Raw genomic sequence first — 126,347 nt, 5'->3', positions numbered from 1 at the left:
TTGCACATTTCTTCTGTCTTTGCTGCTGTGTGCACATGTCAATGGTCGGTTTTAAGGACAGGCCCGGCGCTTCCTTTTTTGAGGAAGTGTCTGGGATTGTTCCAGTGTACCTTTTATTTACCTGTGTGCTAGCTGAATTGGTAGCGTAGGCAGCACTGACTTGAAGTTGTGTACCTTGTGAATGGAGCGAGTTACCACTCTTTACTATTTGTTAATCATTTCATCTCCTGGCCTCATTATTTTTAATTTCCAGTTGAAAAACCACCGAGGCAACCATGTGTTTGTTCTGTATTGTCCATGTGTTCTGTGTGGCTTGTTCAGGATTAAAGAGGCTATGCCAGTCTTGAATAAAAGCTAATTTGTGTCTGCACATTTCTTCTGTCTTTGCTGCTGTGTGCACATGTCAAATGATCGGTATAAGGACAGGCCCGGTGCCTCCATTTTCGAGGAATTGTCTGGGATTGTTCCAATGTACTTTTTTTTTTTTTTTAAATTTACCTGTGTGCTTGCTGAATCGGTAGCATAAGCAGCACTGACTTCAAGTTGTGTACCTTGTGAATGGAGAGAGTTACCACTCTTTACTATTTTTTAATCATCATCTCATTTCATCTCTCCTGGCCTCATTATTTGTTGATTTCTTCTTGCACTAATCTCGATGGCGAGTACTTTGCTTGGAAGGGAGATTCTCTCAGGCTGCTGGCTAGACTCGCATACTTCTCGGTCTTGTTGATGTGGGTTTCCTCCATTCTGTTTTCGTATGGCATAGTGAGCTCAGTCAGAATCGCTTGTTTCGTTGCCTTGGAGTGGAGTACTATGTCAGGTCTCGTGCTGCTCTTGCTAATGATTTCCGGGTGTTTCTTTCCCTCTGGTAGGTCAACTGTGCATTCCGAATCTTCGGCACCATCAAGCAGCTCAAGCAGCCCACGTTTCCATGCTTTGGATGTTGCAGCTGTTCCTGGCCAGACTTTATTGCCTTCTGCAGAGGGGAACTCTGGTGGTGTGGGTGCTCCTTGGACAGTGTTCACCACGTGTACAATTTCTTTTAGCACTTGGTTGTGCCTCCATGTGTACCATCCTTGGCTCAACGCCGCTTTTGTTTGCCATGGCAGAGTGGGCACGCAGGGTCCTCTGCTTTCCCCTTTTTCACAAAGTTTATATTCGAAGGAAGGAAGTCGTACACAGTTCTTAGGGTGAAGCTGATCCTCATAGGGGCCATGCTCCACACTCCAGCTGAGGTTCCTTTGCAGTGCATTTTCCTATGTTGTCCACTGCCCCTGCTGGCCTTGCAAGACTGCTTCTGGACTCATTTATCACACACATACAGCCTAACCGAACACTGGTTATAAGGATAAACATACTTTGTTTACACACGTGAATCAAAAATTGTGGCAGGGAAAACGGCCACACTTTCTCATAGGGTTTCTCTACCAATGACAATAAAAACTGTACCATTTTCGGTGGGTATCTCTCTTGCATTCATATCCACTACTGCCTCTCTCTCTCTCTCTCTCTCTGCGTGCCTGCATTATATATGTAACCAAGCGCTCTGCTTGCTTCAAAAACTGTTGCACTCACAAGCTGTATAGCAGACGTCTTTTTCGCAACTAACTGCCGGCCTTCAATGGCTCGTGCAGAATGTGAGACGCCATTCCCAGTTTGAATGCAAAGCTCATTCAAAACCTATTCCCTAATTATCTATTAAATCAAATCTCTGTACCGTTCACTGCAATATTATATTTGTTGTGCTTACACACACACTTTAATCAGTTAGAAGCATACCTGATTTCATTTAATCGTTCCTCAGTCTAAAGATTTCAGCTGACACTCTTACATCATTTTGTCCTCCTCGCCAGACAACCCACTCACTGCTCTACCAGTGTCGCAGTACACTATTGGCTCAGCTGGAATCTGTGTTTCTGCTCCACCGTATTTAATTAATATTTCTTTTGTTGGATCAGTAAACTACAAGTATTATATACTGGCAGAATCGTTGCAATTCCATCTTTTGATCTAGTTAATTGGTGTTTGCCTACGTTAAACTGATATAACGCAGTTTGTAATTTTCCGCGATGAGCTCGCTAAAACTGACCCTCTTCTGGTGTCTTAAATTAAGATCATAATATTCATCTTGAATAATCAACAGTTCATTTTATACTCATTAGAAAGTAGGGTTTAGCTCTTTCTTTTGCGAATTATCCGACGTAAATCTGTTCAGGAATTATTTAGAAATCTATCACTGAACACCTTGTAAGAAACGGTTGTCGTCGGATTTGGCCTGATTTGAGTTGATCTGCTTTGCAGCACACGCGATTGTCTTTGCAGTCCGCTTATCTTGCATCAAGAAACTGAGTACCCACTCAGTGGTCACTTTCTGCCTGGTCAGTCATCTGACCAGAGCCACTCTCCTTCTCTATTGCTGTTACGCAAGCAGTGTGTGTGCATTGTGCCAGAGGCTTACATCTCGCTACGTATCACTGTAAGTACTAGTGTGTAGAATGTGTTGATTTGCAAATTGTATTCTTCGATACAGTGCTTGTGTTCATATGAGTATGTTGATATTGCTTTGTTCAGTTATTGCTTTGGCATGTAGTCACAGCTCGGCCATGATTGATCTAGAAAATTGCCGTGTAGTCATATGCTCGTAGCAGTGTTCAATTTATCCTTTTTAACGTCACAGTCAGTGACGTCTCTGGACGCTGATAGTGTGTTCGAGAATTTTCTAGTGAGTGCATATGACGCGTTCTTTCTCAGCTGCTGTCACTGATTAATAATAATAATAATAATGGTATTTATATAGCGCTGGATCTTGTGCAGAGACAAATCAAAGCGCTTTCGCACCAGTCATTCACACACATGCATAACTCTAATACTGTAGAAACTAAAGACAAGGAAGGGCAGGCAAGGGAGGCTATTTTGGGAAGAGGTGGGTTTTAAGGCCAGACTTGAAAGTGCTGAGTGTGGAGACTTGACGAAGTGAAAAAGGAAGTTCATTCCAATCGCAAGGTCCAGAAACAGAGAAAGAACGGCGGCCAATAGTCGAGTGTTTGAATCTGGGTATGCGTAAATAGAGTGGATCCGAGGCCGATCGTAGTGAGCGAGATGGAGTGTAGAGGTGAAGGCAGCCGCAGAGATAGGAAGGGGCAGTTTTGTGAATGCATCTATAACATAGAGTGCTGATCTTGTACTTTATTCGGGGTGAGACAGGGAGCCAGTGGAGATGTTGCAAAAGAGGAGTGATGTGCTCAGATCTTTTCTTTCTGAGGACGAGTCGGGTAGCAGAGTTTTGTATGCGCTGAAGGGGCTGAATGGATGAAGCAGGCAGACCAGACAATAAAGAGTTACAGTAGTCAAGGCGAGAGAGAATGAGAGAAACGACAAGTCTAGATGTTGCGTCAGTGGACAGATATTTCCTGACGGCACTGATGCGTCGCAGTTGACAGTAGCAGGACTGACATGTCTGACTGATAAATTTTTGCATGGACAGTGTATTGTCAAGAACAACACCGAGGTTCCTGACTGACGTGGAAAGAGGGATGGATGTACTGCCAAGTTTGATTGTGTCAATTGTGATGGAAGACAGTTTTTGTTTAGTTCCTATGATCATTGCTTCAGTTTTGTCCGCGTTCAATTGTAACTTATTTCGAGTCATCCAGTTTTGAATGTCCAGGAAGCAGTTGGATGTTTCTTGCAAGAGCGACAACAATTTTTCAGGGGTATCACTCTTCTGGAGTTGAGTGTCATCAGCATAAGAATGATGACTGATATTATGGCGGTTGATAATTTCAGCGAGGTTCCTTATCCCGCTTCAGCAGAGGAGATTTAAATGTTGAGCACAAGCTTAGCTATGTTGATATTTGGCTTTGAGGCAACAGATAACTTGAGTAAGTTCATTCACCACTTAATGGTCAAGCCATGACACTTCCAACCTTTGTGTGTTGTGCACTGATTACAATCTGTTCCGTCAGCTTGCAAGTATAATCTCAAAGCCACTGATTCTATTATCTTGTTTACTATTCATGTATTATTTTTACATGCTGATATCAGTTGTACTGCTACAGTGTGCTCAGTACTCATAATGTGTGTAGTATTCTGTTGCAGTGATTACACGATTGTGTTGGATTAATATCAGTTATTGGTAAAAACCAACTGGTATGTATCACAGTCGGTTAATTATAATTTAGTTATCATACCCTCACCCTTACGGCTTACTCCATTATAGTGCTACATGGTAGACTGATTCATTCGAGTCACTTTGACACAGTGTAAGCTTGACCTAATCTATACTGTCAGTGTACTTTTTCACTAAATCAACATAGCTTCAATCACTTTCACTGCACTATTTAAATGTATTAGAAATGTCATTTGATGTCAGTGTTTGGTCTTCACACATATGCATTATGTTGTTGCTTATCCCAAACCCGAGTGATAGTCTTTCCATGTAATATGTATATATGTGCTTTACTATTCACTTGTGCCGACATGTTGTGCTAATGACATTTTTGTGTGCCATTCCAGGCACTGTCTTCCTCTTAGTTCTTCTTCTCATAACTATTGTAAATAAAACAATAGAAAAACCCTTTTGTGACTGGCCTCTATATGTTCCTGGCCTGTGCGCGGAATCCTTGTATATCTTTTAATTCAGCAAATCATCATTAGTTAGTTCTTTTGTACCGTCTCTTTATATACCACTCGGGTGCACTGCTACATATATATATATATATATATATATATATATATATATGTGTGTGTGTGTGTGTGTGTGTGTGTGTGTGTGTGTGTGTGTGAGGGAGAGAGAGAGAGAGAGAAGACAAGACAAGACACAGATTTTAATGTCCAATCAGCGTCACAACGCCCTTCAGACAAGGGGGCAAGAAACAACGCGCATTCTTGTGAACACCTCAAGTAATTGCCATGGTCATTTGAACTATAAACACCGACGCGCACGCACGCTTTCAGGCAGAAACAAATTCATTCACGCACGCTCGCTCTCGCGCAAGGTCGCGGGAGCCAAGTCGCAACCATCCCTGTCTAACCCCCCTCACCGCTACCCCCCACACCCCCTCCCCACCCTAAATTGAAACACACACACACACACACACACATCCCACATACCCACCCATCCTCCTCACCCACAATCACACACACACGCACACACACGCTCAGACAGAGGATCATCTTGAGACGAATTCCTAGAACGTTACATGCTGTCACAATTAATAATTTCCATTTTCTTTTCTTCTTAATTGCAATGCTTTTGTAATGAATCCCGCTAATTCTTTTAGAAAAAGTTTCGCTGACAATTTTGACATGGAATTAAAATCAAAATGTTGATCTGGTTTTGTAATCCAGCAGCTGAGTAAGAGGTCAGGGCTACATCATCTGCAAACAAAATTTGTAAAATTTCCACAGTATCTGGTGAAAGCTGGACACCATGTTTACCATTTCTTGCAATTTCAAGGGCCAGTTCTTTAATTAAGAAAGAAAAGAAAATATGTGAAAGCACACATCCCTGTCTCACCCCAGTGGGACACTCGAAAAAATCAGTTATACTGTCTGGGCATCGTACACAAGAACGCACAGAACTGGACAATGCGAAGCATATTTCCACCAATACCTGTCTTCCACAATGTTGCTCTGTTTACACGGTCAAAGGCTTTCTTAAAATCTACAAAATAAATATGGACCTTTTCAACAAAATATTTCTGGACAACTGCATACAAAACATAAATGTTATCAACAGTAGAATAAACTGCACGAAAACCGCCCTGCACCTCATCAATCTTTTGGTTGGCGTCAGCCCAACTAGATAAACGTTTTTTTTTCAAAATATGAGAAAACACCTTTCCCAAAATGCTCAAGAGGGAAACTCCACGGTAATTATCTGGGTTATCTGGATCACCCCTTTTGTGAATTGGCACAATAATGGCGCCTGACCAAGCCCTTGGGTAAGTTCCAGGGTAACAAATATGGTTAAACAACTGGACAATGAATGGGAGTGCACAAGTTACAGAGTTTTTCAACATGCCCGCAAGTACACCATCAGGCCCCGGGGATTTATTCAGATTTAAAGCATTTATTGCTGACAGGACTTCCTGTGCACTGACTGGTCTGTCGAGACATTCCACACTCGGGGGGTCAGGCAGACTTTCATCAACAGGATGCTGGTCCTGTTCCCAGTCTGTTAGATTAAAGACAGATTTAAAATGGTTAAACCACTGTTCACTACTAATGCTGGGTTGACTCTGCGATGAATGGCAAATTGATTTCACTTCACTCCAAACCATTTTACAGTCTGCAGCCTTTGCCTCCAAACTGGCAATATTGTTTTGTTTGTACAAGCAAGCTCTTTGTTTTCATCGTAAATCTATATTCTTTTCTACACCGAACAAACTGTAATGTATGTGCAGCTCTAGAACGCACACTTTTTGATCTTCTAAATAATCTATACCACTTTCTTGTATTTCTTTTAGCCATTCTACATTATGCATCTAACCATTTGCTCTGCCTCGGCCCAGTGAAGGTTTTGGTGACCATGCAAGAGTACAGTGGCTTCTGCCACGGCAGATTCAAACTGTGTACTGTTTATGGCTTCACAAAAAAGGGGTACTTTTGCTTCGTCCCACCTTAGCTTTTCAACAAAATAGTGTTGCACTGCCTGTACAACACTCCCACTCACCACCTTCATAAAATATGTGAGCTCAGCTGGTAAGTGTTTGGATTCAAACCTTTCTCCTACCAACAGGTGGGCACCAGTAATCAACTCACTTGATGCTACGAAATAGTTAATTATGCTGTATAGCCCGATGGGCACACATATGTGAAACAGCCGTTTTCATCACCACAACACACTCCATTCAGAATCGACGCATTGCAAGAGCAATAATCTGCCAAACGCATTAACCACTATATCTTTTGAGTGGCGTAATGAATAAAGATGTGACTGAACCACTGACTGAACATTTTCATTCACATGATCGTTCGCAATATTGAAATTGCCCGTACGTGCATTGAAATCACCACACAACATATAATAACACGATTCACCAAACTGTTCTATGAAATTCAGTAGGCACTGTTCGGTTGTGCACAGGGTCGACTCAACAGACACATGCACCTGTCGATAATATGGAGTCATATGGGCAGGCCTATAGCGCACACAACACCAGATCTTTATCACAGGAGATCACACTTTTGTCAAACTTTAACCATATCATGTTGTTCTGTGACTGGTCCAAAACCTTAACGTGTCTTTTTGAGGCATTCCTGACCATAACTAGTACCCCTGTGTGTGTGGTTCGTCCGTCGGGATCGACGAGGACCATCTAGTCATCCTCGGGGTGGGTGGGTTGGGCTCTGTGGGTGCGCAGATGACTGGTCAGGCCAATCCGCGCCCGGAAGGTTCTGACGCAGTGTGGACAGGGGATGGTGGCGGCTGTCGGGGACTTGCAGGCACTGCTTTTCCTGGCCTGTCTGCGTTGCTCTGCTGCAGCGATTCTGTTGGCCTCACAGGATTTGGTGCCTTTGTGGACAGCTGAACGCCACTTTGGTCTGTCCATTGCATTCAGCTCCCATGTGTCATGGCTGATGTTGAAGGCCTTCAGAGAAGCTTTCAGAGTGTCTTTGAAGCGCTTCTTTTGGCCTCCATGGGAGCGCTTGCCATGTTGGAGTTCGCCGTACAGCAGTTTCTTGGGGAGCCGGTGGTCTGGCATGCGAACTACATGGCCTGCATCAAGATGGTGTAGATGCTGGGCACGTTTGCACGAGTGAGCACCTCTGTCAGGGATATTCTCTTGCCACTCTATGCCGAGAAGTTTTCTGAGGCTGGTGGTGTGGAAGTGGTTCAGCTTTTTGGCGTGGCGTTTGTAGACCGTCCATGATTCACATCCATAGAGCAGTGTGGTGAGAACTATGGCCTTGTATACTTTGAGCTTCGTCTCCAGAGTGATGCCTCTCCTGTTCCAATCGTTCTTATGGAGTCTGCCGAAGGCAACGCTGGCTTTGGCGAGTCTGGCCTTCACCTCGTCGTCGATGACAACTGTGCGAGAGAGTGTACTGCCCAGGTATGTGAACTTGTCATTCAGTCGTTGCCTGTTGATGAAGATGTTTGGTTCAACGTAAGGCTTTCCTGGAACTGGCTGGAGCATCACCTCAGTCTTCTTTGTGCTGATTGTGAGGCCAAAGTTGTCACAGGCAGCAGAGAACTTGTCGACGCTGTGTTGCATGTCAGCTTCAGAGGCAGCGTTGAGAGCGCAGTCATCAGCAAACAGGAAGTCGTTGACGGTGTCTGTCCTCACCTTGGTTTTTGCTTAAAGCCTCCTGAGGTTGAAGAGTGAGCCGTCTGTGCGGTATCTGATGCCAATGCCTACGTCAGCGTCTCTGAAGGCATCTATCAGCATGGCTGAAAAGATGAGACTGAACAGGGTCGGGGCAAGAACACACCCTTGCTTGACTCCGTTGGAGACAGGGAATGGTTCTGAAGTCTCTCTGTTGTCTTGGACTCGGGCCAGCATCCCATCGTGTAGTTGCCGTATGATGGTGATGAACTTTCTGGGACATCCGTACTTCGCCATGATTCTCCAAAGGCCATCTCTGCTAACAGTATCAAAGGCCTTGGTCAGATCGACATAGGTGGAGTAAAGGTCGGCGTTCTGTTCCTGACACTTCTCCTGAAGCTGCCTGGCAGCAAACACCATGTCAATAGTCCCGCATTCTTTCCAGAAGCCACACTGGCTCTCTGGTAGGAGACCTTGCTCAAGATGTGCTATGAGACGGTTGAGTAGCACTCTGGCCAGAGTCTTGCCTGCGACGAACAGCAAGGATATTCCACGATGGTTGTCACAGGCTTGACGATTTCCTTTGCGCTTGTACAGGTGTATGATGGAAGCGTCTTTGAAGTCCTGTGGAACTGCCTCATGCTGCCAGATGAGCTGGAACAGCTGATGAAGCTTCTCAGTCAGCGCCATACCACCTTCTTTGTAGACCTCAGCTGGAATGGAGTCTGAGCCAGGGGCTTTGCCATTGGATAGCAGATGGATAGCTTTCTGGGTCTCCAAATTTGGAACGGCATCCAACGACTCACTTACTGGCACCTGGGGGAGTCGGTCGATGGCTTCATCATTGATGGTGGAAGGGCGGTTCAGTACGCTGTCAAAGTGTTCAGCCCATCTCTCAAGGATCCCGTCCTTGTCAGTGATTAGGGTAGAACCATCAGCACTAAGGAGTGGAGCAGATCCAGAGGTGGTGGGACCGTAGACTTCTTTCAGGCCGTTATAGTAGTTCTTCATGTCGTTCCTGTCTGCAAAGCCCTGGATCTCATCAGCTTTGTTGCTCAACCAGGAATCCTGCATCTGCCGCAGCTTCAGCTGGATGGTGGTGCATGCGCTCTTCAGTATGTCTTTCTTTGACTGTGACTTGGGATCTTCAATGTGGGCTCTGTAGGCTTGGCGTTTGTCTTCCAGCAGCTGCTTGATCTCAGTGCAGTTCTCATCAAACCAGTCTTTGTGCTTCCTGGCAGAAGGCCCCAGGCACTCCATGGCAGTGTTCTACACCGTCTCATGCAGTGCGCCCCATGCTGCCTCCACATTCTGGTTCTCCAGCACAGTGGACTCAAGGCGTTCCTTCAGGGTGTCAGCAAAGCTGTGCTTGATGTTGCCTAGCTCCAGCTTGTTGACATTCAGGCGTTTGGGTGCTTTCATGCCCTGAGGCCGTCTCTTGGGCTGGATGCGGAGGTTGAGTTTGGAGACGATAAGGCGGTGGTCTGTCCAGCACTCGGCGCCGCACATGGCCCTCGTGACTCGTACGTCCTGCCTGTCCCTCTTCCTGACGATGACAAAGTCAATAAGATGCCAATGCCCAGAGCGAGGATGCATCCATGACGTCCTGTTGCGGGTATGGAGGCAGAAGACAGTGTTTGTGATAAGAAGGTCGTGCTCGGCACATGTCTGGAGAAGTAGTTGACCATTGCTGTTACAGTTCCCAATCACGCCTTCCCAGGAGGTGCTGTCACAGCCAACTCTCGCCTTAAAGTCACCAAAGAATGATGAGCTTGTCTGCGTTGGGAACAGTGGTGATGTCAGCGTTCAGGTCCTCGTAGAACTTGTCCTTGATCTCAAATCGGGTTGGTCATGGTGGGTGCGAAGGCGCTGACAATGGTGGTAAACTTCTTCCCGTTGCATAAAGGGAGTTTCATCGTCATCAGGCGATCGTTCACTCCTTTCGGGGGGCCAGCCAGCTTGCCAACGAGGGTTGTCTTCACTGGAAAGCCAACCCCAGCCTCACGTCTCTCTTCAGGTCCGCGACCACTCCAAAAGAAGGTGTAGCCTACGCCTCGCTCACAGAGTTCGCCTTCTTCTGCCAGTCTGGTCTCACTTAAGGCAGCGATGTCGATGTTGTACCTGGCTAGTTCACTCGCAATGAGTGCTGTGCGTCTCTGTGGTCTGTCCGAGTCGCCTCGTCCAGAAGCGTACGCACGTTCCACGTGGCAATGTTCAATTGGGTGCTCCTTGTTTTCTTCTTTCTTTCCTTTGTGTGTCGACCGCTTGAGTAGGGTCCCCGTCAGCCGCGGTATGCTGACTAGGGTGGTGTGGAGCAGGCAATGTTTAGGGCACCTTTTCTAGCCCCTTCCTCATGCCATGGAGGTGAGCACTGCTGTCCTGAAGAGGGCTGCTCAGTCGCTCAGGGGGCTGCTGATCTCCACCGCTGCTCCAGTCGGTGAAAAAACGACCCTATGGCCTGAGCCACCTGTGTGCAGATCCGCGGCTACGACTGCCAGTGTACCCACACCTGTCGCTTCGTCGCTCGCCTGTCGCCACAGGGCTTGGGGAAAATGATGGTATGGGATGAAGGATGACTGATGACTTGCGCGATGACTTTGTTTATAGTGAGGAGGAGTTGCGCACCGTCGACCTCACTCTCTTGTCCGAGACCGTCTGTATCCAGTGGCAAGACGAGGTCAAGACGACTGGAGATGGAAACGGATGCAGTGGATGACCAGGATGTCATATGTGCCTCATCCTGCCCTGAGCACTCCACAGTGCTCTGCTGCAACCGCCTTCCTCTCCGTTGAACCATGAAGGTTTCTTCCGCAGAGTCCGCCGGATCCAGTCTTCACATGCTTGGGTAGACAAGCCCTAACTCACCGAGGGTTTGAGACCCGTCGGCTACCCTCACCTAGTTTAGCCAGCCTGTCAAAGCCGTTGCCTGGGGGTTGGGCGCTACCGCATGCTAGCAGCTTCTAGTACCCATAAGTGAGAGCTGGGTGCCGGTGGGGACCAACAGAGGACGAACCACTCCCGGAAGAGCGTGACAAGCCCACCCCCACCCCCACCCCTCCCCCTCTAGAGGTACTATCCCTCCCGTTAGCAGCTTCTAGGACCCATACAAAGAGAGAGAGAGAGAGAGAGAGAGAGCGAATCTGAGATACAGAGAGAGAGAGAATCTGAGAGACAGAAAGATAGAATCTGAGAGACACAAAGAGAGAGAGAGACAGAGCGAGAGAGAGACAGAGCGAGAGGAAGAGAATCTGAGAGAGAGATTGAGATTGAGACTGACTGAGATTGAGATGGTTTATTCATATAGGCCACAGCCCTTTTGAAGGGGAATATACAGTAAAATGCTGAAGTCATACATTCAGAAGTCTTCATGATGTAACATATACACTTCTCCTTTTGGATGCTTTGTACAGATATAGAGCGAATTCCTTGACAGTCTTTTCATTTGTTGATGACATTAACATGATAAGTCTAAACAAGCAAGGGTATTGAAAGTATTTAACTGGAATCAATTGTTCTCTAAGATTTCTTAATACTGGGCAACACAGCACAAAGTGAACTTCATCTTCTTTAGATTGTTGACACATTGGACAAATCAAATTTTGGACACATGATTTTCGATATAGATAATAATGCGTATGTATTCAGTAACGCCTAATCTAAACCTTACCAAAGTGTATTTCAGATGTCTAACAAGTCTTATTGACAAATAAACTGGCATATTATAAGGTACATGACAAAACATTCGATACAAATCAAATCTGTCGCTATTCTGAATATGAGAATTCCAATTTTACCATCTACAATCAATTAATGTCCTACGAAATACATGAATAAATTCGCTGATATCTCCGACACCTTGGTTCAACCATACAAAGCCAAAACCATACTCACAATGTTTCATTCTCACATTAGACACCCAGTTTCTCTTGCCTCTATTATCTAAACCTAGTAGCATTTTATAGGCTTTATGGGGTAATCTGTGCTCTTTCATCTGAGTTATTTTCAGCCAATATTGAATACATTTAACAGTGGAAGTCAAAACGATAGGATATCTGGCAGTTTCTCCATACACTAAATCATTAGGTGTTTGCAACGACAGTTCGAGCAATTTCTTTAAAGCATATAGGTGTATTTTTCACAGTGTACAGCAGCAGAATCGAGACCCCAAATTTCAGCTCCATATACGAGGGTCATTCAATAAATAAGGTGAATTTTTCGGTATAAGGACTTCTAATATAGATAGAAGCTTACTTTTTTTTCTTTTCTTTTTTTCTTCTTTTTTTCAACGTAGTCTCCCAGCACTGTCACACACTTTTCCCATCTGTGCTCAAGCTTCCGTATTCCCTCAGCGTAAAAATCTTTGGACTGATGTCTCAGCCAGTCGCTCCAGGCCTTCCAGGCCTGTCTTCATCCTCAACACTGCTCCGTCCTTCTTTAAACAATTTAGCCCACTTGTAGACATTTTTTCGGCTGAAACATGTGGCACCATACACAGTTGACATTCTCCTATGAATTTCAACTGGTTTGCACCCTTCAGCAACCAAAAACTTGATAACTGACCGCTGTTCAATCCTGGAGCATGCTTCTTAGTCGGCCATCTTTGTTAATCGCCAAAACTCTCAAAGTTTTTTTTAATCTGCAAAACAAATTAAATCCATGTGAAAAAGAAGTTAAAAAAAAAAAAAAGAAAAAAAAAGTAAGCTTCTATCTGTATTAGAAGTCCTTATACCGAAAAATTCACCTTATTTATTGAATGACCCTCGTAATACCATAGGTTGAACTGCTTTAAAAATAAAGTTGCAGAATCGTTGTTTAACAATGATAATTTCTTCATTATACACAATAATGCATTTTAGCTCTGCTAACGAGATCTTTACAAGCAAAGGCAAAACTTAAACGTGTCGAGAAATATAAACCTAAGTATTTATATATATTGACAACATGCATTACATCTCCATTGTAAGTCAATCTTTCTCTTGATGCAAGGTATCCACCCTTTCTAAATACAATTATATTGCTTTTTGCCACATTGACCTTTAATTGTAAAGAAAATGCAGCTCTTTGTAAACTATTTAGTTGAGTCTGTAATCCAATTACCGTTTCCGATAGTAAAACAATATCATCAGCTAACAAAAGAATAAAGATTTCAAGAAAGTCATCTGTAAAGTTTGCACCATGCCTTCCACAACGTATAACTTCAAGTGCCAGCTTATTAATGAATAAAGAGAACAAAATGGGACTACAAACATCACCTTGCTTTACAACAGAAGTGCAGTTAACACATTCTGTCAGAGCAGCGCCAGATCTCACCCTTGCCTTAACACACTCTTGCATACTCACGACACATTTATAAAGTTTTCCATGGATACCATTTTTAAGCAAAAAAGGCCACAGCAACGTTCTACTGACAGAATCAAACGCTTTCTCGAAATCAATAAATGTTACATATAATTTCCGATTTAGACAAAACTGTTTTTGTACAAATGACATTAATGTGAACATGTGATCTATAGTGGAGTTGTTTTTCTTGAACCCTGCTTGGGATTCACCTGTAATGTTATTATCACTCACCCATTCTTGCAGTCTCCGGTTAATCACAGCACTGTATAACTTGCTACATACATTACACAATGAAATGCCTCTGTAGTTATTAGGGTTGTTTGCGTCACCTTTCTTATACAATGGGGAAGGACAATAGATTCTGACTAACTTTCGGGATATATCCCTTTGTCAAATAAAGAATTGAAAAAGTTAACAAGAAAATCTAAAACTACATTAACTCGGCAGGCATTTTTATCAACTCACCTATAATTCCATCTGGGCCAGAAGCCAGTCACTGACACCCACCCTCTCCATTTTAGATTTTTTCCACATTCTGTTCTCTCTCTCTCTCTCTCTGTCTGCCTCAACCCCCCCCCCCTCTCCCCGCCCCCCCTTTTCATTTGAATATACAGAAATGTCGATTTCTAATTAATAATAACAATCATCATTATGATAGAAATGATAATAATCCAAATGATAATAATAATATAATTTATTTTCAGTCTAATATCATCATCTTAGATGAACAGATTATAAATAATAAATAAACGAACTTGTATGGAATAATTATCAATAAAAGATTACCGGAATGGGTTGACAAAATAATATCACTGGTGATCATCAAGCAGGATTTAAAAAAGGGTATTCTACAGTAGACCACATGTTTACGTTGCTTTCACTTGTTCAGAAACAGTTCTCCTTTAATCGAAAATTGTATGTCGCTTTCATTGATTTTGAAAAAGGCGTTTGACTTTATCAACCGAAATCTTCTTTGGCCTGTTTTACTAAGGAATAGTATCAAAGGTAAACTTTATAATTGTATAAAAAGTATCTGTAATGTAGTAAGAGCTGGAGTTCGTTGTGGTGCCAAACTGACTGAATTGATCAACTGTACAGCTGGGGTTAGACAGGGTGATGCTTGTAGCCCAATTTTGTTTTTTCTCTTCATAAACGAATTTGCAATTCAGGTAGTTACTAATGGGAGACATGGAGTTTTATTTTTAGTTGATGCCTTTGAATGGTTCATACTTCTGTTAGCTGATGATGTTATTTTGATGTTAGAAACTGTTGTAGGTCTACAAACACAGCTGAATTCTCTACATCGTACGGCAGATTCACTTCGATTTAGAGTTAACATGACTAAAAGTAATATCATAGTATTTCGTAAGGGTGGTTATCTGAGTAGCAGGGAAAAATGGTTGTATAGTGATGCGTTGATGCCAGTTGTTAACGTTTATAAATATTTGGGAATATTTTTCTCCACACGCTTGAGTTTTGTTGGTGCTTGTGAAGATTTAGCAAGTAGGGCTAAAAATGCTTTAATCTGTATTATGAAAAAGTTACATGTGTTCAATAATACCTCTTTTGATTTATTCATCAAGCTGTTTGATGCTCAGGTACAGCCAGTTCGGAGTTGTGGTTCGGAGTTGTGGGACCTAGATAGAGCCGCTATTCATTGTGAATCAGTCCATACTTTTGCTTTGAAGAAATTCTTAGTTACTGCAGTTAAATGTATTCGTTATTGGTTAAGGTTATTAGAAATGGATGACAACAGATTACCTCGTAAAGCTTATAAAACGCTGTTTGATTTAGATACTAGAGGCAAAGTAAATTTGAGTAACAAAAATACGCCACTGTTTATTTGAGTATGGGTTTTGTTTTGTTTGGTTAAACCAAGGTATTGGCAGCATTCAGTCATTTTATGGCAGAAATGGTCTGATCACATTCAAAATAGTGAAAGATTAGATTTTTATAGGAATTTCAGCAATGGCCCACATGATGTTAAACATGGATAGACATTTGAAATGTATAACAAGATTCAGATTAGGTATTTCTGAGTTAGCGGTGTTCACCATTATAGATACAGTACATGTAATGACAGTGTTCTGATTTGTCCATTATGCAAAGAATCGACAGAAAATGAAATGCACTTTGTCCTTTGTTGTCCAGCTTTGAGGAATATTCGAGAATCATTTATTAAGCCTAGATGTTATAGACAACCAAATATGTTTAAATTGAACCTGTTAATGTCTTCAACCTCCTGTGAAATTGTTAGAAACCTTGCTTTCTATTTATATAAAGCTTTCAAAGTCCGAGAAACTATTACGTCATGAAAACCCTGTTTCGTAGTTTGGCTAGTTTTCATTTGGAACTCATGTTATATCGAGTTTTCTATGTATGTTGTATTATGTGAGTTGTTTTTTGTTGTTGGTGGTGTGGTTTTTGTTGTTGTTTTGTATTATGTTCACATACCCCTTCTTGGCCTATATGAATAACCCATCTTGAATCTTGAATCTTTTTTTTTTTTTTGGTGCTGACCCATCATCTGCACCGTTTCAGTGACATTATTCCGACGCCGCTCATTTACATTTCCCCATACACGGCCACACCCGAGTTCGTCCGTCACAGTTCCAGCGTCGGCAGTCCGCAGGGAAGCATCGATGTTAGGTCGCCAGGAGGCCACACACCAGAGGAGACCCTGCACTGCTGCTGAGTCACTTCGGTGGTGTTCAGTGGTGCCTGTTCTGATTTTATGTCCTTAGGACACCGCTTACTAAGCCCCCTACTAACGACAATAATGGCTTAGTCGCGGAGCCAGACTGAGTGAGCGTCCCTCCCAGAGTGGAGACCGCCACCACGTCCCTCAAACAACAGCCCCCCATGAATCTGCCGACACTGAAGACACTGACAGGACTCACCCCAAGCACAGAAGTGGAGGGGTATCGAAACTGAGGTCACCATGAGAGCAGGGCATGAAAGGCCACAGACTTCGAGACTGTTTTCTTTATATTGATGATGATGGAGGAGGAAGATGACTATGACAGTGACGATGTTGCTATGGAGGTCCATTTTGATTTGGGACTGCGTGACAAGGCCGTACTCTACGCTTCCTGTCATGATGATATCCCGGTGTTAACCAGGCCCGAGAGATACAGACACTTGTAGTGTTGGTCAAGTAATTAGAGAGCAACACACCCAAAGACGCATCCTTGAAGTGGATGACACTCGACTGTGTGGTCCCAGTCTCCCCATTTAAGCTCACAGCACACTCAACTTTGGGTAGGAGCCGGCCACGGGCCGAAAAACCCACCTCCGCTGGGATTCGAACCCTTTATAAAGCCTTTAAGTATAGAGAAATTGCTGTTTCTTAATCTGATCAAAGATTTGTAACATTTATTTCTGTATCTTATGCAGTCCTTATGTTCATGATTATAGCTCGTTAGATATTGTTCACATTCACCTTCACGAGGGGTTGAGGCCTAATGTGAATAAACCATCTTCAGTCTCTCTCTAAGATTCTCTCTCTCTCTCTCTCAGATTCTCTGTCTCTCCATTTCTCTGTCTCTCTCTTTGTTTTTTTCTCTCTCTCCCCCTCTCTCTCTCTCAGTGTCTCACAGATTTTCTCACTCTGTCTCTCAGATTTTCTCTCTCTCTCTCTTTGTGTCTCTCTATCTTTCTCTGCCTCTCAGATTCTGTCTCTCTCTCTATGTGTCTCAGATTCTCTCTGTCTCTCAGATTATCTCTCTCTCTCTCTCCCCCTCTTTGTGTCTTTCATATTCTCTCTCTCTCTCTCTGAGATTCTTTCCCTCTCTCTCTCTTTGTGTGTCTCAGATTCTCTCTCTCTCTGTCTGGGTGTCTCTCAGATTCTCTCTCTGTCTCTCTGTCTGGGTGTCTCTCAGATTCTATCTCTCTGTCTGGGTGTCTCTCAGATTCTATCTCTCTCTCAGATTCTCTCTCTCTGTCACTCAGATTTTATATATGTGTGTGTGTGTGTGTGTGTGTGTGTGACTCTCAGATTCTGTGTGTGTGTGTGTGTGTGACCCAGATTCTCTCTGTCTCTCAGATTCTCTCTCTCTCTGTCTTTCAGATTCTCTCTCTCTCTCTGCCTCTCTCTCTCAGATTCTCTCTCTCACTCTCTCTTAAGATTCTCTCTCTCTCTCTCTCTCTGTCTCTCAGATTCTCTCTCTATCTCTGTCCATCCCATGGAGATGTTAGATAATCTGTGCCGTATTACGATATGAAGTAAGACTTTCCAGACTGGGTACATGTGAAATTGCCTTTCCCTTACCATGATGATTTGAAATAACCTGTCCACAGGAATATGAAATAAGCATGTGAAATATGCGTGTGAAATATCCTTTCCCATATACCATGGATGTTAGATAACTTGTCCATTACCACAGGGATGCGACATAAACTGTCCCGTAAAGGAGGATGTGAAGTAAGCTTTGGCACACCTTTCCCTTACCATGGGGATGTTAGATAATATGAAGTAAGACTTTCCAGATAGGGCACATGTGAAATAGCCTTTCCCTTACCACAGTGATTTGAAAAAACCTGTCCTGTAAACCACGGGGATATGAAATAAGCTTTCTCGAACATTTTGGATGTGAAATAACCTTTCCCTTATGCCATGGATGCTAGATAACTTTTCCATTACCACAGGGATGTGAAAGAACCTGTCCCGTATACCGAGGATGCGAAATAAGCTTTGGCACACGTTCTGGTTATGAGATTACATATCCCTTACAACAGGGATCTGAAATAACCTTTCCCGTATACCGAGAGTGTGAGACAAGCTCTGGCATTCATTCCGATTTTGTCCTAGCCTTTCCCTTACCACGGGGGTTTAAATAATCGTTAATGTAAAATGGGTTCTGTATTAAATATTAACAAGTTTGGGGCGGGGGGGGGGGGGGGGGGGAGGTACGGTAGTGGGATTGAACCAAAGATATTCTGTTTGGAAACAAGCTGTCTTATCCATAACGCTACAGCACATATGACAACATTTGACTAAATTTTGTTGTTTGTTGGCACGATGAATATATTCTTGTATTTGAGGTAATAACAATATTCAAATAATGTGTGTGGTGGTTTTTTTTTTGGTTTTTTTAAAAATATATCTCGATTATTTAAAAAATTCTTTTAATTCGGCGTTGAAATCACCTCAGGTACACCCCAACATATATCTGCACAAACCTGTCTACGTGACAACAGGCTGACCGAAATTGAAATGAATGACCGAGTCATTTTTTTATTTATTTTTATATGTTCATTCCAGTTAAATCAGTATCCGCTTTATAATAATTATATGCAATAAACACGTCGATGGTGCAGTTAGTGTCACTGTATGTGTTCTGTCCAGAATTTGTATTTTTCTTTTAATTGCGAACAAGAAAAACGATGTCACGACCGTCTTCTTACCTACCATAGCCTAGGTTCCGACAACTGGGAAGTGGTAATATGGTATTTTTTGATCGGGAAATGAAATAAACCATTAATGATACAGCTTAAATCGGAAGACTTACCTATTATTGGTATGACCGTGAAGAATTTTCTCCAACTATATTCAAACCAAACTTGGTATTGACAGACAAAATATTTCCAGAGAAAATGGTCATGTTTAAGTTTACCAAGGACACACAGAAAGATACACACAGAGACAACTGAACACCGGGTTATAACACAGACTCACTTTGTTTACACAACTGAGTCATAAAAGCAATCAGAAATGTACATTTCACTGGAGAAAAACGGGTAAAAGGAAGGGTTCATTTAGGCAAGCCTCAAATCATCCCTCACGTTAAGCTTACCACCGGGTTTATTTGAGGCTGAATAATCTTCCTTTCCACTGGGGGTTGAATCTGAAATAAGGGGCGGGGTGTTCAAGTCTGACTGGGGCAGATTCACCCCGTGGACCATTCCAGCAAAATATATAAAACCCCAATGTTAATCTGAACTGGCTTGGTCAATGACAGGATGGTGGAAGAAAAGTGGGAAGGTAGACAGAAGAAAAGTAGAAATATCCCCGGGTAAATCTGGACGAGCCAGATATGACCCGGGGGTTAACAAACAAACAAAAAACAAAACAACCCCCCCCCACCCCCCACCCACCCCCAGAACATGCTGCATCGTCAGCAGTCAAAACCAGTGTGCATGTCCGCCCCAGCTTGCGGGATATTATCACCTGCCCGCGTACGCGCGCGCGCGCACACACACACAGTGATGGAAGACAGGCAAACAGAGATCGAGATGTGTGTGTGTGTGTGTGTGTATGTGTGTGTGTGTGTTTGAGGGGTTTAAATGTCTTTCGCCGAGTTCCTTCTCCACAATGAACTTTGCTCAGCAAAAGTACTGGTCAGCATGCATCAGTACACGTGATGTTTAAAGCTTTAATGTCATTCATGAACGTTCAACACCTAACTGGGGAGACAACAAAGCAAAAAGCGAAATTCTTTATTTCAAAGGGTAATGCCAACATCGATGCAAATTTTCTGTCATCACACATGTAAGACATTGTGAACAGGATTCGCACTTCCAGTGCAACGAATGTCGAAAAAGAGGAAGCGTCCTGGTCATGGTGCATGCTCCGAGTGCTTTATCACAACTTCCTTCCCGAAACACGACATGGAGAACTCTTGTATCATCACCAACCATACAGAAATTCAGCATATCGTCTTCTGATTGGTTACATTACCATAACTATCTAAAAACACAACACATATTCGAGTCCATTTATTTCAATAAATGGTTTTTAAGTGCGACATAGCGTGACAAATTAAACATCGCAAAATAAAACGTGACATTTGAAAAGTGCATAACTTCTCAACTGTCCCCTGTGCTATAGTCCGTCCCGACAGTCAAAGCCTGAAATCTATTCAGTTTCAGACTGATCTGATACATCGTGCTGTCGCGACTGAAGAATATAATCACACCTTATTTAGTGACAGTATTTTTCTGCAAACAATCGTATCTGCTGATCTGTAACATGCCTGAATACAAAGCACACACACAAACACAAAAACTTAAAAACACATCAAGGTTTTATTTTTCTTACTTACAGGTTGTAAAGCCGTAATGTCGCAAGTCAGAACAATATTACAGATCTAAGCACATCGACTAAAATTATCAACGTACCGATCACCAAAGTGCGGCGTTGTCAAGGCATACACCGAGATTTTCTTTCGAAAATAAAACACGCGAGAATAGGGGGAAAAAAACTTTAAGCAAGTAAACGGTATCATTATACATACAATGAGACAGCTCTGCACATCAGCTTCTAAAACAAGCTGTTAAGCTTCTTCTTTAAAAAAAAAAAAAAATTAAAATCTCTAAAATAAAGTCCGAACTCGACAGTACGTGTTGTCGGTGTTGAAAGTACACATGATGTCAGCTTCACTTCTGCAAGAGGTCAGCAACGATTTTGTGAGACTGCTTTGTGAACAGTGTGTACACAGTAATAACGTCAACGCTTATTTATGACACGTGACGTCATGACAGAGCTATGACAGCATGCTGAAACTCGGTAAAGTCATCGGATTATACAAATATCAATAAATGATTATTCTCATGTATCCTGATAATGTTTACAATGGTCCGATCGAAACACCTCTCCTCACGACGGGGTCAATTTAATGTGCGCTCCAGACAAAGCCCATTCTATGTTCATCACAACTTAGCAAAACGTAAGTTTCAACTATTTGAGCATTCGTACAAAGTCAACATCCCTGTTAAAATAATTTCACACACACAAAAAGATAACTATGATAAACGCTGTAAGCGCAATGTTCACTTACTAAATATATCTCTGTATTGGGTAAACACTGAAAAAAAAATCAATCAGAAGTAACCAGTCCTTTAATATCTGACACCTATTTAAAATGTTCTTGAATGTCGTTTGATCCGAACCGACTGACACAAAATGTGTGGACATACTGGGCTGGAGTGCTCCAAGTAAAACAACGTCAGGACAACTGTCCCGTTTCTACACTGTCCAAGGCGGAATCAGAACCAGGAAAGCGTCTACAGTAAGTGAAGAACTGGCTGGGGCAAACATTAACACGTGTTGAACTACGAAAAAGGGCGAAAAAGGTCAGCACAGTGACAGTGGTGTTCTGTCTTCTCTTCTCACAGGTCACACAACAGGACGGATGAACAAGAAAACTGATTGGGTGACGACAATCACGACACAGACATGGCTACCACCGTATGCTTCAGCGAGACTCACTGAAACCGCTGTTCACCCATCAAAAGTGTTTTCCTTTGCGCTGGCCACTGTGCTCGGTCAGGCCAATACCTGCCTCAATTTCCTTCTTCATCTCATGCGTCACTGAGGGGACGTGTGATGTCACGTGGTGTGACAGAACCAGCGAGAACGAAGCCAGCAGTCAGACGTGTGGAATTCACTGTTCACACACTGAGATGGCAAAGTACTTGGGAGGGGAGCGGAGGGCTGGAGGGACGTTGACCCGACGGATGCAGCCGTCGTAGTGTGCCGTCTGGCCCTGTGACACACAACGTGCACATCTTAATCCACAGCAAACTCATCCAGCAAAACACAGTTACCAAACAGTAATACTGCAAGTAACAACACACACTCACCGTGACCGCAGAGGGTGTCAAACAAAGAGGCAAAACAACTGAACACAAAGTGCCAACCTTCACCATTCTGATTAGAAAACGAACTGATCCAATTGGGGAAAAAAAAGCAAAAAAAAAAGCAACTGACTGACGACCGCTCATGCTGAGTGTAGACGTCTTTTGCGGAGCCTCTCTCTCTCACACACAAAGCAGATTTTTTTCTTCTTTTTTTTTCTCATAGTGAAATGGCGACTGCGGAATGCCGGCTGTTAAATCTGTTCACCACTCTCACAGTCGTGAAAATAGTACTTAAAAAAAAGTAATGTGGTTTCTGATTTTCCGTACGTGACTGGAGAAGGGACAGTTTGGACTTGGATTTTGCACTGTGTGTGAACAATGTGTGGATAGTGAAGGTTCCTCAGATGGCGAGCGGGGTACAGTATCAAATTTGATGTTCAAGATAATCTAATGTGCATACTGTGAACAATGCTGTTCGAAACTTGTGAAACATCACAAATTATGTGTCAGTGGAAAAAAAAATATCGGAGGGCAACAAATAAATGCAGATCATAATATTTTTTGTTGTTGTGATCATTGTATATTATATACTGTAAACTAAACCTGTGCTGATATATATCATAACATCAGTTAAAGTCAGGCTACATAGGATATGTCTAGTACTACCTCTAGATACTTCTCTGGAAAATTAGCAATAAGCGCAAACCGTCATCGACATCCTCTGTCAGTGACACTTGTGCAAGCTCTTACCCCAGTGTTGATAAACATAAACAAAACAAAACAAAAAAGAAACAAAAACAGGGCAGCGTAGACAGTGTAGACATTACAGCTGAAGATATGGATACAAAAGAAACTCTGGCAGAGATTGTTAAACAGCTTGACGATGTGTCAACAAAAAATGATATTCGCGAGCTCAGAGAAGAAACGAGAAAACAAAACGAAAATTGCTCAGACTTCCGAATGGAACAGTTAAAGAGCACTGTTTTTTTAACTCAGAAATGAGAAAGACAATCTGGCTACAGAAGTAAAGACTCATAAAGAAGATAACAAAGAATTATTAACTAAAATAGAACAACGTGTGAAGGAGCAACACAAAAAGACTATTGAACGATCAGGAGCAGCACGGCTGTCTGTTCAATGTGACGGTGTTCGGGATGCCGGAGGTTCACGGAGGGAAAGAGACAGTGGAGAACTGTGTTGGACACTGTGTCAGAATTTTTACTGAGAAAGTCGGGGTGCCAGTGACCAAACATGACATTGAAATAGCCCACTGAACCGGAAAACCAGGCGGTAGCAGACCGAAACCGATCATCGTGCGGTTTCACTCCAGGATGCAACGTAGCCGGGTGATCGCAGAACGCCGTCGAATAAAACAAACAGGTGTGTCAGTGGGGGAGGACTTGACTCAGCTGAATTATAAATTTTTGAAAAAGGCAAGTTTGCACTCAGCAGCTCTCGCGGTATGGTCTTCAAACGGTAATGTTCTGGCAATGCTGAAAAACGGAAAAACTATAAAACTAGATGTAAATATGAACGTTGAAGACGTATTCGTGAGGGCAATGGCTTGGGGGGAAAAAAAAAAAAAAAATAGAGGGGACGGGGGGAGAGGGGGGACAGCGGGGGGAGGGGGCGGTGTCACTCCCCCCCCCCACTCCGCCCCCTCCCTCCGATACTGATTAAATTTCTTCTTTATCAAATATAGTGCAAACTTGTGATTCTTGTGATTAATTCTTTACTTGGCCTTTTCTTAAAATGTGACTTGAAGGCCTACCCAGATTTATTCGTGATCAACACACACATGTTCGTAAGGGTACAACACACAAACACACACACAAATAAAAGAATGTGTACAACTGAACAGAAGATTGTCTAACATATATACTGTCACTGAGATAACATAACATTTGCTATGGTATTACGTAGAGGTGGTATTGTGATCCTTTTTATGCTTTAATGAGACTGTTAACATTGTGACGACACGATAAGAAAGGGACACAAACCAAGCAATCATGATGTGAAATACAAGTGATGGCCTAGAGGTAACGCGTCCGCCTAGGAAGCGAGGGAATCTGAGCACACTGGTTCGAATCCCGGCACAGTCACCAGTATTTTCTCCCCCTCCACTAGATCTTTAGTGGTGGTCTGGACGCTAGTCATCTGGATGAGACGATAAACCGAGGTCCCGTGTGCATCATGCACTTAGCGCACGTAAAAGAACCCACGACAAGAAAAGGTTTATTCCTGGCAAAATGCTTTAGAAAAATCCCTTATTTATCTTTAAATTTTTATTGTTTTAATTCTATTTAACTTTTTTATTGATACGAATAGAATATAGAATATGTCTTTATTACCAAGTGTACCGGGGTCACAAGGAATATTGAGGGGGGCGAGGGGGATAGTATATAACAAGGTACGAACATAAATCGAAAATCATACACAAACACAGATACAGTAGAAAATAGGATACACACATATGCATATCAATACAAAAACTTGTGCATACTCATACACGCACGCACGCACGCACACACACACACACACACACACACACATATGCACGCACGCAAACACACACAAACATACACACACTCTCTCTCTCTCTCTCACGCGTTTGAACAGAAGCAGCATATTACATGTGGATGGGGCTGATGACTAGATCTTCAGGTAGATGGTTGTTGATTGCACAATTCTATTTATCACACTGAATTTATTCGAGAGACAGGGCATTAACTGCTGTGGGGAAAAAGCTATTGGCGAAGCGATTGTTTTTCGTCCTTAAACTTCTGTACCGTCGACCAGAGGGAAGCATCTCGAAAATCCCAAAAGCAGGATGTGATTCGTCCTGGCTGACTGATTTTGCTTTTTTGAATAGCCGCTTATAATATATGTCGTCTAGAGAAGGTAGACCAGCCCCGGTAATCTTTGTGGCAGTTTTTACGATTCTGTTAAGGGCTGCAACTTCTGCCTAGGAAATGCTTCCGTACAAAACAGTAATGGCGAAGGTTAGCACACTTTCAATGACTGCTCGGTAGAAATCAACCATGAATGTCAAAGTGTTAGCGGGAGGGCAATGTTTTCACTGTATCTTCTGTGCAGTGTACGTCTTGTCAATCGTGCAGCCAGACAGAGCAAACAATGCTACTTGTGGTGATATGTTTCATATGCTGAATATGATACAAATGTCTGAATATGTTTCATGATTATGAGTATAATTATGCCACACGTTTTTATGCTTCGCCTTGGAACATTGTTTTCAGGATCTGGCCGACCTTACGACACAGGCACTTGAAACCCCATGGCAGTGTTGATAAAACTGTGGCAGACAAACTGTCAAAATGATTGAACTGTATATTCTTATTCTTCAATGAATGTATATATTTATTACTTCATACACTTATTTACTGACTGTGTTATTGGTTTACTGATTGACTGATTAACTGTGAATTGGTTTATCTATTTATTCATATATTTATTCATCTGTCTCTTTTTACATCTATTCACGTTCTCATTTATGCAGTTATATCAGTGTAATTTTATCCTTTTTTTTATCGAAAGGCAAGATGTGGTTGGATGGCGATGTTTTTTTGTGCAGAGTCAGTATACTTAAGTGTGTGCCCACATACATTATATGTACATTAATTCATTCTCACACACCTCCAATTTCAGTTTCTTTTCCTTCACCTAACCACACGCAAAACGTTCCCCAATTTCCACAAAAACAAAACAAAACAAAAAACAACGGGTAAAAGGACATAACAAAGCAGACAGCAGGAATGTCTTGGCAAGCCCTGATGATCTCGTGACATGGCCATACCATTTGAGCTTGCGTCTCTTGGCCAAGGTCAACAGGTCTCCGTAGGGCCCAATGACTTGCCTGATTCTGTTTCGAACTTCTTCGTTCGTGATATGATCTTTGTAGGAGATGCCCAGGTGTCTTTGAAAGCATCTCATCTCAGTGGACTGTATTCTCTTTTCTATTTCAGCTGTTAAGGTCCACGATTCACATGCATACAAGAGTACTGATGTCACCAGGGTACGCATCAGTCTGATCTTTGAGCCGAGTGCAATGTTCCGGTCGTTCCAGATGTACCTCAGTTTTGTGAGTGCTGCTGTCGCCTGTGCAATCCTGGAGAGTACTTCGGGTTTGGATCCCTCATCTGTCACAATTGCTCCCAGGTATTTAAAGCTGTGGACAGTTTCTAGCTTCTGGCCATCCACTCTTATGTCAGTGCTGATGCCATTGGTGTTGTTGGTCATCAGTTTGGTCTTCTCTGCACTGATCTGCATGCCATAGGCTCTAGAGGTTTTATCAAGGTGGTCCACTAAGCTAGCTAGCTCCTCTTCTTTTCCTGCTAGGCCATCAATACCGTCGGCGAAACGTAAGTTGGTAACTGCTCTGCCTCCGATGTTGACTGTTCCTTTGTGGTCTTCAAGTGCATCAGTCATGATTCTTTCCAGGAAGATGTTGAAGAGAGTTGGTGAGAGCAAACAGCCTTGTATCACTCCGACTGTGGTTCTGAACCAGTCCCCTATGTTACTGTTGAAGTAGACTGCGCTGGTGGCTTTGTCGTAGAGGTTCTGTATCACTCGGGTCAGGTTGGCATTGATGTTATACAACCTCATGGTGACTGATATTGTACCAGTGTGGATAATAAGTTATTTCACGTAGTGCAGCTTCTTGTGTTCCGCTTTGATTGTGTAGGCATCAGGGTAATTCATCTTTTTGAAGATCCGTTGATATAATATACATACTTATGAATATGAAAATTTACAGCTTTAATAAAGACGCGACCTACACATTAGGATATAAAGAAAAGAAGTTGCGGGGTGGCGTTGTTCCAAATCAAAAGATCGACGTTAACAAACATTATTTTACCCTAAAATTCCCTGAGGTATTTCAGTCTTATGCTAACCCCACTTTGACTGGAGATGTTGACGTCACTAATGCGGCATGGAATTCGTGGATGGACAACCCGATACAATGGTGGCAGAATCAAATCAACTTTGACGTTTAGTGTGTAACTGCAACATGTATAATAATCCGTATGGTAAAGCAGTTTATCGACGTTTGTGTAACGAATTTAATGCTGGAAACAAGGATTGGAGGCAGAAAATAGAAACGAGCGATCAGCGGTTGGGATCGTTTGTTCAGTATGAGACCCCGATTTGGGCTGAGCGAATATCAATGAGAGGGACCTGTATTTTTTAGCCCAAAGGATAAAATGAAACATGCTGTTGATATCTCTTTAGCTTGGACCACATTCATTCCTGATAAAGGGGTAAGTTTTACACATGCGGGAAAAGTTCGTCTCAACGATAGCATACGCACATATGTGTGGGCGTTATTAGGAGCACAGGCACAAACTCGCACGAGTATAACGAAACAAGGAACTGGATTTGATGCACAAAAACAATTCTTAGCAAACGTTGAAGATGCTATAATAGCTATTAATGCACCAGTCAATCTACAATCAGCCATAAAAAAGGTACCAAGACGTTCTTCAGTATGCAAGATCTAATAATAATAATAATGGTACTTATATAGCGCTAAATCTTGTGCATAAACAAATCAAAGCGCTTTCGCACCAGTCATTCTCACGCAAGCATAACTCTAAAACTGAAAAAAAAACCTAAAAAGACAAGGAAGAGGCAGGGAAGGGAGGCTATTTTGGGAAGAGGTGGGTTTTAAGGCCAGACTTGAAAGAGCTGAGTGTGGAGACTTGACGAAGCGAAAGAGGAAGTTCATTCCAATTGCAAGGTCCAGAGACAGAGAAAGAACGGTGGCCAACAGTCGAGAGTTTGAATCTGGGTATGTGTAAGTGGAGTGGATCCGAAGCTGATCGTAGTGAGCGAGATGGAGTGTAGAGGTGAAGGCAGCCACAGAGATAGGAAGGGGCTGATTTGTGAATACATTTGTAGCATAGAGTGCTGATCTTGTACTTTATTCGGTGTGAGACAGGGAGCCAGTGGAGATGTTGCAAAAGAGGAGTGGTGTGCTCAGATCTTTTCTTTCTGAGGACGAGTCGGGCAGCAGAATTTTGTATGCGCTGAAGGGACTGAATGGATGAAGCAGGCAAACCAGACAATAGAGAGTTACAGTAGTCAAGGCGAGAGAGAATGAGAGAAACGACAAGTCTAGATGTTGCGTCAGTGGACAGATATTTCCGGATGGAACTGATGCGCCGCAGTTGACAGTAGCAGGATTGACATGTCTGATTGATAAATGTTTGCATGGACAGTGTGTTGTCAAGGACAACGCCGAGGTTCCTGACTGAAGTGGACAGAGGGATGGATGTACTGCCAAGTTTGATTGTATTAGTTGTAATGGAAGACAGTTTTTGTTTAGTTCCTATGATCATTGCTTCAGTTTTGTCCGCGTTCAATTGTAACTTATTTAGAGTCATCCAATTTTGAATATCCAGGAAGCAGTTAGATGTTTCTTGCAAGAGCGACAACAGTTTTTCAGGTGTATCACTCTTCTGGAGTTGAGTGTCATCAGCATAAGAATGATGACTGACATTATGGCGGTTGATAATTTCAGCGAGAGGAGCAGTGTACAGTGTGAAGAGCACTGGGCCTAAAACAGATCCCTGTGGGACTCCATGTTCAATTTTAACGGGTTGAGACTGGAAATTATCAACAATGACAGACTGGAATCGATCAGTGAGATAAGATTTGAACCAGTTTAGAACAGTGCCGTTGATACCAAATGTAAAATGAAGACGGGAAAGAAGGATTGAATGGTCTATCGTGTCAAAGGCGGCTGACAAGTCGAGAAGAGTGAGAAGGCAGATCTGTCCTGAGTCGGACGCTAGCAGTAGGTTATTCAGGATGTGGAGGAGAGTGGTTTCGGTGCTGTGGTCAGCACGATAGGCAGACTGAAATGGGTGGATGAGATTGTTGAAACAAAGGTGATTGTTGAGCTGCTTCAGGACGGCTTTTTCAAGGAGTTTGGACAGGAATGGAAGATTAGAAACTGGTCGATAGTTTTTCAAAATGTTTGACAGATTAAACACAAAAAAGGCAGAGGCCAACATAGTGCAGCCAGTGGGCGCAAGGGCAGGTTACTATCTGAAGTGAACTTTGTATTTGGTGTTAACCTTTATATGGCTCCAGCTGATATGGCACTTAGGGTTGGCACACAGGTTAGTTACAATACTAAAATTATAATTGCAACTGGAAATCAGAATATCAGTGTTAATGATGGGTGGATTGAGCGCATTATCAAACCACATATACCAAGTACGCAAGGTACACAAATTACATAAAGTATGCAAGGTACACAAATTACACAAAGTATGCAAGGTACACAAATTACATAAAGTATGCAAGGTACACAAATTACACAAAGTATGCAAGGTACGCAAGGTACACCAGGTACACCTTACTATTTAGTCACTCCATCAGGTAAAGCCCGTCAATGGTCTAAAGGTCACTGGGCTTTTGTATTACCTACTGATGCAGACAAAGCGATGATTGATTCCAAAGTGATTGATTATAAATCGGGTAAACCATTAGCAGTACCAATGGCCAACAAGGGTTTCTATCAGTGTCCCCACCGGTTGGAGTACTCTAACGTACAAAGATGAAAAACTAATTCAGACATCTCGACCACGGTTTGCATTACCTGGCAAAACAAGAGCATCCCCCATATTGTATGATATTAATACTCCTGATAATAAATTTAAACTATAAAAAAAACCAACAGCACCAGAACCAAGTCAACCAAGTATTCACGAAGACTATAAAAGCGCTGTTATGTTAGGTTTGATGGGAGTAGGATTACTATTTATTTGGACGCGAAGCGTACAGAGCAACCCCGACAATTAGTGCCCACAAGTTGTTAGCTCACCACCCAACAACCTTTCCCAATGTACCCAATAACCATGAAACGATAGCCCCTATAACACCTGGAAGTGCATTAACCACCTTTAAACCTATTTTTTTTAATAACTCCCCCAAATCTTTAAGTTTCTTTTTTTTTTTTTATCCAGCTATCTTTGTGACCACCCTTACCATTACCACCGCTACCACCACCCCTACCCCCCCGCGCCCCAACAGCTAACACGATAATACTGATAATCATACCGAAGGCAGTAAGAATGGAAGCAATAGTGATACCTGATACCTTGTTCTCTGAAAAGCGTTCGAATACGTTCTGCCAGTGTTGTGTCTTCATTAAGAACTGGGCGTACTGTTTCACGTATTCTACTGATTTATGATCGCAGTGTTTCTTTATTGGCTGATATTGCTTCTAGTCGTGCCGAACGCTCAATGTTAAGATCATTTAACTGTGAACGCAATTGTCTTACATCTTTATCAATCAACTCTGCGGACTTAATTCTTATTTTCAAAGTTGATATTTCATCAACGAGATTAGATAGCTTGGAGAGGTTGTCAGGAAGATTACCAAGCTGTGTTTACATAGCCTTATCTACGCCTCTGCGTTCACGAACAAATTCACTCAGTCCGCTAGTGTTTAGGCGAGGCTCAAAGTACTTCATCAACCGTGTGTGAAGCAAGTAAATCGTCCATCTCAATTTCTTCACCTCGTCATGTTTCAGCCATTTGGAGAGCCACAACCGCTTCGGGTTTAAGTTGTTTCCAGTCTGTAAAGCCAAATTCATTGCGTATAATATTTGTACCACCAGCTTTTCCAGCTATAGATGGAAATGCCAGGGGTTGTTTCGTACGAGCATTAATGATATCAAAATCTGGATTATTCTTTTATCGTAGTGTACCTCTACTGTCAAGTTCAAAATTTGCATAATTTCGTCCAGTGGTGTGCTCTTGCCCCAACAGATTATAGTAATCATCAACTGCGCTCTTTAATAATTGTGTTTGCAAGGATTCAGGTTCTGTTATTGTAGTTGTTGTGTCAAATACATCGACATAATCTTCAGCCATATTAGATTCATATGTTTATATATAATGAGTGGAAGAAAGCCTAATCCAATGAGAAGTTTGCGGGAGCCACGGGGGATAATGGGGGTGCATCAGACTCGTGATTACAAATAATCCATCCACCATTGAAACAAAATCAACAACTTCTTGTACACTTTCCTAATGTGGGCGTTGACGATGTAATCGCTCCAGCTTGTGTTCGACTAGCATTTCAGATTTCTTTGAATTCTTCAACGGATGATAACAGAACGTTCGTTGATAATATTGGCAGAGGAATAGTACGTAAAACAACCATTCGCATTCCTGGTAATGAAATCACGAGTGTTGAAGATAGTGATGTGTTTTATATTTATGGGGATCTTTGGCGAACTCGACAAGAACGAGCCAACGCTGTTTATCAAGGTATTGACTAGAGCAGAAACCGTAATGTTACACGATTGCGTATTGGGGCGGGGAATAAAGATGACTCTGTTGCCAAAGATGTAGCCATTGCATATGTTTACAATAAGTGATTTTGTATTCCACTGGATTTTGAGTTGTTAGAATTCCAAATACCATTTTATCAGAGTGCTCTTGGTGATCGATTAGAGTATGAACTTACCTTTAATGCTTATAATAAGATTATCCATAGTAGTGACACTGAAGCATTGTAAACTACAGAAGGGGTTAGTCTAGAGTTTGAGAAAGTCACACATCCTGAACTTGTGAGACAGATAGCCATTTATTACTCAGGCAAGCTCGCTATGGTTGAGTATTACGACGTCGTAAAATTCCTCTGGATAAGTCTGACTCCCTCTGGAATATTAATCTGAATGAGCCGGCAAAAAGTATGAAGGGGGTACTGCTGCTGTTTGATGAGTATTACAATCCTAAGATCACTAAGGTTGAGGTTACTATCGAAGGTGTGCCAAATTAACTGTTTAGTCAAGGTATGCGTTCTCAGCAGTTGGATGAAATCAAAAAGTTCTTTGGAACGCAAAAACGTGACCCCGAAATAGATAAAGTTTCAAAAGATTTAGAACTGGCAGATGTCACGGTCGATGATAATTCTCTTCACGGGAGTGGACGTCGCATTGAAAATGCGTCTGAAGGTATTACAATTCAGATTATTAATAAGCCAGAAACAGCAGAACCGCTGAACGCGTATGTATTTTTTGTAATTATAGACGCTCAATTAAATGTGAAGATGGGAGATTTGTCGAGGCTGTTTACTAAAAAAGCACATTCTACAATCATTTGCGGGCAAACGGGTTGGGGTAAGACTGAATTTATTCTGAATTTATTAGAGACCGAGTATCGTGGTGTGTTGTTATTCTATGTCCTACAATCCATTATAATGAAGCCTATCATCGTGACTGGGTTAAAAAAACAACAACAACAACAACAAATAAAAAATAAAAATAAATAAATAAAAAAACAACTGAGGTCTATCTTATAGATCCTGGCGATCGACTGCATGATTGGCTGCAACTGTTTGTTTTTTTTTTTTTAATATTCGCGGGGAAGCCGACACTGAAAATTATTGATGACTGAAGTGACTTAAAACTCTTACTCAAAAGAAGCAATTGTTGAGTAAACTTGCATTCTCCAGTAGGCATGCGGACCAATCGGTAGGTGTTGACTCAGAAATAAAATTCGGTTCTTACTGACCTACGTGAACAAACATTTGGGTCGCTTAATTTCAATGGAAGGATAGGGACTCCTTTGAAGAATTCTTAAGGCAAAATGATGTTATTCCACAAGATGAACGTAAAGGGGTTAGGAAAGCATTAGCAGAAACCAAACATTCAAAGTTAATATTAAAAACTGATCAACCTGTTGCTTATAGTATATGTGCTTAACAATAATTAACAGCTGCCTAGCATTGCTTAGCAATTCTTTAATACGTCTTATTTTGTATCTAATTTTTCAGTATTTTAAACTTAAAAGGTGTGGTGAGTCTGCTAGCTGTAGGTTTTTCCAAACTCGAAAAACTGCCTTTGCGAGGGCTCCCGCACCAAAACTTGACTTTAACGGAATGGATGTTATGATGACAACTTTTAATATTGGATTGGCTATGGCTACAAAGGATATGCTCGAAAAACAAGGTATTCTACCACACGATATTTTGAAGTAATGAATTGAATAATGCATCAGTCGTGCTACTCCTTGTTGGGGCGACAGCAATGGGTCACTGGAAGTAATTTTTTTATTTAGCAAACTAGGGTCTACAGACTCATCAGAAGAACAGAAACGCCATAGTAAGGCACTTGAACAACTTCAGGTAGCAACGGCAGAATCGCAGAAAGAGAGGATTCAACGTTCAGATTTTATTAGTGAAAAACTAAGACAGCAACAACACGCTGTGAACACATTTCAAGACGTTGATAAGGCTATGCAAGAGTATTACAAAGTTACGGGGGAGCAATTGCCTCCTCTTCCTCATAAACCCCAAATTTCTGATCACTATATGCCTTCGGAGGAACAAAACGATTGTGAATTTGTTTATTTTCATTGCCATGACGATCTCTGGTTCTGTGGTTTATAAAATTGCAAAATAATAAACATTCACTATTTTTTTTTAATAAATGGATAAGAACTATTACAATCCTAAAGGTTATTGGAAGTGTAATTTGGTGGTTAGGAAACTCGCGAAAGCAGCCAAGGTGTCTGAGGGTGAGGCTAGAAAATGGTTACAAAAGCAAGCTATATGGCAAATTTGTCTACCCCCATCCAAAGTATATTCTGAGAGCAGAGTTTGATATTACAGTTCCTAATAAGATTCACCAGGCTGACTTTTTATTTTTGCCCTCTGACAGAATCAGACGTAAGACTTATAAGTATGCACTGACTGTTGTTGATGTTGCAAGTCAATACGAAGAAGCTGAACCATTGACTACAAAAGACAGTACCGAAGTGGCAGCCGCTTTTTCACGTATTTATAGTCGTGGACCATTGAAGTGGCCTAAACTTCTTCAGGTAGATTCTGGACGTGAGTTTATGGGCGCTGTGAGTAAATCTTTAAAGAAAGAAGATGTGGGGTTAAGACGCAGAGATACAGACAGAAGCCAGGCTATTGTAGAAGGATTTAATCGAACGCTAGCAGAACCATTGTTTAGTCATCAATATGTGGCTGAAATGAAATCACCAAATCGATCGACAGAATGGGTCACTAGATTACCAGCTGTTGTGGCTGCATTGAATAATGAGGTGACGAGGCTAACAGGTAAGAAGCCATCAGTTGCAATTAAGGCTAAATCGGTAGAAGCCGAGTCCTCCGCACCGGTCAAAGATGATAAAGGAGAGTTACCATTTAACGCACAAGTTCGGTACTTGTATGAACCTAGTAAGCTTGAGGGCGGAGCTCGTAAACAAGCAACAGATCCCATTTGGTCTCTTAAAGTTTATAATATTCAGCGTATTATGCCCGGTGATCCGATTCTTTATTATTTCCAAAATGGCCCATCAAGAAGGTTTGTACATGAAGAGCTTATGGTTGTTCCTCATGATACTGTAATACCAAAATGTCCATAGGCATAGGATGTGATACCATCAAGTAAATATCTCTTTGAATCATAAGGCGATAGCGAGGTCTTATTCTTCATCCGTCATATTTAATTCTTGTCTTAGCTCTCGCTGGCATTGCGATAGATCTTCATGCTTCACCTTCAGCTTCTCTGGTGCTAGAGGGTATTCATTATGTAGATCATGTAAACATTCGGGGTATTCAATATCCGCTTCTACAATCAAACTCAGATTCGCATCATCAGCTCTGGTTAATACCTCTTCCACCGTAATTTTTCACCATTCAAAGTTGGTCTTAAGTAAGCGCTGCATCATAGCCCATCCGTACAAGTTGTTGGCATCTAAGTACATCAAGTATGAAGAAGGTAGTTCAGGGTTGTGTTCTTTCAAATATTTATTATTTGCATGAGCGTACCTTTTTGAAACCATACTAATACCACCATTAATGCCTTTCTCAACCATGTTGTACATTTCAACGTCAATGAACAGCTCTAGTTCCACTCGCGTTACTTTTAGTAGTGCATCCCAAGCAAGGCCTGATGATGTGTAATAGTGTGCAGGATCGAGATTATATACTTTCATGCACGTCTTTCTAAAGTTCTCGAAAATGTTGGGGAGTAGGAGAACATCACTATTCAAGTAAATCATCATGTAATCGGCTAAGGTTTTACAGCCAAACACTTTCCATACTTTCCGTGCTCGCGCGTAGTCTTCATCTGTAATGTTTTCATTTGATAGCGAACAAAAAAAGTCCTTCTTGGGGGGTAATCTCGTTTCCTTAAGTCTGTCAAATCTGTCAATGTGTTCATACGGATATACACCCTCGCGCGTCATCAATTGGAACTTTTCATCGTTTTCGAAGTAAGCTCTCGTGTTAAGTTAACTTACCCCGTGCAGCAGTTAACTTTTCTAATGAGGCTAACAAGAACTGTTGGCTGTCTAGAAAGTTTAACTCACCAGAGCTGAATGAGATTTATTTTCCCATGTTATTTGCACTACATGTAATTTTACCATAGCCCGTGTCCCCAAGTTCTTAAATTAACTGATATGAATCATAGCCACGCATATTATGTTCAAAGATTGGTAGTTCTACTTGATCTGGTTTAATTCTTAACTTTAAATTGCATTCATTATGTGCTGGCCCTCTATATAAGCCTGTGATGTGATCATGGTCTCTAACACTATCAAAGCCTAGGTTTATCACAAATATGACAAGTCTCTGCATTGCACAAATCTTCCTCTTGTTCTGGGGTTATAATCATTTGGTGTGTGTGTGGGGGGGGGGGGGGGTCTAGCTCTTTCCCTACAAACCGCAATACCTTGTATAGTTTGTAGATGGATGTTTTAGCTGCATTAGGTCCTAAGTATGTTACTGGCTTATATGTGACACCATCACTTCTAACAAGTCTAATATTAAAGCTTGACATCACATGCTTTCTCGTTTTTGTTGTGTTTGCTGATCTTTCTTCTACTGGAACTAGAATGGAATCGCTATCAAAGTATACAACAAATGGTACTGGCTATTGCTTATGGTAATTCTTAAACTTGAATGTATTCGTTCCCTAATAAGGCATCTTAGCTCTCACATAAATCTTATGATCTAGTTTTAGACAGTCCACTCTGTGTAAATCAATAATCTCTCGCGCTGTAAATCCATTCAAACAGCTCTCGCAAAAATACATCTTATTTTTGTGTGATTTTGTATCACACATCAGTCTATTAAAGTTTTTAATGTACGTATAGTGTAGATTACCTTCCTCATTTTCAATCACTAGTAGATTAGTTTTTTTCCATTTCTTCCGGTTATTTACTCAACCTCATTCGTTCAATCACATTATTTTTTTTAACTGGAAAATGTTAATCGCGATATTGTTGAACTTCTCTACTTTCTTTATACGATCAATCGGTGTTGGAAAACTTATCCCCGTGAAATCAAAATCATCTTGATCATCTGGTGGATACCTTGATGGTCGATTTGGTTGATTAAGCATTTATCATCTTTGTTTTGAATGTTAATCACAGCTTTCTTATTCTGAATCTTATCTGGGAGTGGAATATATGTCCCCGGTGCACTTATGTTTACTCTGTTAACCCACAGTTCAATTATTCTAATAATTGTCCAGTCTGACCTCTCACTTGTAAAAAAAATATCTGTTTACCCATAATTTTATCAGTTTGTTTTTGTATGTTGAGATCTTCTTTTACATAAACAATGGATTGGTAATTTGATCTTCTTGTAATCTCCTTGGTTTCTTCAAGCTCTCCTGGTTTTGCCTTCATCTCAACCCTGAGCACTATATTTGTTTAGTAAGTGGTAGTGTATTCCTACGTATTTTATCACTTTGATTTCTTATAAATGTTGGGGATCAGTATCTGTTGGCAATGCTTTCATGTTATAGTTAGAAACCACTTTACCAAAATTTTCTATACTTACATTCATTAAGCGTCGTCGTTGTTCTTGTATTGCAGTGCTCAACCTCTCTTTTCTCAATCATGAATATCTAGTTACACCTGATTGAGAGGCCATAGATATAGATTTCAACTCACCCACTGTATATAACTCGAGCGGGCTTAAATCACATAATCTAACAAGTTCACGTTTTGTTGCATTCGGATTATACTCGAGTTGACGCTCATCAGCGAGACGTTTGTAATATGCAGTTGTATAACTTGCCATTTTTGGTATACTATTATAAATATTTTTTCTTCAATTGGAAATTTTTCTTAACAAGTTCTCGATTTTGTGGCTTGTATATTATAAGCAGACACTTATAATCAATTAAGAAATTTTCCATTTAGAGAAATAAAAACATATGAGTATACAAAAATGCGTAAAGGTAAAAACATTTGCAAATACCTACAAGTTAAAACCACCACCATATGTGGTAAAACCTGTGATGGGATGTACTGTCATGACCATATTAAAAGTCATAGAAAAAATATGCTTCTCCTTGCTCTTTGCAAAGGACGTGGTTTTTATTGTCACAGTGCAACCGTGTGTAAATCGTGTCTTATACAAAGTAAACAAAAACAAGTAGAGGTTGATAAGGAGGTTGATGACGATTATGATGACTTGCTCGATGAAGATGGATATCTTAGCGGACCTGTTCCATGGGGTTGTGAAATTACAGGTTTTAGAAATAATTAATCCAGTGCTCAAGTCGCACATAAAAAAATTATTGTATAATAACAACATGTTATTTTGTTGTTGTTATGTACATGTAAATTACATAGTGCTTCTCGTGCTTCTCTGGTATAACTATGGTAAAAATCATGGTAAAAATCCATAAACATTTTGCAATTCATACAATTTATGTGTAAATGGCATGATACTTAAACAGAACGCCTCAGGTGTCTGGAGGCGTTTATTTAGCAAAATCTGTGGCTTTTTTTTGTTTAAAAATCTAGGTGGTCCAAAACCCTCAGTCTCTATACTACTGTGATATCTATGTTTGAAATCGTGATAGGTTCATTTTGTTTTTCCTTGTGGTTGCAGTGTGTATTGTTTGTGTTCTGGTGACCTTGCAGTGATCGTTTGTGACCGTGGACGCGTTCCATATCTTTGATGAATTTTGTAATGCATATTGTAATTTTACCTGTCATGTGTGACCTCTTTTTTTCCAACACATGCATGCCTTTATAAATCATGTTATGCGTGAGCACACACACACACAACACACACACTGTGTCCCTATTTGAGCTTTCTTCCTGTTTTAGCCAGCGATGTGGCAGCTATTGGTCACGTGCATATTGCCCACTGTGTGTTGCGTTTTTCATGAACTCTGTTCAACGACGAGGTTTTCGATGGCTCTCATGATATTTTCACGTTAACTCACTCAGTACGGCCAGTCCTCTCTTCTCCTCTACACAGACCCCTCGGATGTCCTGTGGGTGTCTGAATGACCCAACCTTTAGCTTCCATCGTCAGAATTGTGGTATTCCTTGTCAACATTCACGTCTTCAGTATAAGAGCCTTCCGCTTGCAATATTTTGATGATGGTAATTGGGGTGAAACGCTGTTAACGTCGTCTCTTTCGCCGTTCGTATGGAGAGAGTTAAAAGACACGCGCACACACACACACGAGCACTACACTCACACGCACGCACACACACACCATCACGCATGGGCAGAAACATTCCGTGAAGACACACTTGGCTGGAAGGTGGAGGGGTGAGGGGGGCGGGGGGAGGGGGGGGCTCGTTTTGTACATAGTGTGTGTGTGTGTGTGTGTAAAATACCGAGTGATAAACCCTTTATTCTTCTTCTATTTAGTTCGTTGGCTGCAACTCCCACGTCCACTCTATATTACACGAGTGGGCTTTTACGTGTATTACCTTTTTTTACTCCGCCATGTAGTAGGCCGTCATACTCCGTTTTCGGGGTTGTGCATGCTGGGTATGTTCTTGCTTCCATAACCCACATGGATTGCAGGATCTTTAACATCCGTATTTTATCTTCTGCTTGCGTAAACACACGAAGGGGGTTCAAGCACTAGCAGGTCTGCACATATGTTGACCTGGGAGATCGGAAAACTCTCCACCCTTTACCCACCAGGCGCCGTTACCGAGATTCGAACCCGGGACCCTCAGATTGAAAGTCCAATGCTTTAACCACTCGGCTATTGTGTCCGTCAAACCTTTATGAAAAATGGACATACCACATTTCTGACATCCTGTTTGAAAAGTTGTAAACTGCTGCATTCCCTGTTCGCCACGGATTGTCAGAGGGAATGATTTTTTTCTTTTTCTTTTTTGCTTTTTGTATGTGAATGTATATATATTTCTATGTGGATGGACAATAGTTGGTCTTGTTTCTCTTTTCTTTTTAGTCTACATATTCTATTGATGTCTCCCACAGGTGTGAATGTATATTGCTTCACTTTGTTCAGATATGGGAGGGTTGTCTGCATTCTTATTTCCTTGATCAGAAAATATGGTACAGCTGAAAACAGTGTTTTTGAGCAAAAGGCGCAATGTACGTGTATCAATAATGCAACGCATCAATGAATAACCTTAAAATACCATCCTTATGTTTGTCAGGGGTTGGGCTCTTTTCAAAAAGGGAAAGACGTTTTTCAGTACTCAAGACAGAAACAATATTCAATATACTTTTTAAGGACACACACTTTACAAAAAAGATGGAGAGACGGATTAGGGCAGAATGGGGATATGAATGTGTTTTTTCATCCAACAACTCTAGGTCACGAGGAGTAGCTATTTTGTTGAACAATAACTTCGAGTTTCACATTAAAAACAAACAAACAAACAAACAAAACAACAACAACAACAAAACAACAACAACAACAACAACAAAAAACCCAATCATAGGCGCTCAGGTCTTTAAAATGTTTAATAAGGAAATTCTATTGATAAATGTTTATGGACCCAACAGAGACGACCCTTTGTTTTTTGAAGAAATACAGAAAAGAACTGAAGAGCAAGTTATTTCTAATGTAGTAATGGGGCGGGACAGGAATTTGGTAATGAACCCTAATTTGGATTATTATATGTTACAAGCATGTAAACAATACAGGAGCACAAGAAAAATGATGGATGGTTACAATTAGTGTATATGTGGAGAGAAGTAAATAATGAACTTCTAAGATATACTTGGAGGAGACCTACCTCCTTACAACAAAGCCGGCTTGACTTTCGAAAAATAAAATTAGAAGGGATACCTTTAAGATCTAATGCAAGATGGGCATCTGAGGGTGAAAAAGTAAGTAAATACTTTTGTAATCTTGAAAAACGTTAATTTTATTAGTAAGCAAATGTTAAAATTAGTTACAGAGCAAAGCAATACGCTGACAAAAACAGACGAAATACTAGAGGCGACAAGACAGTATTACGAAATCTCATACAAAAACAGAATGTAGAAGACATAGATATAAGTGGTTATGTTAACAACTTGTCCAGTCTCGACGAGATTGAATCAAAACAGTTAGAATGATTAATTACAAGACAACAAGCTTCAGAAGCTATTAGGAGAATGCACAATATAGAGAGAGTCCAGGAACTGACGGAATGACGGTAAACTTTTACAAGTTTGTCTAGAACGACATCTGTGGCTTTGTTGTTAGAACACTGGTAAGGGGAGAAATGTCAACGACGCAGAAAGAAAGGTTAATTACATGTCTACCAAAAGGGGATAAACCAAGAGAACACTTACAGAATTGGAGGCCCATATCTTTGTCAAACGTTGTTTATAAGCTAGGATCATCAGTTTATAGCTGGTTTCTAGTCGGTAAATAACTGAAGATCAGACAGGTTTTATTTCAGGTACATATATTGGCGATAACTTGAGAATTGTATACGATATCATGCATTAGTTAAAAAAAGAGAGAACATCTTTCTGGATTATTAGTTTCAATAGACTTTGAAAAAGCATTCGACTCTCTAAACTGGAAATATATGAACAAGGTTTTACATGCCTTCGGTTTTGGAAAAGATATATGTAAATGGTTATGCGGCTTTCCAAAAGATGTAAAATTTGATGTTATTGTAAATGGTAAGGTATCCCAAAGCTTTAAAATACAAAAGATGTAAAATCTGATGTTATTGTAAATGGTAAGGTATCCCAAAGCTTTGAAATACAAAGGATGTAAAATCTGATGTTATTGTAAATGGTAAGATATCCCAAAGCTTTGAAATACAAAGGATGTAAAATACAAAGGATGTAAAATCTGATGTTATTGTAAATGGTAAGGTATCCAAAAGCTTTAAAATACAAAGGATGTAAAATGTGATGTTATTGTAAATGATAAGGTATCCCAAAGCTTTGAAATACAAAGGATGTAAAATCTGATGTTATTGTAAATGATAAGGTATCCCAAAGCTTTAAAATACAAAGGATGTAAAATGTGATGTTATTGTAAATGATAAGGTATCCCAAAGCTTTGAAATACAAAGGGAAGGCCGTCAGGATTTCGCCTTTCCTCTTTGTACTGTGCTCCGAAATTTTGGCTTGTAAGATTAGGGAAGATGAGGGTATTAAGGGTATTAATATTGCTAACACGGTCTTTACAATGATAAAACACTAAATGTATGGTCAGGGCGGATGAAGAACTCGAAAAGGCGATACCTCCCAGAAACGATGATGAAATGGACCCCCTAGCCCCACCCCTCCTGTTTAAAATAGTAAGTATTTGGTTCTCAGATGATATATGAAAAAAATGAAAAGAATACAAGGGACAAACTAACTAAAACTAAGAACCCATTCAGGATTTGGTCAAAGTGTATATGTACACCTCCAGGTAGAATTGCTGTCATGTCCGTGTCATGATCGTCAATGTCGTTGTTCCTCTCGTTCTCTCTTCTGTTTTTCTTTCTTATTGTTCTCTACGATTTCTGTTGTGAAAAGACAAGAAACCAACCCCGATTTCAAAGGAAATGTAATTCATAAAAACAAGGAGGACTTCTCACGCTTTTCTGACACATTGAAAAAAAAAAAAAAAAAAAAAAGCAGGCGTGGTGGCGCTTCCCACGCTTTCATGCAATTGTGAGAAAGCGTGGCGGGGGAACGACCATCACGCTTTCTCGCAATCCCACGCTTTATCGTTACGCGAGAGAAGGTCTGAGCGTCTCTGTGTTCACGCTGGCATGATATAAAGTAAGGCCGATAAATTACGAACGAGCTATAACTACCAAACGTCACAGATGTAAAAACTACCAAACGTCCCAACTGGAAGAACTACCAGATATTGCTGTTAGAACTACTAAGCATCACATCTATCAGAACTACAATGCTACAACTATAAAAAGTACAAACGTCGAAATTGTAAGAACTATCAGACGTCACAACTCTACCAAACGTCACAGATGGAAGAACTACCAAACGTCGCAGCAGTAAGAACTGCCAAACGTCACAGATGGAAGAACTGCCAAACGTCACAGATGGAAGAACTGCCAAACATCACAGATGGAAGACTAACGTCACAGATGGAAGAACTGCCAAACGTCACAGATGGAAGAACTGCCAAACATCACAGATGGAAGGCTAACGTCACAGATGGAAGAACTGCCAAACGTCACAGATGGAAGAACTGCTAAACATCACAGATGTAAGAACTGCCAAACGTCGCAGCTGTCAGAACTGCCAAACGTCACAGCTGTCAGAACTACCAAACGTCGCAGATGTAAGAACTGCCAAACGTCACAGATGTAAGAAGTCACAGATGTAAGAACTGCCAAACGTCACAGGTGTAAGAACTACCAAACGTCACAGATGTAAGAACTGCCAAACGTCACAGATGTAAGAACTGCCAAACGTCACAGCTGTTAGAACTACCAAACGTCGCAGATGTAAGAACTGCCAACGTCACAGATGTAAGAACTATCAAATGTTGCAGGTGTAAGAACTACCACAGATGTCAGAACTACCAAACGTCGCAGCTGTAAGAACTGCCAAACGTCACAGCTGTAAGAACTGCCAAACGTCAGATGTAAGAACTGCCAAACGTCAGATGTAAGAACTGCCAAACGTTGCAGGTGTAAGAACTACCACAGATGTTAGAACTGCCAACGTCACAGATGTAAGAACTATCAAATGTTGCAGGTGTAAGAACTACCACAGATGTCAGAACTACCAAACGTCGCAGCTGTAAGAACTGCCAAACGTCACAGATGTAAGAACTGCCAAACGTCACAGATGTAAGAACTGCCAAACGTCACAGATGTAAGAACTGCCAAACGTCGCTGCTGTGTAACTGAATGATTGATTATTATGGATACTCATATAGCGCCTATCCTCGGTCAGAGACCAAGTTCCAAGGGCTTTACAAACACGGCGTCACTTGCACAACAGGCTCGGGTAGGGCTGACTGATGGCTGCCACTGGGCGCTCATCATTCGTTTCCTGTGTCATTCAATCAGATTTCAGGCACGCACACATACACAATCAGACAGATATGCAACATTTTACGTGTATGACCGTTTTGCTTTTTATGAACCCCGCCATGTAGGCAGCCACACTCCGTTTTCGGGGGTGTGCATGCTGGGTATGTTCTTCTTTCCATAACCCACCGAACGCTGACATGGATTACAGTATCTTTAACGTACGTATCTGATCATCTGCTTGCGTATACACACGAAGGGGGGTTCAGGCACTAGCAGGTCTGCACATTTGTTGACCTGCGAGATCGGAAAAATCTCCACCCATTACCCACCAGGCGCCGTCACCGAAATTCGATCCCGGGACCTTCAGATTGAAAGTCCAACGCTTTAACCACTCGGCTACTGCACCCGTCATAAGAACTGCCTAACGTCGACGTAAGAACTACCAAACTCCACTGTAATAACTGCCAACCATTACCGATCTAAACGTCACAGCTGTAAGAACAAACGTCACAGTTCTGAGAACTACCAAACGTAACAAATATTCAGCATACCAAACATCCAAACACCAAAGCTCTGAGAACTACAAAACGACACAGATCTGAGAACTGCAAACGTCACTGTTCTAGGAACTATCAAACTACCAAACGTTGCAGCTCTATGCACGCCACATGTAACTGCTGTAATAGATCTTAAGTCATAGATCTAAACATCACAGTTGTATGAAGTACCAAATGTCACTGATCTATACATCAAAAGCTGTTACTACCAAACGTCACAGAACTAAACGTAAGAACTACCAAACGTCACAGATCTAGAATCTCAACTGTAAGAACTACAAATCATCACGGCTGTAAGAACTACCTAACGTCACTGATCTACTAAACGTCACAGCTGTAAGAACTACCAAACGTCACAGCTGTTAGAAAAAACGTCACAAACTACCAAACGTCACAACTCTAAATTATACCAAACTAACAACCATCACAGTTCTAGGAACTATCAAACAACATAATTCTTAGAACTGCAAATGTCACCGTTCTATGAAGTATCAAACTACTAAACGTAGCAGCTCCTTGAACACCACAGCCTATGAACAGCAAACCTCACAGTTATATGAACTACCTAGTGTGACAACAGTAAGAGCTACAAATGTCACAGATGAAAGAACTACAAACGTCGTCACAGATGTAAGAACTACAAACGTCATGGCTCTGAGAAATATCAACTGTTACAGCTGTAAAAACTACAAACTATCAAACGTTAGTGCTATAAGAATTACCAAACTCCATCATCATGTGTGCGTATGTGTTAGGGTAGCTGTAGGTAGTATGTATGTTAAAATGTATTATGCATTGTGTGTGTGTGTGTGTGTGTGTGTGTGCGTGCGTGCGTGCGTGCGTGTGTGTGTGTGTGTGTTTGTGTGTGTGTGGTCACATTTTGTTGTGTGTATGTAACACTGATGTAGTGTTTTATGTTAACAAAAGCGTTTTTGTAAAGCACCTAGAGCAGATTTCTGGATAGTGTGCTATATAAGTATCCATTATTATTATTATTATTATTATCATAAGGCCACAGCTCCCAAGGGGACTAGATTGATACTTCTAGATTTGATTTATGTGTTCGGAGATCAGCTGTCAACGCAATTTTCATAATCTGAAAACGAAAAGGGGGTTACACACATAACAGTTTAGGTGGTAGTTCCCTATTTGAGTATCTTAAATTATGAGACCCATTTAACTGAACATTTTCGTGGGTTTTGCAATGTAGGCATATAAGAAATGTAAGCCACCCTTCTAACCAAGAGTATGTCTACAAAACGACGCGATCTGGCAGTTTTTATCATGAACACAAACCGGCACTTTGACGACTGAAACCGCTATGTCTTTTGTTTATCTTTTATGGTTGGGAGACCAATCAACAGGGAAAAAATGTTCTCTGGTCAGCAAGGACTGAATGAACACGCCACTGAAAACGATTTTGTGCACCTGGCAAGATGGCTATACATTTGCGAAGCGACTGATTCTACACTAAAGTTCACTGACCCTAAAAACAGGACGATGACCATGGAAAGCGGGTCACGATTTATGCTAATATTGCTTCAGCTATACAAAAAAAATGTTATATTAAGTCCTGGATATTGGATACTGAAATAGGAAATGATCCGTTTTAGTTGGTATACGCCTGTATTATACATAACACATTCCATTGGCTGTTGCGTGTTTAACGCTTTTCGGGTTTGAATTATCTTTGGAGAGCTAATCGTTTCTCTTATTCACCTCAGTTACTCATTTACAGGGACCTCAGCTTACCAGGATTCTGTTGACCACGTGCTTGTCGTGAGGACTGACCCCCCCAAACACCAGTGACGTCATCCGCCTGCAGCTGACTTCATAGATCTTGGAGTCTTTGATCCCGTCCACCTCAATCTGGGTCTTCATGCCGCCTCGCCGGAATCTTACCTGTCACAGATGCGAACAGATTACTTCAAGTTAATATTGTCTGACAATGTTCAAGCTTATGAAACATGTCTAACCTGAATGTACCGACGATAACTTTCCTGGAAAACCCATCTGTTAACAATTTAAAAAATCATTTCGGACGCCAAACTGAAATAAGCTAAACAAGGCAGGTGCCTTGTTTGTTCAGAATCTATAAATACGACTCATTTTGTTGAAAAAAAAAAAAGATCTGCATAATTTTTAAAAAATGAATAGAGGCTACAAAAATTCATCAGTAATACATTGTTTGAGCATTTCTTTAAAAAGACTGTGAAGACATCCGTCACATAATTTATTATGTCCATATTGTCTCAAGAAATATTTATTTATTTATTCATTTATTTATTTATTTATTAAGATGTCTGAATATAGCGCATATTCTTGAAGCTCTATGCGCTTTACAATATCATGTCATTGCCAACATTGGCTGTTGCGTGTTACCATGACACTTTTCATTTTTCTTTTCCTGTCCATTTGCAGGTAACCCTGTATAACGAACACAGGAGAAAGATGTTGATGAATAAATGTAGGATTTGTGGAATGGTTGGGTGAGAGATGGGGAATTAAAAGAAGTGTTGGGGGAAAAAAAGCGCAAGTGGTCAGCAACATTGTCTTTTGAAGCGAACATAGAATAAATTATACACTGACATACGAATTCACATCGCGGGGGAAAAAAACAACAACAAAAACCCCAAACCTTTTTTTTACATTTGCAACTGACCGTCCTGAACTCTCTGATCTAAACAGAATTTAACAATTGACACAAACTTACGTGCCATGACGCAAATGCATCAGAACGGATCTAGATTTGTTTTACAAAAACAAAAAACGGGAACATACACGCACGCACGCACGCACGCACACACACATACACACACACTGACCACAACACTATGCCACTGGCCGTCATTGAGTTTGTAGGGGTGAGGTATGAGCACGTCAGCTGAGACAGTGGAGCAGTGGATTTTGTAGTAAAGGTCCCCACCCATCAGGCGCAGTGCCAGCAGCTCCAGCTGTCGGTCCCATTGCCGTTCTCGTCCATAGAAAAGAATGCCGTTGTCTCTGTTGGTGCGGAATTCAAACCTGATAGCGTTCCTGCTGACCACAGAACATGTTTGCTATGGGAACATTCGCTGGTCATTTTTATTGGATGGAAATGACATATTTTGCATGGATTTTGCATGACATTGATGATATTGTAACAAAGGCGATGACGTCAGTTCAACAACAACGGCAAGAACAGACCAGTGTGATCAGGGGTGATCTCAATGACATGATCACTGAAATCGGTCAAGTAAAGAAGATATGTGCTGAAATAAACCAACGCTGCGACAGGTTGGAAAAGGAACAGCGAGAAATTTCAGACACTGTGACAATTTTATCATCGGACATTGTCAGTCTTTACGATGAAATGACAGACAGAAGAGAGGAGACCAGTGAACTCACAGGAATTGTGAATGATTTGAAAGACGAAATTGCGCACATGAAAACAGAAATGGACAATTGTAATTTAAGTTGTATCGTTGCTTATTTTTGCCAGCTCCTTGGTCAAAGCAGAACACAAAACAGTGGATGTTCTGCAATTTGCTGTCATTATTATTATTATTATTATCATCATCATAATTATTATTAATATTATTATTGTTGTATGTTGCTATTCATCGCATACCATTAACTAACAAATTATTATAATAATAATAATAATTATTATCGTTGTTTGTTGTTGTTGCTATTCACCGCATACCATGAAGTCACAAATAGTTTTATCATGTTCAGAGTTGCATATTGTATTATTGTTTGTAATCATTAATGTAATCCATTGAAAAAAAAAAACCTGGTTCACAAAGGAAACTCTTGCCTATTTGCTCTGACAGGTAGTGTTAAAAATATGGGGCAGAAGACCTGACTACTCACCTTGTTGGAGCATGATTACCTCCCTTGCTTCCTTTTTATTTTATTTTATTATTATTATTATTTTTTAATTAAATAAACAAACTTACCTTGTTTTCTTCCTATTTATTCATATCATCCTCCTTTCCATGGCAGTTCTGATTTGTCAGTTGATAATGTTATGATGTTATGGAGGGCAGACACCACTGTGATGGAGCATGTGGGTTTTTTGTTTTTTAAACTTAAAAAAAACAAAAAAACAACTATGATTGTACCATAAATGTTTTTGTGCCTAAAAATGACACAGTTTTAATGAGGTTTTGTTCTGACATGGAGAAACTTAGCTGAGAGAAATGTGTGAAATCAGATGTAGTTTTGCTTTAGTTTGTGCTTATCTGCATAGTGCTAGTGTTGTCATTGATGTTACTATGCAAGTTTCCACAGGCTGTTACGTGGTTTCAGCAACCTGTTTTCTGGATTTCGTGATTTAAAATTGGACATTAATTACCTGTTGATTGTATGTATGTATATATGATGTATGTGTATGTATATATCATGTGTGTGCATGTATGTATCTGTGTGTAATGTGGATGTATATGAAAGTATGCACACATATATATAATTTTACTCACATATCAATTCACTCACACACACACACACACACACACACACACACACACACACATGATGATGATGATGATGATGATGGAGTCTCCCGTCGGTCCGACGGATAAGTAGGCAGGCAGGCTTATCTGTCGGTGTGTGTCCTCATATGGGAGAAGAGGCCGATTCTGGATGTGCAGCACTTCCCACAGGTGTTGCAAGGGAAAACGTTTCCAGAAGTTGAGCCCTGCTTCCTTCGCTCACGCTTCTCCTTAATGGCCAGCGTTCTCTTGTTTTCAAACGTATTTATGCCACTAGAGCACAGCATCCTCCAGCGAGAGCGGTCAAGGGCATCAGTCTCCCAGGAAGCGATGTCTATGTCACAGGCTTTGAGGTTTGTCTTCAAGGTGTCCTTGAAGCCCTTGCAGGGTCTTCCAAGTTCACGGTGGCCTACCTTCAGCTGGCCATACAAAAGCATCTTCGGGATCCTGCTGTCTGTCATGCAGACAACGTGTCCTGTCCAGCGTAGCTGGCACTGGATCAGCAGGCTTTCGATGCTGGGCAGGCCGCTCCTCTCTAGGATCTGGAGGTTGGAGACCCTGTCTTGCCACTTTATGCCGAGGATCTTTCGTAGGCATCTCTGGTGAAACTGCTCAAGTTGTTGAATGTGACGGCGATACGTCGTCCATGTTTCACAGCAGTACAACAAGGTGGTCAGCACAACAGCTCTGTAGGTTTATATCTTGGTGCTGAGCCTGATGCCTTTGTTGTTCCACAGCCTGTTGATGAGTCTGCCAAAGGCGGAGCTGGCCTTGGTGATGTGCAGCGTCACTTCTGCATCAAGGGCTACGAGGAGCTCAGCCGCACCATTTCAGCGGTAGACAGAAAGGACAGGCTGATCATCCTTGGGTATTTCAATGCCTGCGTCGGCGTGGACTTCTCCTCGTGGCCAAAAGTCCTAGGACAGCACGGCACTGGCAAGTGCAACTCCAACGGACTGCTTTTGCTCTCGCTCTGTGCGCAGCCTGGAATAACCATCACCAACACCCTCTTCCAACAAGCGGACAGGTACAAGAACACATGGACGCACCCCCGCTCCAAGCAATGGCACATGCTGGACTATGTGACTGTCCGGCAGAGGGACAGAGGTGATGTTTCCATTACACGCTGCATGAGAGGAGCAATCTGTTGGTCGGACCATCGCCTGGTACACAGCAAGATGAACATCAGACTTGCACGCAAGCTCCAACCAGCCAGGGAGAAACCCCCTAGGAAGCTGAACATCCACCGCCTCCCTATCACCAAGGACGTGCTGCAGCAGCAAATTCAAATAGTTCTCCAAGAAATTCCTGCATCGACTGATGTAGAAGAGGTATGGAGCACCTTTAGAGATGCTGTGTACACAGCAGCAGCTGACACACTCGACTTTGTACAGAGGAGCCACAAAGACTGGTTTGACGAGAACGACTCTGGAATCTCCAAGCTTCTAAACACACTGCATATACGGCATCAGGATCACATTTCCGATAAAGACTGCCAGAGGAAGGAGAACCAGTTCTTGCAAACCAAGCAACTCGTACAGAAGAGGCTGCGTGAGATGAAGAACACCTGGTGGGATAGAAAGTCCGAAGAGCTTCAGTTCGCTGCCGATGCTCACGACATGAAGACCGTCCATGATGGTCTCCAAGCTGTGTATGGGCCGAGTGTCACCCGTTGAACCCCTGTCCGAGCCTCGGACCAGACCACCCTCTAGACAGACAAGAAAGACATCCTTGCCTGCTGGGCAGAGCACTTCAACACCCTCCTCAACAAGGGACTCGTCCGTATCTGACGAGGCAATTGCAGCCCTTCCACAGCTACCAGTCACTGACTCGACAGCTGCCCCTCCCACCAAGGTCGAGACCCAGAAGGCCCTGAAGCTGACAACGTCAGGAAAAGCACCAGGAGCGGATGGAATCCAGGCTGACATCTACAAGTATGGAGGCGAGGTGCTGACAGACAAGCTGATCGCCCTGTTCCAGTCTATCTGGGAGAGAGGGGAGGTCCCCCAGGATTTCAAGGATGCTTCTATTGTCCACATTTACAAACGGAAGGGAGACAAAACATCCTGCGATAACCACCATGGAATCTCTCTCCTCTGCATCGCCGGCAAGATCTTTGCCCGCATCATGCTGAACAGACTGGTTGACCATGTCTCCAACACAGTCATCCCTGAAGCACAGTGCGGCTTCCGCTCAGGCAGGGGAACAAGTGACATAGTGTTTGCTGTACGCCAGATGCAAGAAAAGTGCCGTGAGCAGAACAAGGAGCTCCATATGGTCTTTGTAGACCTGACTAAGGCCTTTGACACGGTGAACCGCCATGGTCTGTGGAAGATCCTCCTAAAGTTCGGCTGCACAGAGAGCCTAATCCAGCAGATTGTGTCTTTCCATGATGGCATATATGTGTGTGTGTGTGTGTGTGCGAACTGATATGTGAGTAAAATTATATATATATATATATATATATATATATATGTGTGTGTGTGTGTGTGTGTGTGTGTGTGTGTGTGTGGACCAGTTTATGCTTGTTTACAATGTGATTTTCCCATGTCCATTTAAGGTGATTGGTGGTTTTGAGCCGTATTTGTGTTGTTGTTGTTGTTTTTTCTTGTTTTTTTCCCCCCCAACCAATGTGTGGGTCAGTGAATGTATGAGTTGGTATGAATGTGGGTTTGTTATGAGTTCTTTAGCTAGTTAAACAGTATACGAAGCATTAATCTTGTTACATTGTACAAAAAAGGGGAAAAAAAGTGCACAATCAATTACTGACTTTGCAGTAGGTGTGCAAAATGCCTTACTATGTCAGTTTCACTCTTTTGGTCACTTCTTGTTTTTATATCATTATTTATGGGAAATACGTTTCCTTGTAAATATTCATTTTTGGCTTTTCTTCGTTCAGGTTGTAAACTGTCTTTTTTGATTGATCATTTTATATGTTTTTGTGGTGATTATTTAAGTTAACTTCTGTTTACAGAGAGGGGGGAGTTTTCAAATAACCCATACCTACCAACCCTAGTCACATTCATGTTCTCTGTTTTACAGAATTCGATTACATATGTAGCCAAGCATTTAGCTACAGACTGCTTCAGACAGCGCTCTTAGGCTTCAAGCTACAGACTGCTTCAGACAGCGCTCTTAGGCTTCAGATAATGCTTCACACACAAACAATAGCAGACGACAGTTTTCGCAACTGACAGCCCGCGCATATTATGTGTGACGCCTTCCCCGAGGTTTGAATGCAAAAGCTGCTTACGTAATTCTGTCCTTCTCGCCACACACTCGCTGTTCGACCAGTGTCACGGTACGTCACTGGCTGAGCGGAAACTTGTGTTTCTGCTTCACCGTACTTAATTAATATTTCTTTTGTCGGATCAGTAAACTACAAGTATTATATACTGGCAGAATCATCGTGATTCCATCTTTAAGCCTATTCCATTTGTGTTTGCCTACGTTAAACTGATTTAACGCAATTTGTATTTTTCAGCGATGAGGTTGTTAAAACTAACGCTGTTCAGGTGACTTAAATTAAGATTATAAATTTATCTTAAATAATCAACACTTCATTTTATACTCATTATAAAGTAGGTGTTGAGCTCTTTCTTTTGCAACTTATCTGACGTAAATCGGTTCAGGAATCATTTAGAAATCTGTCACTGAACACCTTGTAAGAAACACAGTTGTTGTCGGATTTGGCCTGATTAGTGCCGATCTGCTTTGCAGCACATGTGACTGTCTTTGCGGTCCGCTTAACCTGCATAAACTGGCACAGTGAGTGATGAGTGGTCATTTCATACCTGGTCAGTCATCTGACCAGAGCTGCTCTCTTCTCTCTCTCTTGCTGTGTCACGGGCAGTGTGAGTGTGTGTCGTGTGTGTTCTCACAAGGGCTAACATCTCGCTACGTATTGCTGCACTGTCTTCTCCTAGTCTTCTTCTGTTCTTCTCCTTTAGTTTATGTCTTCTTTTCTTAGGTTCTCATAACTATTGTAAATAAAACAATAGAAAAACCTGACCTGTGACTGGCCTCTATATGTTCCTGGATTCTTGTCTATCCTTTAATTTCTGTAAATCATCATCATTTAGTTAGTTCTTTTGTACTGTACCCTTGAATAACCACTCGGTTCAGCTACAAAAGTGGCGTCATTGACAGTATATTGAGCCTTCATTAATCAACGACAGGATTAAGATCCTTCAAAAATATCTTTACGACAGGATAAATATCCATCACAAAATAGATCCAAATTATTCTCTTTAAGGTTTCAATTCCCTTATCCAAATTCAATCCATCCCTAAGCCACAGCCCTTTACCACCAAGTGTACCTTGTTACAACTTGGCGCTGTGAGCATAGGATGTGCTAATTCTTTAAATCTCTTATAATAAATTAAAACCCTCACAGCCAAGCTATCTCTATCACATACTTGGCACTGTGAGCTAGGATTGTACAGGGACAAGAGGTTACATTAACAGTCACATAGGGATAGTTTAACCTAGGAGAAGAGAGAAGACAGTGCAGCAGGTACATCAAGTCCATGAGAAGAAACATCACCCACATCAAGATGGCTTCAACTGACTTCCTGCCCAAACTCCACGCTATCCACCGAGGAAAGCAGCATAGAAGTCGATGGCTTCATCCAGGATGCTAGAGTGATACTCAAGCTACAGCCCCTGGATGACGTGACAGCCTCTCTCTGGCTGACCTCAGCCCTTGGTGGCAGAGCTCGCCAGCAGATTGTCAGGCTGCCAACAACCCAAGTGGACACGCCAGCCAAGATCCTTGCAGTTCTTGATGAGAACTGGGGAGATCAGCGAGATGCCACAGAGCTTGCCACCACCTTCTTCAACAGACAGCAGCAGCCCAAGGAGACGATTGAAGAGTATGCATCCCATCTTCAGCACCTATGGACCAAGGTCAACAAGGCTGAAGATGGGGTGATCCAGGTGTCAGTGACCATCCTCCGCGACACTTTCGCCAGAGGCCTTCAGCCAGCTGCACTTAGGCACAATGTCAGGTGCTTCATCCGTGACCACCCTGACACCACCTTCAAGGCAGCTAAGGAGGCCCTGCGATGGCTGCAGGAGGACAGCCACACCTACAACATCTGTCCCGGCATAGACAACACCACTGTTGTCCACCTGGAAGCCCAGATGGCCACACTCGCAGCTGAGAATACCAGCCTGCGACGTCAGCTGCAGTCTCCCATGACAGCACACCGCCCACATCCTCCACAGCCAGCGCTTCATCCTTGCCACAGTGCCGCTGACCGCACTCCAGACCTTCCACACTGTGTCTGGTGTGAGAGGTCTGGCCACACAGAGGACCAGTGTCGCCACAAACAACGCTACCTGAGGGCCAGGCAACCAAAGGCTGAAGACAGACAACCAGCCACAACTAAGGGGAGACAAATGACAACACATGTGGTCAACAAGCAGCATGTCACTGCCAACAAGACATTTCCCCCCAGCCAACTGCACTTGCGACCCAAGCTGCCACCAGAAGAGCTGCACAGACTTCAGCTTGCTGACCCCACCATTGGGCCAGTCCTGTCTGCATGGCCAGCCACACCAGCCCTCAGCTCCAACTGGCAGACCAATGTGCTGACCCAGCAGCATGACACTGATCTGCAGGAAGGGTGTCCTGCATCGACGGGTGATGGACCCTAAGCGTGGGGCGTCTGAGCAGCTGGTGCTTCCCAGCAAGCTCCGCCCTCAGGTCCTGTCATCCATACAACACCACACTGGGCACCAAGGCTTCCAGCGGGCAGTAGAGATGCTGTGACCCCAGGTCTACTGGCCTGGCATGTACCGTGACCTGGAGCAACACTTCTCCAGTGGCCCATCCAACAGCAACACCACCTAGCCTGCCTGCATCCAGACCCAGTCTTTGGAAACCAGGTCAGTCTCTTCCTCTGCAGCAGCACCAAGAAACCAGGGACGCAGACGCAGACAGAGGCGCCAGAGCGCCACATGTCATGCTGTGGTCCCACAGGTGTCCCCACCCGTACTCAGCCCCACACCACAGAGGCACGACCAACGACCACCACCTGTTGTCACGCCAACTGACCCGGTCCCACTGCACCACAAGGACAGTAAGATGACTGTATCTGACTCAGATACTGACAGTGATAGTGGTGTGTGGCTGGACAGGCCCATGCCAAGACCCAGGACATCAACCCTGCGAGCTGCACCAGAGCCGCCTCCACTACCACCAGATCCTGCCCCTAGGAGATCCACATGACTGGCATCAAGGGCACCACTGACAGTGTGAAGAGACTGGTGAAGTGAAATTAACAGCCAGAACAATCATGATGCCAATACTCGTGTTGTTTGTTTATTTTTTTTAATTTCTTGCTGAACTGAAGCAATGCTGATTATGTTTGTGTTTTTTTTAATTCCTGTTCCTGCTGTAATTTTGTTTTCATTTCAAATATTTCTGCATAATTCATGTTTTATGTTTTTATATTCTTCTTGCTTAATTAACCTGTGATCTAGCTTGTCACTTGGTTTTAGCAATGCAAAGTATATTTGTATTTGTATTTGTATTTCTTTTTATCACAACAGATTTCTCTGTGTGAAATTCCGGCTGCTCTCCCCAGGGAGAGCGTGTCGCTACACTACAGCGCCACCCATTTTTTTGTATTTTTTCCTGCGTGCAGTTTGAGTTGTTTTTCCTGTTGAAGTGGATTTTTCTACAGAATTTTGCCAGGAACAACCCTTTTGTTGCCATGGGTTCTTTTATGTGCGCTAAGTGCATGCTGCACACGGGACCTCGGTTTATCGTCTCATCCGAATGAACATGCTACCATAATTCATGTCACTATAATCTATGCTATTATACCTGTATGCTACTCTACATGTGCGTCTGGCAGTGATATGATAGATAGACTGATAGGCACACAAATGAATGCGTTTCATCTTCATAGTGTATTTACCAAATTGGGACCCCTTCTCTATAGCAAACTCTTCAAAGTTAAGTTAGGATGCATTCGACTAAGTTCAGTCCATAACTTAACCTGGCTAATGCCGCTCTGAATATAGAAGTAGGGTGTTGTTCATAAGAATGTTGCAGTCATTTCACATTCACTTAGCTATCAGTTATCAGCTAAATTATCTCCCTTACCTACTCAATAATTCTTGTTGATGTTCAGCTAAGTCTGCTCACAAGAGTTACTTTTAATTAACCATCACGGACGATGGATTTCAAAAGATGGGGGGAGATGTAGCCAAGCACTTAGCTACAGACTGCTTCAGACAGTGCTGTGACGTCGTTAAGAGCAGACCAGCACTAACGGCAGAAAATTCTACGCGCATCTGTGCATTAAGAAGCACTCCCTGACTCATCTCGTTATACACATTCCGGCGGTACCGCAAGGCCCCGCCCCCTATCGCCTGGCCCGGTTGAGCATCATGATGCGGAGATGCGCCGTACCGTAGTTACTAAAAAAAAAAAAGCAGAGATGGTGCATAATAATAATAATAATAATAATAAAACATTTAGATTTTAACTTGTTTCTTTTAAATTGTTATTCATTGCGCTAGTTACGTAAACTCCACACTGAATGACGGTCAAACATTTAAAATCTGCTTTTTAGTACCTGCCTTTATAAAAAGGAGAGTACTATTACGATGGAAGCCATGTCGCAAAATTTATGTCTGTGTGTGTGTGTGTGTGTGTGTGTAAACACAAATGTGTGGCAAGGGCTACATCAAGATCTACTGGATGTGTGTGTGTGTGTGTGTGTGTGTGTGTGTTTGTGTGTGTGTGTGCGTGCGTGCGTGTGTGTGCGTGCGTGCGTTTGTGTGTGTGTGTCTCTGTGTGTGTGTGTGTGTTTATTATGTGTGTTTCACAGTTTGTTTTGTCTACTTCATCGACGGTGAACTGGACTATGAATAGTCCAACAAGTATTTCTGTTGTGTAATTTTGATATTTGTTGTTGTTGCTTCTTCTTATTTCTTTTTTGTTGGGTTTTGTTTGTTAGTTTGTGTGTGTGTGTGTGTGTGTGTGTGTGTGTGTGTGTGTGTGATATAATATTTCTGGGTTTTCTTACGTGGTTTCTTAAGTAGTTGATGTGTCGCTAGTATGTGGTTTGTATTTATATTTTGTTGTTGTTGTTTTGTTTTTAGTACTCTCCTTTTATAAAAAGGAGAGTACTGTTATGATGGACCAGTGCGAGAAATTTCCGTCTGAGTGTCTCTGTGTGTGTGAGTGTGTGTGTGTGTAAACACAAATGTGTGGCAAAGGCTACCACAAAATCTACTGGACCAATTGATCTAAAATTTGACACACAGTTCGGCATAATTCTAGTGATGATGCCCGGCCATTTAGATTGTCACTTCCGGTTCTGGGAGACTATTTCCGGTCCAAAAAACGGTTTGGGCGCTTAAGCACAATAACACAAGAACTAGATCTAGCCTATGGCTTTATTTGGCCTATGACTGCGTTGTCTTTCTGTGTTTCAAGTTACGTCTTACACCTCTGCAATTCGTTTCGACAAGCAGAGAAAAAAAATGACGTCCAATAATGACACGATTTGATGACGTAATCTCACTAGATTATCAACACTTATACTCTTTTAGTTTCTAAATGGTTATAGGCCTATACAACGCATTATCTGGGGAGAACTCATTGAATGATCAGGGAAGGGAAAAAGTTAATCTACATTATGTTTGCTGCTTTTATTGATCAACAAATTCTTAGATGGAGGATAATTAACATTATCATTGTGAATTAATTACCAAGTTAGTGACGCATCCCGCTTATCATCAGATTCTGCGAATTTTCTGCCGTTAGTGCTGGTCTGCTCTTAACGACGTCACACAGTGCTCTCAGGCTTCAAGCTACAGACTGCTTCAGACAGTGCTCTTAGGCTTCAGATAATGCTTCACACACAAACAATAGCAGACGACAGTTATCGCAACTGACAGCCCGCGCATATTATGTGTGACGCCTTCCCCGCGGTTTGAACGCAAAAGCCGCTCACGTCATTCTGTCCTCGCCACACACTCGCTGTTTGACCAGTGTCACGGTACGTCACTGGCTGAGCAGAAACTTGTGTTTCTGCTTCACCGTACTTAATTAATATTTCTTTTGTCGGATCAGTAAACTACAAGTATTATATACTGGCAGAATCGTCGTGATTCCATCTTTAAGTCTATTCCATTTGTGTTTGCCTATGTTAAACTGATTTAACGCAATTTGTAATTTTCAGTGACGAGCTCATTAAAACTGACCCTGTTCAGGTGACTTAAATTAAGATTATAAATTTATCTTAAATAATCAACACTTCATTTTATACTCATTATAAAGTAGGTGTTGAGCTCTTTCTTTTGCAACTTATCCAACGTAAATTGGTTCAGGAATCATTTAGAAATCTGTCACTGAACACCTTGTACACCAGTTGTCATCGGATTTGGCCTGATTAGTGCCAACACGTGTCTGTCTTTGCGGTCCGCTTAACTCACTCCATGCCAAGAGTTTTTGCCCTTGCCAATCCCTGAAAACCCAGGGTTTGTATAGGATGGGGAAAAAATTGTAAAAAAAACAAATAAACACCCAGACAATTGATATTTAGTATATGTATGCAAGGAATGTTGTTCCATATGTGTGCAAAAAATCAAAGTATTTACTCACCATCTTGATGTTGATCGTGGCATCCATATTTTGTGTATTTTTTTTGCATTTTTGCACCCATCAGAAAGGTACACCAACATGTTCCACATCACATTCTAACACTATTTGAGGAACTGAAGACCTAGTGCATGCAATGAAGTATGAACAGGTGGTGAAGAAAGTTGAAATTCACACATACCAAAAAAAAAAATTGTCTCTACATAATGAAAATCAAAGAACAAAGAAAACAACTCAACCAGCTGGGTGTTGACTGGCCAGTCAGCTGACAAACCTGGTATGCCAGTGAAGGGATGTGCAAGAGGGAAAAAGGAAAAATTGTCAGTCCAATCACTGGTGAAAACACTTGCAAAATCGTCCGTTTCCTCAGTGGTTTCGTCGTCTGTGTCTGTCTCATCTGCTGGCACATGTTCCTCACTTTCCTCTCCATTGTAAACATTCTCTTCAGCGGCCGAATCTATTTCTAGTTCATCGGGATCTGGTTCAAATTCACTGTCCGAAGAATCAACATTATCTCCTTCGACATCAGAGCCTTCAGTTTGAATCATTTCCAAAGCATATTCGACGCTGAGTAACATTTCACCTCTCCGACCGTGTCGAACACTTCGCCGTGACGCCATCTTGTCAAACAACTTACAAAGCTGACAGGGGGCACGCTTTGTTATCAACTGCGGTTGAGCTTATCGCGACACACACGCAGCGTGTGTGAATGAAAAGCTGACCAGAGGTGACGTAAGATATCACATCTGCTTTTGATTTTCGCATCCGAAGCGTCACTCCGACAGCACGACTTTTTAAAATCCAAGTCCGCATATGCGGACACTGGCATCCAACACTTTCTCCGACGATGTCCGCATATGCGGACAATGGCAGCGAGTGAGTTAACCTACATAAACTGGCACAGTGAGTGATGAGTGGTCATTTCATACCTGGTCAGTCATCTGACCAGAGCTGCTCTCTTCTCTCTCTCTTGCTGTGTCGCGGGCAGTGTGAGTGTGTGTCGTGTGTGTTCTCACAAGAGCTAACATCTCGATATGTATCGCTGCACTGTCTTCTCTTCTTCTTCATTGTCTTCTCCTTTAGTTTATGTCTTCTTTTCTTAGGTTCTCATAACTATTGTAAATAAAACAATAGATAAACCCATTTGTGACTGGCTTCTATATGTTCCTGGCCTTTGCGCGGGAATTCTTGTCCATCCTTTAACCTTCACCGTACTTTGTGGGTCTGACAGACCCATTTTTGCCTTAAAAAATGCCTTTAAAATATATTTGGTGTCCGATTAATTTGAAATTTCATGACTTTTGTTGTCACAACATATGCATCATTTTAGTAAATTAATGTACACTTTAACTGATTAGTTAATCAGTTACGTAATTGTGAAAATTTTTACCTGCATTCCTACGTTGTGGGTCTTACAGACCCATACTCCCCAAAGAAGAGAAAACACTAAGTACCCTTATTCGTAATTCGTGGGTCTCTCAGACCCATACTCGCAAAAGAAGGGAACAAACCAATAATCCCTTTGTACTACGTGGAACGAAGTGATTGTGCGTACATGACTGATGACACATAGGCTACCTCACTGCTTCTGTAGTTGGCTGGCACATCGCATCCGGCTCTCACGGAGAACACAACAGTACAGCAGGCTACCGGTGTCATTGCCTCAGGCAAGTTATGTTTTGATGATTATCAAGTTTATTAATTGCCATCAAGTTAGCTTGCCATCTGTTCGATACTTTAGGTCGATTCCAACATCGCCATCTCTGAAGGCATCAGTAAGCATTGCAGAGAACATGAGGCTGAACAGCGTTGGAGCCAGGACGCAGCCTTGCTTGACACCATTTGTGACAGCAAAAGGAGCAGATGTTTCGCCATTGTCCTGGACTCGAGCCTGCATGCCTTCATGGAATTGGCTGACCAAGGAAATAAATTTCCGAGGGCATCCGTACTTTTTTTGTTTTTTTTGTTTTGCTGCCCCATCATCTGCGCCGTTTCAGTGGCATTACTCCCACGCCGCTCATTTAGATTCCCCCATACACGGCCACACCCGGGTTCGTCCGTCGCAGTCCCAGCGTCGGCAGTCCACAGGGAACCATCGATGTTAGGTCGCCTGGAGGCCACACACCAGAGGAGACCCTGCACTGCTGCTGAGTCACTTCAGTGGTGTTCAGTGGTGCCTGTTCTGTTTTAACGTACTTAGGACACCACCTACTAAGCCCCCTACTAACGACAATAATGGCTTAGTCGCGGAGCCAGACTGAGCGAGCGTCTCTCCCAGAGTGGAGACCGCCACCACGTCCCTCAAACAACAGCCCCCCCATGAATCTGCCGACACTGACGACATTGACAAGACTCACCCAAAGCACGGAAGTGGAGGGGTATCGAAACTGAGGTCACCATGAGAGCAGGGCATGAAAGGTCACAGACTTTGAGACTATTTTGTTTATATTGATGACGATGAAGGGGGAGGAGGATGACGATGATGATGACGATGTTGCTATGGAGGTCCATTTTGGTTTGGGACTGCGTGACAAGGCTGTACTCTATGCTTCCTGTCATAATGATATCCCGGCGTTAACCAGGCCCGAGAGATACAGACACTTGCAGTGTTGGTCAATTAGAGCAACACACCCAAAGACGCATCCTTGAAGTGGATGACACTCGACTGTGTGGTCCCAGTCTCCCCATTTAAGCCCACAGCACACTCAACTCTGGGTAGGAGCCGGCCACGGGCCGAAAAACCCACCTCCGCTGGGATTCGAACCCGCGTCCTCCCAGCCGTCAGTCCGCGACGCTAACCACTTCGCCACGGCGGCTGGTAGGGCATCCGTACTTGGCCATGATCTTCCACAGTCCCTCTCTACTCACGGTGTCGAAGGCCTTGGTGAGGTCGACATAGGTGGAGAACAGAGCAGCATTTTGCTCCTGACATTTCTCTTGCAGCTGCCTTGCAGCAAACACCATGTCGGTGGTTCCGCGTTCTTTCCGGAATCCACATTGGCTCTCAGGCAAATGACCTTGGTCAAGGTGTGCTGTGAGGCGGTTTAGTAGGATCCTGGCAAGTATCTTGCCTGCGATGGAGAGCAAGGAAATGCCCCGATGGTTATCACAGGCTTGCCGGTTCCCCTTTCGCTTGTACAAGTGAATGACAGATGCATCTTTGAAATCCTGGGGGATCATCTCTTCTTTCCACATGAGTGAGTACAGCTGATGCAGCTTCTCAGTCAGCACAGTGCCTCCATCGTTGTAGACCTCTGCTGGTATGGAGTCTGAGCCAGGTGCTTTGCCACTGGATAGCAGATGGATTGCTTTCTGGGTCTCAAGAGGTGTTGGCGGATCGTCCAGTGTTTCGTTGATGGGGACTTGTGGGAGACGGTCTATGGCTTCATCATTTATGAAGGAAGGGCGATTTAAGACACTGTTGAAGTGCTCAGCCCAGCGTTCGATAATTTTCTCCTTCTCGGTGATCAAGGTCTTCCCATCTGCACTGAGGAGGGGGGATGATCCTGAGGATGTGGGGCTGTAGACTTCTTTTAAGGCATCATAGAACCTCTTCATATCGTGCCTGTCAGCATATCCCTGGATCTCATCAGCTTTGTCACTCAGCCACTTATCCTGCATCTGGCGTAACTTTTGCTGAACAGTCCTGCGGATGGCATCGTACGCATCCTTTTTTGATGTGGACTTTGGGTTGCTCAGGTAGGCTTGATGCAGACGGCGTTTCTCATCCAGAAGCTGCTTGATTTCATCACAGTTTTCATCAAACCAGTCTTTGTGCTTTCTGGTCATGGGTCCCAGGGTCTCTGAAGCTGTACTATAGATCAGCTCACGCAGGGTCCTCCAGTCAGACTCCACATTCTGGTTGTCCAGAGAGGCGGATTCCAGACGATCTTCCAGCAGCTCCACAAAGGACTGTTTGATGGTGATGTTTTTCAGCTTAGCGATGTTAAGCCATTTTGGAGCCTTCTGGCCTTGGGGGCGTCTCTTGGGCTGGATTCGAATATTCAGCTTCGAGACTACAAGGCGATGGTCTGTCCAACACTCGGCGCCGCACATGGTCTTTGTTACACGTACATCTTGCCGATCCCTTTTCCTGACGATGACATATATATATATGTGTGTGTGTGTGTGTGTGCGTGCGTGCGTGCGTGCGTGTGCGTGCGTGCGTGTGTGTGTGTGTGTGTGTGTACACCCGCACATTCCAATATTCCGTTGCTCCTACAGTACACATGCAAACACACACATACCTCATCCTCTACACACACACGAACACACACACACATGCGCGCGTGCACAGAGCTCTCCTGACGTGTATACTTACACGCTCGCGCACGCACACAAATACACACACACACACACACAAATATATATATATATATATATATATATATACAGAGGCTGCCACACATACACACACACACACACACATACAGAGGCTGCCACACACAGACACACAGACACAGACACACACATACAGAGGCTGCTATTGATTGGCCGGAAGAGGGGTGGGAAAAGATCTGATGACAGGAACGTGTTGCTCAGTCTATTGAAGTTGGAAAAGCCCACATTAATTTGTATGGGTCTGTCAGACCCACGATGTATGAATAGGGGGTAAGCTCTGGATTCCTTCTTTAGCGAGTGTGGGTCTGTGAGACCCACTAAATATGGATAAGTGGGAAAATAACCAAGTACGGTGAAGGTTAATACAGTAAATCATCATCATTTAGTTAGTTCTTTTGTACCGTACCCTTGAATAACCACTCGGTTTGGCTACACATGAATGCCTGTAGATTTGAACATATACCATGCTTGTATTTCACAACAGCTTTGGTCAAAACTAGACATTCATCTTTTGTAAACAAGTCACGTCAGTCATCTTACAGTTCTGCATAATGTCTTTTCTGGATTACCTACACAGTATAACTCTTTCTGTTTTTGCTCATTTTCTTATTCCAGAATGCAATATAAGCGAGTATAGCAATCTTCTAAAGAAAAACGTTGCTTCTTCTTGTGACATGAGCCAGCGAAGAAGCAATGACAGTCTGTTTAAGTGTTTTACTCTGGTCCAACAGTTGCTATTGCTTTTGTCTGGTGACATAGAAACCAATCCAGGCCCAAACAATAACACGGACCTCAGTATCACGCATGTAAATACCTGCAGTATGAGAAATAAGATTGATTTATTAGAAGCTGAGTATGGTAACTTTGATATCATCACAGTATCTGAAACATGGGTTTCAGGTTTAGACAACAATAATTCCACCCACATTACAAACTTCCATCCACCTGTTAGATGTGACAGAACAAATGATCCAGAGGCTGTATGGGTTGAGAAAAAAATAGATCAAATAAGATTATTAGTTGGATCTTTTTATCGTCCACCTACCTCTAATGCTAATTACTGGAATTTGATCGAAAAAAGCATACGTAGAGCCAATGACACCACAAACAAATTCTTGATTCTTGGTGATTTTAATACTGATTTCCAAACAATACCATCACCCCACTTAGTAGATATTTTGAATCACTACCATATTAATCAATTCATAAATGAACCAACGAGGATTACCGAAGTAACAAGTTCATGCTTAGATCTGATACTTACTCAATGCCCCAGTATGATCAAATCAACAGATGTCATGCCTGTTATCTGCAGTGACCATAGTGTACCTTATGTGGTTGTCAGGAATACAGTAGTTAGAGAACAGTCATTTAAAAGAACAATTTTTAATTACAATAACTTAGATAGATATAAATTTTGCAATCTCCTACACCAGGTTAATTGGGACGAAGTGACCAATAATAAAACAATTGACGAAAGTGCGGAATGTTTTCAAATATTATAATGGATAAAGCTAAGCAATGTATGCCAATTAAGACTATCACTGTTTGTCCAAATGATGTCCCTTGGATGACAGATGAAATTAGGCTGCTAATAGAGGAACATAAAATAATTCTTAAATTAGTTAAAAAAACCAACAAACCAGAAGACTGGCTACAGTTTCAGCGTTTTAGGAACTATGTTACATACAGAGAAAAACAAAGACAACTTGAGTATATCACCACTTTAGAAAATAAGATAACAACTTCATCCACTTTTGGAACAAAAGAATGGTGGAAACTTGTCAAGTCATTTTTGAGAAAGAAAGGTGTTGGGTCAGATGAAATCCCCCCTAGTATATCTAATGGTATTGTCTATTATGATAACAAAGATAAAGCTGATGTTTTTAACAACTTTTTCGTTTCACAATCCACTTTTGAAGATAGCGAAAAAGATATACCTGACATTCCATTCCTCGACTTAGAACTTACAGACATGGCGTTTACTACTTCTAATGTTGAAGGTGTTATTCTAAATCTAAATTAAAAAAATAAAGCAGTAGGGCCAGATCTTGTCCATAATAGGTTGTTAATCGCCTCATTGCCAACCATTCTAGACACACTAACTAGGATTTTCAACAAAAGCCTTCATGAATAAAAATTTCCTCTGATATGGAAAACAGCACATGTAAATCCTCTGCATAAAAAAGCTTCGAAGGAACTTTGTATTAATTACCGTCCAATATCTTTACTTAGTCGTGTTGGTAAAGTCCTTGAGAGATGCATCCATAAGCAAGTTTATAAGTTTTTTTCATCAAATCAATTTTTGTCTCCTTCCCAGTTAGGGTTTATTCCTGGTGATTTGACAGTAAATCAGTTGCTCTGTATTTATAATGACTTATGCTCATCTTTTGATAATGGAGTCACAATCCAGGCTGTGTACTTTGATATATCAGAAGCTTTTGATCGAGTCTGGCATAAGGTACTTCTGAAGTTCAAAGCGAATGGCATTCGAGGCAAACTACTTGACTGGTTTTTCGATTACCTCTCTAACCGTATCCAAGCAGTTGTTATAAAGAGTGATAAGTCTGATTACAAAGGAATACCCGCAGGTGTTCCTCGAGGCTCTGTACTTGGTCCACTATTATTATTTATCTATATCAATGATATTGTATACGGCATCCATTCAAACATTAAGCTAAATGCAGATGATACAAGTATGTCCTTAGCACTAAACAACCCAAAGATCCGTGCACAAACACTCAATTCTGACTTAGAAAAGATAGATTCATGGGCTAAGCGATGGAAAGTCAAATTTAATGAGGGGAAAACAGAGTTATTAAAATTTTCTCGAAACACTAACACAATTTTACCTCTTATTTTTGGCATCACACCATTACAAAGTACAGACACACATAAACATCTAGGTGTCATACTCCAAAACAACTGTAAATGGGAGGAACATATTAAAAGTATGATCAATGCTGTAACTATGTTGGTTTCTTGTCTTAAGACGTATAAGTACAAGTTAAATAGGAGAACATTAGAAATTATGTACAAATCATTCACATGACCACATTTTGATTATGCTGATATTGTTTGGGATAATTGCACAGATGCACAATCAGACTCTCTGGAAAATTCACAGCTTGAAGCATTAAGAACCATAACTGGAGCTGTTCGTAGGACAATTCACCACAAATATACCAAGAATCAGGGTTCTGTACACTTAAGGAAAGAAGGAAAAGACACAAACTTGTGCATTATTTCAAGATGGTTAACGGTCTATGCCCTAATTAACTAAAATGATCTTGTTCCTGGTCTTGTTTCAGACAACAACCCTTACCATAGACACAGGTCACTGGAACGCACCGTACCAAGATTTCACACTGAACTCTATCAGAAATCATTCATACCATCCACTACTTATCTCTGGAATTCTCTACCTGATTCATGTTAAAACCAGCAATTCCTTAAGCCATCTTAAACATTACCTGTGTGCTAATGATGCTGCAGTGCCTAGCTATTATTACTTTGGTAAACGGAAGGAACAAATCATTCACTGTCGACTTCGTCTAGGGATTAGTGACTTAAGAGAAGATATGTTCAACAGACATTTAATAAACGACCCACTTTGTGCTTGTGGCACTGCAAGCGAAACTGCTGAACATTATCTATTGTTTTGTCAAGACTTTCATATGGCTCGGGCAAACACAATCTTAACTTTATCTCCAAACTACATCCACGTTAAAGCTCTGTTGCATGGAGACCCTGTTCTCCAAAATCATACAAATATATTCATATTTCAAACTGTTCACCAGTTTATCTCCGATTGAAATAGATTTTAACTTAGAAATATTCAAAGTTGAATGGACTGGCCAATGATCTGTCAGAAATTCTCATCGCGCCTCTGTTCCCCCTCCGCCACCACCTTACCCACCATTCTCTTCTATCAGGCTGATTCCTCTGGTGATAATAAATTTAATCTCATGTTAATATTGATATTAGCATTATTTTACTATATTATGTATTATTTGTTTTATTTCATCATTTCATTACTTACTGTTTATAAATGTTATTTGATACAATTGATAACATGGTTCATCAGCCGTCATGTTAAAATTGAAGTGCAACGTTGTATAAGCTTGTTGATGCTCTTTTGTCATTGATTGCATTGTAATCGTGTGTATTGTTGAAATTAAAGATTATTTACACCAAATGGACAATTTAGAACAAAGAGATAACCTGCGATTTGTTGGAATTCCTCACAGAAGTGATCGTGAGGATTACGATACATGTACATCAGCAGTGGCTGATACCCTCAACAGTGTCGATGGTCCGAAAAATTGGACTATTGATGATATTGTCAGAGCACATCAGGTGGGACAGACCAGAGAAGGACAACCCAGACCCATGATCGTGCGGTTCTGTTGCTGGAGGGACAAGATGTCGCTGATCACAGACAAGAATGTCCGCAACAACAACAACAACAAAAAAAGTCCGAAAAGTTGGACTATTGACGACATTGTCAGAGCACATCGGATGGGACAGGCCAGAGAAGGACAACCCAGACCCATGATCGTGCGGTTCTGTTGCTGGAGGGACAAGATGTCGCTGATCACAGACAAGAATGTCTGCAACAACAACAACAACAAAAAAAACAACAAAAAAACCCAAAACAACTCAGTTTGAAAGGAATCAGATTGGCGAATGACCTGACAACGGCCCAGGCACACATGGTGGCCCAAGCCAGAAAGGACGGGAAGAGGGCTTACTTTAAGAAAAGGATGATCATCGGCCCAGCCCTGCCCGATCCTCGCACATAAGCAGGAGTGACAGCATCGGGCACTGACAGCAGCGGTCAGCGCAGCAACAGGAGTGTGTCAGGCGACATGTGCATTACACAACACGTGTGGTCACCCAGCGAGGTCAGAGGTCAGGGTCAACGCAGTGATCAGCCGGCTGCTGACAGGACTTCCACGCGCGGTGAGAACGGCGTTTCTACAGCGGCCGGTCTGCACCCAGAGAGAAGCGCAACGATGGTGGTAGCGGTGGTGGGGTGTCCTGGCGTGATGTTGAGGCGTTACCGATCACCCGCCAGCGTGATAGAGTCATCGCTGTGACTGAGGGGATTTCCCCACGTGGTGCCGGGACTTCCACAGGGAGACAGACCGGCGGGGTGCGAAGTGGCGGGAATTCCTCTCGCTATGACGCCAGGGTGTTTTTCCTTTCCCGCACGTGGAGGGTGGTGAGGCACGGACAGCAGACAAACTGAGCTTCACGTTCACTGGGAAAACACCACACCTGGCAGTGGCAGTGACAGAAACTCTAGGGCCAGGAATATATTGGACAGGCCTGACCATCCAAAAGAGTGGACATTTTTTAACTATAATGTGAAAATTCTTTATACCAAATAGAATGATTTTAAGTTTATGAGTTATGTAAATAGATTCCATTTCGTGTGTCAGACAGAAACGTTTCTTGACACTAGTTTTGATTACCGTAACATTTTTTCCGGGTTATTCGAAATTCTTTGCCCCAGCAAAAAAAAGTTGTCACAACATGGGAGGAATTCAGGAGGTGTTTTGGTATTCAGAATATTTTTTAGAAAGGTATATTAAAGAAATTACTTTAGAGGGTGCGAATACTGTGGCAATCAGAATTGATAAAAATGTTTTCAATGTGGATAAAGATGTGGTTTTAGTTGCGGCATATGTTGTACCCGCACGAGGGCCACTGTATGCAGAAACTGATTGAAGGACGGTATATTAATTATGGAAGAATGTCTGTTGCAGGCGATACAAGATGAAGATGTGTACATTATAGTGTGTGGCGACTTGAATGCAAGGACAGGTTGTGAGCAGTCGACTATTGAAGACATGGTGAACAATGATTCAAATGAACATGTTGATGTACGTCATTCGAAAGATGTTACTATTAATAGCGTTGGGAAAACCCTCTTTGATTTTTGTTTCTTCTTTGAGCTTTAATCGTAAATGGGTTTTGTGATGGTGATCGCGACGGAAATTTTTACTTTTGTTTCTCCCCAAGGATGTAGTACAGTGGGTTATTTTCTTGTTTCAGATTCAATACTGTATTGTTGTAGCTTACGTGTTGGTGGTAGTTTATATTCTTGGCATCTGCCGGTGGAAATAAACTGACAAAATATGATTTGTACAGGAGAAGAATCAGCAAAAACCTCAAAGAGAAGATCGGGTTATATGGTCGGAGGAGAATGTCGAGATATATCAAAATGAACCTGACAGTTATTTTCAGGAATGTTCACAGAATGCTTATGATTTGTTAACTGTTGATATTGAGGATTGTGTTGTGTGTTTTCACGTGCGTTGTATGGAGCTGCTGCTCGTATGGTCCGAACATTTGGAAAAGGAGAGAAAGAACATAATGAATGGTTTGATTAGAGTGTAAAAAAAAATTTTTTAAAAGAGAGAAGAGAGTAGTAAAGGGCCTTCTTAGGAGTTTTCAGGGGTGTAAAACTGAAGTAAATAAAAGATATCGCAAGGAGAGATGAAAGAAAAGAATATGTCTGTTTTAAAAAAAAGGAAAGAGAGTTTTAAGAATTAAGGTCACAATCACTAAAGGATTCGATGAAAGATCCGAATTTATTTTGGACAACAATAAGATCAGTGAATAGGAAGACATTTATTTACAATAACATCAGCTCACAACAATGGTATGATTACTTTACTGCTGTGTTTGGAACCTTTGATGATGCTAATCATGAAAATGATGTTGTTGATGATGCTGCTGAGGATTTCAATGAACCACTGCTCAACGACCCAATCAGTAGACAAGAGGTTACTGACAGCATAAAAAATTAAAATCAGGAAAAAGTTCAGGCCCAGAAAAAATTTTGAGTGAGATGCTAAAGCATGCAAATAATTTCTGTTGTAGATTTTCTATTGTACTGTTTAATAGACTGTTTAGTAGTGGTATCTTCCCTGCGGACTGGGGTAAATCCATCATCGTTCCTATCTATAAAAAGGAGACCCAAACAACCCAGATTACTATCGAGGAGTCGCTCTTACTCGTATTGTTAGTAAAGTCTATACTCATATTTTGAATAAAAGATTGGCAAAATGGGCAGAAGAAGAAGAGAAAAAAGAAAAGAAAAACAAGCCAGATTTTGATCAGTATATAGCACTATTGATCACATCTTTGATCTTTATTCTTTGGTACAAACACATCAATTGAAAAATTCAAATTTGTACGTTGTCTTTGTAGATTTTAGGAAGGCCTTCGACTCTATAAACAGAAACATAATGTGGAATGTTTTGTGAAAATGTGGAGTGGATGGTAAATTGTATATGGCTCTTCGTGGTGTGTATGATTCAGTCCTGGCGTGTGCGTGATAGATGTGTATAAAATTATTCAGAAGTATTTGACTGTCCAAGAGGAGTGAAGCAGGGATGCTTATTGAGTCCACTAATGATTTCTTTCTCTATTTTCTCCCTCTCTTTTTTATTTTATTTTATATATATATATATATATATATATATATATCAATGAACTGGCAATACAGATAACCAAAAAAGGGAAACACGATATCCAAATGACTCATGAGGCGGTCAAAATGTTTCTTATGTTATTTGCAGATAATATAATACTTTTGTCCAGCACAGTTGTGGGACTTCAAAATCAGTTAAACGTGTTGAAACAAGAAGCAGACTGTTTATCATTAACTGTAAATCTTGACAAAACCAATGCGATGGTACTTAGAAAGGGGGTGGGGGTGGGGGGGGGGGTAATCTTTCTCGGCATGAGAAGTGGAATTATGGGTCAGCAGACTTAAAAGTAACAAATTCTTATAAATATCTGGGCATACTATTCATAACGAAGCTGAGTTTGAAAAGTATGATCTAAGAAACAGGTAAGAAGGGAAAGGAGGGGGTCAAAGAAATTCTGAGATCTTTGCGTAAATTAAATTCAGTTGATTCATGTATATTCTGGAAACTTTTTGATTCACATATTGAGACGACCCTTACTTACGGTGCTGAAATTTGGGGACTTTGTGAAAATAGAGATTTAGAAGAAATACATACATTTGCCATCAAACATTTTCTACAAGTCTCAATGCATGCGTCAAATACATTAATGTACGGAGGAACTGGTCGATACCCTTTATGTGTAAAATCATTTGTTAAAGGTATAAAGTATTGGTTGAAGTTATTAAGGCTGCAAATATCATGAATCTGTAGACAGGCATATCAAATGTTATTCGTCGAACAGGACAAGGGAAAATAAAACTGGGCATACTTCGTGAAAAAGATTTTAACTATGCATGGATTGGGGATTGTATGCATGTGTCAGGGAGTGGGATTTGAAGAGGGCTTTATTTCGGAATTTAGAAACAGAGTTACAGCTTCATGTAAACAAAATTGGCATTCTAAAATGGAAAGTTCTGAAAAATGTGATTGGTTTCTGAGTTTTAAAAGTATGCTCGGGCCAGAAAATTTTTTTTTTTCATTTGATTGTAAAGCACATGATAATGTTCGTGATAAATGCGTCATCTTCCAAACTAGTATTGCAAGGAGTAAGGATGTCATGGGTGTGCTGAAAATAAATTTTGATGACGATACAGTAAGATCACTGGCGAAGATTATTGCTGAAGCATACAGTATTCGAAAGAAGAGTAATACTTGTTAAGAGTTTCCATACCCAAAAGAAAAAGAAGAAAAAACAACATATTTTTGGTTGTATTAACTTGAAAAAATGATCAAGAGTACATTCTGTTTCATTGTTTTCACCAGTATTGTTCTGATTGTACCCCCATGTCACTAGAGCTGTTCAGTGTTCAGTGCTCTGTCTGTCTGTCTGTCTGTCTCGCAAGAATCGAATTACGAGTCACAAATTATAAATGCCCACCACCATCACAAATTTTCCTCTCCCAATCTCATCATTACTACACAAATGACAAAGTTTTTGTACCCCCCCCTCCCATCCCCCCACTACCCCCCACGTCTCTCTCTCTCTCTATCTCTCACAGATACACACTCACTCTCTAACGTTCTTTCTCTCTCCGTCTCTCACCCCCTTCTCTCTCTGTATGCGTTTGTGCCTGTGTATGCGTGTTTATGTGTGCGTGTTTGTTGATATGGATACTTTTAGAGCGCCTATCCTCGGTCGGAGACCAAGCTCTAAGCGCTTTACAAATACGGGGTCATTTACTCAACAGGCTGCCTACCTGGGTAGAGCCCTGACGGCTGCTATTGGGCGCTCATCATTCGTTTCCTGTGTCGTTCAATCATATTTCAGGCACGCACATGTGTGCGTGTGCGCGCGTTATGTGTGCGTGTGCGCACGCGCGCGTGTGTGTGTTCAGGTGTGTGTGGGTGAAAAAAATGCTAAGGTCTCGTACACACACACACACACACACACACAGCGTTACTTACTCATGTGATCCTTCTCTCTTTCTCACTTTCATTTTTTTTTCTTTTTTTTTCTTGATCTTTTTCTTTCTTTTGTTAATTCATTCATTTGTTCAATTCCCCTATTTTGTTTTTACCTCTTCTTTTTCTACCCTTTTTTGTGCTTAAATTCCCTTTGTTTGGTATTTCTTTCCTTCCTTCTTTAATTTCTTATTTCGCTGCTTTCTGTTTCTTGCGGTCTTTGCTTCTATGACAATCTTTTTACCCATATTTATCACAGTCATCATCATCATCGTCGTCGTCGTCGCTTTAGTCGACGTCTTCGTGAGCTTTGTCATTGTCGTTGTCTTCATCATCAACACATCGCAAAACAACAATTTGTCGGGGGTTCAGCGGTTAACATGGCCAAGGCCTGGAGTGGTAAACGATCTTGGTCTCGAGTATCTCTCGTACTGTATTGCGTGAAATTAGCAGTAAACGTTTTGGTTCGAGCATAAACAGTAGACTGCAATGTCGGAAGGAAACAGATAATGATTTAACTGGGTATATTCGAGAAGGTTTTAAAAGGGGGTTTACCATCATTGATTATGTAGAAATTCTTTGCTGCGAATCGAAATCCTTTCGAAAAGGAATTCGATTAACATGAATTTGCTTTGGGTTGTTCTGTTGAAAACTGGCTATACATTGTTCGAATTCCCCTTCGCGACAGGTCAAGGCCTGAAGATATAAACCATCTTGAGTCTTGAGGCTTGAGTATCTCTGGGTTTTTTTTGTTTTTTGTGTGTTTTTTCTTCTATTGATTCTATCAACATAATATACTTTGCCATGTTCTGTTGAAAACTGTGGTAAAGGAAAGTCTTAAGATGTATCAAGAGCATGTGGATGAACGTAAGAACTCGCACACATGGCTATAAACCGTACATGTGTCAAACAGAAAAATGTTTGCACCCCCGTTTTATTTTCTTATTTCTAAATGAAAAAAGTATTCAAGTTATCATGAACGGACAATATGATGCGTGTTTTTCATTTGATCATTATCAGTAGTTTGTATTACTTACTGATGATTTTTTTTTTAATATCCGAAACTGTTGTTGGGCAGCAAGATCAGTTTGATTTAGAGATGTTTTTGTTGTTGTTGCTGTTGTTATTTTCAATCAGTTTCACAATAACCTGAAAAACATTTAGCCAGTCAGTCGAGGAGTGTTCTGTTATGTGTTTTGCGAAAACCTGATATGCTGATACTTACTGACACCTTTTGACTCGAAAAAACAATCTTTCATGGAATACGGTACAGATTTATGAGTCGATAAAGCTGATCGCGGTGGAAAGTGTACTGTTTGCCTTTAAGCTCTTTTTAGGGGTGGATAAACAAACACCAAGTAATTTCGTCTAATGCGAAGCCGACAGATGCTATCGCAGTAAGTTCGGTTACGCAATGCATATAATTCTGGTTAAAGCTAGATATTCATATGGAAGAATGTAGGGTGCCTCGAAAAGCGCACTCGCTTTGTCATCTCGATGCTACGGTTACTAATGTAAGAACATATCTGCTGAATTATGGATGTGGGCATATCTAAAATCAGTCAAGTAATTGTCGAATTGTTTTTTCAGGACTTTCGCCTGAGATTGATCAATTTCTAACTTTCTGTTCACTGTGACTTTGCATTTCGTCAGATCATCTCTTGCTGTAAATCAGATTAAATAAAAATGTTTCGATATGTGTGTGGCATATTTGTTACATAACGGCTTGGATCAACCAGGTTAAGAAGGCCCACATCACATTGCAATAAGACATGTTAATTGAGCACATTACAACAACTACAAAACAAAACAAAAAGAAATGTTAAATGTCGAAATGAGCATATGAAGGAAAGATATGTTAAAATTACCTAAGTTTGATAAATGAAAGCAACACTTAACGAATAATGAATAATACGTAAATAATATCATATACACATTATAGCCTAATCAAACCAGATGAAAAGTAGAGTCACTGTTGTTGTTCACCACCACCCCTGCTCCCCACAACCCTCAGTCCCCTCTCCCACTACCCACTTCAGCTTCCCGAATACATGAAAATGTTTAAATTCTATATGGACTAGAAGCTATCAAACAAGCCAAAAAAAAAAAAAGAAGAAAAAAAGCGCCTTCTAGCACAATAGCTTGTCAAAAGTGAGCACCGTGTGATGTTGTACTTCATTACCTGGTCTGTCATACATCTCAAAGCGGTGTTGGCGCAGGACATGTCACCTGAATTCATGCTGACCATAGCCAGATAGCACACTTGAGACACTCCTGCATCGCTATACAGAGCTTGCATCATCCCCTTCCAGGCAGGCCGAGGAGACTTCAATGGCCACGAGATGTCCCACTTTGTTTCATTGTGGCTGGTTTGATCTTTTACAGATATATTTAGCGGTGAATGGTGTTTAAACCGTCCAGAATAACTCTGTTCGTCTTCTTCTTCGTTCGTGGGCTGCAACCTCCACGTTCACTCGTACACATGTACACGAGTGGGCTTTTACGTGTATGACCGTTTTTACCCCGCCATGTAGGCAGCCATACTCCGTTTTTAGGGGTGTACATGCTGGGTATGTCCTTGTCTCCATAACCCACCGAACGTTGGCATGGATTAAAGGATCTTTAATGTGTTTATTTGGTCTTCAGCTTGCGTATACACACGAAAGAGGTTCAGGCACCAGCAGGTCTGCACATATGTTGACCTGGGAGATGGGAAAAATCTTCACCGTTTACCCACTAGGCGCCGTTACCGAGAAATCGAACTCGGGACCTTCAGTATGGAAGTCCAGCGCTTTAACCACTCGGCTATTGCGAACCGTCAAAAAACTCTGTTATAATAACAACGCCATTTCCCGTCATGCTCAAACAAGTTTTGTTTCATGTGTTTTGGTGTGTACGCAGTATCACCAGATACTCGCCTGCACATGTTCAGGCACAGTCACTTGCTCAATATTTACACTACCCAGGTAGTAAAGAACACACTGAAAGGATCACGATAATTATTTCTCGGACCGCCAGAACACATGCACTTTAGTTTTTGCTGGTTCACCAGTGTCAAATAAATTTGGAGTGGCTTGCCAGATTCGAACCAAAAAAACAAACAACAACAACAACAACAACAAAAGAGAGAGAGAGAGAGAGAGAGAGAGAGAGAGAGAGAGAGAGAGAGAGAAAAGAAAAGAAAAAAAAGAATAGCAGATGTGGGAAACAACATGATGCTCAATTTAACCTTTCACATCTCTTAAGCATTTGTTAGTCTCTCCTTTTTCCTTGCAAACTGTAAGAATATAATCCATACACTGCAGTTAATGTGCATTGTTGTATTGTTCTTCTTGCCTCTCTATGAACCTAGGTTCTTGGAAACAGAACAAGCATAGTGGATTTTTTTTTTTTTTTGTGTGTGTGTGTGTGCATACGTGCATGAAGTGTTTGAATCGAGGTGATAATACCTGTTTGTCAGTGCAGTCCTTGTCAGTAAAGCACTGTGGCATTTAATTAAACATACTTTGTGTACGAATGTCCACACTTGGAATGAACGCAGTTACTTACCAGAGCATGTATATCCTCTCCAGACTGGTTATTGGTGTTGTCGATTTGGACCCCCCCCCCCCCCCCCCCCCCCCCGCCCTTTTCTGTCATGCTAACTGTCCGAAGCATCATCACAGCAGTTTTTGCAGGTAATAATAAAAAAAAAAAATTAGAAGATGATGATGATAAAATAAGCATCGTCATCATCTTCATCAACATAATCATAACAGCAATCCTTGTAAATGCTTGTTTAATCAGTCTTTGAGTGCTTTGACATGAACAGAAAAAAGTGTTAGAATTCTCTTTCACCCCCATGTGTCACTTGTTAGTTCATTAAATAATGTCGAGCAAACTGTAACGTAATAAAGTTTTACTAGCTGGAAGAAAAAAAGAATACGTTTTGACCATATTGGCTGACATACAACGCCAAGTAAGCCATTCCATTGGCGCAGCCACGGTGTTTCACAAGATTCTGATAAGACCGAGGGCGCAGCACACACACGCCGCTCGCTCACCGGATCAAACACACTGGCCGCGGGATATGGCTTACCTCTATGGAACAAAGTAAAAAGAGGGAGCCCTTTTTTTTCTTTCTTTTTTTTAAATGTTGCCCCATCATCTGCACCGTTTCAGTGGCATTACTCCCACGCCGCTCATTTCGATTCCTCCATACACGGCCACACCCGGGTTTGTCCGTCACAGTTCCAGCGTCGACAGTCCGCAGGGAACTATCAATGTTAGGTCGCCAGGAGGCCACACACCAGAGGAGACCCTGCACTGCTGCTGAATCACTTCGGTGGTGGTCAGTGGTGCCTGTTCTGATTTAACGTACTTAGGACACCACCTACTAAGCCCCCTACTAACGACAATAATGGCTTAGTCGCGGAGTCAGACTGAGTGAGCGTCCCTCCCAGAGTGGAGACCGCCACCACGTTCCTTAAACAGCCCCCATGAATCTGCCGACACTGAAGACATTAACAGGACTCACCCCAAGCACGGAAGTTGAGGGGCATCGAAACTGAGGTCACCATGAGAGCAGGGCATGAAAGGCCACAGACTTTGAGACTGTTTTCTTTATATGGATGATGATGAAGGAGGAGGAGGATGACGATGACGATGTTGCTATGGAGGTCCATTTTGGTTTGGGACTGCGTGGCAAGGCTGTACTCTACGCTTCCTGTCATAATGCTATCCCGGCGTTAACCAGGCCCGAGAGATACAGACACTTGCAGTGTTGGTCAGGTAATTAGAGGAACACACCCAAAGACGCATCCTTGAAGTGGATGACACTCGACTGTGTGGTCCCAGTCTCCCCATTTAAGCCCACAGCACACTCAACTCTGGGTAGGAGCCGGCCACGGGCCAAAAAACCTACCTTCGCTGGGATTCGAACTCGCGTCCTCCCAGCCGTCAGTCCGCGACGGTAACCATTTCGCCACGGCGGCTGGTGCTGTTTCTTATTATTTTTTTCTCCTAAACCTGACAATTTCTGCTTCTACAATTTTAATTTTTATGTGATTGTACATGAATTAATCTACGTAATCGTCGCATTAGAAATCTCAATCGAATTTGTTCATGGTTAAATCAAAATCTGATCAGACTACGCTGATGACAGAGACCCGCTCTGCGCGGCTGAGGGACTGCGGGTGGTGGTGGAGGAGGCTGTGGCAAAGACTCCTGTTTAAGCCGCTTTGGCTCCCCGGCGTTTGGAAACCAAAGCCGCCCCTCTGTTTTCTCCCAGGTCGGCCGTGTTGATGGTCTCAGGGCAGCGCCGATTTGTTTTAGTGGAGGTATTTGTTTGTGTGGTTGAGGTTGTATGTGTTTGGTGGTAGGGGGTTGTTTGTATACCTGGGGTTGCATAAGCTTGTGTTCTGTCCCAGTCTACTTAAATAGTTTTGGTTAACCATGACTTTATCACGTGACGTTTTGGTTCCTCTCTCCAACACACCCCTCACCCTCCCCTCTGCTGATTGTTTTCTCCTGTGACACCGTGTTTCGGATCTGAAATGCAGGATATTCATATCTCAATGCTCAGTCATGATGTATATTTTCATTATATTTCCTCGGGGGGTTTGATCCCTCGCTGCGCTTGTTATTGCTTGGCTTTGATTGAAAGTCTTGGATTTTTCCGGGTGTGATTTTGTGCCGGATGTGGAGCGTGGGGCAATAAAAGGGGATAAATGTTTTCCAGGCAGTTCGTGTGGATCATAGGCTTAATGATTAACTTTGACTTGTGTATGCGTGGGTAATCAGCAAGGTGCCCTAAATGGAAACGTGTGGAGAGATGGAAACGTTTGGAGAGTTTATGAACAGTGTGACAGTCCTTGTTTGCATGTTGTGTACGGGCCTGGAGGTGAAGGGTGATGTGTTGGTGTGAATATCTGTACTGTTGGAGTCTGGGAGGAAGGGGTTTGTGTTGTGTGTCAGCATCTTTTGAAAATATTGACTATAAGATTGAATGTACCTTTTGCGCATTAATTATGAAGTGTCTGGTGTTGTTTGGAAACGCAAAGATATTTTGTCACTTAATTGGGTTTTTCCCACTTGTACTGGGGTGGGGTGGGGGCAGGGGTTGCACTGTATCTAGAAAGAGAGAGTGCATGGATACGCTGAACCTGACCTATGTTGTTGGTTGGAGTGCCATTCTGTATTTTGTCTCATGTATTCTTCTAGACTTCAAATGGCTGTATTAAACATGTGAAAAAAGAAGAAATATGAGTAACTTTGATTTACACTATGAATTGTAATGGCTTGAAGGATTTTAGGAAACGCAAAGATATTTTTGATTTTCTTAGAAACCAACAGAGTAGTATATTTTTTTCTCCCCGAGAAACACATTAAGTTCATAATGAAGAAAACTTTATATGGTCATGCTGTGGCTACTCTGGCTTGCTTGTTCAGAAACAAATAAAAATGATGTGGCAGTTCTGTTCAATAATGATTTCAGATATAAAATACACTGTGTAATGAGGGACCCCATTGGTTGTTATTTGCTTCCAGATGGTGAACTCTTGAATAAACGAGTAACAGTTGTTAATGTTTATGATCCCAGTACAGGTGACAATCCAGATTTTTTTTCTCCACTATTTGCAACAACATTGATCAGATTGGCAATGAACACACCATAGCTGCTTGAGATTGAAATGTTGTGCTTGATACTAGATTAGATGCTAGAAGTACCACTAACCGACAAAGGCCACGGAAAAAGGCAGGACCTGATGGTAGAGCATCAACTGATTGATGATTTTAGACATATATTTCCAACAAAGAGAAAATATTTATGGAAAATATTTAACAGTGCAAGGCAAAGACGCTTAGATGATTTTTTGATGTTATTGGTACTGATATTGGAAAAAACTACCGATCTGATCACTCTGTTGTTCAGTGAGCTAGTCCTAGAAAAAGATGTTATGAAAAGAAATAGGCAGTTCTTGAAATATTACAATTTTCTGTTGAGGGACAAAAACTTTGCGGAAGAAATAAAAACAGTTAATTTGAATCTAGAAAAAAGAATATGCCTTGCCTCCTGTCTATGATTTTGATAATAATATTATTGATCATAGTCCTAATGACGAGCTTCAGTTTTGTATTTCTGATCAAATGTTGTTGTTTTTTTTGTTTTTTTTTAAATAAGATTAAAAACAAACAAACAAAAACCAAACACACACACAACAAAATCTTTTCTTGTTACAAGAAAAAAAAATGTGGGAAAGAGGAAGGAGAGTTACCGGAATGCAATATAAAACAGTTGAATGAAAATTTTGATGAAAACACTTTTGAAGAACTGGAATTGTTGAATGCACAATTACAAGGGCTGGGAGAGAAAAATAATTCAAGGTATAATTGTCAATCAAGAATCAGGTGAGCGTAGGACGGAGAAAAGCCCAGTAAATATTTCTGCAACTGAAAGAGTCGTAACTTTGTTGATAAGACTGAGTTTTCTAGAGAGTGGGAGTAGTGATGTGATTTTTGATCAAGAGATTTTGTGAGGTGTTTAGGGTTTTTATCAGCAGTTATATTCTGAAAAAAAATGCTGTTGATTTTGACTTGAATGCATTGTTGTATGATGTTGTAAGTTGCCATATGAAAACAGTGTTTTTTATTGGAAGGCCCTTTGACATAGAATGAATATGTCAGGCACTTAAAAATGAAAACAACAACAACAGTCCTGAATCGAAAGGATTCACTGTGAAATTTTCTAAATACTTTATTAGAGATCAAAACTTAATATGCTGCTCTGTGGAATTTTCAAGTACAGTTTGACCTAGTATAGCATGGATCAGAGTTGAGGACAACAGTTTATCCTAGAAAATCATATCAATTGTCTTGTCTCTTGTATTTTAATAAGTTGATATCTTCGGCAAATAAAAACGTGTTTTTTGTATATATTTTTGTATCGTGCATTTAAAGTAAGAGCGATACTCTGTTCGTAACAGACCGTCACACACCCCTTCATTTAGGGGCTTTGTCAACGCAAGAACCATTCATTCATTACTTCGCATATTGTTCTCTCTCTCTCTCTCTCGCCCCCCCCCCCCCTTGCCCTCCCTCAATGAACAAGAAGACTATGAACTTTACCTGCTGCGCACTTTCTGGTCAGCCAGGAGCAGTTCCACGTGACTGCGTTGAAAGGGCTCAATACGCACTCCTTCGTCCGACATCAGATCAATCTCATTCTGAAAGCAAGAGAAAGTACAATGGAGTCCTCTCATATCTCTTCTCTGTCACTGACATCCTACCTCTGTCCCCGCTAATCCCCCATTTCTGTCACTGACATCACATCTCTGTCACTGACATTGCATCTGACATTCCATCTGTGTAATTTCTGTCATTAATGTCCCATCTGTCATCTCTAACACTGACATCCCATCTCTGTCACTGACAGCCCATCTGTCACTTCTGTTACTGTCAGCCCATATGTCCTAGAAGTAACGCGTCCGCCTCTGAAGCAAGAGAATCTGAGCGCACTGGCTCGAATCTCATACTCGCCAGTATTTTCTTCCTTTCCATTAGGCTTTGAGTTGTGGTCTGGAAACTAGTCATTCGGATAATACGATAAACCGAGGTCCCGTGTGCAGCATGCACGTAGCGTATGTAAAAGAATCCAAGGCAACAACAGGGTTATCACTAGCAAAATTCTATAGAAAAATCCACATTGATAGGAAAACAAATACACTTGCAGGCAGAAAAAAGTACAAAAAAGGGCGGTGCTCCAACTGTAGTTACGCACTCTCCCCGGGGACAGCAGTAAGAATTTCGGAATGAGAAATCGGTTGTGACAAAAGTAATACAATACAATACAATACAATACAATACTACACAATACAATACAATGAAACTGACACCCCATCTGTCACTGTTGTCACTGACATCCACCTATCACTAACATCCATCTGTGTCAACTAGCATCCCATCTGTGTCACTGGCATCCCTTCTGTCACTGACATCCAGTGACAGCCCATCTGTCACTGACATCCCATCTGTGTCACTGATATCCCATCTGTCACTGACATCCAGTGACAGCCCATCTGTCACTGACATCCCTTCTGTCAGATCCCTTCTGTCACTGACATCCCATCTATGTCAATGACATCATATCCCTGTCATTGGCATCCACCTGTCATTGGCATCCATCTCTGTCACTGACATACCATCTCTGTTACTGACATACCATCTCTGTCACTGACATCATATACCTGTCACTGGCATCCATCTGTCACTGGCATCCATCTCTGTCACTGACATATACCATTTCTCTCAGTAACAGCCCATCTGTCACTGACATCCCTTTGTCACTTCTTTCACTGACATACCGTCTCTGTTACTGACATCCAGTCTGTCACTGACATCCAGTCTGTCACTGACTGACATCCCATCTCTGTCACTGACATCCCATCTCCGTAACTTCTGTCACTGACATCCCATCTGTCACTGACATCCAGTCTGTCACTGACTGACATCCCATCTCTGTCACTGACATCCCATCGGTCACTGACATCTGGTCGTTCACTGAAATCCAATTGTTCACTGACTGACATCCCATCTCTGTCACTGACATCCAGTCTGTCACTGACATCCAGTCGTTCACTGACATCCCATCTCTTTCACTGATATCCCATCTCTATCACTTCTGTCACTGACATCCCATCTGTTGCTGACATCCAGTCTGTCACTGACATCCCATTTCTGTCACTGACTTCCCATCTCTGTCACTGACATCCCATCTGTCACTGCCATCCAGTCTGTCACTGACTGACATCCCATCTCTGTTACTGACATCCCATCCCTGTCACTTCTGTCGCTGACATCCTATCTGTCACTGACATCCCATCTGTCATTTCTGTCCCATCTTCATCTGCTGATTTCGGTGTCGTTTGCCGACATTATACCGTAATTATAAGGCCTTTGCACAAATCAGTCTTTGAATAAAATCTAGCGGCCTCTTTCACTTCCTTTTAGTAATTTGTGCTCGAAAACTATCAGTGCGATACGGCGCGTGCTCATAATTAATATCCATGACTACGCTACAGTATTTGCCTACTTAGACCACTTGGGAGGATGTAAATTGTGTAAGACCTTAACACTGAGTGTAAAAGACAACAGACTTTCTATGAGACATTTTAAATTTTTTTAATGTTTTAAATGAATGACACCCGTTAAAAAATAAGTTTCAGATTGACGCCCCATTTCTTGGCAGACAATTGATGCCTCTGTGGGTGTATTGCAACTTCCATACTAAGCATAAGTTTCTATTCGAAATAAAAATGATAAAAAGGACTGCCATTATTTGTGTTGTTAACCAGAAATAAAAAATGTATCAGTAACCTTACTTTGAAGACATTTTTGACTTCTTCATAATGTTGTGTATCCATTCACACATATGCATTGTCTTTATGATAGATGTTCGTCCTTCGGATTCGAAGATGACCATGGCTTCAAAAATCAGACGGTAGATCTGTGCTCGTGGGTCCAGACGTGACTGATGAGGCCAGTCCGGGCGCTGAAGGCTCGCCAACATGTGGGACACAAGTGAGTGGGTGCTGTCGTGGCAGTTGATGCTGCTCGGGCCTTGCGGGAAGACGGGACCAGCGTTTAGGAACAGTGGATGGCTTCAGAGACGCTGTCCACAACAACTGTCCTCGAACATTTCGGACCAGCAACCCGAAGAAACCAAGACTGGTTCGATGAGAACAATGAAGAAATAAAGGCACTGTTACCAGAGAAAATCAACTGTTCAGAGCGCATCATAACGACCCCACTTCACAAGCCAAGGAAGATGCCCTTGCTAACGCAAAAAGAAAGGTGCAGAGATGCAGGGCAACTGGTTCAGCAAGAAGGCGGATGAAATCCAGGGCTACGCAGACAGCCACGACATAAAACGCTTCAACAGTGCGCTTAAGGCTAAGCCCTGAGTCCTCTGGCTCCTCCCCCCCCCCCCCCCCCCCCCCGCGCATCTCCCCCTCCCCTCTTCAACGCAGATGGGACGCAGCTGCTGACAGAGAAGAAGCAGATTCTGGAGCGGTGGGCTGAGCACTTCAACAACGTCCTCAACCGTCCTGCCAACAACAAGAACGAGGCCATTACTCGCCTGCCCCAGGTAGAGATCAACGAGGACCTCGACACCCTCCCCACAGAAGATGAAGTTAGGTAAGCAGTGAAGCAACTGTCCTGTGGCAAAGTGCCAGGATCCGATGCCATCCCTGCTGAGGTATACAAAGCAGGAGGCCCTGCCATGATGGAAAAGCTGACTGAACTCTTCCAGTCCATGTGGAACGAGGGACAGATCCCACAACAGCTGAAAGATGCCAGCATAGTCCACATCTACAAGAGAAAAGGCAACCGCCAGACTTGCGACAACCACCGAGGCATCTCCGTCTTGTCCAGTGCTGGGTAGATTCTGGCCCGTGTCCTGCTCAACCCCCTTCCCCAAGGTCTTGAGCAAGGTCTCTTCCCAGAAAGCCAGTGCGGCTTCCGTGCTGAACGTGGGACTGTGGATACAATTTTTGCTGCACGCCAACTCAGGAAAAATGCCAGGAGCAACAGTGCGACATCTTCATGACCTTTGTCTACTTGACCAAGGCTTTCGATACGGTCAGCAGAAAAGGCTTGTGGAAGATCGTGCAGAAGTTTGGCTGCCCCAGCAAGTTCATCACAATCGTCCGGCAGTTCCACGACGGCATGATGGTGAAAGTTGAGGATTACGGAGACGAGTCAGAGGCCTTCCCACTGACAAACGGCGTCAAACAAGGCTGCGTTCTCGCCCCGACTCTGTTCAGTATGGTATTCTCTGCCGGGCTGACAGGTGCCTTCCGTGACTGCGAAGAAGGAATCCACGTCAGGAACAGGACTAACGGGAGATTGTTCAATCTCAGGCGCCTGCACGCTGTTACATAGGTGAAAGAGACTGTCATCAGAGACTTCTTGTTTGCTGATGACTTCGCACTCAACGCCAGCACAGAGCAGAAGATGTGGTGTAAAATGGACTGCTTCTCACAAGCCTGCGACAACTTCAGTCTCACCATCAGCACCAAAAAAGACAAGTTATGTACCAGCCTGCCCCAGGAAAGTCATACCAGGAGCCGTGCATCACAGTGAAGAGGCAGAAACTCCAAGTATTCGACAACTTCACCTCCCTCTCGCGCAGTGAACATAGAGGATGAGTTCAACAACAGGATCGCCAAAGCCAGCGCCGCCTTTGTCGTGAGAACGTCCGGCAGCGGAGAGGACTCGGCGCTATCACCAAGCTGAAGGTCTACCGTGCAGTAGTCTTCACCACCCTCATTTACGCCAGCGAGACCTAGTCTGTCTACAGCAGACACGCCAAACAGCTCAACTGCTTCCACCTAAGCTGTCTCCGCAGATTCCTCTAAATCAGATGGTTGGACAAAGTCCCCGACACGCAAGCTGCCATCTGACACACTTGACATGGTTGACCTGTTGCCTGTTTCTTGCCTGACACAGAATGCACGTGGATCGTTTATAACAGGTGTCAAACCTATTAAGTTGTTCACTGTTGTAAAAAAAAAAAAAAAAAAAAAAAGATCTGGGGTTATGAAAAAGGCTGACGAAGAGAGTTCGCAGGGCCGGCCGGTGTCAGATGGCAGTGAACTGGTTAATCCAAGGTGGTCTCTTTCAGCTGGTCAGCAGAATCCAGAAAATACTTCTTCCCTTCGATCATACACCATGGTGACTTTCTTGCCCTGGTTTCTTGTTGACTTTAGATGAGGAGTCATTTCTTTCTAATTTCTCTCACTTTTGAAGAGAAATCTTCGCCAACAAAAATGTTTGTACCTTTCAATTTACGTTTTTCTTTGAGGTAGTCTTTTAAAAAAGGTACAAAGTGTTTGTCTTTAAATAGGTACACCGAGTTGTCTTTATAAAAAGGTACATCGAGCTAAAACGGGGGACTTAGGGTTTGCATTTAAACGATGGACTCTGTCGAACTGGATTGTCTCTGACATTTCTAGCTTGTCTGTAATCATGTCACCAACCAGTTCTTCACAGTCCTGCCAAGTTTCGTTTTCAGCTCTCGGTATTCCTAAATGATCAGATTGTTCCGCTTTGACCGACCTTCTAAATCATCTGCCTTTTTCTCTAAATTTTCTGCTTTTCTTTTCAGATAACTGTTTTCTTCTTTCAAATGTTCGTTTTCTTCCTTCAGATCATCAACATGGGACTCTTTCACATCGGCCATATAATTTTTTCAAGTAATCGAACCTCTGACACCATCAACAACGCCATAACGTCTTTCAATGTAGGTTCCTCAGTCGGTTTATCACCTGCTGTCTGCCCTACACCCACTAACCGTATATGTCTGGAAGTGTCCTGCTTTGAAGCTCCATGGTTCAGCTCGACGTCGCCACACTGATGAAACAAGCTGTCATTGGACAGGAGAAAGAGGAGCACACCTGTCACTACACCATCCGTTCTTCCTTGTAGCGTAAAAACTCGCTGATGCATGGCGGTCTTAAATTTTGCATGCTTGGACATGAATGCAGTGAAAACTGACAGAAGACAGCCCAAAACACCTCCAAGTTGTGTATGTGCGACAGGCTTGATGCACCAACAAAGCACATTCCAGAACTGAAAAGTCGCTCAGGTAAACAAAATTGATGAAAATCGAATCGACGGAGCCCAAGATATATATATATATATATATATATATATATATATATATATATAGAGAGAGAGAGAGAGAGAGAGAGAGAGAGAGAGAGAGAGAGAGAGAGAGAGAGAGAGAGAATATAATGTGTCATTCATCACCAGATGTCTGAAGCACTGACTGGGATGAGTGATGCATTTAAAACTATTTTCAGTCCAAAGGCTGTCCTGTCTCACTTGACAGTTTGAAGAATAGGACTGTTACACCAACCCTCCTAACGGAACGCAAATTTGATTATGAAAAACAAAAATTAAAATTGAAAAAAACAAACAAAAAAAACAAACAAACTTTCTCAAAGTACAATATTTTATTAGTGGAAAACATCAGGAAGCAAAACCAGGAAATGACCGACGCATACAGAGGATACATTCACTGAGGAGCAACTAATCAATTTCCATTTTTGAATACTTCAACTTATAATCAATCGATTAGTCGGTGGTTTCTATCTTATTACGTAATTGCAGTGTCTATGTAGGCTGTGATTTACCCCAAATACACACGAAATCCGATAAATGGCAGCTTAATCAAATATCAATATTTCTGGCACAGTCGCATTTTTCACTTGAACCCTGACACATTGGTCAATTGGTTTCAACTCTCGATCTTCCCTCCTTAAGGAATCGATAGATAACCTTTACACGTCATCCTTGATGTTTTGGTTTCCTATTTTCACGTTCGTCAAGCGCAATAAACCAATCTTCGCTTCAGGTCATGACGTGATGAGTCATCGCTGTGATTTCTGTCCTCCCCTCTTCTTCCCTATATTCCAGGTCATATCTTTCCAGACTGGATGGGAACAGAATTAGGGTGGGAGAAATTATTCACATTCTTATTTCGTTGAGTAATAAGAATCATCATGAATTTCAAATGAAAAGCTTTATAATATCAAGACTCATATGGCTTTCTTGTGTATAGACCTTGTTCTCTAGAGAGAAAAAGAGTAATTTGCCCTTGATTAAGCCGGAAAGATAATTCGTGGGACGTCTCTAAAAGTGAAAGTGGCGAGTTCGTCGATTGTACTTGTGTAAATGCTTCACAATGGGTCTGGGGGAAAACGGGAGGAACGAAGTACTGTGTGTGCTGTTCGAACTTCAAAGGAAAAATGATATCCAACAAATACCAGCCACGAACCGATTGCAAAGAGCGTGGCGATCTCAGAATCACTTTGTGAACTGAACTGAAGCCAAGGACCGCACCCTCAGTGGCGATGATATTCCTTCACTTTTTACGAACAAGGTCTTCAAAACAAGCACGGTATGTGACATTTTGAATCGAATATTCATTTTTATGTTTCAAAATATATTTGTTTCAATTCAACAGCCAAGCCTAAGAATGTTTTGGGTCTGATTTCTCAAAGAGGGATGATTATACTGTCTTCATTTCTCACACACTTATCTCCCTAATGTTTGAATCAAAAAGCACAATTTAACCTTTAAAACGGAGAATTAGAGTACACCAGCTGGCCGGTCTTTTTCAACTTCCAGTCACAAATATTGTATCATTCAATTGGATGTGTGTGTGTGTGTGTGTGTGTGTGTGTGTGTGTGTGTGTGTGTGTGTGTGTGTGTGTGTGTGTATGTGTGTGTGTGTGTGTGGTCACATTCTTAGCTGTGATTTTCATTCAGCACAGATATATGCATCTCTGACACATAGTACAAAACTGACTAGTGTACCCCTGAAACAAACACTACAAAGCATTTGCACTATACAACATTTGTCATTGCATACTTCTTTCAAGTGGAAATGCTTGCACATTTACAGAAAGTGCTGTAACAATGATACTGAGACAGTGTGATCCTTGCTACTTCCACAGGCAGTGTTAATGTTTTACACACACACACACACACACACACACACACACACACACACACACAGAGAGAGAGAGAGAGAGAGAGAGAGAGAGAGAGAAGGCATAGTTATTGTTGCAAATTTAAACAACACTGGTTTGAGATTCTGCACATGCATAACGCAGTGAATATATCTGACACATTTTGGGGGTTGTGTGCAGTTTGACTGAAAATGTGTAACTAAAACAAATGTCATAACATTCAAGCTATAATTATATATTCTTTTCTTTTTTGTCACAGCTGTCAGATGTGCCAGTCCAAGAAGACATCACTATTACTGCTTCATCAGCAGTGGAAACCAATGCTGCTGACAGTAAATTGAGTAATTTTACAAAATTTAACAAATTTGGAAGTATGTAATGATCTGACAGCTTTGCTTCCCCCTTTTCACCAATTTGACACTGATGACACAGTGAAAGATGATTTATTAGAGCCTTGAAGACTGTTTTGTCATAAAATTTAGACTGAAGGGGGCTTACAGTAGTGGGTGTCAATTTGTAGGGTGTGTGTGTGTTTATTTGAATATGTATAAATATGTGTACGCAATTGATTTTTGCCCATCACCTTCAGGGCTCAGCCACTAGATCTATAAAGTCCACACGTCGTATTGATTTTAGTATTTTCCGAAAAAGACCACTTGGGTGAATGAACATAGTGAAAGCCCTGTACACTGAGAGTAAAATACACAAGCTTTTTATGTATTGAGTATAATTTCAAAATGTCATTTTTAAGATGAAAAAGATCAGTTTAAAGCAAATTAAGCCCCCTAGCATTAATTACAGATTAATTTCTCTTCTTTTCTATCTGCACCAAAGACATGCAAAATAAATATATCTTCCATGCTTAGCAAAAGAAGTTCCTGTTTGAACAAAAAATGATAAAAATGACTGCTCTTGTTGTTGTGTCAGAATATCAAAGTGCCAAGTTAAGAGAATGAAAAAATATAAATATAACAGTAAATTCAGTTTGCATATAATTTGGCTTCTTTTTTTATTTTTTTTTGCCCATCCCAGAGGTTGCAATATTGTTTTAAACAAGATGACTGGAAAGAACTGAATTTTTCCTATTTTTATGCCTAATTTGGTGTCAACTGACAAAGTATTTGCAGAGAAAATGGCAATGTTAAAGTTTACCACGGACACACAGACACAGACACACACACACAGACAACCGAACACCGGGTTAAAACATAGACTCACTTTGTTTACACAAGTGAGTCAAAAATACCCTTTTGGCATGGGGGTTACAGTACATAGTGCCGGTAAGCATCGACCAAAATTGTTTGGCTGAAATAGAAACACGTATCCGAGAGCAAATAACCAACATGGTGTGTGTATGTGTGTGTGCTGTGTTCAAGAGCGGGACTTGCCCAGTACCGGTTATGAGCAAAATCACTGCGCAGCGATATTGCGTATTACCGGCAATGGGCAGGAAATGAGCCGTCCGTCACGTACTCTACTCTCTCTCTCCCTCTCTCTGAAAGAAAGAAAGAAAGTAAATAAATAACGGAATGACCGGCCAGTATGTGAAAATTGTCCCTCTCTGGATGAGAGGGAGATAAGGAAGCTGAAAATCTCATCACCATGCATTCGCCTGTTACTCGTGACAGTGACGACTGTGAGCTCTGCTGGGTGAAGCGTAACAGTCCCGTCAAATGGTTGCATGATTGCACGTGCAGACACACAGGCCAGACTTTAACCTGTCGAGAGTTTAGCCCCGTATATACTGGCCTAATCCAGAACATACCCCCGAATAAACTGGCCTTAGCCAGAATATGCCCCCGTATAAACTAGCCTGGGCCACATTGTACCTGGGGTATAGTTTGGCCTAGGCCAGTTTATAACCCCTCCCCCCGCACCCCTCCCCCACACCATCTTTTTCTCTGAAATACATCGATATTTGAAGGGTGCCAAGATTTACAACCTTAGAATGAAGGTTATATGAACTGCGAGAAATATATTTTACACAATATTTATTACCAATGGCCTTTTATTCAAAACTGGAAACGTCATGTTCAAAGCAGTCTGTTGCTTGGACAAAACTATTGTCTTATTTGCAATGAATATTTTCGATATGGAACACCTGTTGTGACTGATATTATGTTTGAACATGAAGTTTGTACCTAAAAACGTTCAGTCGCTCTGACGTACTTTGATTGCTTATAATGGATTATGCTTAGTAATCATGAGTTGGAAATGGAATTAGGGAGGCGTAGTGGCACACAACGAGAGTTACGGATACTCAATGTTTGTAGTATGGCTGTAATTGGGGATGAGTTCTACTTTACAATGGAATGCACAAAGTATAATGACTTTCGAAACAAGCGTGTGCCTAGAAAATATTTGTCTCTCACAAGTCTATAATTATTCCCCCAAATGTATGTTTTCTGGGTCTCTGTTCCCCCGGGTCTTTCTTCTCCCAGAGGTCTATATCCCCCAGGTCTATGTTTCTCCACAATAATGTATTTGGTAGGTCTGTGTTTCCCTAGGTCTATGTTCCCCCAGGTTTATATTCCCCCAAGTCCATGTTCCCCCAAACATTTGTTTGTTTAATCAAACATGCACTTTTATGTGCTGGTCAGCAGTGGCAAGCAGTAGTCAGTGGTCAGCAGTTAGTGGTCCATAGTGGTCAGCAGGCAATGGTGGACAGTGGTGGTCTGTGGCGGTCAGTGGTGGTCACTAGTTGTCAGTCGTGCTCGCGGTAGTCAGTAATATGTGGTGGTCAACAGTGGTCACTGATCTGTAGTGGTCAGTGGTGGTCAGCAGTGGTCAGTAGTTGTCAGTGGTTAATGGTGGTAAGTGGTCAGTAGTGGTCAGTGGTTCTCAGCAGTGGTAAGTGGTGGTCAATGGTGCTTTATGATTGTGGTCAGCAGTAGTCAGTGGTAGTCAACGGTCAGTAGTGGTCAGCGGTGGTTAGTAGTGGTCAGTGGTGTCAGTGGTTAGCAGAAGACAGTGGTCAGTGCTAGGCAGCGATCGTCAGTTGTCAGTAGTGGTCAACAGTGGTCAGCGGTCAGCAGTAATCAGTAGTCAGTATACAGTGGTCAGGGGTCTGTTCTGGTTGGTTAGTGGTTGTAAGTGATCAGCAGTGCTTGTGGTCAGTGGTGGTCAGCTGTCAGTAGTGGTCAGTGTTGTTCAGCAGTGGTCAGTGGTGGTCAGCAGTGGTTAGTGGTCAGTAATGGTCAGTGGTCAGTATATGGTGGCCAGCAGTGGTCAGTTATGGTCAGTGGGTAGCGGTGGTAAGTGATCAGCAGTAGTCAGCGGTCAGTGGTGGGCAGCAGTCAGTACTGGCCAGTAGTAGGCAGTGGGCAGTAGTAATCAGTGGTCAGTGGTGGTCAGTAGTGGTCACTGGGTAGTGGTTGTCAGTAATCAGCGGTGGTCAGCAATGGTCAGTGGTGCTCAGTGGTCAGCAGTGGTCAGTTTGCAAAATGCAAATGTGACAAAACAAGGCAGTCTGGAGATTTTTACGTACTGGTCAGTAGTGGTCAGCGGTGGCAAGTAACGGTGAGTAATGGGCAACAGTATGGTGAAATCCTGCTAAAACGTCCCAATAGTGCATACAAAGTGATGCAAGCTGAACTCTGATAGTGGTCAGTAGTGGTCATGCAGCGGTCAAACGCCTTCAAAGACATAATGCACAGATGTAACAACATAATGCAGCCTGAGCACTTTTGAATTGTGGTGAATAATGGTCAGCAGTGTGGGGAACATAGATCTGGGAGAACTTGGACCTGGGGGAACATAGACATGCTCCCCTGCACTGCATGCCAACAAAGTCACTGTTAACCTCTTTGATGATGTCTGAAAGTGAGGATGAGGTGAGTGGGCGTGGCACTGGCAGGCATGGCACGTGAAGGACGTACGTGTGTGTGTGTGTGTGTGTGTGTGTGTGTGTGTGCGGACGCGTTACCTCTAGACCATCACTCTACATTTCTTCATATTTTCATGAGATCTTTTTACCATTGTGTTTGATTCGTGCAGATTCACTGTCTGAACGCATAGATTCTGTCCATTTACCAGTTGTGTTCCCAAAAGGTAAGGAGTTTTATGTATATGAACAAAAACAAGACCTAAAGATTGAAAAAATAATATGGAATGAAGAATATTCTCATATGTTTCGTGATAACCTTACCAATGATGAAATTAGCACAAAAATTGATAATGCAATATATTTAATTGATGTTGATGTGTATGATCATAGTGTTTAATGAATGTATAAAAGAAAGTGTGGAGTGCATTAAAAGACGTGTGCGTGTCACTAACAAGGTTTATGTTCGATCAAAAGTGCGTTCTTGGTAAAAGAAAGGTAAGGAATCTGTTACGAATTACTCGTCGGACATTAAAAGTAGAAGACAGAGACACCTATTGAATTGTTCGGCTGGAACAGAAACATCTAATAAGGAGGGAAAAAAGAAAGGATTTAATAGATCTTTACTGGTTGAACTGGTAGCATCTATTGATTGTCAAAGGGAACTTCGGAAAAATGTCAGTTATGTTTCCTTTAAAAGGAAACAGCCCAGACATCACATTCATTCAGACGTTTGGTTTCAACACTTTCAGGCGCTGTTACATTTAAATGTTGATAATGAGGAAAATGAGTTGTACATGATGGCATGCTTGTTGATGACGCTGATCAGTTCATGAATAGACCAATTTCTAAAGAGGAAGTACTATAAGCATCAAGAAAACTTTAAAATGGTAGCTGGCGCTGGTGTTATTATTAGTGAACTGTTTAAAAACTCATCTGATCAGGTAGTCCTTTTCTTTCTTAAACTGTTTGATAAACTGACAATGGAGTGTACCCACGTAACTGGATCGAATCAATTATTTTGCCCATGTATAAGAAAGGTGATATCAATAATCCCAATAATTAGAGAGGGATTTCTTTAAATGACATAAGTAGTAAATTGTATGGAATGGTTATCAACAAAAGATTACAGGAATGGGTAGAGCAAAATGACATCACTGGTGACCATCAAGCCGGTTTAAAAAAAATGATACTCTGCAGTAGACCACATGTTTACTTTGCTTGAATTTGTACAAAAACAATTCTCATTCAATAGAAAGTTGTATGTCGCTTTTATCGATTCTGAAAAGGCATTCGACTCAATTAACAAAAATCTTTGGCCAGTTTCACTGCGGAATGGCATAAGCTGTAAAGTTTATAGATCTATTACAAGCATGTATTGTGAAGTCGAACTAGAGTTCGCTGTGGTGCTGAACTGACAGAATTTATTAATTGTACTGCTGGAGTTAAACAGGGGGATGCCTGCAGCCTTTTTTTTTTTTTTTCTGTAAACAATTCAATTAATGAATAATGGAAAACATGGGGCTTTGTTTTCAGTTGATGCTTTCTCTTAGCTGATGTTGATATTTTGATATCAGAAAATGTTTCTGATATCAAAATAACTCTTTCCAATTGAAAGTTAACATTTATAAAAGTAATATAGTATTTCGTAAGGGTGGATATTTGAACAGCAGGGAAAAGATGGGTGTAGGATGGTAATTTGATGGCAGTTGTCAATGTTTATAAATATTTGGGCACATTTTTCTCCGCACGTTTGAGTTTTGTTGGTGCTGTAAAGATCTTGCAAATTGGGCTAAAAACTCTTTAATTTGTATCATGAAAATGTTATATATGTCTAAGCATATTTCTTTTGGTTTATTTATCAAGTTATTTGATGCACAGGCACAGCCTGGTGTGCAATACAGCTCAGAATTGTGGGGCCTAGATAAAGCTGCTGTTCACTGCTACTGACACCAACCAGAGAGGCACACAGCCCTGCCCAATCTTGGAATCCAACCACAGAGGTCAGAGTCCTTTTGGGCGAACCTGCTCCATGCTATCTGAGCCCGGCCAGGGCTGACCGTGCTCGTCTGAGTTATGCCCCTCTGTGGCTGAACTCCCTTGAGTCCTGCTCAGGTTTTGAGCTCTGCTCCACCAAGGGATTCGCGAGCGTTTCCTTTGAGTGGCTCCCAGAACGTGCACACCCTGACTCACCTGGCTTTCGGCGACTGAAAACCACACCTTTGGAGGTTACCCGTCGGTTGCAGTGGACCCACTGAACCAGCCTCTTGTTCGTGACCTCCTCGTGTAATTCGACCCTGCCAGAAGATTTGGCTATGAGGGAGGATGTTTTGAAGCAGGCAGCGGTCTGGATGTTGGGGCGTCCAGGAACGCTCAAAGAGTTGGTAGAGTATGTGGTCTGGCAGGACCTGTTGATGGATGCAGATAACAGCTGCATCACAGAGAGTCAGCAGGCTGCAATGGCAGCTATGTCCCATCATCTTGGACAGCCGATTCGAGACACCTACAGCCTGTTCCCCCTGACTTCGGCAGCGGCGTTGATCCATTGGAAAGCCGCCCTCCTTCTCGCATCTAGGCTACCTCCAAGCAGACGGGAATCATGACGTACTCACTACGCTGGTCCCTTAGCCTGTCTGCAAGGTGGAGGCGACGCCTGACCAAGAGCCTTCGACGCACATTTCCATTTGGACCGCACCATCCGAGTTTTGCACCCTCATGCTGGTTCTAGCTTGGCTGCTATCTTGGATGGTGCCTACCTGCTGGCTGGCAAGGAGATCCAATTGGTGGGAACTTGTACCTCCTTCTGTGACCCCAGTACATACCGTACGTCACAGGAGTTAGACCGTTCCCAATCGATATGGAGATTGCGATAGGGCTGCATCCCCGGTACTTTGAGAATCACCTCCCACCCGTTAGGAGCATCGTGCCAGCCACATTGCGGGAGTTGATTCGGTCCCCCCCGGTGTACGCTTCTGGACCACCCTCTGCCGATGGAGACTTGGCACAGACAGGTCCGGGCGCTGATGGAGTTGCTGGGGTGTGTGGAGTTGCACCATGTGCTGATCCTGCATTGCCGCGGTATGCAAGGAGACAATGGCACGGAAGTGTACATGCTCCTGTGGACTCTCATGGGGCAGCGGATTCCTCAAACACAGTAAATATATCTGCACTGCTTCACGGGGAATCAATACATGCGGGATCAGTGGATGGGGCGATTCCCCAACATGTACTTCGGTTTCACCCGTCTTGCCGCCCGTTTTGGGCCTGATCAGGTGGTGGCTGTTTGGGGCATTCTGAAAGACTGTCTCCTCCTTGAGACAGATGCCCCTTAGTTTCCCATGGCCAGGGAGCGTTGGTCAGCACCCAGCCAGCTGTACACGGTGGCCGAAAGTTTGGCCACCCATCTCTCAGTGACTCCCGAAGAGGTGTTGGAGGCCTGCGCCTCCAATGCCCTCCGGCTTTTCGCGTGAGAAGGCTAGGCCTGCGGGCGTATCACCAGTCAGTTTGTGAGGACCGTGTAGACGTCTGCTACCACCCCCATAAAAAGTCCTTTCATAATAAGGATGGGGGGAGTGTTGTGAAACACAGTGTAGCAGACGTCATTCACCTCGGGACTACTCGGGACTTCTCGGGACAAAGGGGCGGTCACTCAGGTCTGCAAGGGAGCGCTTGCAGATCAACGGCTGACTGGCTAGAAGCAAGACGTCTCCAACAAGAAGGGCAACCAAACGAATACCAAGAAACACCCCCCAACTACAACGCCAGCTCTCTTCGGTACCTGCGTGGGCTACAACTCCCCTGTAACGCCGACTGACCACCACCGGGCCACACAGCTGGTAGAGAGACGCAGTACGAGGACTGAGCTGAGCCGGCACCAACACAGACTTAACGGTCAGTATCCAAAAGGGTTCTGCCTGCACTACGCCGTCATCTATAAGCGAACTATCTCGAAGGCCATAGTTATCCTGACACTACAGTAGGCTTGCGGCACCTTATTATTGTGAAATATGGATCAGAGACTGTCGGAGTAGAGACTGCCGAAGTGTGACGAATCTTGGAACAACAACCAAAAAAATACAAATCGTCGACGAGATATTCATGAATGATAAACTGGAGTTATAATGAACCCTGTGGCTAGAAGCAGGAGTCGATGACAAATCGTGTCGAGAATGGAACTATGAGCTCCAAGATTAACTGAAGGGGATCCAGAATATTTTCAAGAATTGAGTTCCTCTTTCTTCAAGACTGTGTATGGACGTAAAAAAAGGGAAGACTGTGGGACTGTATGAAAGAGAGCGAAAATATCACCTTAATGTAAATTACTAAATTAACATTTTGGATTTACCTTATTGAGGATTTGTGATTGTTACTTGTGGAACGGTTTCTATATATGTCATTGGTCTTTGCTCTTCAGTTTCCAGTGTCCTGGTCAATTGTTTTGTTTACGGAGTGTTTGTGGTGATGGGATGTAAGACTGTGTGAAAAAAAGGGAGATATCAACTTAGATCTCGCACAGAAATACACACACACAGCTTTCTGTATCGGTCTATCTTTCTAACAACATCATAAACGCCGTCCGTAACATCTGGTGACCCCGAGTTCTTTTTTCTAACTCTCCCTTGTTTGGTTTTCTGATTTAATTTGTAAAAAGTCACCAATATATTATTTCCTCTGTTTAAATGTGTGTTGTGAAGTCAAGGTGCTTTAACCTGATTTAAGTGGGGTTTCGGAAACAAGAGTACTAGTTCTTGGTCTTTAACATTTATTATTATCGAAATTTTGTGATTTAATTCATTTTTGGACTATTTTCAATCATTCCTAGTCTGGTCAAAGCCATTGGAAAATAATTTCAAGGCTGAAACTTATTTGCTGTTTTATACTCTTAGGTTGCTTGCTGAGTAATATGAGTGATACAGTTTGTTTCTGGGTTTGTTTTTTGTTTTTTTGTTGTTGTTTGTTTGTTGTTGTGTTTTTGTTTTTGTTTGTTTTTTACTGCTGCCCCATCATCTGCACCGTTTCAGTGGCATTACTCCCACGCTGCTCATTCAGATTCCACCATACATACACGGTCACACCCTGGTTCGTTCGTCACAGTTCCAGCTTTGGCAGTCCGCAGGGAACCATCAATGTTAGATCGCCAGGAGGCCACACACCAGAGGAGACCCTGCACTCCTGCTGAGTCACTTCGGTGGTGTTCAGTGGTGCCTGTTCTGATTTAACATACTTAGGACACCACCTACTAAGCCCCCTACTAAACGACAATAATGGCTTAGTCGCGGAGCCAGACTGAGTGAGCGTCCCTCCCAGTGTGGAGACCGCCACCACGTCCCTCAAACAACAGCCCCCCACGAATCTGCCGACACTGAAGACATTGACAGGACTCACCCCAAGCACAGAAGTGGAGGGGCGTCGAAACTGAGGTCACCATGAAAGCAGGCATGAAAGGCCACAGACTTTGAGACTGTTTTGTTTATATCGACGATAATGAAGGAGGAGGAGGATGACGATGACGATGTTGCTATGGAGGTCCATTTTAGTGTGACAAGGCTGTACTCTACGCTTCCTGTCATAATGATATCCCGGTGTTAACCAGGCCCGAGAGATACAGACACTTGCAGTGTTGGTCAGGTAATTAGAGCAACACACCCAAAGACGCATCCTTGAAGTGGATGACACTCGACTGTGTTGTCCCAGTCTCCCCATTTAAGCCCACAACACACTCAACTCTGTGTAGGAGCCGGCCACGGGCCGAAAAACCCACCTCCGCTGGGATTCGAACCCGCGTCCTCCCAGCCGTCGGTCCGCGACGGTAACCACTTCGCCACAGCGGCTGGTGTGTGATACAGATTTATTATTACATGTATTTTTTAGTTATAATCTTTAATACAAGGTGTACAACTTATTTCTTTCATGTTATGTTAGGATTTAGTCAGATGGTCTTTCTTTCATTCAAACTAAACTCAACTCTGTCAGGGCTGAATAAGGCATTGTAAATTGCTTACAGTATTGCGAATTGCTTGCGGTTCAATGCCGCGTTCACACCTGAAGACTGATGCCTCGGAATTAGATCGACTTTCTGAGTAAAGGTTTACAATAGTTGAGGATTTACAGCAAGTCTTTTTTTCGCCATCTAAAGTTATCTCTTTTAGACTTTCACATTGTGGCATTACAACTTTGGGAAGCAGGGGGAGGTGTTTTTTTTGTTTTTTGTTTTTGTTGTTGTTGTTGTTTTATTATTCATTTATCATACAAGAAAAATATCACAAAACCGAAAGTTTATAACATTGTTCGTGTCAATGTGACACCGAGGAAATCCCTGAGGAAGGGTTTTTTTTTGTGTTTTTTTTATGTCATTCATCTTTATGCTGAGCGCAGGGCTGCAGTCATTTCTGGTCCAGCCATGTTACCATTGTCTTCTACGTCCACTAACAACGTTTTTTTGTGTTTGTTTCTTTTCTTTTTTTTTTCATTGCTGTATCTTCATAACACATCACATTACTATTACAAAGACATCTCTGATTGCCGTATATTCATACTATAACACATTACAATACTATTACAAAGACATCTCTGATCGCTGAATCTTTTTCTTTTCTTTTCTTTTCCCTTCTTCTTCTTCCCCTTTTCCTTTTTTTTTTTTTTTTTTTTTGCTGTTTCACATGAACTTCATTGGGAAAAAAAAGCAAAAAAGAAAAATTAAATAACTAAATAAAGGGGAAAATAAATGAACGAACATACATACGTATACATACCTACATGTCTGTCTGATTTCATAAGCATGTACATTTTCGTTGTAACATTTTAAATATATGGTTACCTCTGAACAGGGTTTTATTTGCTCGCGTATGTGTATGTGTGTTCGTACGTGTGTGCGCGCGTGTTTGATTTCATGATGACATCGGAGTTCAAAATTAAATATTCCAAACCATACACATAGACTTGTCCCACACAAATTTCTACAAAGACAGCTGCTGCCCTTCTTCCGACCCCCCCAACCCCCACCCCATATTGTCGTTTAAATCGTAATCAGAATTTCCCTTTCCATGTTAATCTGTTTAATGCTGTATTTTTTATTTTCTGTATTTCATTTCTTGTTTAAAGATTAAAGATAAGGATATTGGCATGGCTGTCTTTGTCTTTATATAGATACTAAAGTACATTTTCCCTATCAATATTATATGATTGACCTTTTGAATGATAATATCATTGCATTTAAATTTATCTGATCGTTTCACTCCAAAGAGGACTTCGTTCACATTCAATTCCAGTCTGACACCAACTGCTCCAACTATATAAAATTCGATATGTTTCCAGAATAATTTCACTGGTTGGCATTTGTAGAAGAAATGTTCTAGGTAATCAACTTCGTCTACGCAGACTGAACATTTATTGTTTTCCATTTCCTAGAGGTAACGCGTCCGCCTAGGAAGCGAGAGAATCTGAGCGCGCTGGTTCGAATCACGGCTCAGCTGCCGATATTTTCTTCCCCTCCACTAAACCTCGAGTGGTGGTCTGGACGCTAGTCATTCGAATGAGACGATAAACCGAGGTCCCGTGTGCAGCATGCACGCAGCGCACGTAAAAGAACCCACAGCAACAAAAGGGTTGTTCCTGGCAAATTTCTGTAAAAAATCCACTTCCATACGAAAAACAAATAAAACTGCAGGCAGGAAAAAATACAACAAAAAAAAAGGAAAAAAAAAAAAAGGTGGCGCTGTAGTGTAGCGACGCGCTCTCCCTGGGGAGAGAGCAACCCGAATTTCAAACAGAGAAATCTGTTGTGATAAAAAGAAATACAAATACAAATTATTTTCATTTTATGCAATAGAATATTAGTTGGGTATATGTTGTGCAATATTTTCCATTGTAGTTCTTTTAATCTTGTTTCTTTAGTTGATGATGAGGGCCGTAGCCAGTAGAAAGGATCAATTTCAATGTTAAGTTTTCTAAGCCAGAAGTGGCAGGCACATGGTTTTACTTCATCTTTCTTTGATTTTTTGGGTATGAGTTTTAGCTTTCTACAGAACACGTTTAGGTCATCAACTGTGTCAGAATTGACAGTTTCTTTTATGTCACCCATCCATTGCTTCCACTGGTGAGGAATTGCGTTTGATAAAGCATTATATTCGAAAATAAAAGATGGCTGGTTTTCCCCCAATTTCTCTATAATTTCTTGCAAGTTATTCATCCTTTTCTTGTATGTTAATGACATATATTACTTTTTCTATCCCTGCAGTCTTCCACAAGGGAAAGAATAAAGAGTTACGCTTGTATTGGACTAAGTTATTTTTCCGTAACAGTTGGACACTAAAGTTGGTCTTGTCAATGTCTGATTCCTTTTTTAGATATTTGTGTGTTAAGTGTGTTCGTGATACTTTATGCCAAAATATATTTTGGAATTTTGACAGTGCTTTTAAATTGCTGGGTCTGCAGTTTATGTCAAATGCCCCAAGCTTGCTTGCAAGTTTTCCAAAGTGTCACCGTGGAATATATGTCCAGTTTTCATTTTCTGCTGCAAAAAGTTTCCCAGCCCATTGTAACTAAAAACATTCCTGGACTTTGTGAACATTTATCATATTCACCCCACCCTGGGAAACTTCTGATCCCATTATTATCCTCTTAATTTTCTCAAAGGCCTTTCTGTTAGACCTCCTGCGTTGCCAAACAAATATATACAATGTTCTATTTATTTAAGAAAGTACACGGTCTTGTAGTCCTATTGCTTGCATTATGTATATAAATTGGCTCAGCAGAAATGTTTTAATGATAATGATTTTCCCATGGATGCTCAAGTCTCGTTTGCTCCATGTACCTATTAATTTATTCATCGTAGATATTCTACCTAGCCAGTTGTCTTCTATGCTTGATGCCGGACTGGAGTTGTTAAAGTGTTTTCCAAATATTTTTATTTTGTCTGTCAACTCAAAAGGCAGATTACTTTCTCGTGTTCTATATGTCCTATCTTCATAGTTTTTGTTTTATGAGCATTTAAATGCAGACCAGAAAAACATGAAAAATCGTTGATTATGTCCACTGCCTAGTTCATATCATCACAATTGTTTAAAAAAAAGTGTCGTGTCGTCGGATAGTTGTTTTATTTTTAGTGTTTTGTGTTCATTGTTTTGTGTAGGAAGTGTAACCCCGGTGATGTTGCTAGTCCTAATTTTTATTGCTAACAATTCTACTCCCAAGGTAAAAGCTAAGGGTGAGAAGGGACAACCCTGTCTGATTCCACATTTTAATATAAAAGGTGCTGATATCCACCACCCCCATGGTTGATACTGCTAAATGTATCTTTAAATATAACTGTAACCCACTGTATAAACTGTTTACCAAACCCAAATACATTTAATATTTCTAGCATAAATCTTTTAGAAATGGTATTGAATGCCTTTTGATAATCTAAAGCTAAGAGATAGCCAGTTTTGTTTGTTTCTTTCAAATATTCTATGACGTCATCAATTGTTCATATAACTGTAGATATGCTTCTCTACCTTTAAGATATCCCACTTGATCTTAGTTAATCATTTTATCCACTACACAGCTTAATCTTCTTGCTAATGTTTTTTGCCATTATTTTATAATCAGTGTTTGCGCGGGTAATAGGGCGCCAGTTATTTAGCTTATCACGTGCCAAGTCTTTTCCTTTGTGCAGTAGGATAATAATACCTTGTTTTTGTGTGTACGACATGTCATTCTTGTCAGGGGGAGTTAACAAAACTTTGTAATATTTTTCTTGAAGTTGACTATTCTTTCTTCTATGTGTTTCCAGTATGAAAGTTTAGAATTGTATAGGGATTATTTCTCACTATCCAGTGGTCATTGGATTGTTTGTGGTTGTGTTGTTTTACGTTCATATAGTGAGGAAGTTTGAAAATTGTGGTGATGAAAAATAACTTTGCTATTTCTTTATGATAACATTTCTTGGATTGTAGTTTGTGTGAAAACATTCTTCACAATTTTGGGGGGAGCAGAGAAAGTTGTGTTCCTACAGGTTTGAAAACAGGACTGGTTGTCTTGTTCACTTTGGGTTATAATATTGTATTAGTATCCAGATGTTTGTAAGGTTTCTGTGGGGAGTGCAGTTCGTCTTGTAGACTGACCATCGACCACTGACATATCTTCGAACATCCAGTTTCAAGAACGCTAGAATTCTTCGTTGGGCATTGTCGCTACAAGAATTTTCTTTTGAGATCTATCCCATTTCTGGCACGTCCAACATCTTGGCGGATCTGCTCTCGAGATCTTCAGTCGATCAAGTGGTTCCACGAATACCCTCTCAACGACAATTTGGTCATTGTCTTTTTCCGTGAGGGAGGAGGGGGGGGCGGGGGGGGGGGGGGGGGGTATAGTGTGACGGATGCATCATTTGGTATTTCTTTTTAACATTCCGGAGTTTTGGTTGAATTTGGCTTCAGGCCACTAGTGGAGCCTGTGTTGTTTTGTATGTACAGCTGATTTTCACTGGCTGAGATTGTACAATTCTTATTAATTACTTCATTGTGGAAGAAAAAAATTCTTATGTGAATGTCAAGTTGAATACTTGCCTGGTTTTCTGGGCTTCCTCGATGAGCATCTTGCTTTTGTCACTCAGCTTTCAGCTGCTGGAAAGTGGCGGTGCTCACCTCGAAGTTCGTCCCGGTGAAGTTGAACGTCACTCTGATGACGTCATCTTGAGTTGACGTCACTTTTAGTCAACTGCTTGGGCAGATTGGGGGATGCATTTCCAGAGGAGCATGTCCAGAGTTCTTGACATGTGGTGGTGTATTATTCTGAAGAACGGTTGTTTCCAGTCAGTTTTTCTTCCGGGTGAGAGCACTGGGGCTACGTTTGATGTCGCTGGTGGCCGACTGGTCTGAGGGAACGTCTGTTCACCTTGGCTAAATTTGATAAGACTCGAGGGCACAACTTCAAACTTAACATGACGAACAGTGTAACTAAACAGTTCCACATTTTTTTTTTTTTTTTACTAACCGTATCATTAACGGATTATGGTTCATTTTTGTTTCTTTTTGTAAATAGACAGTTTAGCCAAGGGAAGCTACTCCTTGAAACTGGATGCTACGTAACGTCAATATGGTAGTTCTAAACGATCATTCATCTTTATTTATCTGTGAGTTCTATTCCGTGATTTAATCGTAGTATTAGTTGTATAGGATATTAAGCTCCTTTCGATACATGGCATCCTTATGATTATTCTTTCGTATTTGACTGGATGATTGTTTTTCACGTTTAACTGGATAATACGTGCACATCAATAAGTCGGTTTCTCGGTTCTTCTTTTTCCTTTCAATGCATGGCATCATTATAATGATTATTTCGTTTAACTGGACAATATGTGCACATCAATTAGTCAGTTTCTCAGTTCTCTTTTCTTTTCTTTGATTGCAGAACCGTGGTCATTGTTTGAATATAGGTATTTGAACAAAGAGACAGTGTTCTTATCGATGACCACGGTCAGCTGAGAGTGAAGACCCACACCACCATGCCTGCCGTCGCCTGCCCGATCCCTGGTTGTGACTACGTGACCCATGACCTTGACGCCGCCATTGTCGCTGCGCTCATCACAGCCCACACCACCACCCACACCCAGGGAGCCACAGCAGCAGCAAAGGTTGACAAAGTCAAACGCCCAGTCATCTCCGCCGCTGGTACCAGCGAGGAATGGGAGTACTTCCTGACTAGATGGAATGACTATGTTGATGCAACGAAAGTGACCGGCCGTGACAAAGCTCTACAACTCTTGGAATGCTGCGACGAGCCACTAAGGAAGGACCTTACCCGTTCAGCGGGAGGTAGCCTTGCCAACAAAACTGTGGACGAGATCCTTGCTGCCATTAAAAAACTTGCGGTACGTCAAGAGAACACTATGGTCGCCAGAGTCGTGCTTCACAACATGCGACAAGACCGCGATGAACCCATACGTGCGTTTGGGGCCCGCCTCGCCGGCCAAGCTGGGATATGTAATTTCAACATTAAATGTCCCCACGATGCCTGCGGCCGAGACGTCAACTATACTGATGCCATACTACGCGACGCCATACTACGCGGCATTGCCGACCCGGACATTCAACTTGACCTTCTCAGCCACGAGAACCAGGATATGAGCTTGGAAGACGTCCTCCAGTTCGTGGAAGCCAAAGAAGCCGGCAAACGATCAGCCTCCCGCCTGCTAGACGCTCACGCGACTGACGCCACCTCAGACAAGGTCGACGCTATGAGTAGCAACTACAAGAAGATGAAACGCCTTGCACTTAAAGACAACAAGACAGAACTCTGCATATATTGTGGAAAGACAGGCCATGGTGCACATTCCCCAGCCCGGATCCGCAAAACTAACTGCCCGGCGTACGGCCACCGATGTCAACTGTGCAACAGAGACCACCACTACGACTCTGTCTGCCGCAGCAAAGACAAACCATTGAAGCGCCGACCACACCCCGTGACAGAGGACTGCGAAGGAGCTGTCTTTGACACGCTATGTACGATGACCTCATCTCTCCGTGGTAAAGCTGGCAGATCCATCTCTGTCGACCACCACCTCTTTGACAACATGTCGGAGACGTGGATGAAGAAAAGTTCACAACCTCAGCCCTTCGTCAACCTCTCGATCCGGGCCTCACATAAGGACTACAGGGCACTGGGATTCACCCTAGGAACCCCATCGAAGTCCATCACCCAACCCGCCATGGCAGACACAGGGTGCCAGAGCTGCCTCGCTGGCATCATTGTATTGTACAGACTGGGCCTCACACAATCTGACCTGATCCCTGTCACGATGCAGATGCATGCCGCCGACAATAAGGACATCAACATCCTTGGTGCCACTATGCTACACATCACTGCGAAAGACACGAACGGCAGAGTCTTTGAAACAAGGCAGATGGTGTACATTACCGACTGTTCTGAGAAATTCTTCCTCAGCAGAGGGGCTTGCGTGGACCTTCACATCATCCCCAAAGATTTCCCCAAGATCGGTAAGACAGCGGACCACTGCGACACTACACTGCAACATGAAGTCAGCCGCCCTGAGACAAGCCCAACCAACCCATGTGACTGCCCGCGTCGCCAACACCCACCACCCCCACCTCAACGCCTACCATTCCCTGCGACGGACGAAAACAGGGGGAAATTGCAACAGTACCTCCTGGACTACTATAAGTCCAGCACGTTCAATACGTGTAACCACCAGCCCCTTCCCCTCATGGAAGGTCCCCCACTCGAGCTGATGATCGACCCTACAGCGAAACCCGTGGCCCACCACACACCCATACCCGTCCCACTTCATTGGCAACAAGAGGTAAAGGCGGGCCTTGATCAAGACGTCCGTCTGGGCGTCCTCGAGCCCGTGCCCGTAGGTGAACCCGTCACATGGTGCCACCGCATGGTGATCTGCGCAAAGAAAAATGGGAAACCACGGCGGACGGTCGACTTTCAAGCCCTCAACGCCCATGCGAAAAGGGAGACACACCATACCCCCTCCCCTTTCCATCAGGCAAGGTCCGTCCCACACGGCAAGAAGAAGACCGTCCTCGATGCATGGAACGGCTATCACAGTGTCCCCATCCGCGCGGAGGACCGCCACCTTACAACCTTTATCACACCCTGGGGCAGATACCGCTACAAAACGACCCCCCAAGGCTACATTGCGTCGGGCGATGGATACACCCGGCGATACGACGAAATCGTCGCCGACATCCCCAACAAAACGAAGTGCATCGACGATGCCCTACTCTGGGCAGATACCCTGGAAGAGAGCTTCCATCAGACGGTCCAATGGCTCGACACTTGTGGTCGCCATGGAATCACACTCAATCCAGAGAAGTTCGTCTTCGGCAGCGACACGGTCGAATTCGCTGGATTCGAAATTACTCCTGACAGGGTTCGCCCAAGCAAGAAACACTCTCAGGCCATCCGCGACTTCCCAACACCATCCAACATCACTGACATTCGATCATGGTTTGGACTCGTCAATCAGGTCTCATACGCGTTCAGCATGGCCGACAAAATGCTCCCATTCCGCGAGCTGCTAAAGCCAGGCACACCCTTCGCATGGACTGAACACATGAACTCTGTGTTCGAAGAGTCTAAAAACGTCATCATTGCAGAAATTGAGAAAGGTGTCCAGATCTTCGATGCGCAACGACCAACATGCCTTGCCACTGATTGGTCGAAAACAGGCATCGGATTCTGGCTGCTCCAAAAACACTGCACATGCCCTACCAAAGACCCATTCTGCTGCCAGACAGGATGGACGGTCACCCTTGTTGGAAGCCGCTTCACCCACGCAGCGGAGTCACGCTATGCACCTGTAGAGGGAGAAGCATTAGCCGTCACGGACGCTCTTAACAAAGCCAGGCACTTTGTCCTTGGATGTGAGGACCTGACAGTCGCTGTCGACCACAAACCCCTCTTGAAACTGTTTGGAGACCGGTCACTTGAAGACATTCCCAACCCACAACTCCGGAACCTGAAAGAAAAAACTCTGCAATACAGGTTCCACATGGTGCACATCCCTGGCATAAAACATCGTGCAGCCGACACTGTATCTCGACACCTGACTGGAGATCCTGTGAAAATGCCCCTCAGTGATGACGTAGCCTCACTTCACTCCTCCACATGCCTCTTTCCAGACTCACTTGAGGGCATACGATCCCCAGCCCCATCAACGGAATCAGTCGCCTCGTTCTCAGCCTTCCCACTGCACTCCGCTCCCATCCAAGCTGTGACCTGGGACCGCGTGCGACATGACACATCCAGCGATGAAAACATGTTCCTGCTGTTGTCAATCATCGATGATGGCTTCCCAGACAACCGTCAAGACCTTCCCCCATCGCTGGAAGGATTCTTCCCATTCCGCAAAGACCTCTTCACCCTTGACGGCGTAATACTGTACAAGGAACGAGTGGTCATCCCACCATCACTTCGCCCCGAAGTTCTCTCCGCGCTACATGCTGCACATCAAGGGGTGACCTCCATGAACTCACGGGCCGAGGCATCGGTATTCTGGCCGGGAATCACAGCTGACATCACTGCCGTCAGAACCAACTGCACTCATTGCAACCGCATTGCGCCCTCGAACCCCAGTGCCCCACCTACACCGCTTTCTACCCCGGAGTACCCCTTCCAATACATCTGTGCCGACTTCTTTCACTACAAGGGAGCCAACTACGTAGTCATCGTCGACCGATACTCCAACTGGCCGATCGTCGAACGATCACACGCTGGCGGAACTGGGCTTGTGACATGTCTACGCCAAACGTTCGTAACCTACGGAATCGCTGAGGAGCTGGCATCAGATGGAGGGCCAGAGTTCACCTCCAACGAAACTCGACAATTCCTCAAAAACTGGGGCGTTCATCATCGCCTGTCATCAGTTGCCTTCCCACATAGCAACTGCCGAGCGGAAGTGGGCGTCAAAACCATCAAGCGACTGATAATCAACAACACCACCCCCAATGGTGACCTTGACACGGATGCTTTTCAGAGGGCCATGCTGCAGTACAGAAACACTCCTGACCGTGATACCAAACTGTCCCCCGCCATGTGCATCTTCGGCCACCCAATCAGGGACTTCATCCCCATCCCCCCAGGAAATTATCGGCCCCACTGCACATGGCGCGACACTCTAGAGGCATGGGAGTCTGCCCTCCGCAACCGTCACATGCGCAACTGGGAGCGATGGTCCGAACGGACAAAACGACTACCACCCCTCCGCGTCGGAGACTACGTCCGCATCCAGAATCAAGTCGGACCTCACCCACTGAAATGGGACAAGACTGGGACAGTGATAGAGGTCCGCCAATTTGATCAATACGTTGTGAAAGTAGATGGCTCAGGAAGAGTCACCCTGCGCAACCGCAAATTTCTGAGGAAATACTGTCCTGTCATCCTCCCTCCTCCCACACAAACCATCACAATGGACATGCCCCCGTCCTCTGCGCCCCCTGAGCCTAGTCCATCACCTGTACTCATTCCATCCACTGCACCTAGTCCCGCCACTCTGCTGCCAACAACCCATGGGACTCCAGGTGATGCGACTTCACCTCCGATACACACCAATCTCACCAAATCCCCACATACACCCGCTCGTGCCCCCTTCCAGGACGCCATGAGCCCAACACCCACCATGCCAGACATGCGCCAAGTCGCCCCAGATACTCCTGCCCGCGCTATCCAGAGTCGCAGTGGGCAACACACCACTGTGCCCGAGATCGGACGACGGCACAGGGCCATTCCAGGGGCTCGACAGACCGGCGAACGGTACGTTGACAACCCTACCACATCATCGGGAGCCCAGCCGAAGAGTCCCACCAAGCAACCCAGACGCTCCAGCCGCCCTGTTCATGCACCCAAATGGCTGGATGACTATATTACCACTTAAGACCGTTTTCTTTCTAACATTTAACATTCATCCCTTCTTTTTCAGTCTTTCAGACTTGGGGGGAGATAACGGATTATGGTTCATTTTTGTTTCTTTTTGTAAATAGACAGTTTAGCCAAGGGAAGCTACTCCTTGAAACTGGTTGCTACGTAACGTCAATATGGTAGTTCTAAACGATCATTCATCTTTATTTATCTGTGAGTTCTATTCCGTGATTTAATCGTAGTATTAGTTGTATAGGATATTAAGCTCCTTTCGATACATGGCATCCTTATGATTATTCTTTCGTATTTGACTGGATGATTGTTTTTCACGTTTAACTGGATAATACGTGCACATCAATAAGTCGGTTTCTCGGTTCTTCTTTTTCCTTTCAATGCATGGCATCATTATAATGATTATTTCGTTTAACTGGACAATATGTGCACATCAATTAGTCAGTTTCTCAGTTCTCTTTTCTTTTCTTTGATTGCAGAACCGTGGTCATTGTTTGAATATAGGTATTTGAACAAAGAGACAGTGTTCTTATCGAATCATTAATCTGTGGAATAACCTCCACATTTTTATTTTTTTTTACTAACCATATCATTCATCTGTGGAATAACCTTTCCTCTGACACCATCATTGCATCATCAGTAAATGATTTCAAAAACCAAATTCACAAAACTTTTAAGGACCATGTATTTTCCATCGATTTAAATCTTGATTGAGTCAGAAATAAATGTAGTATACACTATGCCTGATTAAACGTCGGAACAGTTCACAATATAGTGATCCAAAGCACATAAATGGACACTGTTACGAGGGCAAAAGGCTTCTAGCCTATAGCCGAATATTTCTATGATTCTGTGTTGCCCTCTTTGTTGTTGATGAAGGCAGTCCGGGGTGGAGACGGGTGGTCCGACATGTATATGTGAGATGACGCCGTACGGTAGGCAAATGCGAATTGAAATGATTAAACAAGAAGAAGCTGAATGAGTAAATCGACAAGTTCTGAATTATGATGAATCAGAGAGTCATATTATTGTGAAATATAGATCAGAGACTGTCGGAGTAGAGACTGCCGAAGTGTGATGAATCTTGGAACAAAAAACATCAACAAAAAAACAAAAACAAAAAACAACAAAAAATCGTCGACGAGATATTTATGAATGACAAACTGGAGTTATAATGAACTCTGCGGCTGGAAGCAGGAGTTGATGACAAATCGTTTTGTGTCGACAATGAAACTTTGAGCTCCAAGATTAACTGAAGGGGATCCAGATTATTTTCAAGAATTGAGTTCCTCTTTCTTCGAGACTGTGTAGGGACGTGAAAAAAAGAGAGAGACTGTGGGACTGTATGAAAGAGAGTGAAAATATCAACTTAATGTAAATTGCTAAATTAACATATTGGATTTACCTTATTGAGGATTTGTGATTGTTACTTGTGGAACGGTTTCTATATATGTCATTGGTCTTTGCTCTTCAGTTTCCAGTGTCCTGGTCAGTTGTTTTGTTTACGGAGTGTTTGTGGTGGTGGGATGTAAGATTGTGGATGAAAAAGGGAGAGAATAACTTAGATCACGCACAGAAATACACACACACACACACACACAGCTTTCAGTATCTGTCTATCTTTCTAACAACATCATAAATGCCGTCCGTAACAGCATGCACGAGCACAGCATATACACATGCCAGTACCTACGCTCCAATTCCGCATATAAGCTTGCGACTGACATGTGAATTAGTTAACCAGTGAACTAATCAAAGAGATTTGTCCACACACATGGGTCAATCAATGAACAGGTTATATCAGCATGTATTGACCAAAACATTTTGGCGGAAAAAGCGTATCGACATTATGTCAATATCAGGACTGGACTTCACATTCTAATCCTCTCTCAGCTGCGTTACTTTTTATTTTTATGTTGTTTTTTGTTGTTGTTTTTTTGGGGGGTTGTTTGTTTTTGGGTTTTTTTGGGGGGGTTGTTGTTGTTTGTCTGTTTTTTTTGTTTGTTTTTTCTTACTCCTTTCTATCCTTACGTGGTGTATTACATTTGAGGGCAGGCACACAACCGCTACTCTCCTCCACATTCTTCTCTTTTTCCATTGATGCGTCACATATTGCATATCGTAACAAGTATTAGTATATATACATACGCGACAATACATAATTATTATAGCATGCAAGCATATGAGTACATTAAATACACACACACACACACACACACACACACACACACACCAAAAGTAATTTTCATAAAATAACGAATCACGATTTCCACTCATATATTTCATCGCAGATATAAGTTACGCTGTTCAATACGCACGCGCGCGCCTTGTTTTGTCTGCAAATGAATCGTGATAATACATGTAACTGTCTCAATGACGATGCCAGGCACAGGCTATACTCATGATAATAGACACACTACACATCATATGACACTGGCTATGAGCAAGTATTTGATAAAATCTGTATTGATGACTGCATATGTATGTGCTCACGAACGTAGTGCCTATGTTACACACACACACGCATGCGTTCCCTTAACTCCCCCACCCCCACCCCCACCCCACCCCACCCCCCCACACACGCACACCCCTACTCCCCGCCCTTTTTTCTTTCCTCTGTCACTTAATTGATCTGCTCCAGTCAGTTATACCTACTGAATTTATGTGAAGATAGATAATGAAGATGAAGAAGATAAATAAAAGATCCTAATGGCCAAAGATGACAATTTGCTCTTTTCTGGTTCAAATCAGTATCAGTGATCTACTCGGAACCAAACTGCCGCACTGAACGTTTGGTGGTCACACGGAATCTCGTTTCTCCTCAAGATCGACCCGTCGTTTACCCAGGTGTCGTCGATCTTCTTTTGGCGTTTATAATTTAATGTTTATATTACGCAAAGTGCCTTTATATCAATCTGGTTGTTTTCGGTGACTGAGTCTAAAATCACTTTCGTGCGTAGATATCGATCAGCTGCTGACATAAAAGGATATATGAAAGCACTTGCCCCATTTACTGAGAAACAAACAAGAACAGTAACTTCAGCTCTGATCAGTAAGTTAAAGGCACAGAACTTCAAGCCATGTTAAAAGCTCCGTTAAGGTATGCAGAGAGAACTGGGGGGAGGAGGGGGGGGGGGGTTAGAGGGGGGCGGTGGTTGTACACTTTTAGTCTCACACCTGTAAACAGGCTGAAGCAAGGGATCTAAGCAGCAAAAGCATCTTGTGTGTTTTAGTTTTATTTAAAGGAACGACAGTTAATGCATCTTAATTGATCAAGAGTTTGATTGAGGCCGGTAGGGGAAAATATCAATTCTTTCTTTCAAGCCAAAACTTAGATAAAATTGAGGATTTAGACGTTGATATATTTTATGAAAAAATTACAAAAACAATCATTGAAGCAGCTGAACCATCAATTCCAAAAAGAACACCGGCCAGAAAAGGAAAGCATAGTGGTAATATTTGGTGGAATCAAGCGTGTGCACAGGCTGTTGAACTTAAAAAGAAGACTTTTAAACAATGGTTAAAGGAAAGTAAGGAATTTATAAAAAAAAAAAGAAGAAGATAAGAACACGGAGATTGACAAGCAAAGACTAAAGGACCGGGTGGAGCAATCCCATGAAGAAATGAGGAAAGTCAAAAATCACTGCAACAGAGTGTTGCTCAAGTCAAAAAGACAATATTGGTCTAATTATTATATTCAAGAAGTTTCAGATTACAAAGATACAAAGAAGGTATGGGAGAAAATTAAGGATATGAAAAATGGGATATCTTTTCAAGAATATCCTATAAAAGTTAATGGGAAATGTTTCCCTACCTCTTTAGAAAAAGCAGAAACTTTTGCAGACATGTTTGCCAAAACATGCAATGATGATGGAATAAGACCCGAACAGCTGGCTATCAGAATTAATAGTGAATCAAATGAACAATATAAGGAACCAGCTCCTAATAATGACATATTTATAAATGCTCCACTCACTTCTAAAGAAGTTGAAGATGCAATTGCGTTATTTGGAAACAAAAAAAGTAGCTGTAGGTTATGATGGTATTTCGTACACCATGATCAGTCATCTTCCTAAAGAATGGTGCAAGCTTCTTCATACACTTTATGCGAAATGTTGGGAAACAGGTAAAACACCTGGTATATGGAAAAAGCTATAATTATCCCCATACTTAAATCAGCTAAACCACGATCAGACACATCGAGTTATAGACCCATATCCCTAACATCGCACATTGGAAAAATCTTGGAGAAAATTATATTGATGAGGCTAACATATTATTGTGATAAAAATAGAATTATTCCGATTGCACGGGCCAGATTCAGACAGGGCAGATCTACTTTAGATCACCTAGTAAAACTAACAACAAACATAAAACAACAGTTTTCACAGAAAAAGAGTGTTTTGGTCACGTTCTTTGATGTACAAAAAGCTTATGACCGCATTTGGCATGCCAGACTACTGTTTAAGCTACAGAACATTGGGCTAAGTGGCAATGTATACAGGTATATAAAATCTCTTATGACAGAAAGAAGCATCATCACTAAAGATGGGCAATCATTGTCGTCTTCAAGATCAGTTAACATGGGTATTCCGCAAGGTTCTGAAAATTCCCCTCTTCTGTTCAACATATAATGTTAAATGATTTGCCAAAATATTTATCTAAATCTATATATCTCGTCCAATACGCTGATGATATAGCAGTTTGGATGAACGTAACTTTGCGAAAGAAAACGGGCCTGCGTTATATCAATCACATTAACAATTTATATCAATCAGAACTTGATAAATTAAACATTTATATGAAAGATAATGGATTACAGTTTTCAACTGAAAAGACACACATGATACTTTTTAATAATGGTGCTGCCCCGCCAAAATTACTAACTTTTCATCATGATGGAAGATAACTCTTCTACAAATCTAATGTAAAATTCCTTGGTGTTTATTTTACTCCAAAGCTAAACTGGAAGAAACATCTAGAAAACATGAGATCAAAAGCAATGAAAAGCTTAAATTTTCTTAAAATCATCAGTAAACAGCCTTGGGGTCAAGATTCAAAAACACTTATTCATCTCGCTACTGCACTGGTAAGATCTAGATTGACTTATGGACAGGAGGTATTTTTCTCTGCTCCGAGTGCTTTCCTTAATAAAATGCAAAGCCTAGATAGCAAAGCCATAAAGTTGGCGCTAAGTGTTCTGTTTCATACGAACACATTGCAGTCGTATAGAGCTGCAGGAATACTACCTCGTAATGAATTAAGAAAGCTAGCATCGGCAAAATATGTAATTAGAGCAAATGCTACAGAAAATTTTGTCAAAACTGAGATTAATATACGGTCTGACAAACTTTTTTTCGAAACGAGCGAAACAGAACAGAAATCTAGAAATTATTTCTACATACGTGTCAGATACTATTAATCAATCAAATGTTGATCCACAAAATGTTCCGATTATGAGAACTTCACCAGTTCCATTGTGGGAATTAACGGGGGCAGCTTTTGACATTCAATATTGTGACTTTAAGAAAGATGAAAATCCCAATATACTAGCTTCTCAAGTCAAATCACACTTGTCTGAAACATACCCCCACCACTTAAAAATATATACAGACGGTCCTGTTCTTGAAAATCAGTTTGCTGGTTCTGGATATGCAGTTCCTGCTTTGAAAATTGAAAAGTCATATCACATTGGAAGGGGCTTCTCAATTTTTACAGCTGAATTAATCGCCATCCTTATGGCATTAACATATTTAATTGATCTGCCCCTAAACTTGAGTAATGTTTTATTTTGTGTCGATTAAAAATCACTTCTGCAGTCTATCAAATCAGGTTGTACGAACATTAATTATAACATCATTTTTTAAGTAAGATTTTTTGATTCACTGTATTCAAATGAGAGGAACTAATATTGAAATGTGCTGGATTCCCTCACACTTTGGGCTTTTCTCTAATGAACGTGCAGATCATCTTGCAAAGTTTGGAGCTAAAAACGCTTTAAATGCAATTGAACTTCCTCATCGTTTATCATCATCTGAAATGTGTAATATTGTTGAAAGAAATATGCAAAATTCCTTTCTGTCTTTAGAAGTTACCACTTCTGCCTTATTAAATGCTAAAAGAACTGGCAGGGCTGTTAAGAGCATGGCATTTAGGTTATTACTAAATGCCCCATACACAAAATATTGTGAAAATATTGAATGCATTTGCAAGGGACGTTTAACGGTAGAGAACGTTTAGTAATGAAACCTTTTTTTGCCTCCAGAAATTACGGAACACGTGTTACCAGTTTCAAATGTTAACATTTTTTGGAAAAAGTTATATATTTCAAACTGTTCTTTATTAAAGTTAGCTAGTTATGTGTTAAATAGTCCAGTTGGTTGTTTATTGTAGGTCCCCACATGAACCTCTTTTCAAATAATAATCTATAGAAGTAGTGCATACAATATTTTGATTATTGATAATTTTTTGTCCTAATCCCGCTTTCCCTGTCCAGCCTCTCACACACACCCTTCCAATATTATGTTTTTTCTCTCTCCAATCACTGACACTCACCCTCTCCATTTCAGATTTTGTACTTTATCTTTTCCACATTCTATTCTCTGTCTCTCTTCCTTTCTTAGTCCCCTCCCACTTGCCCCCCCCCCCCCCCCCCTGCCCCTCTACCTCAACCGCCCCCCTTTTCATTCGAATATACAGAAATGTCGATTTCTATATAATACTAACAATCATCATTATAATAGGAATGATAATAATCCAAATAATAATAATAAAATCATATATTTTCAGTCTAATATCATCATCTTAGATGAACAGACAACAAATAGATAAACGAACGAGTTTCTAAAGAATCCAAACAAGCCTTCAACTTACCTTACACAGCCGGCGCACAGAACGGGCGGCGTGGATCGGGTGGATGCAGAGTGTGAGGAACAGCAGACACACAACAGACGCCACATGTTGCATCACCCGGCACTGCCACATCCTGCTACACCATACACTGCTGCTGCTGCACATCCTGCTGGGACAGTGCTGGGCACTTCCGATTTCTTTGAATATGCAGTTATTAAAAACTCACTTTTGCCACCCTTTTGACTTGCTATTAATTATGTATGTTGCCTACAATTTCAATTTTTTGTCGTCAGATGAACAGTTTTTAATGCCGTGGAGAACTGTCTGTATATATACAAAGTCCCAACAAACTCTTTGTCTTTCAGCACTTGCTGGTGCGCGTGGAGTCGCAAGTCACCGTCAGTGTTGGTGTTGCACAATGTGTCAGCCCCTGTGGCGGACAACCACACTTATAGTGCAGGGCGCGCGCACTCTCGCTCTCTTCGCCAAGCCCAAACACCAGCAGATTGGCGCGCAATAATGGAACGGGCCTTGCTTGGACCAAGCAGCAGTGAACAGAGGGATTAGGGGGTACAGCTATGCAGGTGAGAGAACCGAGGTGAGGCTGCTTGAAAAGGGCATAGGAAAAAGACTTGCAGCAGGCGATTGTCCACAAATCCCGTTCACACAACTGGCCGCTGTTCCCGACTGCAACAAGCGCTCGCCCCTCCGACACAAGTTATTGTATTGGTTCGACCGCTCTCTCTCTCTCTCTCTCTCTCCACCACTGAAGGGCGTATGTCGTCATCCGTAGGTCCTGTTACTCTCGGAGTCGAGTTGCGTGCCCGCATGCCATCAGTCATCGCCGCTGAGTCGATTCTCAACCTGCCCAACACTTAGTCACCTGTGCGTGAGGGAAGTAGTGGTGGGCTGGGTTGAAAAGGAGTGGGGTGGGTACAGTGACGAGGAGAGAAGGGGGTGGTGACTGAGAAGTGTGGCTGGCAATCCCAGTAAATGGGATTATTTCCGAGAGTAGATGAGTGTGTGTGTGTGTGTGTGTGTGTGACAGAGACAGAGACAGAGACAGGGACATAGAAAGCCAGTACTTTCACATTTTATAGTTCAAATGGAAAAGGAGTGAGATGGAAGGACATTACAACTTCATATACGATGGAGTTGGGTAAACAAGCGAGTGCACTTCTTTCACATCTAGTTTTCGCCGTAAACTGAAAATAATATTATCACCAACAACAAAAGCAAAAAAGCGTTCATTACATAACTCATATATCTAAACCAAAAACAAAAGTAAAGATGACCACAAAATGTATTGAATTAGCATTAGTTATCATAGTGAATTGTAACGAGAATGTAAACTACAAGAAGTATATAACTCCTGTGACCATTGTTGGGGGTACTGTGCATATGAAGTCACAACCTCCTCCATCCATAACAAAACAGACCTTTTGGAATTAAATATAAATCAAGCAGCAATAAAATCAAGCAAATAGGTGATGAAAAACAAATGAAATAATAAACCATCATGATTTTATAACTTTCTTTTTTCATTTTGATAATTTCCCCACTTTCAAACATACTCACATCCCTCCTTTCAACAAACTGCAGAAGATTTTAACAGATTTTGGAGATCTGCAAATTTGCGATATTCTATAAAGGAATAAATTTTATCTCCAATCACACATTCAATTCGTAGTTACGACAAATACGTAATCCAAGTGGGACACCAAGTATCTACTGGCTTCAAATGGTTACTTGTAACTGCTACACCGTGAAATTGTTAATAAGAATCAGATGTAACCATCGTGCATCGTTCTTTTCCATCATTAGTTTTAATTAAAGGTTCGGTTCTAATTCTATAATGAATTTTCATAAAATAAAAAAAGCCATGAGTTATTTTCAAAGCACATCACCATTTTCGAATATTATCAATATGTAAATCCTGTCAAAAAAAAAGGAAAAAAAAAGAAAGAAAGAAAAAATAAAAGACAAAAAATAAGTAAATAAAACGACATAGATATTTTGTGACTCGAATCCCCAGTACAGTCAAATCCGGTTTCCGTTAAAATATTTTCGATACAATTTAGCTATGGCGATCTACCAAAAAATCTCTTCTTTATGTATTTCGATTGCACAGACACCCACATCCACACCCACCCACACGCACATACACCCACACACACACACATGAACACACACAAATACACACTGAAACTTCTTATTTCTGCTTTTGTGCTGTCACGAATCGACTACTGTAATTCTCTTCTCATAGGCTGTCCACATAATCTTCTTCAGCGAATTCAAAAACTTCAAAACAATGCTGCCCGTCTAACTCTCAGAGTCCCACGTACTGATCACATCTCTCCCCACCTCCACACTCTACATTGGCTCCCAACTGAAGCAAGAATTAAATACAAAGTTGCGTGTCTCTGCTATTCTGCTTTCCACTCCACAGGACCTACATATCTTTCTGACCATATCATGCTGTGTTTACACTCCCTCATGAAATCTCCGCTCTTCTTCTGACTGTTACCTTTTGAAACTTCCTCGTGTCAATACAAAAACCTGTGGTGAACGTTAGGGCCTATCTTGTTCACTTTGTACACTCAGCCTTTGTCTGACATCTTCAAAGGGCACTCGTTTGGTTACCATAAATACGCAGGCGACACAGAATTACAAAAAGCCGCTCCACCATCTGATTTTATAACAGTCATTACTGAATTGGAAGCTTGTGTAGCTGATGTATGGTCAAAAACAAGCTAAAGCTCAATGAAGACAAAACTGAACTCTTAGCCGTTGGAGACCTAACACGTCTTAAGGCAGCAGAAAAGGACCCAGTTACGTTTGGCCCTGCTTCAGTAGCATTTCAAACATCAGCCAAATACCTGGGTGTATCTCTCGATCAAACCTTGACTATGAACGACCAAATTTCATTCTTGTGCCGTTCATGTAATTTTCATCTCCGAAGGCTAGCCGCAGTCAGACCCTACATAACAGAGGAAAATATGGCTCAGTTGGTTTCCTCTTTTGTCCTGTCCAGACTGGATTATTGCAATTCCACTCTTGCAGGTTTACCATCTTCCTCCGCCAACAGATTACAGAAAATTCAGAACAATGCTGCACGACTGGTTCTCGCCAAAAAGAAATCTGATCATGTTACACCTCTGCTGAATCGGTTACACAGGCTTCCGATTGAGTCCCGCATTCATTATAAGTTAGCAACACTCGCCTTCAAACATTTTGACAAGTCTCTTCCTCTGTATTGGAAACATAGGAACCGCACAGAAGATTAAGATCCAGTTCTGACAAGCTGCTTAAAGTTCCAAGGACTAATCTTAAATGCCCTGGAAATAGGTCTTTCAGAGCTCGGGTTCCCCAAGTGTGCTCTTAGAAATGCCTCTGATTTACATTCCTTTAAGTCAGATCTGAAAACTTACCTTTTCCGTAAGCATTTTTGTTCTGGGCGGAACGGTTAAACCAAGGTATGCCTGTTAACAAGTATCTTTGTACTGGTATTTTTGTAGTCCTGTTTTAATGCATTGTGCATTTTATGTAGTTTTGGTCTTAGATGTGATGGCATTCTTTCTGGGGTTTTTTTTGTTGTGTTTTTTTAATGGGCGCGCGCGCGCGCGTATGTGTGTGTCTGTGCGTGCGTGCGTGCGTGCGTGTGTTTGTGAGGGTACAATGCTCTGGTACGCGTGTGTAAGTGTGTAGGCATGTTAGTATGTCCGAACAGAATTCTACGCTAGAAAATAAGAAATACCTTAATGCTTATGCAGTTTTGTTTTTAGTGCAGTTGATATCTAATGTCAGCGTGTGTGTGTTTGAGTGTCTGTGTGTGAGTGTGTCTGTGAGGGAGGGACATCTATATATATATATATGTGTGTGTGTGCGTGTGCGTGTGTGTGTGTGGGTGTGTGCGCGCGCGCGTGAGTGTGTATGTGTGTTTGTTCTTGTGAGTGTGTGTGTGTGTGTCGAAGTCGAAGTCGAAATATTTTAATTGTCAGACCACAGATCCATAACAACAGAGTTCACAAGGACAAACAGAATTAATACACGGAAACGAATATTAGGACAATCATTGAACTACATGGGCATCGATAACGATTCTACAGCATTTGCTCATAATGAAAACGCCTTGAATACAAACTTGCATATACTGACACTCAATCTCTCACTCGCACAAGATAACAACATGGACATCTTAAATGCACTTGAATGTTGTGAAATTTAGCAGGAATAAACTGAGAACGCAGGGAACAGTACTTAGGGCAGACCAAAAGAAAATGCATTTCGGTTTCCGGAGTGTCATCACAAAAAGGACAATTCCTACTTTGCCCATCATAGTTAAACTGCAAAAAGTGTGAGCGCAAGTTGGACATGCCAATTCTAAACCGCGAAAAAAAACAGCGCATATTCATACATTTGACATTGTTTAAGTAAGGTTTAAGTGACAAGGACTGGTGGTAAGCTGAATACACATCATAAAAAGCGTGAGACTGGAGAGCTGAATGCCAGTCTTGAGTAAAGCAATCAACCAGACGCTGCTTAAATTCAATCATAAACATTCTGACATTACCAACTGACTGAGCCTCCCAAACAACACGAAATCCAAATTTATACAAAACATTTCTCACAGAGCAAGCCCAAGTACAATAATTATGACTTTGCAATGATAACATCATATTATATGCTTTCTTAGGGAAACGGTCATTATCCATGAAGACAACACGAAACCAAAATTTAATACACTTGGAGTAGGTGGTCACATACAGGGGATAGCGACCAAGTTCACAGTAAATCAAGTGTCTTGGTGCTCTCTGACCCACGCCCCAAAGACGCTTCATTGCAGACAAGTGCACTCTTTTAATGCACTCTTGATTTCCAGTCAAACCCCAAACTTCTGCTCTGTATGCCAAAATTGGTTTGATTTGCATGTCAAATAATTTGAAAAAAATACCGGGGGAGTGTTCACCAATAGACCAAAGCATTTTAAAGATAGCTGCACATCCCTTTCTCGCACGTTCAGACAGTTTCAGTTTCAGTTTCAGTTGCTCAAGGAGGCGTCACTGCGTTCGGACAAACCATATACGCTACACCACATCTGCCAAGCAGATGCCTGACCAGCAGCGTAACCCAACGCGCTTAGTCAGGCCTTCAGAAAAAAACACACAAAAAAACAACGGGGGAATAAATAATAGATAAGCTTACATAAATAAATAAATAAATGAATAACAATTATAATATAGAAAAAGGTAGTAGTAATAATAATAGTAATACTAATAAATAATAAAAAAATAAATAAATAAATAAATAAGACAACAATGGTGATAAATAAGCGAATAAATGTAAAACATGAAGACACACATTCACACACACACACACACATGCACAACAGAAATGCACCAAACATGCAGTTTCACAGATATGAAAGCACAGTCAAATACATATAAACGTACATGAGCTCCAACACACACACACACACACACACACACACACACACACACACATTACCTTGCACCTCCTCTACCCCCCTCCTCCACACACTCATTTCTAGTCTACGTATCGCAGCTTCCACGGCACACACACACACACACACACACACACACACACACACACACACACTCACAGAGATGAACACTTACTTGTACAAGCACACACACATACGCCCATATCTCCCACCCCCAACCCCACACACATATATACAAAGATATATATATATATATATATATATATACGTTCCAATATCCTGTTGCTCCCACAGTGTAGGCATGCATATACTCACATACCTCATCCTCTACCCCACCTCCCCCCGCACTCCCACCTCCTCTCACACACACACACACACACACACACACACACACACACACACACGTACACAGATCTCTCCTGACACTTGTGTACACTTACACTCTCGCGCATTCACAAACGCACTCAAAAGCACAGACCCACACATCCACACAAACACACATACACACACGCACAGAGGCTGCCACTGACTGGCCGCAAGAGGGATGGGAAAAGATCTCTGATGCCAAAAAACGTGGCGTCTAGTGTGTTGCTCAGTCTATTGTATCTGGAAAGGCCCACAGAGACTCTGTTCCGTTCTGAAGAAATTTGCGCAATGTTGGTTTGGAAATGATGCCGATATTTGTTTGATTTGCAAAGCATCGTGCTCTACCTTTCATGTTAGACTTGCGGCCGCTCCCTCTCTCTGCTTTTATTTCTTTGAGGCGATCGATGGTGTGATGGCCTTGTACCTGTTCTTTTTGGTATTCTTTGATTTTTCTGAGGATTTCCGATTTTCCTAGATGTAGGCCGCTCGTTGGTGTTGCGTTACCAGCAAGTCTGTCAGCTCGCTCATTTCCCTTAACACCTGCATGTCCCGGGCAGTATGACCATGTGAGTTTTTTAATCTGAAAGTTGCGCATTGCCTTATGCCACTCTGGGCTTCCCATTCCGTTTTCAATTTTCTGTATGAGGTTCATTGAGTCGGTTAGAATCATGGCATGTTGGTTTCTGGGCGTATGGATGGACGATAGCCACTGGAGGGCATGTGTCGCAGCTTCAACTTCTATCGTTAGGCTGGAGGTTGTGACTTTGTAGGCAGCATTCTCTTCCCAAATTGTTTTCCCATTTTGTTTCGCAGTGAATCCCCAACCAGACTGGTCTTTGGTGACTGAGCCATCTGTGTATATGATGATGTCCTCTTCTTTACTGTTTTCTTCTATGAGTAGCTTCACTTCCGCATCAGTTTTGCCCTCTGGCCATTCCCGACAATGTCTTCCTAGAGTGGGTGAAATGACTGTGTTGAATAGATGGTTGAGGTTTTTTGGGTTTTTCTCCCATTCAGACAAATCACGCATAGTGGGTTGGAAAGAAAGCCCTGTAGTAAGGATAACACCAAGATACTTGTACATGCTAACAGTTTTCAGTTGTGCATCACCGAACATCCATGACTCGTTCTGTGCAAGAAAACCTCCATTTCTAAAGACAACAATATTTGATTTATCAAGGTTTACAACTAAATCGAGGCATCTGGCGGTTTCGAACAAAACATTCAGTTGGGTTTGAAGACCAATTATGCTGTCAGATAACAAGGCAACATCGTCGGCGAATAACAGGATCAAAATTTGGATAAACTCTGGTGAAAGGTGAATGCCGTGCCTACCATGATTATGAATTTCTTTTGTTAACTCATTAATGAATAATGAAAACAATGCAGGAGAACATACTTCACCTTGTTTCAGCCTGTGAGGACATAGAAAAGTGTCTGTGAGGTCACCTCCGACGCGAACACGCGCCTTAACAACTGTGTAAATACTTTTCAGTGCATTTAAAAATTTTCCATTGATACCATTGACACTCAGAATTCTCCAGAGTTTATCTCTTCTAACAGTATCGAAAGCTTTTCGAAAATCAATAAATGCAACATAATTTTCTATGTCTGAGTAGTTGTCTCTGTATTAATGTAAGCAATGTAAAAATGTGATCAGTTGTGCAATGACCTCTAAACCCAGCTTGTTCTTCCCCAATAACCCCATTTTCTTCAATCCATTTAGTAAGACGTCTATTCAGCACAAAAGTGTAAAGCTTGCTACAAATGTTTAACAGGGAGATACCACGGTAATTATCAGGCACATTCAAATCGCCCTTCTTATGGAGTGGTTGCAACACTGACAAACACCAATCATCTGGAAAAAATGCCGTGATCAAATGTGAAATTAAAAAACTTCAACAAAAAAGTCATGATGTGAAATGCACTATGTTGTAAAATTCTCCAATTAGCCTATCAGGCTCAGGAGCTTTCTGACTCTTGAGTGCCCTGACAGCAGCTTCGATTTCTGATACAGAAATTTCTTGATCGAATGAATCATTTCTCTCGCATAAACGAGCAGCATGCCGGTTATCATAATACATACAAAGTCATCATCAGTACCGTTATCCACAGAAAAATCATTGAAAACATTTTGAAAGTGGTAGAACCAATCATTGCAAGAAATATTGTCGGCACCACCTGATCTAGGCCTAAAAGAACAAACTGTGTCCTCTACGTTTTTGGACATAAGCCAGGCGATCAGTGTCCAGGTTAGTTCTAGAGGCCCTATGTAATTGATTACGAAGAACTTTTCTGCTCTCACAGCACTCAAGGTCAAACCATACTTTTCTTCTCTCATTCCCAAACACAACTGTTTTCTTCATACATTCACCCGAGAAAGCAAAACATTCATTAAATTTTGACAGCGCAGCGTTAACATCAACATCTACAAGTGAAATTGCATCCTGAATTATTTGTTTCACCTTGTCAGAGGACATATTACTGTAGAAAGTCTCCCTCATTCCATCATCCCATTTATACTTAATCAGCGTGGACATTGGCATACGTGTTCTAGTCTGCTGTAGAGAAACGTTTGAATTCGAATTCACAGCCAAACAAAACTCAACAAGGGAATGCTTTGACTCTACCATGTGCTTAACATTCAAACTTTTACAACGAGTAAGCATTGAGCTGGATACCAAAAAATAATCAATGACACTACAGCCATTAGCAGCAATGTATGTATATTTATCAGAATAGCTCAACAACGATTTTAAACCATTAAGAATAATCATGTCGAAATCCTCGCATACATTAAGCAGGTAACGACCAAAAGAATTCACGTGACTGTCTTTAGAAATTCTGCATAAATAATCATTCTGCACAGTAGATGTCTCCAACGTATCACGACCGCACGGAGTACATAATCACTAATTGGATCAACATTTCTGTAGTTCAGTGTACCCGTGCGATCATTCAGATCACCGCATACAATTGCAGGACAATCACCAAATTCCTTAAACAACTCTAGCAAATAATCTTCTAACATCGAAATACCATTATATATATGTCTCTTCATAGTATTTAGAACTTTCGGGTGGAATGTATGCTCCAATAAGGAGGCAGTCAAATGCAGTACACAGAAGTACACGCGACAGCTTTACCACAATAACGTTGTCAAATTCGACATGTAGTCTCACAATGTATGGCACAAACTCCTTCTTTACCAGCAGAGCTACACCACCAGTCAAACGTCCGTGTACACTCAGTGTCGGAAATCGTAACACCAGGACACACAAACACAGCATGAGAACAAAATACAGTATCAGGGATAGTTTCGGTAAATGTTTCTACTAAAAGAATAAAATCGTAATCATTTATCAGAAACGACATGTCAAGTTCATTTGTAATACGCCAAAGACCCTCAATATTAAATGAGGTGAAAGAAATACTGCAGCGGGAGGGCTGGGGTACATTACCGTCAACAACAGTGCCGGATTCAAAACCTGTCTCTGCAGTTCCGTTACGCACTCGATCGCCGTGCACCAGATCCTGGTCTGACCCTCATTTTGCACCCTTCACTTCACCATCATTACAGTTGCTGAGTGAGTCCGAGCCAGCTGTCTCACCTGCACCCTGGACGAACAACCTCTTCCACTGATTTTTCAGCTCTCCAGGCCTGCGGTCTGGTGCAGTGGTCGCTCGGCTCCTCAGCTGCCTAGGAGAGTGCAACGACTGAGCGGCCTCCGACTGGCGTGCACCCCTCATGCGAGTCCCCCTTCCCCTTCCGGCTGAAGAAGCCGACCCAGCACTACTCCCCGCACTGATGGGAGAACCACTTCCAAAACCACACAAGGGGGTGGTGGGTACAGGGTCATTGTTCACAGCACTTCCATCCGTCACCTCCCTTCTTTTACTTCTCGTCTCCCCCTCCACCTCTCTGTCCTGCTGCCCCATTCCCTCACACATCCCCTCACTCACCACTTCACCGCCTCTGGGGGGCACAGGAACTGTCACTGGACCTGCAGCATCGTTGCCTTGTCCGCCAACTGGTTCGTCATCCACTGGATCGTTGACGTTCATCTCGTCGTCGTTTTGATTCAAGTGACGCCCTGCAGGTGAAGGAAACGGGCTGTCCTGACGAGAAGCCCCGCCCGCTGTCTCTGTGACTCCGTCCTCTCTCGTTCTCCGCCTCCTCTCCCGCTCTGCACTGTTCAGCACCATCTCCCTCTCCCTCTCCCGGCCGTCACTGTCGTTGAAGTGATACTGTTCTCTGCCCACCTGCCCAGCATACTGACGCTGTCGATGTTGCTGGTGCGTGCGGTAGCGGTCGTCGGCAGGCAGCACCCGGCCGTCCTTCAGGTACCAGCGTCTCCCCTGGGTCTTCAGACGGTCTGCCTCGTCACGCTGTGTCGGGGTGAGGTCTGGCCCCACCTTGATGCCCTTGTCCCGCGCCATCGCCTGTCTGCCATTCCTGTCGGACATGACTGACATGGTGGTCTGCAGTCGCCTGAACGTGACGATCACTGGTCTGATGCTGTTGCTGCTCCGTCTGCCCACACGTACAGCGTCCACCACGTCCTCCTGCTATAGAGACTGGTCACCAACATAACTGTTCAGAGTGTCCAGCACTTTGGTCAATAGCGATGCCGACGACTCACCTTCTTCTTCCCTCAGACCCATGATCTTGAGGTTTTTCCGCCTTATGTCGGATTGCACCCGATCCAGTTCCCGCTGTAATCTTGTTGCTTGCTGTTCCGAGTGTACCAGTCTTTCGTGAAGCGATTTGATGTTGCTGGTATTTTGCTGTACAGAACGCGTCACCCACGACATATGTTGTTTGATCTCGTACATGTCCTGACACAATGCACTATGGTTGGCTGCGATCTGACGCTGGGTATCAACGTTCTGTTGGTGGTTACCATTTAATGCTGACAACACTGACTGCATCTGATGTGAATGTCGAAGGGCCAGGATTCTGTTTGACATCACCCGCGCAGCGTAACAGCACACCACACAAAAACAGCAACAAGGTCTCTGATGGCCGTAGCGACACAGGAATTTTCAGTGTCCTGATGAGACAAGAAGTTCTCCATATTCTTCGAACCATAAAGGCGATAAAAATAAAAACAAAAAGGCCTATGCTTGCCCTGTACTGTTGTATTTCGCCAGGCATTTTCAGCCATTTGCCTACAACCTCGATCGTTTTGTGAGTACAGTTTTCCGCAGTCAAAGCTCCGCACAAACACGTCCGACCAGGTTGACGGCTCGATCTGAACTCCTGTGTGTGTGTGTGTGTGTGTGTGTGTGTGTGTGTTCTGTGGAATGCATTTTGTTTTAATCTGGGCCTTGTTTGCTTCATACCTTTTATTATCTGACTCATCTCTTAAGTGTGCTTTTTCATTCATATGAATATACTGGACATTTTCCATTGTCAGATAGCGGTTGATGTGTTTTTAAGGCATGCTTTTAGTCAACTGGATGATGTAAGGTGCTTTGAGCAGTATTGGCGCTGGATATCGCGCCATAGAAAAACTATGTATTATTAATAATAATAATAATAATAATGGTATTTATATAGCGCTGAATCTTGTGCAGAGACAAATCTAAGCGCTTTCACACCAGTCATGCACACACATGCATAACTAACTCTAAAACTGAAGAAACTGAAGACATGAAAGAGGTAGGGGAGGGAGGCTATCTTGTGAAGAGGTGGGTTTTAAAACCAGACTTGAAAGAACTGAGCGAGGAGACCTGACAAAGCGAAAGAGGAAGTTCATTCCAAATAGAAGGTCCAGAGACAGAGAAAGAACGGCGTTCTACAGTGGAGTGTTTGAATCTGGGTATGCGTAAACAGAATGGATCCGAAGCCGATCGTAGAGAGTGAGATGGAGTGTAGAGGTGAAGGCAGCCACAAAGATAGGAAGGGGCAGATTTGTGAATACATTTATAACATAGAGTGCTGATCTTATACTTTATTCTGTGTGAGACAGGGAGCCAATGGAGATGTTGCAAAATAGGAGTGATGTGCTCAGATCTTTTCTTTCTGAGGACGAGTCGGGCAGCAGAGTTTTGTATGCGCTGGAGGGACTGAATGGATGAAGCAGGCAAACCAGACAATAGGGAGTTACAGTAGTCA

General features: G+C 42.2%; 1 protein-coding gene across 2 annotated transcripts; it reads right to left on the bottom strand.

Moving 5' to 3' along the window:
• Positions 1-20,075: 20,075 nt before the first annotated feature.
• On the bottom strand, positions 20,076-115,120 carry LOC143300515 (laminin subunit alpha-2-like). 2 transcript variants are annotated; one of them, XM_076614248.1, is made up of 5 exons: positions 114,418-115,120; positions 79,930-80,027; positions 46,819-47,032; positions 45,746-45,895; positions 20,076-22,099 (listed from the first exon to the last, which is right to left on the bottom strand). In XM_076614248.1, exons 1-5 carry the CDS (start codon positions 114,559-114,561, stop codon positions 21,998-22,000), a joined length of 708 nt encoding a protein of 235 aa, XP_076470363.1. In that variant the 5' UTR covers positions 114,562-115,120; the 3' UTR covers positions 20,076-21,997. The 2 variants fall into 2 exon arrangements, with proteins under 2 accessions (XP_076470363.1, XP_076470364.1); XM_076614249.1 differs by having other exon boundaries at positions 46,819-47,029.
• Positions 115,121-126,347: the final 11,227 nt, after the last annotated feature.

The sequence above is a fragment of the Babylonia areolata genome, chromosome 26, assembly GCF_041734735.1.
Source record: "Babylonia areolata isolate BAREFJ2019XMU chromosome 26, ASM4173473v1, whole genome shotgun sequence".
In the NCBI taxonomy this organism is placed as follows: domain Eukaryota; kingdom Metazoa; phylum Mollusca; class Gastropoda; order Neogastropoda; family Buccinidae; genus Babylonia; species Babylonia areolata.
The sequence above is the reverse complement of the archived record's forward strand: the minus strand, read 5'-3'. Positions and strand labels throughout refer to the sequence as shown.

Excerpts from the sequence above, each read along its gene's own strand:
- LOC143300515 (XM_076614248.1), bottom strand. The coding sequence starts at position 114,561 with ATGTGCAGCAGCAGCAGTGTATGGTGTAGCAGGATGTGGCAGTGCCGG. Across the intron at positions 80,028-114,417 it reads CTGTGCGCCGGCTGTGTAAG|AATGAGATTGATCTGATGTC; the intron begins GTAAGTTGAAGG and ends TCTTGCTTTCAG. Across the intron at positions 45,896-46,818 it reads GCCAGTGGCATAGTGTTGTG|GTAAGATTCCGGCGAGGCGG; the intron begins GTCAGTGTGTGT and ends CATCTGTGACAG.